Raw genomic sequence first — 144,179 nt, 5'->3', positions numbered from 1 at the left:
GATAGGAGAAGGGTTGATAAGATGCAGGAGATGCCTATCGAGGAGGAGGAGGTTGGACTGAAAGCTCTGGACCATGATGGTACCATTTAAATAGACATTGATGATGGCTTTGGAGGAATGGAAAGAGGCCAAGAGGACCTCCCATCGGGTGACACCATTAATGGTAGAGGAGGAGAAAGGAGAGAGAACAGAGACCATATGAGGGGTCCATAGGTCTGGAGAGGGAACGACAAAGAGGATGTCGGTGAGCGTCTGTCTGGAGGAAGGCCTGGTGTGGGTATCAGCGATAGGAAGGCCTTGGGTGGAGACCAGGATATCCCTCTTGAACTTGCTCCTTCCAGTCTTAGTGAGAGGGATAGGATAGGAGATAGACTAGCAGTTAGAGAAGATTGGAGAGATCTAGAGAACCATAGAGGGTGCGAGGAGGGGAGAGGGGGAAAAGGGGAAATGAGGGCGAGGGGAGAGAGGGAGAAGAGCACAGCAGTGTGCTGCACAATGTAGGACGCACGGGGAGGTCACACAATAAGAAACACTTCATCAGAGGCACACACAGGCACACAGCACAAGGGGAACTCAAAGGCACAGCATGGACTAAGAACAAGGGGGGGACCAAGTAGCACAGAAAACCAGCAGTAAACCAGCAGTAGGTGGGAACCTAGAGAGTGGGAGAGAGCCTAGTGGAACAACAGAGCACAGTAATCAACAGTGACAACCAAGTGGCACAGGAAAGCAGTAGTAAACCAGCAGTAGTTGGGAACCTAGAGAGTGGGAGAGAGCCCAGTGGAACAACAGAACACAGTAATCAACAGTTACAAACAGAAATAGAAACCTAGAGAGTGGGAGAGAGCCTAGTGGACACGACAGTAACACAGCAACCAGCAGTACCAATAGTAGAGTAGGGCCATAGAGGGGGAAAATACCTAGAAAGCACAAAGATGACAGTGTGGAGGCACAGCAGACTCAGGACACAGCAGAGACTAACACAATACACAAAGTACGGCTAACTGCAAGAGGGCAAATCCTAAGGTTGCTCAGAGACAGAGCACAATAAACCAGACGGTTAGGTAGAAGTACACGCAAGGCCGGGCAGTTTGGTGGAGAGCAGTAGTGGCTGCTCCCCCTGCCCACACCTTTCTTACCTTACGGTCGCTGCTGGTCAATGGCTGCGCAGCATCCTTGCACTCTGCACCTCAAACCCTTTCTTGCCAAATACTTGCATCGCACAACACAGCGTGCTTGGCCTACGCGGGCTTTGCTGCACAGGCTCCGATCCTCAGCTCTTAAAGGATCCAAAGCATGGACTTAGAGCACGGGCTACGTAATGGCCATCATCTCCTGCAGTCCTGTGTCACACAACACTCTGCCCATGTGCTACACTGGCTTTGCCGCAGAGGGTCCGATCCTCAGCTCTTAAAGGATCTGTATCATGGACGTAGCTCATGGGCTACATAATGGCCAGCATCTCCTCCGGTCTGCATTGCACTACACCATGGCGTTGGAATCCATGCATTCCAACTCCCCAGCAGTCCTCATCCTACTTGATCTCTCTTCTGCCTTTGACATGGTCAACCACTCCATCCTCATACAAAGGCTCCACAACATCCTTGGTATCTCGGAATGGGCACTTGACTGGCTGACCTCCTTCCTAACTGACCGCTCTTCCCAAGTCTCCCTGGGCACCTTGTCCTCTCCTACTTCCTTCTCCACCTGTGGTGTCCCCCAGGGTTCTATCCTCTCGCCTTGGCTCTTTAACATCTACTTTACTCAGCTGGCACTCCTCATTTCCTCCTTCCCCCCAACTTCCAGAGTTATGCAAACGACACACAACTTTTTTTCAAACTTTCTGCTGACCCTCTTGCACCTTGCATCATCCCTGGCTGCCTATCTGCCACCCAGGCCTGGTGCACTTCCAATGATCTCTGCATCAATGGCAGCAAAACTGAGATCTTTCCGATTGAGACCCCTGCTTCCACCCTCTTCCCTTCACTCTGGCCTTCCTCCATGATCTCTCCCCCTGCTCTGTCTTCTGAAGCCAGAAACCTTGGACTCATCTTCGACTCCTCTCTCTCCTTCCTCCGTCACACTCATTGCCAAGAAGTCCCACTTTCAGATCTTCCTTCTCAATGGAATTCTACCTTTTCTCACTTTCCTCCCAAAACTCAATGTTACCCGAGCCCTGGTTCTCTCTAGGCTTGACTATTGTAATAGCCTCCTCCTGAATCTACCTTCTTCTACTCTGCAACTCCTCCAGCTAATCCAGAATAGGGCAGTGAGACTTATCCTTTGCCTCAAGGCCAGAGACCGCATCTCTCCTGCCCTAAAAAGTCTTCATTGGCTCCTGGTTGCTTCACAGATTAAATTCATATCCCTCTGTATCATCCATAGGCTGCCTGGGGCGGGGGACCACACTATCTGCAACTCTCTCTTACTAAATATTCTTCCTCTAGACCTCTGCGTTCCTCTGGCTCCAACTCTTTGTGTGGAAAGCATTTTGCTAAAAAGAGGGCATGAGGACGACCGCTTTCCTCAGCTGACTCCCTTCTATGGAACAGCCTTCCTCTCCCCTTGAGGCTTGAGCAGGACTTTCTTAAATTCCAGAAGCTCCTCAAGACTTTCCTCTTTACCTCCTCCTTCCCCCCTTCTCTCCTCTGCTAATTCTCACAGTTGCTTTGATTGGTGTCCAGGGCCCTTATGCATCCTGGTGGTCCTGGCGGCCCACAACCATCGCCCCATCTTCTGTCTATCCTCAGCACTTCCATCCGGGAGGCTCGCACTTACCATACCTTGCACTTCATCTGTTGCTCACCCATGAGCACGGGCACCGCAGCACCTACCCCCACTGCGCTCTCCCCTCTGCACTTGCACGCTCTGAATACTCACAAGGCGTAGTAGGTTTGTCCTTTTTTCCCCTCCAATGCATTTAATATTTGTATGTATTTTAATGTATCTCATTCCCAGGTACCCTCCCTTTTGCCGTGTGGGCGCTATGAAACAGAATGTACTTGCTGTATAAGCGCCTAACAAGCAAACAATAAATACAAATAGAAAATAAAACAAATAGGTGGGCTTTGCCACAAAGGGTCCGATCCTCAGCTCTTCAAGGATCTGAAGCATGGACGTAGCGCGTGGGCTACTTAATGGCCAGCGCATCCTGCGGTCCTGCATCGCACAACACAGTGCCCTTGCCTTGCTGCAGGCTTTGCCGCAGAGGGTCTGATTCTGAGCTCTTAAAGGATCCCTGTGGTTCTTTGTTTCTGGAGTGGCTGGCTTTCTTGTTCAGGCCTCTTAAAAAAACAGGGGGTTCCACACGTGTAACACTTTGAGCAGGGACCCTAAATAAGAAAGAATAGGAATAACAAATAATTTGTTTTTCTGGAATTCTATGCAATAATTGCTAGACTCATTAAAGGTTTATTTCAGGCACACTTCAGGGGGCGAGTCACTGATTTAGCCTGTTATTAAACACCTCAAATTCACAATGCAGACAAAATCTTACAAAAAGCATTTACAGTAGAATAAGCATACATTTCTATGTATTTTGCTTTTCGCATCTTGCATGTATAGCAGGTTTTTTTTCTGCCATTGTATCTGTTACGATCATCACAAGACATTCCATCTCGGTGTCCTCGGTCACTTGACAAAATCCTTGTGCCTAAAAGCTTGTGTACAGTGTAAACATGTTTGACCATAGCACATGAAGTGGCCCTTGATTTCATTATGCCACATTATGTCGCAATGTGTCTCTTTCCAATCTCCATGGCATGCTGTTCAGGATGTTTGTTCACATGTATGAGGTAAAGAGTGCCCAGAGTGCGGGATGCCATGTAAGTGCGCTGCTTTCCTTAAACTACTCTAAATTCTTTAATAAACAGTTATGAACCCTCCAAATGGTATGTATTTTGCCAACCTCTAAAACCTGAAAAGTAGATCCACGCAGGCTTGACATGTGGCCAACTTTCCACCAGACCTGCAGATGAACTGGCCTGCTGTTAATTCTCAGTTACTAGTTTAATGGTATCCCCTAAAGAGTGTAATTTGCTTTCTGACTTTGAGAACATTCAGACTTGTAATTGCTCATTTTCCTATAGCCGGTAAGATAGCCATAGCTGGTAATATAGCTCAGTGGGTAGAGCACTCACTGCTGCGATGTGTGTGTGATCTGCAGGTTGCAGGTTTGAGTCCCGGCAAGGCCAACTCATCCTTTCATCCTTCTGAGGTTGATAAATGAGCACCAACACAGGATTGGTGATATTGTATGTACATTTGGTCTATATAAAGCACTTAAGCATAAGTGCTATATAATAACACATCATTATCATTTGGCCTTGGACGTCTGCTTGCATTCACAGTAATTTGGTAAAATGTGACTATACACACTGATATTAATGATACATATGGTGATCCATTCTTGTATGAAGTGTGTATCACATTACAGTGATACCGTAACCATACTTTTCGTAGTGTACTTAGGAACAATGCTATGTGATGTCGCTTCCTGGTTTGTCAAGGGGTGAGAGGTCGTGCTCCATCACTTCCCGTGATATCAATTCGGGGTGGGGTCAAACGACATCCCTTCCTATGATGTCATCAGAGGTCATGGGTCGTGTAATGTCACTTTTGCTGCCCCTGGCATTTAGGTGAAATGACGTCCCTGGCAATCAAACAGCTGGATGCAATCAATCAAATCAGAACACCACACCCCAAAAAACAGCAAGGAAGCCAGCGTATGAGACAAGAGCAGGGACAAACCAAGAACAAACTCCCTCCCTACCCCCACCACCAAATGCATCTTTCTCACCGCCCATGTGATAAAAGAAGAAGGGAGCTAGAAATGTAAACAGACATACTCTCAGTGCAAGCAAGATAAAGAAAGAGGGTTTACAGCAGAACTGCTGTGCACAGCAAAACTAATTTAGTTCAGGAACAAAGGCACATTGCTATAGTGTAAGTTCAGAAGACAAGATATGCGACTAATAGAACTGGCTAAGGAAACACGATGGCTGCTTAGCCTCCTAAACCTATGATGGATGAAAGAGCATGCCAAACTCAAAATTCAGGAATTCAAGAAATCAGTATCATCAGTAACCAGCAAACAATATCTTTACACTAGGAACTAGAAACAGAAGAGTCAGTCAAAACAGGGACACTGCATCAGTTGCCAACTCTAGACTGAAGCAAAGTGGGACTTTTACATGTAAATAATGATCATCTGCCTCGGGGTTTTACCAGTGCTAACACCTGCTCGACCCAGGGTTCTGCATCCTATGCCCATGCTTGGCCTACAAGGGTGGAGAAAAAGCTATTTGCAAGGAATTCTGGGAAATGTAGTCTTCCGAACAAAAAAGCACATTAGCTGCCACTATCCCGGAATGGATCAAAAGATCATTCCTAATATAATACAAGAGCTGCCATATCAATATTGCCATTTCAACTAGGTCTGGAACAAAGTTGAATACACTAGGAAAGGGCGTGAACATTGCCATAAAGTGTAAATAAAACCGCGAGAACAATCCACGGAAAGCAGTTCTTTCCCCCCTACCCGAGTGAAAGAGCAGGCTATTGTTTTAGGGTTGCTTTATCTTGCCAAAAGACAACTAGAAGGGTTTTGCATCAACTGTAGAGAGGTTCACAGTCACACCTCTAACCATATTATTATTTTAAATTATTAAACTTGATTCAATTGAATAAATAAAACTATTTTTACAAGTCTAAGCAGAAAAAGAGAAGTGTTTCCCCTCCCTTTTTTTCTTTTCCTTCCCGTTCTGATTCCAAAACAAAAATTAACCATTTCGACTTTTGCTTTAGTCTTTTATATCATTCCTCAAGATATCAATGCAGGGGTTTTTGTTCAGATGACATGCCAACATTAACCTTCCTATGACGTCATGTGATTTTCTTGTATGGTTAAGTCCTTTTTAATAGGTCTGTTTAGTCCCAGTTTTTCAAAAAAGCCAACCACAGCTATGACCCACCGCGTTTTATCACCACGCACCAACCTGTTCCACCGTTCTTCTTCGGCATAAATAATTCAGGTCTTTGAAAAGGTGGCCCAAGTGAACTGAACTAGCTGATTTGGTCCCTGGGCGAGATGTCTTATCGTTTCCATCTCCTCAGATTGTGTACAAAAGCGGCATATATTAGTTTCTGATTGGTTTCTTCTAGCCAAGACTTCTTTTGTGTAGAGCAAATTTAGGTGGATCCGGAGAAAGTTTTGACTTAGTTTTTTGCCGGGCATTTGGCCAGGTATCCTCTAGTTTCATTCACTTTCATCGTGATTGGTGGAAGATGTGCTGTCAATTTTGAAATTCCCGCTTCCTCTAGCGTTCTGGCCCAGTCTCTTTCTAGAATACTTTTTTTTACTTTGGTCGGGTTGTTTTTTAGTTCCTCTTCATAACTTCCAGCCCAGTCTAAGAGCATTTTGTTTTTAGTTGACCATTTCAGCAGCATCTTACAAGTTCCAGCTTCTAGTTCCTTGTTGGTGGCCTTGAGGATCAGTGGTGGGGAAGGTAGGGTTGTTTTTCTGTAGAGCATTACTTCATTCCGTGCTCCGAATGCTTTTAGTGACTGCAGGCACAGCTCTCTCCTAATTAGGGATACTGGTAACGACTGTGGCAGGTTTAATACCTTCCTCCAAAACAACCCCTCTAGTTTCTGCCAGAGGGTATCCGGAAGATATGGCATTGCTTCCGGGCCGTAGTTAAGACTTGGGACGACCTTGGTTCTGTAAAAGGTTATAGCCGGGATGAGTGAAAAGCGCCCGTATTTTCTATTGACTGCTTTCCTTTTGCAAGTAGACTATCTTGCATTGGTGTTTCCGCACGGTTGTTGTTTAGAATAATTCCCAGATATCTGAAGCTTTTCACCTTTTCTAAAAGCTTCCTGTTTATGCTCCAACTCAGGTGATCCGACTTGCTGGCGGTTTTCTCGAAGACAACAATATTTCACTGTTTGCAAAGGTGTCATGCCCACATTTTCTTATTTGTGAGCTGTGGCTGTGTATGACACAATATGCTGCTGTGTTTGGATTAACACCCGAGTATTGCATCTGGTGCAGCACACACCTGAATTTTTACTAAAGTACAGCAATCGGCTCCATTCATGCACCTGTCCATGAAACACTGCATTCGAGTGTTGCAGCCTGGCATTCCTCTCCCATCTGGTATGCTTTACTTTGTTTAGAGGTATGCACAGCCCCAACATGGTGGACATGAAAACCAATATGCAGCTTTGCTGAGGCTATTTCTGGTGATTTGCTGGACGCTGCATGCCATGAGTGGATGGGATGTCAATCATTGTTAAGACATCACCCTCTATGTGACAGGGCCAGTCAGGCCATTAATAGCCCAACCACCGAAGGAGATATTCATTCCAGATCATAAGCACTCCATGTCAGCCAATCCCGCTACTTGTTGCTCTTGGCGGCCTGCATCCATACATTCATAACAACTTAGCAGCCTGATACTTTGGCTGCTTCCAGCCAAAAACTGATATTAATCCTGTTTAAACAAGCGATTCAACTAAACGTTTATCTTCCGGTTTCCCAAAAATAAACCCAGACATGTCAAAAAAGCTTTTTTTTTCTCTGCCGACGGGAGTGGCTCAGCCGTAAAAGACGGCGGGCGCCGATCCGTCACCCGTTGTGGATGAGCCAAACCCAGTTCAGTGAAAACCTGAGCACTTCCTCAGCTGCAGTCTGAATCTGTGGAAGTGCTCTTTGGTAAGCTGTGTTGTTACGGAAACGCTGTTTCCCTATGTGGACCAGAGGCATCGCTAGGGGGCGCTGAGGGGGCTATTGCCCTGGGTATTTTGGTTGTAGTTCTAGATAGAAGCTCAGGGGCTACAATCAAAAGGCTAGTTAGCAGCAAGTTCCAACAGTCCCGACATGGGCGTATCCCCGGATCTTTTCCAGACCTAGCAACAACCCTGGTGTGGACTACTCCAGCTGCCCTTGCCCAGTGAGTCATGGAGTGCCGGTGGCGTTTTGCATTCCCAGACTTGCATTCTCATTGGCCATACTGGCACGAGTACAGCGCCCAAAAAGATCCCTATCGGGTGCTACTCTGCCTCCCTGCTCATTAGGTCGGCCATGACCATGAGATAATGTCGTCCCATGTTTATGTCAGGATCCAGCACTCAGTAAGAGGTGTTAGATTGACACCTCCCCCTACTTTGTGGTTCCTGAATTCAAGGCGCAGAAGGCAGGACATCTGCAGGAGCTCTTAGATTCTAACATTATCAATTCTGTTTCGGAGACACAAGTCTATCCCTGTTTTAACTTTGATTCCTGTGTTTTGTAGTCCTGGATTTCCCCATTATAGAGCCATCCCAGAATGCAAATTGCAAAGCCGGACTGGACTACTGTCTCCTGAATGGAATGAATAAGGTTAGCATGAGTGGGAGCTGCAGGAGTCTGGAGCAGAAGTGATGATGAGGTCAGTCGCGTGGTGTGTGTGTGTGTGTGTGTGTGTGTGTGTGTGTGTGTGTGTGTGTGTGTGTGTGTGTGTGTGTGTGTGTGTGTGTGTGTGTGTGTGTGTGTGTGTGTGTGTGTGTGTGTGTGTGTGTGTGTGTGTGTGTGTGTGTGTGTGTGTGTGTGTGTGTGTGTGTGTGTGTGTGTGTGTGTGTGTGTGTGTGTGTGTGTGTGTGTGTGTGTGTGTGTGTGTGTGTGTGTGTGTGTGTGTGTGTGTGTGTGTGTGTGTGTGTGTGTGTGTGTGTGTGTGTGTGTGTGTGTGTGTGTGTGTGTGTGTGTGTGTGTGTGTGTGTGTGTGTGTGTGTGTGTGTGTGTGTGTGTGTGTGTGTGTGTGTGTGTGTCAGCAAAACAAGGGCCCACACACTGGTCCACAATGTATCTAAAATCCCAGCAGTTTACATCCTCCCAGCTGGACCCATAGTGTCAGGTATAGCCTTTGTATTATTTTGTTGATTTCTATTTTAAATTATTCATCATCGCTCCATACGTGAGTAAGTGTGAGACTCAACCTGTAAGATTACATTGCTGGAATAATTACCATTCAATTCAGAAAAAGACATGCTGGTCATGTTAGATAGACGTTGTCTGTACACACATGTTTATCAAAGAGAAACGTTTTCTTGGTCCTTGGTATTTTTGACAAACTGAAATACAGCACCATTAGAGTTTAACCAAGACATATTTTTTATCAAAACTAAGCTTCATGCTAAAATGAAGGGAATGTGCATGTGTGCTTTATTCGCTCACAACAGCTAGTTATAGGGCCTGGGGTAGCGTTGCTGTAGTTATGGTTAAGTTGCTCAACCCATAGAAGAGCACTTTTTGGGCGACTTATAACTTTGTCCTCCCTGGACGGACCCTCACAAAACTTTGCAAAGAAAGTATATGGCCCGTCAGATTGATTCTGCGAAGTTAGATGAAGTTTTGTGGAGGGGGGCAAAGTTATAAGGGGGGTTCCAAAATGTGTGGTTTTTCCCATAGATGCAATGGAAAAAATAATGTACTCACGCCACCAGCCCAAACCGCTGGATGGATTTTCACAAGATTTGCAGCAGGAGTGGCAGCTTGGTCCCAAAAGTGTGATTTTGTAAATTTGGTGTAAATCCGTAAAGTCGTTTTTTTAAAAAAAAATGGCCAAAAAGTAAGCAAGAATAAATGTGTGATATCTGGGGTCGGTCTGCGGACACACTTCCCTGTTTGGTCCGCGGACGGTGTGAGGTCAACAGCCATTGGACATGCACACTGATTGGATGGTGAAAAGCATAAGGTGCGTCATATTTTTGTGGAACACCCGCCATGTTGGATTCGTGGTCTTCGCCCATTGCATTTGCACTTGTCAAACTAATGAAACAATCTCTGGGGAGGTGAGAGGCGGTGAGGATGGGATGGGATATGGCCATAAAAGCCAAAAAAGTGGTCTTTTTCTTCTCCGATGTCCTCCAACAGTCGGGGCAGTCCTGTGGTGTTTGCGGACATCTGAGATGTTCGGGGGCATCTGTGCTTATTTCTGCATTACAGGGTTGGTGAAAAGCAATTTTTGGATGGTTTATAACTTTGACGCCACTCAGTGAAACTGCATGACATTCTGTAATTGAATTCTAGACCTGATTCTGAATGGTTTTGCAAAGTGTTGTGCTGTTTTGTCAAGAGGGAACAAAATTAGAGCAGGGGTCCCAAAATATTGTAAAGGATTACACATGTGGTGCCATTTGACGAACCTGCACAAAGGTTTGCAAAAAGATTTTAGATCTAGGTATGAATGTTTTTGCTAAGTTTGGTGGGATTTTGTCAAGAGGAGGCAACATTTGAGGGAGGGTCTCAACATTTTTATATGGCTTATAACTGTTGCCGTTTGACGAATGTGGACAAAAGTTTTCAGAAAGATTACAGACCCAACCTTGAATGTTTGTGCAAAGTCTGAATGGATTTTGCCAAGTGGGGGCTAAGTTATATGACTATTGTATGTATGTACATTTTGACACTTTTGAAAAAATAAAACACCAGGATTTGCAGCAAACTCGTTTAAGGAGCATTGGCAAGGACCTGAAAGAATGTTTTTGCAAATGTGTACACGTTTTATTTTTTTTAAAGTGTCATAATGTAGGGACCAAAATAGTGATAGAGCTTTGGTGACTGAGGTATAGTCTGAGGCCATGGGCAGTGGCCAGATTGATTGGGTCTGGCCTAAGGCCATGACCCGGACAATCTGGCTAATGGCTATGACTACGAGGGACCAGCAATGGGGTTAAAGTGGGAATGGCAACCAGGGACCGGCTATGTAGTAAAGTATTTTAAAATTGGGATAGGTTTGAAAGGGAAAATACATTTGCTTGTGGGTACAGGTTGAAGTGCTGGTGGGATTGCAGCAAATATGCACGAGGAGGGTCAGCAAGAACTGCAAAGCATGGTTTTGCAAATATGTCATGTGTTCTATTTTTTCAAATGTAAGTAGAAAAACTAGTGATATACATTTGCTGTCTGGGTAGTGGGCCTGGTCCTCAGCAAACGCAAATGTGTACTCTGATTTGCTCATTTGATAATGTCGCATGGCCGAAGCCTATGCCCCAGGGATTTGGAGACTGGCCATTGTTGCAAGCCATGAGCACTGGCCATTGGTTACATCATTTGGGGATAGTAGACACTGAGCTAGGATGTAAGATAGGTGCAGTGAATAATAGGGGTGGTTTGGTTCAACTGGGTTCATGGTGGAGCCATACGCCGTAGGCAGTTGAATGATGATTTAGACCCCCAGCATATGCTGCTGATAACAACAGACATAACTATGCGTTGCGAAAAATATGTTTCTTAAAGGAGGTTTATAATACTTTCATATATATGAAAAGAGGAATTATTAATAACTTATATATAGTGACGTAACACCATGAAACATTTTCACTCATAACAGCCCATTAAATTGACAGAAACAACATTGATATAGCGATGTTATGGTTAAGATGCATCCCACCCTTGGGACTCCTCTGCTCCAGTAGTTACCCTGTACCGTCCCACCGTGGCATACCTTCCCATTTCCCCCCTGGGTTCGCATGAGCGTTTGCCCATCCGTACTGCCCATTCTATTTATGCACTTCTCTCACTGCACAATACATATGTGCATTTATAGGAGCATTGTGTACACTTTGTTTGTATAAGTAAGGGAAATGTAGATGCAAACGTTTTGTAAAAGATTATTAAGTGGCAATGGTCATGGGATTATATGTACAGTTTTTGGAAGTGGTTGGTGGATGATGTGTGGCTGTTTGAAAGGAGGCATTAAGGGAGTGTTACAAATATAAAATTAAAAAGGGTTGAAGGACTGCCATGTGCAATGGTGTGCACGTGCTATCTGGGTATTTTAATGATACATGGTGTGGAAATGGGACTGTGGAAACCATGGTTCGTTATAAAGGTCCATCGAGTATGGTCCTTATTGTATGCTGGTCCAAAGTATCGGTGTCAGAAATTAGTTTCTGTCATTTTATATTTTTCTCTTATATACAATTGTACATAAGCACTGTGGGCGAGGGAGCCAGCCAATAAGGTAGGTCGGAACGTTGGCTTGAACCGCTGGTACAAGCCCGCGTTGCATGCCGCCTGCCGGCAGGCTGTCCCTACCACCATCTTCCTCCCCACCATCCATCCCATTTTCATTTTCACCTTCCACCCCCCTACTTACTTTATTTTGGCAGAGGTAGGTGCCCGCACTGCATTGGCTCCTTTTCCTTGCCTCCTGCAGGCTACCATGGAAAGGGAAGAGCGGCTCCGTATGGAGCTCCACCTTCCCTTTCCATGGTAGCCATCTTGGAAAAGGATTTTCCTTCCTACAGTGGGACACTGCGTGCGTCCTGCTGTAGGAAGGACAATCCTTTTTTTAGCACTCTGGGTTACCGCTTTGGCAACCCGAGGTGCTAATGGCCTTCACCCCCGTTGCACGGGCTGGAACGGGAGATATTGGTGTGGAGCCCTCATTATCCGTCATCGCTTTGTATAGGCCGATAATTTGGGCAGCCGGCCGTTATCCCCCGTTCCGGCCCCTGAAATGGTGGATAAACATTATATTATTCCCATTAGCATAACACAAAATGCTAATGGGAATGTTGAAAAATCTTATTGAGTCTATTTACTTTACTGTGAAATGTAAAGTAGATGGAGTCTATAAGATTATTTTTTTAGTTCTATTTTTTTACCTGTAAAAGGTGGTTCCTAAAGGAACCTTTATTTGTTGTAGGTCAGAAAGTAAGGTGGGGAGGGAAATGAGGGAAGCAGTAATATGGAGGGGCAGGTGGACAGGGGAAGATGTTGCACATGTGTTACATCTAAGGTTGGGGTTAGTGTTTCTCATGTTCCTATTCTGAACTACTTAATGTATTAAAGAATGTACTCATCTAAACATAACATAATATTGCATTGTTGTTAATACAGGAACCCAATCATGCACGCACATAGGCAATGGCTGCACCATGCACCATAGAAGTACAATATTTCTAATCTGGTAATTTTGCATAGTACAATAATGAATGGTACTTTAGCAGAGTTTTGAGTAATTTTAAACGTGGAATAAATAGCTAATAATTCAAGACATACTACATACATGTGTTAGTACAAACACATATGAAGAGCCGCAATGCATACAAATCAGAGACACATATACAGAAACTAAAGTAAGGAAGAATGAAACAACATCACCAGAAAATAACTATAACATTAAAGTGCATCATCATGTATACAAATGAATTGTGTGTTTGAGGCCTGCTTATTGTCCCATATATGTGCACCATGAGCTGAGACCAAACCCTAAGAAAAGTACTTTAAGAACATACAAGATGTTTAATGTCTAGATATAGAAATATTTTGAATTTTTATATTCTGACTGTTAGTCAACAAAATTGCTTGACATAGATATGCCAGTGAAAAAAAACAAGTAACCCAGATATGTGATGTCATCAGGGATGTCATCATCGACATTTGTGATGTCATCTTTGATGTCCTGGGTGTTAGTCTTAGCAGTGCACGGTGGTGGCACGAGTTATGGTTGCTTAGCTTACCATAACTGGCGAATTTCTGAGGGTTTTCGGTTTTACTTGTAACCATAATGTCCCTTTAACAAAATGTTTTCATTGAATTTCACAGGGTTTTTATTAGTGCATCTTAGCCATAACGTCCTTTTAACAAAATGACACGCATATTGGTTACAAATTAAGTTGCTGAAGGCATACTTGGTTAAGAAATGTTTATTACAACAGAGGCGCATTTAAAAATGCAATCAAGATCTACATTTTAGAAGACTGCTTCAAAATAACACTGCTGGGCCCTATGCAGATCAAAGTTTGGTGTTACAGCCTAATAGAGGTAGCTCAAACAGATCCCAGTAGGGTGTGTTTTGGTTAATGAATGAAATGGCCACTGAGATTAACATGTCCATGGGAGGTTAATGGATGGGTAAAAAGCCCAACAACACCCAAAAGCATCCCACATTCCTCCTATATGTACTCCAATGCAATCGTTTTGGCTACTAGGACTGTCACCTTTGCTTGAAGACAAAACCAGACTTGAAGCTCCCACCCACATTGTAGAAGCCTGTCGCTTGACACGCCCCTTATATAGATTTGAAAACGGTAACGCAAGAGAAGAGAAAAAAATCATGCTTGCAGTTATTTTTTTAAATGCACTTAAATTAGTTTTTTAAAGAAAATCTGCATTATAACAATAAATAATTATGTAAGGCTGAAGTGACATGTCATTAAATTACATACCATATGTCTTTTAACCAAAAAAAGATGAAAAGCTGAGCTGGTTCTGTCAAGATTCTGATCCAGCGACTGTCAAGCTCTTCAGATTTTGACAAGACTTGCATTAACCCTCTTATCCATCTTGCCAGATCAATAGATGACATTGATCATGTAATTTCTGAAAATATTATTAGTTTTGTGTGATTTAAATTGCTTAAAAGCAGCTGCAAAAACATTCCTACAAGATTTGTGTTAAGCTTTAAAAGCTAGTGAATCCTTTGAATAGCTCAGTGGGTTAAGAACCTGCAGCAGAGCTCTAGCTGCAGGTTTCTCGTATATCGCTGCAGCGGGCACATTATCCCTCAAGCCAACCTTCCAAAAGAAACTCGTGGGGACAAAGGGCGAGAGTGATTCTTTAACCATTTTATAAAGGGCACACCAATAACAGAATGGTCTAATAGAATTTTTAAGAAACATTGGCAATATTACCCAACCAAATTAATTGTCTGCAAGCAAGGTAGTTTAAAATCTGTGTTAGTCCTAGATAGAGTCAGCCTTAGGTCAACAAATTGGCGAACACTGAAATTTTGACTATGTTTTGAAGGTTTTTTTTTGTGTAGAGCTAAAAGCTTTTGGTGAAGCTGCTGCACTTCGGTTCTTGTTCTGAGGCTGATCAGAAGCGGAATCAGATTAGTGAATAGTTGATAGAACCTTTGTTTGTGCGCGCTAAAGTTAGTTGTAGTTAGTTTCTGCCTTTAGATTCACAATCCACTTTATTTATATGTACATGTGAAACAAGACTTGTTTGTTTTGAAAAAATTAGATTTTTAATAGTGGTCCAAAAACAAAATGCATTGCCCTCTACACGTGTTTCACTGCCAGTCCATTATGTGGCAGATCCTCAGGAGGGATAATCCCACTTTGGGCTTAAATTGTGTTCAACTAGAATTTAAACAAACAAAACCAAAACTTAGATGTACAATTGTATGTGTTACACTTCAGAAAATGCATCAAAGTTAGGCAAATTATTACAGCATTTAAATTCCACATGGCAGGAAAAACCAGTAGTTAAACTACTAATTTTACCAGAAGGCAGAAAGAAATTCTGTGCTTTGCAAATGTTTTCACAATATAGACATTTCTCTAGTTTTTTCAGCTTGCATTCAAATGCACCCATAGTTAAATTTGTTGGTGGAATGGTTTCATTTTCTCATAATTAGTTTGAGATGTATACTCATGTTTAATGTATGCTCTAGTTCGCTTTAGTGGTAGGAACACGTTTTGTGCTCAACAGGTATTTTAGCCTTATTTATTTCCCCAATTGAAGAAACTTGGGTCTATCCCAGAACCTGGGAGGGGTGGGTAAAGAAATGTCTTAGTCCTTTTACTCATGGTGCATATGCACTGCTGCTAGTTACTTTCTATGAGAATGCGCTAGTTTGCCTGCATGTACGAATTTCGAGTCTCCTTACCTTCTTTTTGTGGTGGCTCCGTATTTGTTATTCGTTATTTGCGAAGGAGAGGAATGCTAACCGGCTTCTTCCTTGTTTGGAGAGTGTTTTCCGACTCCACAGTGGTGCTGCAATCACGTATTTAGCTTGTTCATGTGATCGCGTCTGCCATTTTGGAATGGGCAAATACATAACATTAAGCACTGTTACTTTCAGTTGCGTTTCGCTGATCAAAAAGTCCTGCTACAGCTTACTTTTAGTTGAATTTATATTGAATTTCAAAGTGCACTGTTTTGCTTTATTACCTGGATATTTTTTCAAATAATAAACTAAAATGTATTCTTATGTGGTCATGTGATCTTTTCAGTCATATGACCTGGATTTAATTATTTGCTACGCTGCGGCTATGGGTGCTTGGTTTTCATTAAAAAAGTTAAAGGTTTGTAATAAATATGATTTGTTATTGTTTTAACCAACTAAAGAAAATTGATGCTATTTATTTACTCCATAATTGCTTGGGTGAGAAGTGAACTTTGTTTGTTACAGTAAATTGATCATCTCTCCTTCTGAATTCAAGCCATTGTGACATAAGTCCTGGATACAAATCCAATAGGCTTATCTTATTCTGAGTATTTTTTCAATGTTGCCTCCTCTCGGTGGCACTGTTATTTTTTCTATTCCATAGAATCTTACATCATTTTTCAATGTTCCTTTGTGTTCAGTCTGATGATGGTATCCCAAAGGGTATCTTGAGTCTTCCTTAGTGATTGCTCTCATATGTTCTTGTATTCTTTGCTTGAGTTTTCTTGTTGTGCTACCTACATATAGTTTTTTGCAGCTGCATTCTATAGCGTATACCACATATTTAGTGTTACAGTTGATAAAGTCACGAATTCTGTATTGTTTTCCATTTGGTACATTTATTTCTGCTTTCCAATTTGCACTGTATTGGCAGCATTTGAAATTTCGTGTGAGTCTTTGTGAGTCCCGTAATTTTGGTAGGCCTTTTTGACATTTTGAAATTGAAAAATGAGAATGGCTAAATTTATCCTGTAGACTTTAAGATCTACGAAAAGTAATGTTCACTTCTTCGTCCAAACTGTCTAATATGTCATCATCCATGTTGAGGATGTTCCAGTTCTGTTTCAGTATTTGTCTGATGATTTTTGTGTCAGATGAGTATGTTGTGATAAATCTTATTTTGTCAAAAAATTTCTTTTGAGTTGATTTGTCTGTCAAAAGTTCCTCTCTTGTTCGTTTTACAGTTTTCAAATATGTTTTCTTAAGATATTGGTTTTTATAGCCTCGTTCTTGGAATTTCTTGATAGCTGAAGACACATTCTTTTGGAATTCATGTTTTTCAGTGCAATTTCTCTTTATTCTCAACATTTCCCCATAGGGGATATTTCTTGTGATATGCTCTGGATGGTTGCTTTCAGCGTGCAAGACTGTGTTGCCCGCTGTTGGCTTGACATATAGTTTGGTGAAGATTTTGTCATTTTTCACATATATGTAACGCTCACCTGATTCCCGTAGAGGCGCCGGTCTTGACTGGGCGTATACCGTATCTTCAAAGGTGATGTGTAATACACGGCTGGCTCTTTGGGCTGGACCTCTGTGCACTGTATGTCTGGCTCGAAGGGTAAGATGTCTGCAGATAGAAAATGTGGGATTAATGAACTGGGTTATTGAATGTCTCTCTCTTCTTCCCTTTCTCTTCTCCTGTAGAACCCCAAAGGTTAACGCTCTCACCTTAGGTAAGTGAACGCCGTGCTCTCCATCTGCCTCGAGGCAGGGTGCTGTAACCAGTTTCTTCACTGGATAAGGGGAGCAGGCCTCTTGACTTCAGAGGACTGCTGTCCGTCGTCTACTGCACGAACGGTAAGTTTCGAGTAATTCTAATGTCTTTAAAGTCTGTAGTAATGATGTCTCTTGTTTTGCAGGGTTCCGGCGATGGCGGATGGCGGGCTGAAGTGAGTTGAAGATGGAGCCCGTGTGATGAATAGAAGCGCCTGGAAGCACGTAAGTAAGCGCTTGTTGCCTGCTTCACGATGCGCTCTAACTGTCTTTTTATTTTGCAGGTACAAGTTCGGGGCGGCTGCAGGGTGCCGGAATACCCACTGGGTTAGATGTGGAAAGGAGTAATGGCACGTGAGTATTAAAGTTCCCCAATGTCTTTAAACGCACCTTGTTTTGTCTTTCAGATGCGGGATGCAGCGCTGAAGGCCTCCGGAGCGTGCGAAGAGTTGGTAAGCTTTTGTCTTTCAGATGCCGGAATGCAGTGTGAAGACCGCACGAAGAGTAGGTAAGCCTTTGTCTTTCAGATGCCGGAAAGCAGCGCGAGGCGTTGGTGACAGCCGATGGACCAGGTAAGTGAAGAGCTGTCACTGAAGACTGTAATGCTAACCTGTTCTTTCTTGTCTTTATAGGTGTTGCTGAAGACTGGATTCAGAATGGTAAGCCTTTTTCCTTAGGCCCAGGATCAGATGCAGAAGACACGATGAGCGTTCTGCTGCTGAGGATGCAGAATAACGCAAAGCAAGATTCATCCATCGGGTGTGGTTTAAATAGCCTCCTGTAGTGCTTAGGTGTCTCCTTCCACAGCCACGCCTAGGTAAGAAAAGAGTTCCTGCTTTCCAGAAGAGTTCCAGTGTTCTGAATCTAGGGAGTGGCTCCTGCCCCACCCAACAGGAAAAGTAGTTCCAAACAGAAGAGGATCAGAGACTCAACTGGCAGGCAAGTAAGCAGCATGGTCTGCTGCAGGTAAGTCCACCCAAGCATTATGAGCCCGGCGCTTCCAGCGCTGGGACTGGGCATATTTATGAGCCTGGTGCCACTGGCGCCAGGACTGGGTCCAAAAGGTCCCAATTGGGACTGGTTGGCACTCGGAACCTGGGTTATGGATCTGCTTCCAAGGGAGTTGGGAAAACCCTGACCTTTTGGAAGCAGAGATCATGACAGTACCCCCCCCTCAAGGCCCCTCCCAAACCGGGCTTCTCCGGGGGTTTTGGCTTGTCAGGAAATGTTCGGTGAAATCTTTTGATTAGGCGAGGAGCGTGGACATATTCAGCAGGTTCCCAGGATCTCTCTTGGGGGCCGTAGCCTTTCCAGTCAATTAGGTAGAATAGTTTAGATTTGGAGATCTTGGAGTCCAGAATTCTTTTGACTTCAAACTCGAGTTCTCCATCAACTAGGATAGGTTTTGGAGATTTGGTTAGTCGGGTTTGAGGTTGCACGGGTTTTAATAGAGAGACGTGGAAGACCGGATGTATCTTCATGTGCGGGGGCAAGTCCAACTTGACCGCTACTGGGTTTACTATGGTAGTGATGGAATAGGCACCAAGGTATCTTGGGTTGAATGTGCGTGGCCCATTTAGAGGTAGATATTTGGTGGATAACCAGACTTGATCCCCTACTTGATATTGAGGGGCTTCCTTCCGATGTTGATCTGCTCCTTTCTTGCATTGTTCTTTAGCCCTTTGAAGGTGAGAAACAGCTTCCTTAAAGGCTTGGGTGATTGTAGAATGCAGGTAGTCTACTGCTGGTGTTTCAAGATCTTGGAGGGGATCCAACTCCGAGGTTAGAGGGTGACTGCCGTACAAAAGAAAAAACAGGGTTTTCCCAGTTCCCGAATGGACAGAGTTATTGTAAGCATATTCGGCTATCCAAAGGATGTCTTTCCAAGTTTTTTCAGTTTGTTGCAGCATGCAACGTAAATACTGTTCCAGAGTTTGATTGGTCCTCTCGGTTTGTCCATCGGTCTGAGGGTGGTGACTGGTCGATAGTCTCACATCAATTTGAGCCGACCGACAGCAACTTCGCCAAAAATGAGAAATAAATTGACTACCTCGATCCGAAATTAGAACCGAAGGAAAACCGTGCAGTCGGACGATGTTTTCGAGAAATTCTCGGGCCAGAGTTGCTGCTGTTGGCAAGCCTTTGAGCGGAATGAAATGCGCCATCTTGGAGAATAAGTCCACGATTACTAGAATCGTATTGTATCCGGAGCATGGAGGTAGATCGGTGATGAAGTCCATAGAAAGCGTATGCCAAGGGCGAGGTGGGATGTCAATAGGGCGTAAGAGGCCTGCTGGTCTTTCCTTTTGACTCTTGTTTTGGGCGCATACTCCACAGGACATTATAAAGTCTCTGATATCTTTTTTCCAAGACGGCCACCAGAAGTAGCGCTTGATCTTTTCTGAGGTCTTGGCCATAACGGGATGTCCTTCCATTAAAGAATCGTGATAACAAGAGATTACTTTTTTCTGTAAATCTGTGCTGGGTAGGTATAATCGTTCTTGGAAATACAATAAGTTGTCCTTTACTGCAAAGTCCTTTCCCTGCAGATGCCAATTCTGTATGTCTGCTGGAGTTACAAGTTGCCTGGCTTTATCCTTAACTTCCTCTATGGATTCTGTGGCGATTACACCCAGAATTCTTTGTTCGGGAATGATTGGTACAGGTTTAGGGTTGATCAAGTGTTCTTCCACTCCCATCCGAGAAAGGGCATCAGCTTTACCGTTTTTTGTACCAGGTCGATAGGTAATTATGAAGTCAAACTCGGCAAAGAATAATGCCCAACAGAGTTGTCTAGAGGATTGGGCTTTTGCGGTTTTCAAATATTGCAGGTTTCGGTGATCCGTAATCACAATAACGGTGTGTCGGGCCCCCAGCAGATAATGCCGCCAAGCCTTAAAGGCAGACTTGATAGCCAGAAGTTCCTTGTCAGTAATCGTGTAATTGATTTCAGGAGGCGAGAATTTGCGGGACCAAAATGCCACGGGATGCAACTGATTGGTTACCGGGTCCTTTTGTGATAGAACTGCCCCCATGGCAAAGCTTGAAGCATCAGTTTCCACGATGTAGGGGAGTTCGGGGCGAGGGTGTTTTAAGATTGGTGCAGAGATAAATTTAGTCTTCAAATCCTGGAAAGCTTGTTCCGCCTCGGTAGACCATTCAAAACGTTTGTTTTTCTTTAACAAGGCAGTGATGGGCTGGACTATTCGAGAGAATTCGGGGATAAACCTGCGGTAAAAGTTAGCGAAGCCTAACATGCTTTGCACACCTTTTACGGAGGATGGTGATGGCCATTTCAGAACTGCATCGACCTTCTTTGAATCCATACGCACTCCGCCAGGTGATAATATGAATCCCAAGAATTCAACTTCAGTCACGTTGAAAACACATTTTTCCAACTTAGCGAAAAGTTTGTGTTGACGCAATCTTTCGAGGACCATTTTCACGTGTTTCCGATGTTCAGATTCCGATGAAGAATAAACGAGGATGTCGTCAATGTAAACAACAACACACACATCTATGAGCTCTCTGAGGACATCGTTCATAAAATATTGAAAGGCGGCCGGGGCATTACAAAGTCCGAAGGGCATGACCTGATATTCAAATAGCCCATACTTGGTGCGGAAGGCCGTCTTCCATTCATCGCCCTCTTTTACTCGTACCAAGTGGTAAGCTCCTCTAAGATCCAGCTTTGTATATATGCATGCTTTTCTGACTTGGTCCAGGAGTTCAGGGATCAAAGGTAACGGATATCTATTCTTAACGGTGATCTGGTTCAGGGAGTGATAATCTATACAAGTTCTAAGGTCTCCTTCCTTTTTTGGAACGAAGAACAAAGCTGAAGAAGCAGGGGACTTGGAAGGACGAATAAACCCATTTGCCAGGTATTGATCCAGGTATTGTCGAAGGTGAAGGTTCTCAGGCTCGGTGAGGGCATAAATTCTACTACAAGGAGGAGTAGATCCAGGTATCAGGTCGATCTGGCAGTCATAAGACCTATGAGGAGGTAGAGAGTTAGCCTAATCCTTCCGGAAAACATCTTGGTATTCTAGGTATTCGGGAGGTAACTGGGGAGTCTCTGAAGAAATTGCTGCCAGTGCAACACCAGGTGGAGGGTGACAAGTAGAGACACATTCTGGAAACTGGACCGTTCTTGCTCGCCAATCGATCAGAGGATTGTGTTTCTCTAACCAAGGTATTCCTAGAATAATCTGAAACTGAGGGGCCTTGATCACATCGAACACGATCTTCTCATGGTGTCCATCTTGACTTACTAGCGTCACTTCTTGAGTGGTATGCGTTACTGGCCCGGAGGCTATCTCCGTACCATCCACCGTAGTAATGACGTCCTTTACAGCCTTGGGACAAAGAGTTAGATTCATCCTCAAAACCATTTCATGATCCACATAATTGCCGATGGCACCGCTGTCGACGTAAGCTTCAATTGCATGTAATCGATCCGGATTATCAGGGCTGATGAGGACCATAGGTATCACGAAATGGGAGGTCATGGAACTGGTTTTCACGCTCGGCAAGAGGACCTCTATTCTTGTCGGGCGAGGTCGTTTCCCTGCTCAGAGTTTGTAACTTTGGTAACTGCAGCTCCTACTGCCTTCTTGGCAGGTTTCACCGGACAGTCTCGAAGAAAGTGCCCTGAGTTTCCGCAATAGAGGCATAATTGCAACTGTTTTCTCCTTTCCCGCTCCTTTTGTGTTAGAGGACCTTTCAGACCCCCTATTTGCATGGGTTCCCCGGAGTCTACTCCTTTGGAAGGAGTTGGCGGTTTGGAAAATACTCGAGCATCAAACTTGGAACGATCGGCCTTCCTGTTCTGCAGTCTGTGATCTATTTGAACGACTAAGTCTATATAGTCCGAACAATCTTGTGGGGGATTCACTACTTGGGCTAACACATCTTTGAGCTCTCCGCGTAGACCTCTATAAAACAGCGTAATCCTTTTGTCCTCAGGCCAGTGAGTTTCCACTATCAGTCTGTTGAAAGACGCAATATAAGCCAAAAGGTCTTGATTACCTTGTGGCAACGAAAGGAGCTCATTGTCCAAGGCCTGCCCCTGTGAATGTCTTGCGAACAGTTTTTCCATACTGAGCTGAAAAGCTTGAAAATCATGGAGGACCGGATCATCTTGATTTACTAGAGGGATCGCCCAGTCTGCCGCATTGCCACTAAGGTACGAAAGCACGAAAGCTACTTTAGCTTGATCAGTTGGAAAGGCTGCTGGCCGGCATAAGAAATGCAACCGGCACTGATTGATAAATACTGCAAACCTCTTTGGGTCACGAGAAAATCGTTCGGGCGGAGCCAGAGGTACATTCCCAGGTAGGTTGATCTGCACTGGATTCATAGAGGATGTAGAAGGAAGATTTCCCCCAGATGTGGGTAACGGGGTCTGTCCGGCTTGTGACTGTAGCAATTGTCTAGCGAGATCATCTGTTCGCTCCTTGGAAATAATCAGTTCCCTTCTTAGAGCGTTCGTTTCCTGACGGGCTGCATGCACTTCTGCCCTTAGTTCCCCAAGTAACTGGGCTAGCTGGTCGGTATCCGAGGTTTCCATAGCGCCTGGACGGGAGTTTTGTGGTAGGCTTTGCGTTCTGTAACGCTCACCTGATTCCCGTAGAGGCGCTGGTCTTGCCTGGGCGTATACCGTATCTTCAAAGGTGATGTGTAATACACGGCTGGCTCTTTGGGCTGGACCTCTGTGCACTGTATGTCTGGCTCGAAGGGTAAGATGTCTGCAGATAGAAAATGTGGGATTAATGAACTGGGTTATTGAATGTCTCTCTCTTCTTCCCTTTCTCTTCTCCTGTAGAACCCCAAAGGTTAACGCTCTCACCTTAGGTAAGTGAACGCCGTGCTCTCCATCTGCCTCGAGGGCAGGGTGCTGTAACCAGTTTCTTCACTGGATAAGGGGAGCAGGCCTCTTGACTTCAGAGGACTGCTGTCCGTCGTCTACTGCACGAACGGTAAGTTTCGAGTAATTCTAATGTCTTTAAAGTCTGTAGTAATGATGTCTCTTGTTTTGCAGGGTTCCGGCGATGGCGGATGGCGGGCTGAAGTGAGTTGAAGATGGAGCCCGTGTGATGAATAGAAGCGCCTGGAAGCACGTAAGTAAGCGCTTGTTGCCTGCTTCACGATGCGCTCTAACTGTCTTTTTATTTTGCAGGTACAAGTTCGGGGCGGCTGCAGGGTGCCGGAATACCCACTGGGTTAGATGTGGAAAGGAGTAATGGCACGTGAGTATTAAAGTTCCCCAATATCTTTAAACGCACCTTGTTTTGTCTTTCAGATGTGGGATGCAGCGCCAAAGGCCTCCGGAGCGTGCAAAGAGTTGGTAAGCTTTTGTCTTTCAGATGCCGGAATGCAGTGTGAAGACCTCCGGAGCGCACGAAGAGTAGGTAAGCCTTTGTCTTTCAGATGCCGGAATGCAGCGCGAGGCGTTGGTGACAGCCGATGGACCAGGTAAGTGAAGAGCTGTCACTGAAGACCGTAATGCAAACCTGTTCTTTCTTGTCTTTATAGGTGTTGCTGAAGTCTGGATTCAGAATGGTAAGCCTTTTTCCTTAGGCCCAGGATCAGATGCAGAAGACACGATGAGCGTTCTGCTGCTGAGGATGCAGAATAACGCAAAGCAAGATTCATCCATCGGGTGTGGTTTAAATAGCCTCCTGTAGTGCTTAGGTGTCTCCTTCCACAGCCACGCCTAGGTAAGAAAAGAGTTCCTGCTTTCCAGAAGAGTTCCAGTGTTCTGAATCTAGGGAGTGGCTCCTGCCCCACCCAACAGGAAAAGTAGTTCCAAACAGAAGAGGATCAGAGACTCAACTGGCAGGCAAGTAAGCAGCATGGTCTGCTGCAGGTAAGTCCACCCAAGCATTATGAGCCCGGCGCTTCCAGCGCTGGGACTGGGCATATTTATGAGCCTGGTGCCACTGGCGCCAGGACTGGGTCCAAAAGGTCCCAATTGGGACTGGTTGGCACTCGGAACCTGGGTTATGGATCTGCTTCCAAGGGAGTTGGGAAAACCCTGACCTTTTGGAAGCAGAGATCATGACAATATAGTTCCAAATCGAGGAAATGAATTGATGTGTCACTGTGGTCAATGGTGAAATTCAAATTGTGAGTATTTTGATTCAAGAAGTCAAAATAGTTATTGAGGGTGTTGGTATCTCTGTTCCAGATGATAAGGACATCATCGATATATCTACCCCAGTAGATGATGTTGTTCTCTATTGTGAATGCTTTGTGTTGCTAGGCATGTTCCAACTCAAATCATCCTACATATAGGTTGGCTTAGGGTGCGCAAATTTTGCCCCATTGCGGTCCCTTGTTGTTGTCTATACATGTTGTCATTGAAAAGGAAGATATTATTGTTCAAGGTGAGGTTGAGCATTTCTAGCAGCATATTGTTATGGGAATAGTAGAAGACTGACCTCATCTTTACGAAGTACTCAATTGCTTCTATGCCTTTTTGGTGAGGTATGGATGTGTAGAGGGAGGAGACATCTAGAGTCACCAGCCTGAAGTTAGTCTCCCAACTATTAGCTTCGAGCTGTTGGATTACATGCTTTGTGTCTCTTATGTACGAGGCAAGTACCGACACTAAGGGTTGTAAATAACTGTACATATATTTAGACATTGGTTCTGTTAGGGAACCAATACTGTTTATTATTGGTTTGAGGGCAGGAAAGGATACGAAGGGTTTGTGAATCTTTGGTATAAAGTAAATTGTCCCAAATATTGGATATTGGTTTGTTAGAAATTTCTGTTCATCTTCTTTTATCAACATGAGGTCTGACAAATGTTTTATAATGTTGTTCCATTCTTGTACCAAGATTTCGATTGGGTTCATTGTTAATCTCTCATAGCTATTTTGTAAATTGAGATGTTCTTCTGCTGCTCTTATGTATTCTGCAGTTTTCAATAGGACAATATTTCCACCTTTGTCTGCTTTTTTCACTGTGATCTCGCTATTCCTGCTGAGTTTGTCTATTTCTAGTTTTTCTTTCCAGGTTAACAGAGAAATGTATATATTGTGAAAACATTTGCAAAGCACAGAGTTTCTTTCTGCCTTCCGGTACAATTAGTAGTTTAACTTGTTTTTCCTGCCATGTGGAATTTAAATGCTGTAATAATTTGCCTAACTTTGATGAATTTTCTGAAGTGTAACATATACAACTGTACATCTAAGTTTTGGTTTTGTTTGTTTAAATTCTAGTTGAAAACAATTTAAGCCCAAAGTGGGATTATCCCTCCTCAGGATCTGCCACATAATGGACTGGCAGTGAAACACGTGTAGAGGTCAATACATTTTGTTTTTGGACCACTATTAAAAATCATTTTTTTTCAAAACAAACAAGGAGTCTTGTTTAAAATGTACATATATAAATAAAGTGGATTGTGAATCTAAAGGCAGAAACTAACTACAACTAACTTTAGCACGCACAAACAAAGGTTCCATCAACTATTCACAAATCTGATTCCTCTTCTGATCAGTTTAAAATCTGGTTCAGGCACAAATAGCATTAAGCTGGCATTTCCGTATTCATTTTTTCGGATGAGATAAGAGGCTGAGCAGCGTATGCTGACTTCTCCCAGTTCCTCCTAGCCCTTCACAGATACCACCCTGTTAATACATCTCCCCATTCTATCTATCAATGAGCCAGAAAGGGAGTGGTGGACCAGAAAGCAGTGAGCAAGCAGTGGGCCAGGGAGAGGGTGGTGGTTCAGCGGGGAAGCAGAGGGCCAGAAAGTAGTGACGGGGGTAAGCCAGAGGGTGATACTTGGGCCAGAAAGAGAGGGAGTGATGCTCTGGATGCAGGGCGCAAGCTGCAGAATGGGGGAAGAACACAATAGACAGGGAGAAAAAGTGTGAGATGGAGGAGGAGTGAGAAAGAAAAAAGGACTGCAGACTGCAGCAGTAAGTGGAGAACATAAGATGTGAGTTGAGAGCACGGTTGGGAGTGTAACAGGACTGAGAAGAGCGAGTTGTGGCTTAGCAGTGTGACAGAGCAGCTAAGTATGGTTTTGGAGTGTAAGTTAGGATGGTGAATTGGTGAGTCCGAGGGCTGTTGGTGAGTGCGGGGGTGTTGTTGCTTCAGAGGGATGGAGAGCATTGAAGGAGAATATTTGCACAATTACAAATGATATTTATCAATAAAGGTAATGATATAAAGTAGGCTTGCACAATAAAGAGCAAATAGAACAAAACAAACACTGTTCTTTCAAGCCAGGGACTTCTGGGACTCTATCAACTTGATAGCAGACACTACATAAAACAGGTGCAAATAAGGACAACCTGGCTCTTTTTAAGCCTCACACACTACCTAGTATTCTGCAACCTGGCTCTCTTACACCCTCGCTCGGTAGCAACCTCCAGTCAATAAAGATGTGAAGCAAAAATGATTAAATAAATAACATTTTGTGCTGTAAAATTTACTTTTGTATATCGCAAAATGCTCAGGTTCACATCACATTGTCTTGAGGGTCTAAATAATGAAGCTCTATTCATCCCAACTGAAATGCATATATAGAAATAGCAGGCTTTAAGGTTGATGTGGGCCTGTAGGCCATGAATGGTGCAACTCTCACTTGAACTTAATCAGCTAGATATATCTGAGAGGGGCCTACAGACCAGAAACACCTTCAGTATAGAGAAGTAGTCCCAGAACCACCTTTCATTTAGCCTTGGCTGTTCATTCAACAGTGGTTTGTATTCTGGGTCAAGTGTTTCCCAAATGTGTGTACCGCAAAACAAATGCACATTGACATTGACTAAAAGAAAACACGGAATACTAGCCACATTTGATCCATACCACTACAGAGGTTAAAACACTAGGCATTACGTTTGAATCCTCTTTGAGTTCAGAAGCTCAGACCAGCAATGTCGTGAATAAGGCGCAATACAATCTCTGATTGCTGCGGTTAATCAAACCGTTCCTTTCTCCGGCTAATTGTACTACCTTGAGGAGAGCAGTGCTCAGGCCGAGGTTGGACTATTGTAATGCTATCATGGTGGGAGGAAATAAGAGATGTGTAATGACTAAGCTTCCCATGTACCCTGAGTAGAATGCATGGAATGTTGGAGTGAGTGACAGAGAATGCAGCCTGAGAGAATGTTTCTGTATGAGTGGTGATCTGTGTGAGTCAGCTGGAGATATAGACCCCTGAGAGAGGATTCCGGTGCATTTTGCCCTTAACTTATGTGTACCTGACCTTATGTACCTGATGTACTGGTACATCCCAGGATGTCAGAGTCATCATTGGCCAGGAACCCATCTTTACAAGATGCATCCATAGGATGCAGGTATTGCAAAACGACGCAGTCTGCATCGTAAAAAGTATTCCAAGAGGTGACTCAATCACTGAACACAGAAGAGATTTACATTGGTTCGCTATTGAGGAGAGTATTTGTTTAAAAATCAGCACTATTACCCACAAGTGCTTATATGGTTCAGCCCGGTATATCTTCGGGATAGGCTCCAACTGCAGCAATCTGTCAGGACTACTAGGTCTAGGGACACCAGGCTTCTCCGCTGCCCCCATATTAAACAGGTTAGGGGTGGAGGTTGTTCCTTTTCGGTACATGCAGCCGCAACATGGAATAAGTTGCCTGTGGAGTTGAGGATGATTCCAGGCTTGCATCTTTTTAGGAAACGTCTGAAAACTATTTTGTTTAAATGAAATGAATAACCTTTTTTTTTTTACAGATCTGTCTGCGCCCAGCAATCTTTCTGCGCCCTGATGCCTGAGGGCTCTGGCGCACTACAAGAAGATAAATAAATAAATAAATAAATAAATACAAGCATCTTTCCCACCTCTTCCTCCTTGCTGCACATGTTGGTTGTGAAGTAAAGAAGTGTATTCCCTAACACTGTGCCGCTCAGGTGTGAGTAGTGCATCCTATGCTGAGCTGGTTTTCATAGTTTTGATTTTCACTCATCATTGCAGGACTGTAAGCGACAGAATGCGAAAAAAGGAGGCAGACTTGGATGTCGCGTTCACACCGGTGCGCCCAGTGCTTTACGTGGCACCGTAAATCGAGCCTTGGCTCTTGGGGGACAAGGCACTCGCCAGGCAGCCCTTTGCAAAACACATCACCCTCTCTGGAACACAAAAGAGGTCCTGGAAGCACTTTTCAAATGTTACACATTTTCAGCAAAGCCAACCCTTTTCCTATGAGAACTTTTGGAAATAAAACACAAAAGAGGCCCGGGGTGCCGAGACCGACCAGGAAATTTCCAGAGTTCCGTATAGGCCAGTCCACCCCCCCACCCCCGTTCCAAATTATATTTCATCAGCAAGATGTATCATCACAGAAGGGGAAAACATTTTTTGAATGAATTTCTATGGCGTTTGGGGCAACTAATGCTTCTAAAATCAATGAAATAACCCAGAATAGGAGGCGGGTGGTGAGGGTAGAGGAGGGCTGCAAAAGGCAAGGCAAGGATTTGGCTTCTTCAGAGAGCAACCAATAGGTGCACAGAGACAGGGAACAGTCAGTGTAATATATGCAAAAGAGTCCATTTGATGAAATCTGCAAAGGATTCATGGAGGCCGAAGATTGAATCAATGGCAAGACGGTCTGTGCCTTGACTTAAGGGATGGCAAACCTTAGTGTGTATTGGCTTATCATCACCAATCGGGTACCTCTAATGTATTTTTGCAGAGGGCATCATCAGACTGATCTAATGAACCTCCCCCCTGCTCAATGGAATGAAATCACGCACTTTGGAAACTGCGCCGGTACGGCAAAAAAGGGTAGTATTTTGGAGGAGCGGTCTCCTTTGGACGGGGCTTTGGCATAGAACCAACACTCCAGCTGCATGGGCATTTGAGAAATGGCTAATGTTTCCTTGACCTTACAGAAAGGGTAGTGCCAGTGGGTCATGCCCTGGAATCTGCCTCCACAATAGTAAAAAGTTTGTATTCAGTTTTCCCGCCTAAAAGTGAATGTCCATGATGTTTATCGATTATGACAGCCATCCTGTGTTGCGAAATGGGTAACATTTTCCCTCTCACTCCTGTCTGAAGACTTTGTACTGGCTCCAGGAGTATGTGTAAGGAAGGGGAGCGTAGAGCAATATGCCTTAGTTACATTACAAGCTCTTTGGTCTTCTTATCCAAGATTCAGGGCAGAAAATGCTTCCAAACCTCATCTCACTCTCTCCTCCGGATTTCCTGGAGTGGCTGCCTTCTCTTTCAGGCCAGGCCTTCTCTGTGGTTGCGGCCCAGCTCCAGGGTTTGATTTCAAGGAACGGCAGCTGGTGGTTCAATTATTTGAAGTGCACTGCTCCCTAATGATGTGACGGATCAGGGAAGGACATTAATTTTCAAAAGAATTATGCTACACATCCCCCGTTTGCGTTCCCTGCTCTATCACCAACCTGTAGTGCTTATGCCCCCAGGACAGTAACATGGCATCAGTGTACCACAAATAAACTAAGCCTTCTTGCATCTTTTATATAGAGCCTGCACCTGACACAGTTAGAAAGACCTTTGAGTTCAAGTCGGTCAAGTCTGGCAAGGTGTCTAATCTGAGACACACTCAGTAGGCCTTGCGATTCATCGCCATGAGCGATCATGATGCCATAATCATACGGGTAAGTAAGAACTCTGAAATAACGAGCGTGCACCGGTCCAGGAGAACACGATATTCTCTGGGGCTGGAAATGAGTCGTGCTTGTAGCAAATGAATGCCATATGGTTTGTGCTGCCCCAGGAATCCTGTCCTGGGGCAGCGATCAGCTCCAAGCAGGAGCTCAGACATCCCGAAGCCCCATCTTCTGATGCTGGCTGCTTGATCCTTAATGATGGCTGACTCATGATCTCACAGGATAGGCTGGAAGAAGCTTGCGATGTTGCTCTTGAAGGCAGAATAATATTAATACTCCCAGGTCAAACAGTCACTACTTTGCCAAAATTAAAATGACTGTTGATCAACATTACACTTGAATGTGGTCCGCTGTTGCAGGCCATTTTGAGTATTTGTTCCAAAAATGTATTTTTCAACTCCACATCACTGACCAACACAAATGAAGGTAGAAAGATACAGTCTGTCTTTGCTGCATCCTTTTCTTTCCACTGGCCAGCCACCGGGCTCGCTTGCGCCTTTGCTGTCCAACCCTCATTGAAGTCACCTCATTGGTTTCATGACCAGCTCACTCGATATAACCTGGACACCGATTTTGGACCATGAGTTTTTCTTCTTCAAATGTTTGGTGTTAGACGCTTGCTTCCTATCTGCTCAATGATGTTATCCAAGTCTGCAAATCCCAAAATGAAGAAGGTATGTTTGTTAAATAAATGCCCATAACTAGTAAACCTGTTTCCCAGTGTCATGCTGCAGTCTGGTCACCTCAATCATGTCAGCCACTGCCTATTCTTCTGGCTCATGGGTCTTCCTTGCTGCCTTTGTGGCCTCCCTCTTTCTGTGTGATGTTCTCTTTTGACACACCATAGCATTGCAGAACATTTTGGATCCAGTGGCTGCAACAGCAGAGTAGCTGGACTCAGTAAGTCAAGTGTAGGCACTCTCAGACCTTCAGCCATTCAGATGATGGTAACTGCAGCCTCATTAATATTGGATGGGTCTTTCGCGTGACCTATAGCAACCTGTACACGAAAGTAGATCAAATATATCACTGATCAATAAAGAACAGCATTATCATATGGCCACAGCCTTTCAGGTTGAATCACATGAGCTTCAGGCGCCATTTTGTGATGGATCAGGGTCATTTTACAATGTAGGTTTACAGCTCTTCCCACTGTTCCCTCTGCCCACGGTTTCTTTGAGCTTGCTCTTTTCCGTTCTTGGGACTTCCACTTCATAGGGACCCCCCTCCAGCTACCCTCTTCTTTTAATCCCACTGTAAAGTGAATTACAAATGAATGCTGTGGTACGATAACCCACCACCCATGTGATAAAGCAAATGGGGATCCATAGCACCCAATCTGAGCACTGAGTATCAACACATGGGCCTCAGGAGGAACAGGTAAAATGTTTTCATTACCACTCCCTTGTTCTTCCTTGTAACAGTCCTTATTTTATTAGAGTGAGTCGGGTCCATGAAACATGCAATTGTGCTAGCCCTTTACATTTAACAAAACACATAAGCCTCTCCAACAACCCAGGGTTTGGCACACCTGCCCAATCTCCTATAATCCTGTTTGACAGTTTCCACTAATCCAGATGCCTTGCTGGAGGATAGTAGCGACTACACATCTGGATGAGTTCCCTTTCCTGTTCTCATTGTTTTCTTCTGTGCCATTTTATAGATGACTATCTGACATACCCGGGGTTGCCCGGGCTTTCATTCCCTCATAGGTACAGGTAACTGTGCAAAATGTGGTGCAAATTGGTGAAACAGTGTGGAATTGTATAAGGAACAACGCTTCGCCAAGCCACAAACACACAGATTCTGATTTTTGCTGAAATCTGTGGAAAGGGTGGGGTGTCCAAATGTCATGTAGCCAGTAATGGCCGGAGGTTCCTAACAGTTGACTGTGCACAATTTGGTGAAGATTGGTGAAACAGTGTGGAATTGTATAGGGAACATATGCAAATCCACCAACCCACTCACATATTTTCACTTTTGATGAAATCCAGGGAAAGGGATAGGGTGTCCAAATGTCATGAAGCCAGTAATGTCCGGAGGGTTCTAACAGGGGACTGTGCTAAAGTTGGTGCAGATTAGTGAAACAGTGTGGAATTGTATAGGGAACATACGTAAAGCCACAAACCCACAAACCCAGAGACGTTCGCTGAAATCCTGGGAAAGGGGTGGGGTGTCGAAGTGTAATATAGCCAGTAATGTCCGAAGGGTCCTAACAGGTGACTGTGCAGAATTTGGCACACTATGTTGAAACGGTGTGGAATTGTATAGGGAACATATGCAAATCCACAAACCCACAAACCCACACTCATATTTTCAATCCAGTGAAAGGGGTGGGGTATCGAGATGTCATGTAGCCAGTAATGTCAGGGGGGGGGTCCTAACAGGTGATTATGCACAATCTGGGTTTCAAATTGGTGAAACAGTGTGGAATTGTATAGGGAACATACACAAAGCCACAAGCCCACACCCACATTTTCACTTTTGCTGAAATCTGGAAAGTGGGGTGTCCAGATGTAATTAAGAGGGTCCTAACCACTGACTGTGCAAATGTTGGTGCAGATTGGTTAAACAGTGTGGAATTGTATAGGGAACATACGTGAAGCCACAAACCAAGAGACTTTTGCTGAAATCTGGGGAGAGGGGTAGGATGTCCAAATGTCATGTAGCCAGTAATGTCCGGAGGGTGCTAACAGGTTAGTGTGCATAATTTGGTGCAGATTGGTGAAACGGTGTGGAATTGTACAGGGAACAAACGCCAAGCCACAAACCCAAAAACCCACACATTTTCACTTTTATATACATAGATGAGCTGTGAAGAGGTCTGAAACTGCAGTTCATTCATGGCCACATTCAGAAGCCAATTGTTTTCAGTATGGGACTTGCCATGCCAGCTGATATCCAAGACGACTTGCACTGCTTGGGATATTTCGGAGACAAACAGTGCCTAGGGCTCGGTCATCTGTGCAATGCAGGGTGGGGTTTGATTCCTGTCATGGTCCTCCTGCTGCGTCTCTGGCAGTAAGGTTTGCCAAGCTGGGTGCCATTATTGTCACCCATGCCTCGCTCCCATCCAGTGCTCCAGATAAGATTTGAAAGTGGGAGTACTATATACACATTTTTTTAAAGGTGGGAGTAAAATTATTTTTTAGGGAGTAGAAATGTAAGTCCAATTCCCAATGAGAGTATTTTATAAGCAAGTAAAAAGCTGTTTTAACTGAAAAACGGAAACACTTTTGTAATATTTATTTCTTTGCACCTGGTTATTTATGTACATTAAACGATGTATGTTTACCACCAATCAGGCAGTTAAAATAGTAGTTTCTTCCAGTGGTACTACGTGCACTACTGGTCCAAACATATCCATGGAGCTGTGAGGGTGAAAGCAGGGATGCAAGATTCTACATGTCTATTTTTTGTTGGGAGTATTTTTACTCCCTATTTTAATTTCTGGGGAGTATTTGCAAATTTCTAGGGCGTAAACGTGGCCGATACACCCCTTATCTGTAGGGCTGCTCACATCTGTTTGCATTGATATTTTCGCCCTTTGAGGAATGATACAATATTGAGCTATGTGATTGCTACAATTTCTTTTTTCAAAGCAAAAGAAGCAGAGAAGCTGCAGACGGAACCCTTTATGTTTACTTTTTTTTTTAAAAAAAGGGCTCAGGATGTATGGTCCTATCGGTAGTGGTGGCCTCCTTGCTGTAGAGGTGCAATTCCTACCTCCCATAGTGGGAGTACTCCTTTGCTTGGTTATGGTGAAGCTACATCTACCTAAACCCACAGCCTTTGGGCAGGAGTTATGATACTGCTGTTTAGGTTCATACCCCCTTATCTAAAGTTCTTTGACCTGAGTCTGATGGGGTCTGCTGTCTATGGGTAATTTTGGAATATCTAATATTGTAGCCTTTCAGCTTGCATGTTGTTGGCAGTATGTCCTTGGTGGGTATATTCAAAGCCTCCCTGGCCCCTCATCACTTTCTGGGAATAACCATGTTTTGTTATGGGAGGTGTGGTAAATCAGAATAAGGAGTTGGACAAAGGGGTGGCATTTTACACAAGGCTTTTATTGAAATAATAAGAACAAGACCTACCTTTCCTTATGTTAAAAGGGTTTGGCCTACCTAAATGAACTCTAACTAGTGTGCTCATTGTCAGGGTAGTTTTTCCAAAGCAAAAACTCTACTCTGTCCAAAAAATTGAACCTACTTCTGACCCTACCACTATTTAAAAAAGGATTCAGAAAACCGAAAAGGTCTCAGGAGAATGGCTCTCTCCTCCTAGTCTGGCTGGCTCAGCCTTGGTGACTGATTGGATAGTCTTTTGTAACAGTTATGGTTAACCCTCGCAGCGCTTCAAAGGACTTTTTTTGGTCTTTCTCAAGTGTCCAATGACTATTGGCTCTCAATGTTCAAAACGGTTGTTTCCTAAACTGTTGTTCATATATTCTCTCTCTTCTGGTTTCTTGATTTTGTCTCAACAAACTGCTTTTCCCACTATTAGGACGAAGGAGGTTAGTCCTGCAGTACCCTTGGCTTTTTTAGGGTTTCAACAATCACTGTGACCAGGAAGATTACTCCTGTACCACTCTTGACTTCTCTTAGGGTTTTCACAATCACTGTGACAAGGAAGATTGCCCCCGAAACACTGCCACTCTTGAGCTTTCTTAAGGCTTTCAGATTTCCCGGAACCCCTCCAAGGCCTCCTGCTGCTCCCATTATCTCTGATTCAGGGGGTGCATGTTCCCGGTTCTTGCTGGGCTTGCAGGCTGGCTTCTGGTCTGTAAGTGCTCTCAGCATTTCTCTTCCCAGCTTCTCGTCTTATTCTGTGGCTCTGCTGAGCCCTTGGTTTGATGATTCCGGTGCTGTTTACGGACCACACAGTCCACCTCACTGAGGTCATGCCACTGTCCAAATTATCCCAACTGTTTATTGAGTCGGCCCTTCGCCAGCTCCCTGATTGCTACTCATCGGTCGTTCCCTGGAATGAGAACCAGCTTCTTCCAGTGGACTTCTCTTCCCCAGGTTTGAGTTTCCTCGGTTCTGCTGGCTTGACGCTGGCGTCTCTCTTTAGCAAGTCCTTCCTCTGTTTATATCCTCTGTTGCTGGGTCCTCCCCAACAGAGCATCAGAGTCCTTCCTTTGTTTCAAAGAGGTGTGTGTTCTTTATGCTTCCTAGGCTCCAACTCTTCCCAGTACGGGCTATCTTCACTGGAAGAGTAGTTGTTATTGCTCCTTCATTCTTCTTCTTCTCAGTACTGTTGGATTCCAACCTATTGACATTCTTCGTGTCTCTTTTACTCTTCCTCTTCTCAGTGGTTTCAGGTCTTGGTTGAGTAAAGGAAGAGATCTTACAATAGCAAACAGTTGTTTCTTCAGGTTGGACTTCCGGTGAGAATGCAGGTCTCAGGGTCCCATAAGAAAGAGGATTAGGGAGTACCTTCACTGAAAGGTAGTCCTTATTCCCAAGAGGGGAGTCTCTCCCTGTGAGGTTCTTCTTACCACCACCCCTGGAGGGAATGTGGCGAAGCAGGCTCACCTGCCTAGCTTCACAGGGGAGGGCGCCTCTGTGGGGAAAAAATTATGTGATCCCATGAATCGTCAAAAGGGGCACTACTGAATCCAGAATCTCTGGTTTGTGATGGGACACAAGACCTCCCACAAACCTCGTCCACCCCACAAACAACCCACACTTGTGAACTCAGGAGCTTGATTGCCATGGACTTCACATGGCAGTCACAGGTGTTTCATTTTCTAATTGACCTTGCTTCTTCCATGAGACATGGAATAAGAGGCCCTCTGAAGCCTGTGCAGAATTTCTTTCTCACTCTTGAATGCCTCCTGAGAAGCCATATGGATGATATGTATTAGCACATGTACCCTGGGCTTTTGGGGTTGGCTGAGTGAAGATTTCCTGTCGAAGGATATCCCTGGTTACCTGATTGGCAAAGATAAGCCAATTCTTCAGGCTCACTTGACTGTTTATGTTTCTCTGTGATTCACTTGATTCTTCCCCTTTCCAGATTTAAGGACCATGCACAGTGAGTGTATTACATGGTACCTTCTGCATCTGGAATATCATTGTTTCTTTCATCCAGTTAAAATGTAGTTCCTTTTTAGGGTCTCAAAGCCTTGGCTTTGTTTCATTGGAATATAGGATGAGACTTTCTCCTATTATGCTGAGAATGTCTCTTCATTAGAGGGGGGAGGAGTTTCACTGTCACACGTATGTTCCTTTCCAAACAGAAGTGTTCATCTATTCCGCGGAATGTCTACTAAAGTGATGCTCATTTCAGCCACTACCCCAGTAGCATTGGTCCATCTGAAGCTAGTACACAAGGAGGCATGCTTGACCCTATGGTGATCTGCCATTGCACGGGTGACACTCTTCCTTGAACAGTTTTCACTTGCTGTCTAAATGCTGGATAAGGTTTGTTCCTTTAGTGGATCTATCTGATGGGACACACGTTTGTTTACCTGTCAGGTTTTTGGGACGGATATTTGGTTGTTTTTTCTCTGGTCTCACTCTATAGTTTTCAAAGGTTCAGGCCTTTTTTATCCCACAAACCCAGGCCAATGTTCCTGGTTTTGTGGGAAAAGTTACTTATTTGATAGTATGCCTGATGCAAATACTGTCCTCTTTTTTGGGTGAAGTCAAAGTTTCATTGCTCTTTTATATACTTTGAACTTGTGGGGAAGGCGGGATGACACCTCACGGATGCTTGTGGTTCCTGTGTCACAGCAAATAATATTATTCTGTACTTATTTCAATCTGTAAAACATTTTGCTTTGCAGGAATTCAATGCAAGTCATGACCCTTGAGCTGTTTGAATGCTTTTGCAAATCCCGATGACTGGATCTGTCTAAGGCACTCCCCACAGATGACCGTCTCCCTTGGAGTTATGGTTTTCAATCCCACTTCTGATAGATCTGTGTATGAATTCATCCTTTGTTCAACACTTTGCATCAGTAATGAGGTTATCAATCCTGCAGTGTCATTCTTGGCCTGGAGGGGCAGTCTTTCTGTAGTATAATGCTCCCTGGCTTGGTACCACTGTAATTCACCTAGGCACTTCTATCATGACACGGCCAGGTGAAATTTTGAGTAGTGTAATTTCTCAGTCTGGAAAATCTGTCTTGTCCTCCACTGTGGAGGCATACATGCATAACTACATAATTTTGAGATCAGAGTTTTTTTTGGCTAGTTACCTGCCCAATGGCTATTTGGGCTCATCTCTGGTATTTTAGGCCTCTTTGAACTGCATAGAGGTTCAGACGGCGCTGTGCTCAAACGGTGTGGTGCTCTAAGTCTATATTTCCTTTGTGTGTTTTGGTGTTGGTCCTTTCTGTGCAGTACTGTGGGCCATTCATTCATTTTCCATGCAGGTTCTCCATATACTTTCATATGTTAAGTTATGTTAAGTCAAGACGTTTTTGCATAGTGCAATGCAACATTGGTTATTTCCATGGCTTTATGGCCTGGCTACTGTCATAGAGATGAGAAGTTAATTTGCACGTGTTGGGTGCCCTGAGGAAAGACTTAGCAATGGGTAAATAGGTAACAGCTGTTCACTGTCTTTAGGGCAGGTGTGCTCCAAATTTAGCCAGTTTGAGCGGGGTGTATTGGAATAGTAGGCCACGGCAGTGTGGCTTTGTGTCTTAGTGTATGTTTATGCAGGGTTTACAGTGTGTCTGATTTTGTAGAGATTCTGTTCTGGGGACGTTTTGTGGGGTTGCGGTTGATGTGTATTAGTTTGGGTGGCGTTGAGGTCATGAAGTTGTGTGGGATTGTCTATGGTGTAGATGGCAGTGAATGGTTCCATCTATTTATCAGTGGCTAAGATGACTGGTTGGCTGTACGTGCCTTGTGTGGCTGTTGATGGAAGTTAGTGGTTGTTGGTGATTGTGCAATTGATGGGTGGAAGTGTGGGTTGTTGAGTGTCTGATGGCAAACTAAACACTGTGGGCCCGATACATGGAATATCTGCCCGGTTCAAAATTGCTTTTTGCCGTGGAAAGTCCAGGCAAAGTCATCGCATAGTCATGCAGTTCAAAATGACTTTGCCCGGACTTTGCACGGCAAAAATACACTTTGCACAGTTCCATGAATCAGGGTTTGTGTCAGCAGCACAAAGTCACTTTTCAGCAGTGCAAATTCACTTTGAACCGGGCAGAAATTCCATGAATCGGGCCCTGTATGTTTCCTTATGGCTAATTCAAAGCCTTTCTCCTTCCTGTGGATGGTCTCAAGCCTGACCTCATTCAAGAATGACCACCTTGATCTTGTGATTTACTGACCAGTAAATTGGTTGTTCTATCTGGATTTGGAAGGCGAGCAAACTAGGAGATTTGTCTGCAGTTGGCGATGGACAGCATCTTTCTAGGAGGATGTTTTTTTTATTTTTAATCTGGTCAATGTATTAACACCTATCCGAGAAAAGTCATGGGTTCTCAAGGTGTGTGTCCCACCCAGCCTCTCATGAGGTTTCTTTTTCCTGCTGCATACACTTCGGATCCTGGACAGTGGTGGTTCACTAATTGTTTCTTGCATCATTTAGCTTGCTTTACGTTGCTCTTCCAGTGTCTGGGTTTAGTCTAGTTCCTCATTTGCATATCCAAGAGACGTGGTGGCAGGTTGTTTCATACTTTTTCTTTGCTGAGTTTCTCATGTTCATTTACTTTTTAGCTTGTTATTTTGGCCCCTACATGTGTGTCTCGTACTGGCTCACTATTCCATTGGGGTGATGGAGTCTAGGTTCCAATATACACATTTGTGGTCAGTTGCATTCATGTTTTCTGTATTGTATTTGATGGTTCCTAATGGGTGATGCATGTTGCATTACTATTATTCTTCTTCTTTTTATTATTATTATAATTACTACTAATAATAACAATAATAATAATAATAACAATAATAATAATAATAATAATAATAATAATAATAATGTCTTGTATAATGCCATTATGTCATGTGTTTGGCCTCCTCACTAGTGATTCTGTAAGAGAAGAGGAAGGGGGGTTGTCAGTGTGATAGAGACAGATGCGAAACCTGGGGTGTTGATGGGTGCAGGTCTCTGAAGTACCTGTTTCCTGTAGGTTGGAAGGCTTCTGTAGAATAGTTGTAGCTGTTTGGTAGTATGCCATCCCAACAGGAGAGCCCAAGGACTAAACACTGTAAAGAGTGCTTAGGGCCGTGTTGTCCACTATTGTGGGGAAGTGTGATAGAGCTGGAGAGAGGAGCTTAAGTCATACATTAGTAGCATCCCACTGCTGTTCACTAGGGATGAGATCTCCATCAGTAGGGGACATTCCAGTGCGCGGTGGAAGGAGGATGGGTGAAGTTGTAGAGGGTGGTCAGTTAGATGGGGGTAAGCATGGAGTCAGAGTAGTGTTATGGGAGGGGAATAAGTAAATATATAAAGGTGGGATGATATCCAGAGTAGTAGATGGGTGGCTTGTTAGATGTTTTTGGTGGTAGATGATGGGGTCCCTTTTGGTAGCTTGATATTTGATCCATGCAGGGTTCATTATGGTAGTGTAGTGGGGTCAGTAAAAGAAGGATCCTGTGGCCTCTGTAGTTTGAAGATGCATTCCGTGAGAGGAAGATGAGGCTGGCAGGGGTATCCAGGAATTATTTCGAAAACATAGTTTCGAGTGATAAAAGTTTCGGAAAAAATGCATCGAAAAAATGCATTCTTTTGTAGGTAAAGGTTTTTTTTTTAACTAAAATGGGTGTTAAGGGTAATAAAATAGTTGTGGGGGGATTTCATTCAAAACTTTGCCATTCGAAACTATGGCATTCAAAACTATCACTAGGAACCGCTGGCAGGTCTGTAGATCGGGGCTACGAATGTAGATCTCATGGGGAGTTAGTCAAAGCGACAGACTTTTAGCTGTTTTCCAAAGGTTAGACGGCCTTTCGCTGTACGGATGTCTTTGGGTATGGCAGTCCAGAGTTTAGTTGTTAGAAGGGAGAAAGTGGTGCCTAATTGTCATTTTTGGTTGAACGTTCCCACAGTTAGAAGTGGTTTCTTGCTAGATCTTAGTGTTATTGATGGTATGTAGTGTGTGAATTTCCTTCTGATAGATTCAGGGCCCCTGATGTAGTAGCAGTGATGCATCAGGGTTTGAAGTGGATCCTCGATTTGATTGGTAGCCAGTGCAGTGTGCCTAGTGCTGGGGTGATGTGTGTGTTTGTTTTCAATCTAAGTAGCAATCTGGCTGCTGTGTTTTGCACTCTCTCAGCTAAATAATTGTGTCCGCTGAAGGCTGTTCAATGACTGGTATTTGCATTTGCATTTTCTTTTAGGTATTTATTTATTATGAATTTGTAAGGCGCTTATACACTAAGTCAATTCTGTTTCAAAGCGCCCACAGGGCAACAGGGAGGGAACATGGGATGGGAAAAAAAGAATGAATAGACTGGAAGATAAAGACGGTCCTACTATGCCTTGTGAGTATTCAGAACGTGCAAGTGCAGCGAGAAGAGGGGAAATGGGGGGGGTGGGTAAGAGCTGGACTGTCCGTGCTCGTGGGTGATCAGAAAATGAAGTGAATAGTGCTATTGGGTGGAAAGTGCAGGCCTACAGAAGTGATGCCGAAGGGTGCCAAGGCAAGTGCTTAGAGTTAGGCAGAGACTGGGGCGATTGGGTGTGAAAGGCCAGGCCCCGGGGTGATACATAAGGGCCCTGGCCACCAATCACAGTGACTGTGAGATTAGCAGAGGAGGGATGAAGGGAAGGAGAAGGTGAAGAGGAAGGTCTTGAGGAGTTTCCGAAACCTGAGGAAGCCCTGCTCAAAATGAAGAGGGAGGGAGAGGCTGCTCCATAAGAGTGAGCCAGCTGATGAAAGTGATCTGCCTCTGACCCTCTGTTTAGGGAAACGCTTTCACAGAAAGAGTTGGTGTCAGAGGACTGCAGAGGTCTAGAGGGAGATTATTTAGTAAAAAGAGTTGCAGATAGAGTGGTCCCAGGCCCCAGACAACCTTTTGGATGATGCAGAGGGATTTGAATTTAATCCGTGCCACAGCCGGGAGCCAGTGGAGAGTGTTTAGGGCAGGAGAGATGCGGTCCCCGGGTTTAAGGCCAAGGATGTCTTGCTGCCCCATTCTGGATTAGCTGGAGGGGTCGTAAAGTGGAAGAAGTTAGATTCAGGTGAAGACTATTGCAGTCGTCAAGCCTAGAGAGAACCAGGGCTCAGGTAACATTGATCTTCTGGGAGAACGTGAGAAAAGCGAGAATTCATTTGAGAAGGAAGAGTTGAAAGTGGGAAGTGGGACTTCTTGGCAATGACCCGGGTGTGAGGGAGGAAGGAGCACTGGGAGAGCCCATAGAGCCCATAGAGGATGGCCAGAGTGAGGGGAAAAAAGAGGGAGCAGGGCCCCCAATGGGAATGAGCTCAGTCTTGCTAGCATTGAGGCAGAGATTGTTGGAAGTGCACCAGGACTGGCTGGCAGATAAGCAGTCAGGGATGATGGAAGATGCAAGAGGGTCAGCAGAAAGTTTAAAAAATAGTTGTGTGTCATCTGGGTAGCACTGGAAGTTGGCAGAGAAGGAGGAAATGAGGAGTGCAAGCTGAGCAAGGTAAGTGTTGAAGAGCCAGGGGGAGAGGTTAGAGACCAGCGAGTGCCGGGGCAAGAGAGCCAATGTTGTTCTTGATGGTTCTGGACGAGCAAGGGGAGACCTGGTTGGAAGAGATCTTCATGGAGCAGACAACTCTGGTGACTTCTTCAGGTGAGACAGGGGAGAAGGAGGAGAGAGAGAGGAAGAAGGATGGTGAGAAGCCTAGGAGGTAAGGGAGTGTGGAAGTGGTTGGGTGGGAGGGTAGCAAGAGTGCTCAGGAAGTTCTGAGTTTTTTGTGGTGAAGTGTGTGGCCAGTGCATTGTAGAGGGCGTCGGGCGGAAGAGGGGAGGAGGACACTGCAGAAGGGTTGGCTAGTTCCCTGCAGATTTTAAAGAGTTCAGTCATGTTGTTGGATGCACTAGCAACCTATTGATAAATGATCCAACACTCCTGTCAATTAAATATAGTCACAAAAGCAGTACTGCCATTTATTGATCCAGGGAGATTACAGATTACACATATTTACTAAGGAGCTGACCCCCAGCACTCTTTAAGAAGTTCGTGCATTATTCTTATTCAATAATGTTTCTTCTCAAATTGTTTTTGCCATTGAATTTTGAATGCAGACATTTCACACAAGCCCTCTTTCTAGTGCATAAATCTACTTTTATAGCAATCTGTTGCTATAAATCAGCACACTTGATAGCAATCTCAGCTGATCAGGAAGTCCAGGTTGTTTCCTTTAGCGTAATGCCCACTTTTTATGCCTGGATGTCCCCTTTGTGCTATTTTCCTCCGGCACTCCTTTTCCAATCTGCTCCCCTGAGAGCACATTTATTTATTTTAGAAATAAAGTCCTCTTCTGCACATCTGTGCTCTGGCAAGACATCCAACTCCTTGGCTTTATGGGCAACTACTGGGTGATTGTGCCAGTTCATGAACACTGGTGACCAAACCAGCCAGCGAAAAGGCAGCAGCTGCAAAATGCACCATATGTCAAAATAACAATAATAATTCTTTATTGTGATGTAGTTCAATTAAGAACTTTACACAAACATTAAAAAAATCATCAAATAATACAGTATAAATCATCTATGACAATCGACAGCAGGTATTCTAAAAATCCAGAATGTAAGATCTAAAATAAATACATATCACAATCACACATACGTCATTTAAACAATTTAAAATGGAATTTATGTCTATGCCCATATATATATATGTCATCATCTGTACTACTGATTTCATTGATTTACATTCATGGATTACATCTATTGGGCGAATGATGTTGCCTGTAAATCTTCATTAACACCTGAATGAGGAGAACACAATGAACAATTAATACATAACAGCAAATAACAGGGTGCAAATGTAAATCAATGAAATCAGTATTACAGATGATGACCTATATATATAGGCATATACATGCATTCCATTTTAAATTGTTTAAATTATTTATGTGTGATTGTGATATATATTTATTTTAGATCTTAGATTCTGGATTTTTTAGGATACCTGCTGTCAATTATCATATGTCCAAATACCTCGGGATGGAATGAAGTGAGCCATGCAACGAAAATTGAAAAATGCTGCAGCCCTGATGCAAAGTCACTTTGTACTGCAGAAATGCACTTTGCATTGCTCTGTGAATCAGGGTGTTCATCGGCAGTGGAAAGTAACTTTTCACTGTGCTAAAAGTTCCATAAATCAGGCCCTTGGTTTAGCGTTGAGCATTGAGTTTGGCCATGCCATGTCGGGGTGAGATAAGAAAGTCTTAGAATGTCTTCAGTTTACCAACAGGAGGGTATGGGTAAAGTAGAGAACATCAAACCTATATTTTTTCACACATCTGTTTTGCGTCTGACTTCCTCACAGTATCCTGGCTTGCAACATTATGTGTTACTACTGACTTCTGCAATTGTATTCGCTCTCCACTCTTGCTTCTCCACTCTTTTTGACTGCTTACACTCTGTTCTCTCCTCCTTTCCCTTCTCCTATCTCCTCCCCTTACTTCTTCTATGCACTTACTCTATCGGAATTGTCCCTGGATCTAATATGATAGCAACCTTGTCTGTTTCCTCCACCCTCCCATTACTCTTCCACCCCCCCCAGCACCATATGAAATGTCATCAGGCCTAGTATAATAGTCGCTTGTTTTGTTCCTCCCCTCCCTTTCTGCACCCCTCTCCCTCACCTTTTTTTTTTCTCCAGGTATACCAGAAATGTCATCAGGCCTAGTACGGTAGTCGCCTGTCTGTTTCCCTTTCCTTCCCACTCTCCCCCTCACTTATCTATGTCTTAGCTCCTGCACTATCTGAAATGTCGTCAGGCCAGTACGATAGTTAATTTCACATCCTTACTGTTCATGGCCTGTAAGAATGTCATTGTATTTTCCCTTCTTCCCTCCCTTGCCTTGAAGCGCTTTGAAACACATTGTGTATAGGCGCTATATAAATAAACTAAACTATCATATCATATCATATCAATGATAAAGGAGTAACAACTGTTGATATTTTGTCAGTAGATGTACAATGAACCAAAACAACTGTGTGAGCTGTGAATGTCAACTCCTTGACTCTCCCCCCACAAAAAAACTTTATAAGCATGAATTAATTTCTAATGGTAAATCACTGTCTATCTTCCCAGAGTAAAGCCCATTCAGTTAATAATATAAAAAAATGCGGCCCGAACATGAATTTGTCAGTTTAAAATCCATGAAGCTGAGCAGGAAGACTCAATTTGTAGCAATGCATCACCTCAGGAGAATGCCCAGGAGCTGTCATTTAATACACTGCCATTTCATCTACAATGCATAGCCGAGGTTGACAATTCGATTCATCTGAATAACGTTGCTATTAACTTAAAAGGGCCTACCTGCCCCTTACGCACTTGACATCTATTCAGATTTCAGTGACTTGTCAGGCGGCCATTTTCTAAATGATCACTTTGGGCGGCCATTAGAGAAGAAGCATCTGGAAATGTTTAAAAAATTGTTCCCAACGCGCTTTGTTCACGTGCGAGGAACTCCCGAAGCAATTCATTAAAACAGACAGAGGTGATGCCAAAAGGATATAATGTCCTATTTGACTTTTTCAAGTGCAGGAAGAAAAAATGAAAAGTAGTCGTCCATTTAGCAGACCCTGTGGAAGCGGTAGAACAGAAGATTCTTGATGCACCCAAAGGCAAACAGTTCATCTAAACAACAAGGGCACACACCAGATTGATCTAAATACTGATAAAAGCGGCGTTCAAAGACCATTTGATTGTGATGAACTGTCTAGATGGTGTTTTCCACCCAAGCAGAGATGACATGGATCTGAAGAGCCTTTCTACACTTGGGTACAGATGTAGATGTTTTCTTAAAATAGATTCGTCGAAACGTGCTCAATTTAAATGTCAGAACGGGACAGCTTTACTATTCTGATGTTATATTCGTTAAAAAAAAGTGATTGGCTGTTCTTGAGATTTAGTAAGCGATTGCTGGCTTGAAGCCAAGTGAAGCTATACACAAGGGACTAGATGTCTAGATGCCAGCTTGACTTTTCGAATTATCAGGGGAGTTCAGTATCCTCAGGACACCAGCTTGCGTCAGATGTATGGAATACTCCGACTTAGGGCCCGATTCATGGAAATGTGCACAGAAATCCTGCAGGTACTGTGCACCGAGAAGGACACTGCGCGAGCCTGCGAGCAGATTAAAAAATGCATGCACCGCGTATTCATGGAAATTACTGCGCAAAGTAACCGTATTCGCAAGTCGTGCCTGGAATGCTACCGACACGCCCCCACGCAAAGCAAAAACAGCTACCTTTGCATGCTCCCCCCTTAAATACACACACCTTTCAATCTGTGTGTGGGGTTCCCCGCAAGCAGGCCTGCATCTCGGGGACCCTGTGCAGGGTCTCCCGTATCTGTGTCTGGCACCGCAACAGCATGCGTATGAAAAATCGTAACTTGCTTGAATTCTCAGAAACTCTGCATGCAAACCCCTGTAAACAGAGGTGTTGCTAGGTATGGAAAAGATCAGGGGCTACTCTTATGTTGGAACGGTCGGGACTCGGGGCTAGCCAGCCTTTTGGTTGTAGCTCTTGAGCTTCTATCTGGGGCTACATACAAAAGTCCCGGGGCTATAGCTCCCTCAGCCCGCTCCTAGCAACGCCTCTGCCTGTAAACCATTCCTGCACCCAGCTACACTGCGTATGTGCATCCCTAAGTTGGATCAGAACCCCAGTTGTGTACACGCACCCGAAATCCAACATGCAAACCCACCTCTGTGCTGCGATTCCTATTCGCTAGTGTACTTATGCCTCCGTTTGGGTGGCAGATAGTATGAAGGGCTTGCACGGCCATTTCCCTGTCGAGAGGTTGCGCAATCGAATCCATGAATACGTCTTGTGCCACGCAATTGTGGCCGTGTGAAGGACTGCCTGCAGGCCATTCCCCGGAATGCCCACTTTTTTAGCAAGTTCTTCCCCATTTTTGGTGTTCCGGCCCATACCCAGCCCTCTGCGCAAGCCATGCCCACACTCTACATGGAGTCTCATGCAAGGCCTAAGACAGCTCCCAGAGACATGCCAAGCCTCCACGAACTCCACAGAGGTCCATGAAAAGAACCACACATTTCACATTTGATTCCATGAATGGACGAATGTGGATTTGCACGCAGTTTGGTGCGCAAGTATCCTTTTTTCCGTGCAAATAATTTCATGAATCGGGCCCTTAGTGTTGAGTGTCTAACAGTCACAGTCAGGGGTTGACTGGCCGATAGGGTACTCTGGAGATTTCCCGGTGGGCCTCTGCACCCTGGGCCTCTTTTGTGTGTTATTTCCAAATTTTCTCATAGGAAAAGCATTCGGCTTGCTGAAAATGTGTCATATGGGGCCACTTTGAACTTTATTTCCAGGGCCTCTTTTGGTCCCCAGTAATTATTTCCAGGGCCTCATTTAGTTCCCAGTCCACCCACAGTGATGAAATAGCAGCAGAACCATTTCACATTGTTAACACTGCAGGAAGGTACCGTTTATTTTTGTTTAAACCTCTGAACAAGACTTACTTTGTATTTTTGGAATTACCAAACACCCTGGGTAGGTTCGATGGCCTGATAAAAAAGCCCAGCTCATTTCCGGGTTCTGTGTGGGTTCTGCGTCACTGTAAATGGCAGAAACAGTGTTGATCCATCAGGGGAGAGAGTGGTAGAGTTTGTGCTATAGCCACTAAGAAAGTTTTTGTGCTTTTTTTCACATTCCACTCAGTTTGTGACATATTATGTATTGTACTTGTTTAGTGAAGTTCCTCAAAGTGACTGACTACCCCATTAAAAAACACATTGAAAAGCTTTTCTGATAGTTATTTGTCCACTCCTCTTCCTGTGTCTTCGTTGCAAGGAAAAATTAACAAACCCTTTTTGTAAAACCCTTTGTGGAGTCTTTTGTAATTGTTTTTTTTTTATTTTTAAATGTAACGTTCCTAATTGACCTCCTTCCACCGAATAAAAGTGAAAAAAAGAACCACTTTATGCGAATCCCTTTTGATTGTTGTTTTTTTAATACCTTCCCCACACACCACCCAAGAAAAAGACGAAGAGAAACTTGCTGTCAAGCCCTTTGTAGAGAAACCCTTCTTAAAGGAAACCTTTCTCTTCGTGCATCTGTGCAACTGTTATGGACAAAGTGAATTATTTTAGAAGCATTTAACCTTCAAGCCAGTTCGAGCATCAGCCATAAGCCACGATGAGGCGAAGTTGAGGCTCAGCAGGAGGGGGAAGGAGGAGGGAAACGACCAGGTGGATGAGACACAGCAGGGGGTCCACGAAGAGAATTTGGAACAGGGAGCAGCAGCAGGTGGGGGAGTGGCAGGCGCAGGGCAGTGAGTGGCAGAAGGTGAATGACAGCCAAGAGGAAGAACGGCAGGAGTGAGGCAGGAGTGGGATGAGGGCAGCAGGAGGGCACGGATGTGGGGTTGGACGAAGAGTGGCCAAAGGAAGAGGCCGAGTCTGCCAGAGCTGAAGGTGACGGCTCCCATTCTGCATAGGGGCATGGCAGGCCAGAGGATGGGACAAATGAAAGGGTACGGCGCTAATTCTTTCTTGTCTGTGCCCCTCCTAGTTGTGGCTATTTTTCCCTCTGACAGAGGGCAATGGGCAGAGGTATGTACATGTGTGTGCAAGCTCCGCTGGCATCCTACTGTTTGAAATCTGAGACTGCCACCTGTACTATTTCATACACACAGCCCTTCTGCACGTGTCGAAGATTACCCGTTCTTATGAATAGCCGTTGATATGTTGTTGCAAAATGAGAATGTATTTGCATTCAGAATGAAGGCCACTGCGTTTTCTGTTTTCAATACGAGCTCAGTAGGGCCGCATATTTGTCGACACCCATAAGGGTCCCTTGTTTTTTAACCTTGACGTACAGAGAAAGAGTAGAAAGAATGTAGGAGTAACAGTTTGAAAAACATATTGCTTGATAAGGTTATGCTTCAAAAAGATTTGCTCCGACCATGCAAAATTAGTTCCCGAAGAGCCACTGATCCCCATACACTACGGTCTGCCTGCAGTGCACGCAATGGAGGCCGTCCAAATCATGTAAGTGTATGTCTGCCAACTATATAGCACATTGACGTTATTTCTTCACTTTGCCCGCATAACATTGGTTTATCCAAAGGTTGCGTATTCATACATCTTTTTTTCCATTTTCCCCGTCAGATATTTCCTTCCCTATTGTCATTGTCACGGATTACAGCTACCGAGTGACAGATTTTGTACCCGTCAACTCCAATTGTTTATCTCCGGTTGTCTGAGCGTCATAATTCACTGGGATGATCGTGTCGGCCCTCTGTGTCCGTACGCTTCTGTCGTCATAAGAAGTAACATTCCATCCTTTCCGCTGGTGTAGATCAGAACGGTTGACGTCGTCTTGCACATCAATGTGGGAGGAAAACGACTACTTTGGCAGCACCGCTTACTTTCTGTGTGTGAAAAAACAACGTGGCCTTTCAAATTTTCATTGTCACCCAAACTGACACGCTTCTGTCGTCATAAGAAATAACATTCCATCCTTTCCCGCTGGTGTAGATCAGAACGGTTGACATCGTCTTGCACATCAATGTGGAAGGAAAACGACTATTTTGGCAGCACCTCTTATTTTCTGTGTGTGAAAAAAACAACGTGGCCTTTCAAATTTTCATTGTCACCCAAAGAGACAACCTTTCCACTTCTATGGAAATGTGATTAGGGCGATCATTTCGCACAGGTCATTGTGAAACCAAACAATTGTATTAATTACATAGAGTGATGATTTTGCTCAGTTTATTGTGAAATAAAACTTATGTACTAATTCTTATATGTTCGTGTTTTCTTTACAAATTAACTCTCTGGTTTTACAATGTGGTATGCTACGTTGCAGGACGTAATGTCTTCTTTTATAGTTGCTCCTTCACGACACGTACATCCACATGGACGCATTTGTTTAAGCAGCCAAGGAACATTATTGAGAAAGGTACTGCGCACCACTTGCATTGAGTGCGGGAGGGTTAGGTCAGGCCAATCTCATATGCTTTAGTGCCGTCCGGCCATTTTCTGTCACCATCAAGCCAAGTTCTGTCAAGCAGATGCCCTATGGCCAGAAATGTTTGTGAAATAATACATGGTTACAGCCTCCAAATACACATATCTGCACACCTTTCAAATTGTTCCACTTACGACATTATATGTGGAAAGGTGAGTGGGAATGGTGTTGCTGCCAGTATTTCTGACGTCATTATCCTTCACATCACACAGTTTCTTTGGGATTTTATGTTAACTTAAGTACGGGTCCCCTTTGCGTTTTTTACACTGCTTTTTATAGAAAAAAAATTACTACATGTACAACACATGTATGTAAAGGTCATTGACAACGACCGAAAAGCTTTGTGTTGTGCAAGTGATTGTGTTCTAATTTTTAACAAGTGTCATCATGTACATAACAACTGAACGGTACAGCTTCCGTCTCTGAGGTGGAGCTTATATGTATGGTTAATGGCCACAATGTCGGGGATGTGGCTACTGGTCTTTACTGGTAGGGACAAAACATGGCATTTAGATCGCCATGTCTACCAGGCACTGTCTTTGTGCTAAAGATATTGATCATAACCACAAATTTGTCAAGGAACACAAATGTGGTGCTCCCATTACGGGGATACCGTTTCATTTTTGCTTTCTGCAGCCTGCAATGGAAAGTGAAGAAGGCTTTCTATCCTACACCCGTTTTCCCTTTCTATGGCGGCCATCTTGACAAAGGATTTCTTTTCTTCAGCCGGGAACGCCGCAGGCGTTTGGGGTGAAGAGAAAAAATCCTCTTTTTTGATACCACGCATTACTGCTGCAAAATCTCGATTGCTGATGGCATTCATTACGCACTCTTTGGAGGGGAATGGGGTTTAATGATTCAGATACGTCGGTATGCAGTTGTGCTTGTATTGTGTTCAACACTTGCATTGTGGAATTCTGCGCCGGAAAATTTCCAATTACAAGTTCCAACCAGAACACCCAATGTACTTTCCCACTATCAACCAGTTACACATGACATTGTGAAGTGTGTATGATTTTTCCAACACGCCCCCATGCGGTGCGACAGCATAGGATATTGTACATTTCTTTGGAAGGTGGCCAGTTACTTCAAATGTTCTGTTACAGTACTATGCTTATGTGTTACTATTAAAACTCTGATAAGTGTAGTACAACATTTTTAAAGTAGTATTATGATGCATTTACACTACTAAAAACGTATGGCGTTCAGTTAAAAATACTTTGCTACAGGGACGTTATGCTTACGTTGCCCTCCCAAAAACCTGTAAAATTCACTACAAAAAAAACTTTGTTGAGGGGACATTATGGTTAAATTGCCCTACGAAAAACCTGTGCACTTCACTAAAAAAAAAATGTTCGCCCTCCTCATTATGGTTCAAATTAAAACCGAAAAGCCCCTGAAATTCGCCGAGCCCCCTTACTTGTCATCACCACTGTGCACTGCTAACACTAACACCCAGAACATGAAAGATGTCATCTCAAATGTCACTGATGACATCACTGACGGCATTACATGTTTAGCCCCTTTGTTTTTGTTCCCTGCCATATATAAATATTTACATTTGGTAAAAAACTTTGTTAAAGGGATGTTATACTTCACAGTGACATTAAACAACACTGCACATTCCCCCATTATGTTAAGCTTAGCAACCATAACTCGCACCATCTACGTGCATTGCTAAGACTAACACCCAGGACATCAAACATGACATCACAAATATCATGAATGACATCACTGATGACATCATATGTCTGCCTCTCTTATTTTATTACATTGAAAAATGTAGGCCAGGTGGTTTTATTCACTGACAATCAAAATATAAAAATCGAAAAGGTGATGTACATTAAAACGTTACCCTTGTTGTGTGTACTTAAAGTGTTTCCTTAGAGTGTGGTCTCAGCTGATGATGCACATGCATGAGGCAATAGCAGGCCTCAAATACATAATTCATTTGTATACAGGAAGATACAATTTCTAATGATGCTGTTTCTTTGTTCCTTACTTCAGTTTCCTGTCTGTGCCTCTCATTTCTATGTATTGGGTCTAAATATGTATTGTTTGTACTAGCACAAGTGTGTATTAAGTCTTCAATTGTTAGCTAGCTACTACATGTTTAAAATTACACAATCACCCCTGACATCTTGCTACCAACGTAACAGAAAAAACCCATTGTAGGTAGGGACTTTTCATCAACAATATTTTCACATGTGATAGCATCAGTGATTTGTTTGCTGTTGAATGTGACAAGGTAGCAGAGGTACCTTAAATATCTATCCATCCAGACCTCCAATTACTGCTGTAAAGAGGATGCTTTATTTTGATACCAGAAAAGATGTCAATATATAAATATTCACTGAAAAAACTTTAGTTAAAGTTTAGTTAATTTGACCGGATTTATCGCAACAAAACCATATAAATTCAGCGTATGTAGGAAGTTAAGATTGGCTTAACTCAGCACGTTCCCGTTGGTGTACCCCATAATGCTATTCCCCCATAATGCCATTTTTGTATGTCATTGTGACTCCCTTCTCTTATAATATGTACGTGATCATGGACATTTCAATGGGAACATACCGAGTTAAGCTGGGCCACTAGCCATGGCCTTCGGCTATGGCCACTGCACATGTTCCCCCTCTCTTTTGGCCATACTAGCCAGGGCCTTCGGCCCCAGCCAGTAAGCACGGCCTTCAGCCTTGCCCACTGTATATTTTTAAACACTTACAGGACACTCACTATGGCGTTTGACCGTGCCCACTTTGCACCCCCACCTGGCTGTAGCTGTCCAAATACTGTTTTTCTTTATTTTCTTTTTTCGTAACTTTTTCCCCATAACCACAGCTATAATAGCAATGTATTACATGTAGCGGCGGTTATCCGTAAAAACTAAACACAACAACAATGTTTCCCTTCCCTCTCAGTCACTCACCAGGTGCCCTCTTCCTCCGGCATGCTCGCCCACTCCCCTAAACTCATGTTTCCCTCCCCAGCCCTCTCCCATGCCCCCCAACCCTCGTTGTTCCTTGTGGCGCACTTTAATTCCCGATCTTGTTTTCTTTTGTAGCCGCGGTTATCCCACCAAATAACCGTGGCTATGAGAAAACATTTGTGCTCTTAACTTGGTCCGTAGCCCTCCTTCAACTCACCAATTTCACATGGTCCCCCCCACACCTCTAACTTGATGCCATTGCATCGTTTTTCCTCCTCCAAGTGGCATTTTTCTGCCTTTTTTTTCGGGTATCCGTGGGTATAGTTGCGGTTATTTATAACATTGAATTAAAAAAATAGTGGTTTCTTCATTTCTGAAAAGCCTCTCTGCTGCAAAGCACCATGGGAGATAGCACTATAATTTTGGGAGAACGGGGCACCACCTTCTCCGTCAAAAATTTTAAAAACTACTGGACGCAATAAACCCAACTTCACTGCTCCCCTTTTTCCTCTATGGAAAAATGAATGGGGACTAGCTGAAACTGCGATTTTATGTTTTCCTAATAATTATTTATTTTTTAACTGATGTTTAAATGCCCAGTCAGGGGGGCAGGGTCAGGGGGCTTTGGGGGCTTAGAGGGTATGTTGGAACAATGGAAATTTGCTAAACTTCAGCCAAATACGTCATATGAGTTAAAGGTTATTAGCAATTAATGTTTCATGTGTCCTACGGTATTTGATACACCTCCACACTATAATATAACGGAAATGATGTCACAGAATTAGAAACTGATGTTGTGACGATATTGTTGTTGTAGTGAGTGGATAAACAAAGGTTAGTAGGGCTGGACACGGTTCCCATTAAACCCTTGTGCTACGTAACTGGTCGAGCAATATTGGTGCTTAAGTATTGTTGCACTTAAGTGGAAATGGGGGATTGTGGGAACAGATTTTTTGTCTTAATGTTTTTGTGATTATTCTGATTTCAATGTTCATTAAGTTTAATTATGTACATGCCACACATTTTTAGTTCAGCAAATACACATGTACATTATCGTGGGAATAATCCTTTTGAATACATTGTAATTCTGTGCAGCTTTCTGCTTCTCTTGTGTTCATTGACGTTATGCGAGTGGAATTTGTAAGTTAATGAACAGAGCTATGTGCCAGTGACCGTTCTGGGGTCGCGTAAAGTGGAACAGCCTAGTCTGTAGTCTCGAGGATGGCCCTATGGAATGTTCCAATAAAGTGTAGAAAGGAAGTATGGCGATTTTGTTCATCATTCGGCGTGAGCTTCCCAAAACGATGACGTCAGGTGATGTAGATATAAGAGATTTCTGTGACGACGATTGACTCTTTTACCCATCTTTATGAAATGGCCAGTGGTGGCAGGCCTCCTCCTAACAGTTAAGTTTAATTTCTGGAAGAGTATTGGGTTCTTTCAGTTGTGATAGGAGGGCTTGCCCTATAAAGATAGAGGCTTGGAGAGTGGGTCAAGATGTTGTGAGTTTATTCTTGTAGAGTGAACAAGTTGCTCTGCTGTTTGTTTTACAAGACAATAAAGCTGTGTCTGGCACTGAAGCTACCCGAGAATGAGGTTGTAAGCTTGGTATGACAAATCTAAGGAATTTGTCCCTTCTTCCCCAGGGAGAGCCAATCCTTTAGGGACTAAGAAGGTGAGCCCACTACACAATATACTCCCAAGGAAGCACGGCAAGAGGAATCTCAGTGGGGGTGATCTCCCCTTTGGAGACAAGGCATCCCCAAGTAGAGATGTGTCACGATGCCTGCCCCCAAACATCCGGAACAGATCCATCTATCCAGGGAACAGGCATCCACGAAGACCCAGGAATTCCCAAAACCCTGTCTAGGGGCTAAATGGGTTCAGTCCTGGTGCCGTAGGCGCCAGGCTCATATTGCCATCTTTAAACTGTGCAGGTCATCCTGCAAAGAACTCACGTACAGGCCATCATGAGGCCATGAAGGGACTACTGTCCTTTAGGAACTATTTTACTGCAGTTGTGTGTATTTTACTACTTGGGTGTGGAACTGGAACTCTTTACCTGGGAACTACTTTTTTAATGCTATTTAACCCACGCCCGAAGAGCAGCACACGCTTCGCGTTATTCTGCATCTCAGCAGCGTAACGCTCACCGTGTCTGCAGTGCAGTATTCAGTCTACAGCTACACCCGTTTGTGTCCGGAGCCAATCCTAGAGAAAAGGAAAGATGAAGAGAAGGTTAGAACAGGAAGATTCCCATTTGGTCATCATCTTCTCCTGGAGCAGCCGCACCTGTGAGAAAGGGAAAAAACATTTAAAACAAATTTCCAGCTGCAGCGCCGCGCCATACTCACCTATCATTGGAGCATCTTCACTACCCAGCGCGGTGCCCATTGAATCACTACTCGCAACATCAGCATCTGAAAAAACAAGAACAAACAAAGGTGAGCAGGGTTCCGCCAAAGGCATTCACTTACTTGGCATATTACCACTCGAGGCAGCGCTGGTCACCATTCTACTCTCGACATTTTCGCAAAGGCTCCGCACCTGCAATGACGATAGAGAACTATTGGTTAATCGCACTTGGAACAATATTACTTGCTAAACAGTGCTTGGTGCAAACTGACTCTTACCAAGGTGCTACCATCATCCATCAAGGCGAACTCGCTCCTCGGACCACGCTGCATGAGGAAAGGTATGAAAGGAGCATGAGTGAATAAACAGACATTTGAACTCTAAAAGAACTATACATTTGGTTTACACACAACTTACCTCGGAGTCATTATTTTCTGGAACTCTGCCAAATACATACGGATCAGTGAAGTAACTGAAGTTCTACGCTTCCCCTGCACTACAAACGCAGGATGGAGAGTTCATCCTTCCTAACTATAAGGTGAGACTTTACGAAGGGGAATACTAGAAGTTTTCGGGAAGATTGTGTTAGTGTTAATCCCTCTACCATGGGTGGCTAATTCCCTTTACTGCTTCTAGGAAAATCCTCTTGCGGGCCAGGCAGACGAAACTGAGTGGGCAAGTGCAGTCGATCATCACTTCGCTACGAGTCACACTGGTGGGGACCTCAGAAGTCCAGCTTTGTTTGGCGCCCCTGTGGAATCCAGGTGAACATGACAGATGCTTCTACCCCTCCCTATTCTGTGGACTCTCGCATATTTACAGGATATATGGCAGTAGAACCTTGCCATAAGATGCAGATCACTTTAAATAGGTTTGGCATGGTTTCTGACTCCATTTTGGTGACGTCCCTACCTGAAGCCCAGGAGTAATGGTATCCTCTCTAGTGGTCCAGGAAGGAACTGAAATGGCTCAGGGCATAGGTTAGGTAGGAAAGAGCCAATCTGTGGCTGAAGCACGGCCATCTATGTTGGAGCACAGAGGAGGGATGCAATACCTCACAGCAACATGGAGGCAGGACCACATTGCAGGCATGGCGGGCTGAGAGCTCACAGAACTCTATCGAGCCCAGGGAAGTGGTAAAAAGTGCAGAACCGTCTGGGCATAGGAAGGAAGAAGCACTGCAGAGGCGGCTTCCCGGAGTACTGGAAACCAGACGCCGAATTCCTTTCCCCAAGAGACAGGAGGCACCAGGGGCAGAGACCCGACAGCAAGGCAGTCGGTCTCTCAGACGCCTCCTTCCCTGCCACACATTGCCGCAAGCAAACAGATGGTTGGGGAATGGAAGTGGGTGGTGGGCAGAGGTATAATGAAGACACCCAAATGAGGCTAACACAGGGGCATGCGAGCGGTCAAAACTGATCAAAACACACAAAACATCATCATTGAGTTTATCTCAGGAAGAAGGGAGAACCCAGAAAATGAAGAGAACCGAGAGGGGCCAAAAGTGAGAATACCCCACGGGGGAGCCAGTGAGAATGTCCAAGACAAGGGCGAACATAGCACAAGAATCATAAAGCCAGAAAGTTTGACCAGCCTACATGAAACTGACAGGGCCTCCCCAGGAGAAATGAGAAAACTGAGAAAGCAGTGACCTGAAGGGCCAAATAGTTCAAGGCGAACTAGAGGCGAGAAACATAGTAATGCATTCTATTAGAAGGAAATAGAGACTTACTTTGAGAAGCAAGGTAAGTGACATTTTGAATAACAATCACTTGCAATTGCAAGATAACTCTTGGAACTGTTGGGACAGTTTACCTGGGCGCCCCCAGTAATCTTTTCCAAGAGCTGGAAAAGACTCCAAGAACTGACGTGTTGAACCTTTTCATCAGGCTGGGGTCTGAGACAAAGATAAGAACCAGAGAGAGAATTGGGTGAAGGTCAGAAACTAGCCACCCGGAGCCAAAGTAGAGTGAGGCAAACCTACTTAGGCCAGTTAAATTGTTTATTTTCAGTGGTAGGGCTGGCATAGGATACAATGGGCCTCACTACGACCCTGGCGCTCACATAATGAAGGGTGCTGGTACGGGACCGGCACCCTTCATTACGTGAGCGGCGATTACGAGGTTCCCTTTGCGGGACCCGGACCAGACGTCTGGTAAAACCAGACGTCTTTTCCGGGTCCCGCGAGGGGAAGAGGGAGGTAATAACGGGCCATTTGTAATATGCCCGCTGTTACCTCCCTCCCCATTCCCATTGAGCCCTACAGGGGCTCAAATGGGAATGGGGAATGGTTCCTTCAAGGAGGAATAACCGGGTCCTCCAATGTTGGAATGACCCGGTTATTCCTCATTGAGGGAACCCGGTAATGGAGCCCGGTTTGGAGGCAGCCATGGTGCTAATAGCACCATGGCTGCCTCCAAACTTGTAATGAGGCCCAATATGTTTTGGACAGAGGACAGAATTTATATGAGACATACTGCCAAGCACTTGTTTGTATTTTCTGTTGAAGATAGGGAACATCATTGTAGACATAGGGCTAGTACAGGTTTTCGTTCAGAGGTACAGGAAACGTACACTTAGAATTTCAGAAACACTGCATGCAGTACTTGTATAAATCAGCATGTTAACCCTCATTAGACTGCTGTAGTAACACATAATGTTTTTATTTGTTTTATTTTTTATTGATATGGTACATTATATACCTTTACAGTGTTACATCCAAAATAAGAGAGAACAGAAAAAACAGACACATTCATTGTTAAAGAGAGAAGAAAAAACAAAAACAGAAACATTCAATCAATAAACACTGATAAAAAGAATTAGCCTCCAAGAAATACCTGCCATCCATGGATGGGATTCATCATACAAAGATATTCAAAAACCATCTCCACTTAATTTGATATCATCTACAAAGTTTAAAAGCTAAAAAGTTCCATTATCTGAGTGAACACACAATAAATAAAACCATAAAAACTCACAATCTATAAAATCAGTATTGTAAATAAGATGCCTAAAATGTAACAGTCATTTAAAATGAAGCTTAGGACAGTTGACCACATACATTACAGAACCTGCACTTTAAAAATTCATTTGATAATATTTTCCTTTTAAGACTTCCCTATTTAAAAGACTATTTAGTCTAAACCTTAGAAATAAATGTCTTCCTTTTTTGTTGGGGAACAGATTAAGATATTTTGGCAAAATTCCCACCTTTTTGTGTTCATATCTTAGTTGTTCCATGAAAGAATAGTTATGGAACTTCTCTATAGTTTCACTCCAGTCTACGACATACAGGGCTTTTTTAATCAACATTACTTTAGTTGGGGTGAAAGCATCGCAATAAATAACCCAATTTCCCAACCATTTTAGAGCATAGATTTCTGAATTGGATCAGAGTTCTGTTAGATCCTATTCTCAACCGAGATCCCATGTCCTCATATAATGAATTGTTATTGGATCCAAGAACTTCCACATTAATATCAGATGTTTCCAGTCTAACCTTGCTCAAAGAGAAAATAAACCAATTCATACCTTAAACAATGAATCGGTACACTGTTTGGAACATTCAAAGCTTTCTTTCAAACTATTGCCTCCTGATGGTCCAATTTCTGTTTGCAATACGTCCACACCAGTATAGTAACTTAAGGACCACTTTTCCCACATAGAAAAGAACCAAAGATTTGGCTGAAAACTTTCCATATTTCCTGTTAATCCAACACATCTGCGAACCAAGGGACACTGCCTTCTTTTTCAGATAGTCCAGGATCCTGCCCTTCAAGGGTTTATTAAAAACCGGGAATTCTAGATAAGTAAAACTATCCGAAACTTGTAATGTTTGCTTATTTAAAAACCAAGAGTAATTTACAGGTTTCTTAAAAATAGTAAAAATCGATCATTTTCATTTTACCAGGGTTGATGGCCAAAGAATGTTTCTTACAATAGACAGTGAATGCAGTGATTAATTCCTGCAGACCCAGTTGGGTGCAGTCAAACAACATCATATCATCCGGTTACACATAGTACATATTACTGCGGAGACCCAAAGATTTTGGTATGTGGAAACAATCATTACTGCATGCAGTACCCAGGTCAGAACATTTTCAAAACCTTTACTGTGGCACTTAGTTATTGTAACTTGCTCATACGCTTTTCCCCTTAGTTAAGCACTCCTTTTGTGGTTTGTCAGAATTAGAGATATTAAACATTTGGGGTTAGTTTAATTCCACCAAAAAGGAGTAGACATTTACGTTGGTGTGCCTCAGGTTTCCCAGTGGCAAGTGCTGCTTCAGGGGTTGTGACGAAGGATCCAACAGAACATACCAGACAAAGATCAGATTCAACATCTTTACTAGCAAAACATGACAGGTTGGGCCAGAGGAACTCTTATAAGACCTGTAAGTTTCAAACTAGAACTGAAGAGGGATGATTGTACTAAAGTTGCCAGGATGGGCATACTGGAAATTGTGAACATTTCCTTTCTAAAGAACTACATCTCCTTGTCTGGATTCCCTAACCTTATACACAGTTTCAGAGTTATGGTATACCTTGGCCTCCACATCTGATCCCTTGGAGAATGCCAACCCCCAGCACAGCACACTCATCCACATCTTAACCAGGCCATCAACACCCATGAACCACTGAAAACTTTGGCTCAACAAACATACGCTCGCTGCACCTTGATGCACACAGAAACTCATCGACAACAAGCTTGCCATCAACAGAAAAGAAAAGCTCTGACAAAGAACACTGGGTGGGACACTCATTACTACAAACAACCAAAGCATATACTGTACAACCATCATGGAAACATCAGAAAAGAGCAGAGGGCTCTTCAAAGCCTTGAAGCACTGCATCATGCCTCTGCCAGACCCTGCAATAACACAATCTACTGACAACTGAAACACCATCAACATCTTATTCACAGACAAGATAGACAAGATTAGGGAATACACTGACAGCTCCAAAACCCCATAAACATCTCACCCATACAAACCTGCAACATATTAACATGGAGCACATTCTGGAAAATTACTCCAGGAGACCTGACCAACACTTTTACATCCCTCAAAGCACCATCTACAAAGATGACATTTTCCCCTTCTCAATTGTGAAGGTAATTATAGGGGAGGCACAAACACCACTTTCCAACATCATCAACACATCTCTCACCCTCTCAAATGCACCGAAAAAGGACAGGTTCTCCCATTGCTGAAGACACCCACACTCGACTTGTGTGACCTAGCCAACTATCGCCCCATAATGCATCTACAATTTCTTAGCAAAGTGATTGAGAAGACTGTTGCCATGCAGTCTCACAAAAGTATCACTCAGCACAATCACCTACAGGAGTACGGGTATGGTTTCCTATCACAATGCAATGATGGCTGCTACCATCACTGTTATTCATAATGCTTTGCACAACCAGGACAGAGGGTACCCCTACTTACTTCTCATCCTTGAACTCTATGCTGCCTTTTAGACATTTGACCTCCTCAACAAACTTGCCACAAACATCGGCATCAATGGAACTGCTCTGTAGTGATATGCTTCAAATCTCTCCAACATTGACCAACTCATCCAATTGGGCCAACACAGATCCCAGTACCCCCAGTAACCTACAGAGTTTCACAAGGCTGCATACTTCCCTGTGTCATCTTCGACATCTACATGGAATCTATAGGGTTACTCTTTGCCAACACCAACACCAAGGTACGCAGCTTTACCTAAAGATCAATTGCACAAACATCCTTCAAATCAACCACTGTCTGTTCCCCATCCAATCATGGATGTCAAAGTGCCTTCCTGAAGCTCATTTCTCTAAGGATGGAATTTATTCTGCCAGGAAACTCCACTATGCATGCCCAGAATTGACTGACTGATATGCATCTTTATGGATTCATGCCTCAACACTTACCCAATGCAAATTCTCTCATCTTTACTTTAACTGTGACCTTTCATTCAAAATGCACATCGTCAAGAAGACCCAAGTCACATGGTACCAGCTTACGCTACTCCACAAAGTCAAGACTTTCAATCCCTGCCTGAGTTTCAGAGCAGTTGTGAAAGCCCTAGTCATCTCCTTCCTGGAGAGTGGCAACATTCTACTTGCACAGAACAAAGACATTTCAACCACATCACCCCCATCATCAAGGAGCTGCACTTGCCAACCTGTCTAGCATACTTCAGTTCAAGAATGCCTACATCCCCTCCAAAGCAGTGACAGCCAAAACACCACCGGAACACTACTCTGCTTGGTCAAGAAACTCATCATCTCCAGAGACCAGCACACTCATAGAACTCACAACATTGTCAGGCTGGAAATAAAGGAGAGGGCATGGGGGAAAAAGAGGAAAAAATTAAATAAGGTTTTTCCTGCTATGTGTCATGTCTCTGGAATACATTGACACCACGGATAAGACAGACCACCTCCATCCTACAGGAACGAGCTGAAGACCTGGCTCTTTAAGGAATAGCTCGTCAATCGCTGATCACTCAGCTCAACACTTTGTCCCTTCCCTGCCCTACTATCCATACCCATCCCTGCTCTGCTGCTAGCCCCACACCCTACTTGTAATACCTTGATGTGTCCCATTTGTCCAAAACTCCTCTGCTACCTAGCAAGGTTTGTGCTTCATAACTCCCATACATACATCCAATACTTAGTGACCCGCTCACTTCCATGACTCAGTCCCAGCGATATAGCACCAAGCCTGCTTCTTGGCTTCTCAGTCCAAGGAATATAGCTCTCAGCACTTTTCTGGATTTATCCATTCAGTAAATATTTCCTCCTCTCCATGCTGTCGTATTACCTTACATGCACCAGCAAGTATGTAGTCTCCTTTTCCTAGGGTATTACCTTTAAAGTAACTGCACATATGTCTTTCCCTTTGCCCAGGGGCATTGCCAGGTTGTGTTATTTTCTTCAAAAAGCCTGAGATTGCCCTCCTGGGAAAAGGCTGTCTACCCTCACCAGGCTTCCGGCTCCAATTTATGGAAACTGTGTCGTAAATATCAACAGCGATACATTGACTTGTTTCACTAAGAGGGAGCCCCAATATAATGCCCCCTGACATACAATCCCTCCCCACAAATCAGGGGACAAAAAACAGGATAATTCATGAATCAGTGGTTTGTTTTATTAAAGTAAAATCAATGCAACGGTGCTCTCCAAGCCTTATGCAGGGAAGTCACCACAATATTACACAATCACACGCAGCTTGTCTACAAAAACGAAAATAACCTGCCTGCATAAATCTCATTATTTCTCACAAACATGCATCCATTTACACAATCAAACCTCTACATGTTTCATTATGAATAGCAATAGGCATTCTAGTTGTAATTATTCTGCTTGTTGGTTACAGTATCAAAACTCTCTTGACTTCCAAACATTTCTAACTTACACATACGTTTCACAGCAAATTCTTGGAATAACTTTGCTTTCCGCAATACCAACAACAAGTGCTGGAATCAGAGAACTGTTTGTGCAATTTAAAAATATGTTTACAGAGTTGCATCAGAATTCTGCAAGTTTTGGAGTTTTGGGTCCTGTGTTATCATTGCAGAACACATGGAATTTCTGTTCCCCCACCCAACGTAGCAGAAAGATTTTAGAATATTCTGATACTACAGTGAAGATTGAGTCCAACAGGCACAGGATTCTTTTTCTCTACTATGTAAACACGAGAGTAAGTGGTTGCATAGGATTTACACTCACATTAATTTCGATGGGAATAGAAACAACACAATTAGGTTTGCTCTCATTCCTAAATTCAGTGTGTATTTATAGTCTTCACAGCTTACACATTATCATAAAAATATTCATTAGGATATGGTACAGATGTCTTTGAATCATAGCTCAATGTTAACTATAGCTGTGAAAATGCTTTAAGTAAAATTCAGTGAGATTATTTTTTACAATGAGCTGTGTGCAGGCTGCAAATAAGTTCTATCTGTATCACAATGCAAATAAAGATATTTTGGGTTGGATTGAAATGACCTCTCAATTGATTTTAATTGGGGGCAAGAAGGCACTGTTCATTTCCGATTATAAAATGAAAATATATTAGTAGCACCTTTTCCAAGCCACCCCCTTTTGGGACTTTGCAGAATATTGTTCTAGAGAGCATATATCATTTTATTTGGGGAATTCTCATGCTCACTTGGAAATTAACCTTCCAATTTTTGGGATCAACATGGAAACAATTAGGTTGGAAAACTCCCAGTTGGCAAGGAACCTTCCAATCTGCTTCTTTAAAGTTAGAAGTGCCGCAGGTTCCTCTTCTCTGCCAAGAGCAGGACTCTTTCCTTTAGCAGCCATTTTGGAATCCTAGCTCTTCAGTTGGTTTCTCGGATTAACCCCTGCCCCCTTTAAAAAAGGAGTTTTCCTTCCCTACAGCTTTTAATTCCAGAGTCACTCCATTTCCTTGTGTGTTCATCTTTTTTAAATGTGCACTATTCATAAGCTTATGTCACACTAGTTGATTGGTCCAATGTTTCCATTGGCTTGCCTCAAAGACAGACACTTCTATATAATGCACATACCTAATCTTCATTGGATGTTCATATTTCTATATATTTTAACATGCGCAAAGGTGGGGGCTGTTTCACTCTTACACTTCTATAGCAAAATAAGATGCTCTTATATAATCAATCACATCACTATGTCACCTAAATAAAACATGGATTTCTGCAATCCCGTGGGCCACACAGATGTCTTGATATGTGGCATGAATGTGTGGCATCATTTTTCATAAATCATATCCAGAAGTAGCTCTGAAGTAGCTGTTCGCTGGAGGACTCTGTGGAACCTTTCCTACACTGCTCTTGGGAACCAGGCTCCACCCCCTTTATTACGCTACTTTAAGGAGACTCAGCGCGCTCCAGCGTGCGCGCTCCAGAAGTAGCTCCGAAGTAGCTGTTCGCTGTTCGCTGCTCGCAGCGGAATAGCGGTGTCAGCTCCCCTCTCTTATTACACCAGAATCCTTGCGTTGCTAGTTGCTAACATTGTGTATATGGTGTATACGGTGTGCAGCCTGGCTCCTACTTAACCCTCTTGCTTCCTGGTGTGGCCTATTTAATTTTAGCCCTTTATGAATGTGCCCTAAACCAGTTTCATATTGTTGACCCAGACGCTGTGAGGCTGACACAGACGCTGTGAGGCGTGAGGCACGTGGTGAAGTGAGAGGCGCTATTTTTCTTGCCAGTTACAGCGATTTCAAAACTTCAGCCTTTCTTTTTCGGATCGCTGTGACTGTGAGTATTCTTATGATCATGCATTGTCCACTGTCATATGTAAAGTGTACACTGTTAGGGGCCTAAAGTTTTGACTGAATTTTACTTCGTGTTTTTACATCTCATTAGGAGTACTTTCAACGTTGCAGTTTGTACAGTTTTATCTGTTTTATTTGTCTTTATGTGTTTTACAAATCACTGCCCCGTTTAATATATGCTGGTTAAACTGAGAGATAAGTGCATTGCGATTTATATACAAACTTGCGATCTTAACAGGCTTTATTCAAATTTAGCTGTCACTGTTTATACCACTGTTTACACCCTTATCAGTCCCGTATCAGTCCCCAGTCAACAGTCTCCTCAGACTGCTTTAGTCCCGTTACATTCACGCAGTAACTTGATTTTAACGCTACGGCAGACCACATACGCTAAATTGAAATGCATAAAACCCTGAGGAATAGGCGAATATGCATTCCTAAGGTTATAACGCGTGTGCCATTCCAGGACAACCATATTACTGACTATTTTGCCAAAAACGCTCCGCTTTTAAACAATGAACAAGAATTTGCCCTATCGGAACAATTGTTACCACCAATGTCTAATAAGCTTTGTATTGACATCACTGATGCACTAGTAACTGAGCTATCCAGTGAGTTAGGTTGTGTCAGCTCTAAGCTTTTAAATGATATATTGGGTGGAACAAAAGCCCCCATCCTGAATTCTAAAATAGTAGAAGCCACCCTTACATATGCAGATAAAGATCTACCTCAAAAAAATGTGGACATGCTGATCGATGTGGTTAAGCTATCTCCTGAGGCCGCCCAAGTATTACAATCTGATGTTGTACCTGTAGTTTCTCCTGCATCTCTTATCACATGTACCATAGATTTACCTGGGTCTAAACTGGAAGAAATGAAGGTCGAATATCTGAGTCAAGATCTTGAACTATCAATTGGTGAGCCCATAGATACCCCTTTATACTTTACGCCCCCGTCCAAACCTATGAACTTGCCAGTCTTAAATGAGCATGGCCCCCATGTGCCCTGTTTTCCTACAATAGAAAACTCTAATATTTCTGATCCAGTATTGAATACACTATCATTACTCAACTGGTAAGTCATCAAACTATGTGGATGATCCAGTAGCAAAAAGTGTAATTACGGACAGAGGTCCAATTCTTGATGATGGTGAGCTCGATTCTAGTATGTCCTCTGATGAAAAATGTGATGCTTTGGAAAACTTGCTCCCATCCCTACTGTCAAAATGTACTTTATTGGAATCAAAAATCGATATTGAATCTTTGCTCATGCATAAGAGTCTGAGTAGTAACTGCGGCTTTCATTCTATACCACAGCCTAGAATAACACCATCTATTTCTCGATCTGTTGTAAGCAAGACTACGTCTTGTGTATTATTGTCACAGCGTAAACAGAGAAAACCTACCGGTATCTTCCAAGCTTTTATGTATCGGAATAAAACTACAAACAAAGCGAAAAATTGTAACACAAATGCTACCCTCCTCGGCCCTTCCATAACCTCCCTTTTGCAAAATTCTTCTAGTATTCTTAGACATGTCGACCCTATTGTTATCATAGATAATCCCTCACAGTCCAAGATACTGTCATCCATATCTAATATGGGGTTCACCACAGTCCCAAAAAAATTGAAAGCTAAGAAAATAAACAAAAAAAAGTTGTTATTGCCCACTGAAGTTGTTCATACTAAAGAACGTTAAATGACTCTACCAAAAGAGTGGCTTAAAGGTGTTGTTGAAAAGAAAGGAAAATCAAACGCTACTCCAAAATCGAGCAAAGGTATCTCGCCGCTTGGTACTTTTATGGTAGCCCTCCAACTAACACAATTTGCCTCGTTGCAATCGTGTGTTCCCCTAAATAGAGCAGCAATTTTAAAGCTATTTCACAAGATAGTTCCACTTCGTGTCATAACATCAAATGACATCTTTCTTGTGGACCAAATGGAGTTAACCAACCATTACACATCTAATGTGTGCTTTAAAAATGACGCCACTCTCACCTATGTCCTCGGATTAGAAGAAAACCTGCTTACACATGGTTATATCGCCCAAGCTGTTGTGATTCCGACTACCAAACGTCCGATAAACACTTTGGCGACTGTGGCAGCACAAACAACTAAGAATTACGACTTTGCTCCTGCTACTACTACAAACAAATCAAAATCAAGACGCGCTAGTGAGACCAATTAGTTGGTATCTGGAAATCTGTCTCCCAGAGACTCCCCGTCCATTGAGGCGATCCCTGAAGGATACTGGCAATGGCTACCTCTATCCTTTAGGGACCATTTCTCTGGGACACGGAAGTGACCAATAACTCTTGAACTTCTCTGCTCTTGGAACACCCGGGGTCATACACATATGTTCGATGTTGATGGTCTTTTAAGCAACATCGACATATATAATATAGTTGCTCCCCAAGAGACTTGGAGAGCAGCTGAGATCCAAATTGATAATCGTTCCACAGTCCACGAAGTGGCCACTAAAGGTCCGATGGGTCGTCCCAAAGGCAGGCTCCTTATATCGGTCTTGAGCCCGTGGACAATAGAAAAATTACCTCAGTCGTCCCCAAATATCTTAATAGCTAAGATCACGAATGCGGATACTAGCGTGATACTAATCAATATCTGTCACTAATTTCTAAAAACATCAAAGTAATTGATGCTGCATTAAATAAATATTCCCATTCTTTTCCAGTTTGGCTTCTTGGTGATATTAATGCCAAAATAGGTGAGATTATCCCTGTCCAGCTAATTGTGGATCACTCACAGAATTCTAATCCCATTAATCAAGATTCCAACAAACAAGGTAAAAAGTGGCACAAACTCTTCCAATCTCATAATATAACATGCTTGAATGGTACCACTATGATTGATCAGCTTATGGCCCCTACGCGCATAGCACGCTTCTCAGCAACCACAATTGATTATATATTTTCTAATGCGTTATGCTTGCCCTATATCAAAGATATGGGAGTTGTATGTCGTGAGGAAAGCGATCACCTGCCCCTATGTCTTCTTTTTGACATCAACCAAAAAGCTCACACACTATCAACATACGACAAAAATGGTCAGATACTGTTGCATGATGGCTTGAATCGTATATTAAGGAAACGCCACAATATCGACCAAGCTAAATCTATGGCTCGGGAACTGTTACCTTCCTTCATTCAAACATATTCTTCCTGCCCGCACTTGGATGATAAATTAATTGAGCATTTCTCAGATACCATGGTCAATATTCAAAGTTCTACTGTCGAGCGGCGTCAATACAAATCTGTTTTGGAGAGAGTTAATATGATCTGTCCCATACGCAAAGTCAATGACAAAGACATTCAAATTGAAAAAAGAAAACTACGCCATAACATCAAGGTGTTGATTCACTCCAGAGAGGAGTGTCTGATGAGTCACTGATTGTGGAACAAATTCGTGATCTAAAAAAATGCCATAATCGGTGGCTAAAATCTCATAAAAAAGAGCTTGAATTAAAACTTTGGCACAAGATAGCCAGACTTTCTCTATTGGGAGATGGTAATGCGATATGGCATCTACTAGCGAAAAACAAAAAAAGAGAATTGACAATAAACTGCATAAATGAAGAATCATGGGCTAACCATGTAGCTTCCACCATAGGCAGCAATGATTCTGTCGCTATGGCAATGCCCATCCCTGATAAACCGTGGGAATGTAAAGCTTCTATATTAGACATCATTGCAATTATTGAAAAGTTAAAATCATCTCATGCTGCGGGCCCCGATGATATATCCAATCTTGTTTTAAAAAGTGATCCTACACTATGGGGTACTGCTCTACACATATTATTTGGTCATATCGGTATGCACGATATTCTACCATATTCTTGGAAACTCAGCAACATTTTGACCGTGCACAAAAAGGGAGCCTGGGATGTTCCATCTAATTTTAGAATGCTGGCCATGTTAGATTCAACTTCTAAAGTTTTTACCAATGTTCTACTTTCTGAATTAAATGCTTGGATTGACTCACTAAAGATTCTTCCTCTTAATCAAATTGGTTTTAGACCCAAATCTAGCACCTTACACAACCTACTTATTCTAAGCTCAGTGATTGAACATTCTTGGGCGTGGCGGAACTTCGCTGTACACTGTGCCTTTATTGATTTTACCTCTGCGTTCGACACTGTTTGTAGGAATCTCCTATGGCGCAAATTGGTGGATTGGGGAATTCCAAGTCGTGTGCTTCGCATGTTGATGCTTCTACATGCAGACAGATCAGTTAGTGTACGTCTCAACACCCTGGGGAAACTATCCAAATCTATGCCAACCAAACGCGGTGTTAAACAAGGCTGCATGATAGCCGCGACTCTCTTCAACCTATACTTGGCTGATATGATCGCTTCATTTAACATCCATGCTGCTAATCCAATCAAAATCAAGAATGTAGCTTTGGGATGGCTTGCCTATGCTGACAACCTTTTACTTCTTGATTATACTCCAGCAGGTTTACAACTCATGTTGAATGCATTAGCCAACTATGCATCTAACAATGGCCTGATAATCAATAACTCTAAAAGTAAAATCATGGTCGTCACACAGAAGCTGAGGCCTAAGCGCCTACATTGGTTCATAAGTGACGTTTTATTGGAGCAAGTCTCCACTTATAAATATCTAGGCGTAATTATAGATGATAAGCCTAATTGGGCCCCTCATTGGGCAGAAGCTAAGCTTAAATGCGAAGCTTCAGTTAGCCTATTAAGTGCATTTATTGGACGTAATAATGGCTACAGCGCTTCTGCTGTCCTAACTATTTACAACTCAAAAATAGTTGCCATGCTGTCATACGCAATAGCCATCTGGGGACACAAATTCCATAAAGTTCTTGTTAAATTTGAAGCCAAACTTTTGAGGCGACTATTGCGTCTTCCCAAATGTATAAGCATTGAATATCTGTACTTAGGGTTTAATATAAAAGGCATATGGAATGTATATTTATCTCAATGTGTAATGTTCTACCAAAGTTTGATTACGGTGCCAACCAATACAATAATTGTCCCATACATGCAGGCTTTTCTGCGTCTGGATGTTATTTCACCATTGGGTTTTATTGGTAGTTTGAAGCGGATCCACTGTCAGTGGCTACATGAAGGAAGCAATTTGTATGTTACAAGCAACCTCAAATATTGGCTTAAGAGAAAACTCTCTATGTATGCCTTTTTGCAAAATATCCTTCATTTAGAGACCTTGCCATCTGCCACTGAATATTGTCAATATAGAAGGGCTCGAAAATCCATTCCGAAATATTTCTTAGCATACCCGAACCCAAACATATTCAGGGTTTACCTCCTTTTAAAATTTAATGTATCATTTGCACTATCACCAACAAGTTGGAGGAATAAGATGGTTTACAATCATAAATTTTGCAGACTTTGTGGAAATGTCTTAGAAGAAACATTGGTCCACCTACTTATTGAATGTGAAAGTCTGCACCATCTCTGTATGAAATATCTTAAGTCTTACAATAATGCAATGACCGAAATAGATATTCCTTGCTTATGGTTGAAATGTTTACAGGTAGATGATATTAATCTTATTTACTTCATTGTCAGATGTTACATGTATCTAGTTGAGACTTTTAAATGTTTAACATAAATGCACAAGTGTAATATGGTTTAAATATTGTAAATGAGATGAAATTGAGATGTTTTTACCTATGTCGTTTCATCATCTATGTTTTAAATCTGTGTTCAAATGGTATACAAAGCTTTTGCTAAATGTATATTCAATAAATTTACCATTTACCATAAATCATAAATATGAATACGTTTGAGAATTTTTTAAAAACATAGGAAATTTGAGAAAAAAAAGGAAATCACTTTATTTTTCCAAACTGTACTTTATTGGATAGGGCCTGCCATTGGATGATAGCCATATTCAGGCACATCCCCCAACAGTACGACTAATGGGTTCAAAGGAATGGTTTGGCCTGTGATATTTTATTTTTACCAGGTTCTCTTTCCAATAAATTTGTATTGTTGGACAGTTCCATCAAATGTGAGCCAAATCCCCCTTTGGACCACACATATGCCATCAACGGTCTGAGATGCAAAGGGTAAATGTTTGGCAGTCTTAGTGGTGGCACATACCATAGCTTAGCATAGCTTAAAAGCCCCTTCTTTTATCAGGGTGCATTTAATGCTCTTTTGTGCCCTTGTACAAATATGCTGCAATAAGTCCCATGATATTTCTACCCCTAGCTCCTGCTTCCATTTAAGCAAATATGAGAGTTTCTCCCCCTCGCTCTGCTTTTAAAACAATCTATAACAGGTGTAGATATTTTTTGTCCTTGCAACCTCACGCATTGTGAGTTCTAGACCAATCAGGGCTCCGGTGCCTGCTCATTTTACTTCGGGATTGCAAATCCAGTGATAGATTTGCGAGTATCCGAAGCATTCTGCTTCAGGGAGGGGTATCTTTTCTTTACACTCTAGGATTGTAAGTGGTTTGGCCTCTCTATAAAGGTCTCTAAGCTATAGGGTATCTTGCCTTTCCCAGGTAGTAAAAGCTTGTTTATTCATCCCTGGGGAGAATGCAGGATTAATGGGGACCGGAGATAGCTGGCCAAGCCCTGTTTTGATCCCCAAGATGCAGCCCACTTTATCACAATGATTATGAGTACAGTTAGTCGTGGTTAGGAGTTCTCCCCAGTGCATCTGTGTTCCTTCAGCAGGAAGGGGAGGAGGGAGAGCGGAGGTTGTGAGTCAGCTAATTCAAACTCTTTCCATTTGGGAGTCAGAATGGCATCTGGCTAGTCTAACATCAGGGCAATTTGGGCATCCAGAAAGTACCTATGGATCGAGAGGGACATTCAGCCCCCCTGCACCTTGGACCAGGTAAGAGCCCTCTGCGGGACCCTTGGAGGTTTGGGGGCCCAGATAATTGTTCCTACCACCATTTGGAGCTCCCCCTAAGTCAGGGACCTTAATGGGAAGTGCTTGAAATACATTAAGCAGTATTGGGAGCATAATCTTTACGCATGGATTTGGCCCAGCCAAGAGAACTCCTTTTGATCCCAGTGAGCTAGATGATCCATAGACTCCTTTCATAAGCCGTGAATGTTAGCTTTCAGCAAGGTATCATAAATTGTGGTAATATTGTGGTAATATTCACCCCCCAAGTATCTCCTTCTCTGCTCATCTGACAGGGAATCTCTGTGCAAGAAATGTGACGGTTTCTGTCAAATTAAGACAAACTGATTTATGCTAGGAGGAGGTGTTATGCACTATCCCCTGGATCTAGTGGGCCAAAACCAAATTCTCAAAGCAGGGTTTCAAGGTATTCCCAGCTCTTGCTGTCAAATGCCTGCGCAATTAGGTCAAGCACTCTCCTGATATTCTCGTGTGCCCCTCTATCAATAAAGAAGCCCCTTTCATTACTATCAAACAGTGATGATAGGACTCCCATCACCCTGCATCAGATTATTTTTGTGTAGATATTTGCATCACCATTTAATAGGGCGTTTGGCTGGTAAGCTGTGCACACTTCAGAATCTTTCCACAGTTTCAGAAACAGCATTCTAACCGATTTGGCCATAGTTTCCGTCTCCACCCCAGATTTAAAAAAAAGGATTGTATAACCTGGCAAGGTGGGGGGATATTATGTGTGTGAATGTCTAATAAAAATTGGTTTGCAAAGAAGTCCGGTCCTGAGGCCTTACCATTTGGGAGTAAGCATATTGCTTGAGTCACCTCCTGTTCCATATTTGGGATTTCTAGGACTTCTCGAGCATCAATAGACAGATTTGTGAGACCTGCTGCTGCTATAAATGTCACCCTCTTCTCTAAATCACTCAGCAGGTTGGGCATTGCTTCCCGGTAATAAATCGCAATTACATCGAGTTTCTCTGGATCTTATGTGACCCTAGGTCCATCTGAGGTTCTCAGGGCCATAATATTGTTGTGTGCATTTAGTTCGCACAGCTCTGCTGATAGAAGCTTGTTAGCCTTGTTGCGTTTAGCATCGCCTGAGCAGGTGACACCATTAACTGAGCCTCTAACACCTTTCTTGCTAGGCACAAAACTCTTAAGGGTTTCCTGGAGCTTTTCTGTTTATGATCCAGCTCTCGTGCACGGACCTCCTCCTGCAAATGAACCCAATGAGTGCTATTTACTTTACTGTAGGAAGTCATTTGGCTAATGATTGCCCCTCTGAGCATTGCCTTCCCTGCATCCCACGCTGTCCGTAGGCCAAGGTCTCCTGTGTCGTTTGCAGCAAAGTAATTGTTTAAAGTTTCTGCTCTGTGCCTTTTTATAGCAGTATCTCATAATATAAAGTCATTCAACCTCCACAGTAGTTTAGTGTGTGCTGGTGAGGTTCCCAGGTCCAGAAACAACTCTTCCTGGGGCATGATCTGAGAGGACTCTGCAGAGGCTCTCTATCTCTATTGTACTGGGAATTAAGGTATCCGATATTAGTATCATATCCAATCTTGAGACTCCTCTGTGAACCGCTGAATATAATGTATAGTCCTGCTCCCCCAAGTGAAAAAAATGGCAAGCTTCAATGACAGAGAGATTGCGAAGGAATTTTGTCAGGACCTGAAAGTGTCACCTATCTAGAGAGGAGGCCGTAATGTCTTATCCATGAGGGGGTCTGTGACGCAATTGGAGTCACCTATTATAACCTTCCCAATAGCGAACCCTGCCAAATCCATTGAAAAGGAGTCCAGGAAGGCCCGCTGGACTTCATTTGGGGCATACAGAGTGGCCAGGGTGACAGTTTGGTTGTGGAATTTTGCATTGACCACTAGATATCTTCTCTAATCATCCCTCAGAATACCCGTTACCCTCAAGGAAACCCCTTTCCAGACCAGGACAGTAGCACCAGGTTTCCTAGATCCGCTACTCGAAAAATAAGCAGTAGTGAACGTTCTATTGTTCAGCCTCATTTCATCCTTCGGGAGTAGGTGCGTTTCTTGGAGAAATACTATTGCTGCACCCAGCATTGTTAGCCTCGAGAACACCGCTTTTTGTTTGGTTGGGGATTTAAGTCCCTGGGCGTTCAGGGAGATACATTTCAATGCATGTATCGCCATCCATCGTCCGGGAGGGAGAACATCTTTTCTTTCATGTACCCAATTCACACTCTTCCTTAAGGTACAGGTGCAAGAATTCAGCACGCCAAACTGACCCAACCAAATAATTAAGTCAAACAGCCCTGAAAACAATCAACCAAACCATTTCCATAATTATTTATTTATTTATGTATTTATTAATATACGAACAGCCGAGTGGCTTTGTATACAAAACATACAAAACATACAATTCAACATTACAATTACACAGATTGTTACCGACATACTACAGGTTACAAACGATGGAAGCAGGAAAAAAGTACATAGTTGTCCTAAAAGAATCAGTTTGTTAGATAAAAACTCTATCAATGCCAATAAAACATTTTGTTTTTATAAATAACACTAAAACATGTTAAAAGGAGTCAAAACAAACAAGTTAAATAGGCACCTTAGCAGCAGTTAAAACATACATCAGGATACACTATTTATAATTTCCATGCACTTCCAATAAAATTTAACAAGGTAAAATATCAAATTGGCATCACACCCGTTTAAAAAAGCAGCCCAAGTTAATGTAAGATCTTCCATATTAATGCTGTTATTATATGCTTTCAAGTAGCTGGATATCAAACCACAGAGGCTTTCGCAACCTAACAACAAATGTTGGATGGTTTCAAGTTCTTCGGTACCACAGAACCTACAGTAGCGTGCAGAGTGTGGAATTCCTCTCTGGGCACCTTGGGTCATAAGTGCTACACTTAATGTTACATTTTATTCTTAAATATTGCCTTGCAATCGCACTATTGGTGAATGCTGCTATGTATAAAGGTTTAGTATCATGGTGCGAGATATACTCACAAAAGTCAGAGCTATGGTTGCCAGACAATAGATTAACGAGATACTTTTCTTTGCTAAACTGAAGTCATTTTGTTTTGAGGTGAGTCTTCATCACATAAACTGCCCCATTGGGCAACATGCCACATCATCCTTCTTGCCATTTTGTACATGTGTTTAGCATGTTCCCGAAAGTGCCCATAGTTTGGTAGTTGTCAATTTCACAAAAAGCATTTACAAATGTACCTATCATAGTGTCCGACTCCGATTTTAGCAGTTTGTCACAGAATAAAATAGACTTCACGCTTGCATCAAGTATAATTCCAGCAATTTCAAATTCGAGGTACAGATACTCAACAGGTAGTGACGGTGGCAAGCATAGGAGCCTACGTAATGTGACTGCTTCATATCGTCTGAGTAGGGTACCGTATTTGCCACCCCAGATTTCAATTCTATAAAACATTATAGATCAAACTTTCGTTTGGTACAACAGCAACATAGTTTCAATAGACATTCTACATTGTTTCCCAACAAAATGCCTAATCGTGCTAACAGCTTTATTACATTTCAGCTTGGTCTCTTGCCAATGCGTGTCCCACTTCAAATTACTTTGTAGGTGTATGCGTAGGTACTTATAACAGTGACATTCTCTAATGTCAACCCCTTCAGAGAGCAGACAAGGTTTCGAGTCTTCCTAGCTAGCAGAGCAAATGTCTTTTTGCCTGATTACAAGCTTGCCGGTCCAGAAACAACGGTACCACTAAGCTTACCGGTACCGCTGTTTCCAGACCGGCAAACTGCGAGTTCTGCGGGTGGGCAGAGGTCGGACCTGGGGAGTGGAGCGGCATCTGCCCGCAGACCTTGACAGTAGCTGCGGCACCATTCTGAATGGTGCCAGTGGTACCGTCCTCCCTATTCCCATTGAGTCCAACTGGACTTAACAGGAATGTGGAGTAATTTTTCCGGCGCCCGGCAATTGCCCATTGGGGCTGTATCAAAATCGTCCGTCGTGGCTGTAGTGCCCCGGTAATTGCCCATTGACAGGTACCAAAAAAAATGGCTGCGGCTCTGTAGTCGTCTGGGAGTGTGGTCTATCAAGACTAGGTAGTCGGCATATGTCAACCAACTGGTGAAATGCTGACCCATCTTTACTGGACATATTAGCGGACTGGTGAAACGAAGACCCAGATCGGAGAGCTAGAGGTTGAAGAGGGTGGGAGCAACTATACACCCATGTTTGACCCATCGTGGTGTCGGTATTGGGGGAGATGGGTTGCTTTTTGCATCAAACCTAATCCTGACAGAGGTGTCAGTATAGTGAAGCATCAGCATTATCAGTAGCCCCAGTGGAATGTTCCATGATAACAATTTTTTCCAGAGTATACCTCTAAGCACCGAATCGAAAGCAGCCGAGAAATCTGAAAAGGCTGCATGGACCTTTGTGTTCCTCCTATCCCAAGCATATTCAATCGAGTTGACCAATATAAACAAGTTATGGGCGGTGTTGGATTTTTGTATAAAGCCTATCTTGTTTGGGGGCAATATCTTGTTAGCACTAATCCAATCATTTAATTCTAACAAAATCACCTTGGGAAATATCTTTGATGGCACGTCCAACATGGCAAGCATTTGATAGTTAGACGCCAAGTTCCATGGGCCCTTTATATGAACAGTCAAGATGTGGCTTTCACTCCATGTTGGCGGTGCCATGACTGTTCTGCCGATGTGGGAGAATAATAGATGTAAGCAATTTGCCCACATGTCAGATTCGGTCTTAAGCAGTGCATTGCAGACGCCATTCGGGCCTGCTGCCTGTGATTTGCTGAGATGTCTGATGATGTCAGCAATATCATTAATGGATAACTGGCAATTCCAATCTAGGTCTGGGAGAGATAAAGGGTAGTCTTCAGGCTTATTGAGACCGAGCGTCTTTGCAATGTGTATTGTCCAGTCAGGTTCAGTAACTCCGATAATTAAAAGTCTATGAGGTGAAGAGCCACGCAGGACTGACCAGAATCGAATGTTATCTTTTTGAAGTGCTAACTGGGCAATCTCTTTCATTTTTTTAAATTACACCTAGTTCAATAATCGAATAGCCATTTGCGATATCTCTGTTTAACAATTATGATTTGACAGCTAACTTCGTTAGATGAGAGAGGCCTAATGTAGTGAGTGAACATTGTTTACCGATTTTCTTAGGTCACGTTTTGCCATTGGAATTACGGGGTCATATGCCATCTGTTTATCTATTTTTCTGTTAGTTCGTTCAGCAATGCTTTTGTATGTACAATGTTCTATTAAGGATTCTTTAATCTGAAGAACTTCCTAGCAAAGGCTGGAAGTATGGGTTCACATTGCTCATTAGACACTAAGGGGGTAATTCATAGAATTTAGCGCACAAGTGGCGCACACAGCTGGTGCACCGTGTGCGCGTGCAAATCTCTGCGCCAGCCGCCTGCGCTAAAATCCATTTCCGCGCACAGCGTATTCATGGATTTTAGCTACCAAAACCAGCCGTGGCGCACAGTGGCGCAGTAACCCTGCAGCAGCGCCAGTTACGCCCCCAAGAACGCCCCTAGCGCAAGGAAAAGCCATCAAAATCCCCAATTCAGCGCAAAGGGCTGCGCTAACCCTGTACCAGTATACATGGCCACCACACAGCACACGGCAAGCGGGGAACGTGTATTACTGGGGTGCGTGGGAAGTTTCACACGCGATTGGCCCTGTGCGAGTGGTGTACGTGTATTACTGGGGTTTGCGGGAAGTTTCACAAGCGAAAGGGCCTGTGCGAGTGGGGTATGTGTTTTACTGGGGTTCGCGGGAAGTTTCACACGCGATTGGCCCTGTGCGAGTGGTGTAAGTATATTACTGGGGTTCGCGGGAAGTTTCACACGCGATTGGCCCTGTGCGAGTGGGGTACGTGTATTACTGGGGTTCGCGGGAAGTTTCACATGCGAAAGGGCCTGCGCGAGTGGGTTACGTGTATTACTGGGATTTGGGGGAAGTTTCACACGCAATTGGCCCTGTGCGAGTGGGGTACGTGTATTACTGGGGTTCGCGGGAAGTTTCACACGCGATAGGCCATGTGCGAGTGGGGTAGGTGTATTACTGGGGTTCGCGGGAAGTTTCACATGCGATTGGCCCTGTGCGAGTGGGTACGTGTATTACTGGGGTTCGCAGGAAGTTTCACACGCGATTGGCCCTGTGCGAGTGGTGTAAGTATATTACTGGGGTTCGCGGGAAGTTTCACACGCGATTGGCCCTGTGCGAGTGGGGTACGTGTATTACTGGGGTTCGCGGGAAGTTTCACATGCGAAAGGGCCTGCGCGAGTGGGGTACGTGTATTACTGGGATTTGGGGGAAGTTTCACACGCAATTGGCCCTGTGCGAGTGGGGTACGTGTATTACTGGGGTTCGCGGGAAGTTTCACACGCGATAGGCCATGTGCGAGTGGGGTAGGTGTATTACTGGGGTTCGCGGGAAGTTTCACACGCGATTGGCCCTGTGCGAGTGGGTACGTGTATTACTGGGGTTCGCAGGAAGTTTCACACGCAATTGGCCCTGTGCGTGTGGGTACGTGTATTACTGGGGTTCGCAGGAAGTTTCACACGCGATTGGCCCTGTGCGAGTGGGGTACGTGTATTACTGGGGTTTGCGGGAAGTTTCACACGCGATAGGCCCTGTGCGAGTGGTGTACGTGTATTACTGGGGTTTGCAGGAAGTTTCACACGCGAAAGGGCCTGTGCGAGTGGGGTACGTGTATTACTGGGGTTCGCGGGAAGTTTCACCCGCGATTGGTCCTGTGCGAGTGGGGTACGTGTATTACTGGGGTTCGCAGGAAGTTTCACACGCGATTTCGCTGTCAGAGCGGGTACGTGTATCTAGTGGGGTGCACGGGGAGTCCCACACATGAATTGGCAGTGTGGGTCCTCCCAGGTCTGCCCTCCACCCCATCCACGGCCCCTGCAGGCAACCCACAACACAGGTGACTACCCTGCACCCCTGGACATACCCCCCAGCCAGCACACATGTCAGCTTCCACTAGTGATCACCAACACATGTCCCCCAGCACCACCACCCCCCAGCAGTGACAGGCACCTGCCAGCAGGCCCCCACTCATGTCCTTCTGCACCCCCACCCCCCAGCAGTGAGGTGCACCTGCCAGCAGGCCCCCACTCATGTCCCAGTCATGTCCCCCTGCACCCCCACCCCCCAGCAGTGAGGGGCACCTGCCAGCAGGCCTCCACTCATGTCCCCCTGCACCCCCACACCCCAGCAGTGAGGGGCACCTGCCAGGAGGCCCCCACGCATGTCCCACTCATGTCCCCCTGCACCCCCACCCCCCAGCAGTGAGGGGCACCTGCCAGCAGGCCCCCACTCATGTCCCACTCATGTCCCCCTGCACCCCCACCCCGCAGCAGTGACAAGCACCTGCCAGCAGGCCCCCACTCATGTCCCCCTGGACCCCCACCTCCCAGCACTGAGGGTCACCTGCCAGCAGGCCCCCACTCATGTCCCCCCTACACAAAATAAAGAAGCACAATCATGGGCCACTTCTACACCAAAAAACCACGCCACCCCATTCTTGAGACGCAATGATTTCCCAATCCACCCCACACTGACATGCCTATCTCAAGACACAAACCAAAAGTCAACTATGTACATCAACACATGTCCGTCACACAGATACACTGGTTGGCATTGATTGTGTAAACCCACACTTTTACATGCATCAACCCAATGAGCGAATCCCACACATGGAAATAAAATATGAATATGTATTATTTCCAAAAATAAATAAATGCAATGAAATCATACAAAAATAGCAAACATGAAATGAAAAGCATGTGCAAAAGATGAGTGAATGAAAATTATAACCAATCCAAAAAAACTTGAAAGAAAAACAGTCCAAACTCTCCCTCCACCAACGCAAATCCAAAGGAAAGGTAAAAAAAAAATCCATTGCTTCATGTACATAATGAAAAAAAAATTCAAATTATTCCATAGTCCAACTATTTACAATACATTGTCCCAAAAAAAAAATCCATTACTCCATGTCCATAATGAAAAATATATTCTAATTAATCCATGATCAAACTATTCACAATCCATTGTCCAAAAGAAAAATCCATGAATCCATGTGCAAAATCCAAAAAATAAATCAAATCAATCCATTGTCCAACTATGTAAAGGGTCCATGAGCCCAACCAAACAAATGAAACCTACCTAAGAAACTACATAAAAATAAAACTATATACAAATGTGTGTGTGGCATTGTCCATTGACCACAAATAAAAGGAAAAGGAAAAGGAAATCTAACTCTAAAAACTATTTACAATCGCAGCGGGCTAGTCCGACGGCTCTCCCAATTTCCCGGGCCAGGGCATCATGGAACTCCTGCCTGGAGGCGGTCCTCTTCCATGGCCCCGAGGGTTCGCAGGGACGATGACATGTGGACCTCCAGGTCCTGCGAATTGCCTCGAGGCACTTGGCCCGCCTCAGAGCCCTACGCATGGAGTTCTCCGCCCTGATCATTGTGAGCCGTGCCTCTTGTGCCCGCTGCTGCTCCGCATCTATAGCATGGCCTAACCGCTGCCACACGGAAGACACTTCCAGTCCTGGGTCCTCCTGCCATCATGGCTCCCACCTTGTTGCTGCTGCTGTGCCTCTGACTGTGCCCTGGCTCTTGCTGCCTGCACATCCTCCTCTGGCTGGGGTGCAGTTGTTGAGGTGGCCACTCGTGCTGGACGTCCGACTCCTGACTGTGGCAGGGATGTGTCCTCCGCCAGCCTGGCCGCAGGGTCAGAGGCAGCTCCACAGGGTACCCAGGTGATACATGGGTGGGAAGATGGCATGGAGGACGACTGGCGCATAGGGGGTTCAGGTGAGGAGGGGTCGGAACAAGGTCCAGCAAACAGAGGAATCCGGCCCTGGTGACCTGTCCCAGTAGGTCAACGCAGTCAATGAGCCATTCCAGATGACGTGCTGTCTCCTCATGAAAAGACTGCAGGTCACCTCGCATGGCCCGTTGACGCAACGCCACCCCACCCAGGACAGGCTCAACTCGGTCCCGGATAGCCACGTCTGCAGGGAGAGGAAGGCCAGTTGCTGTAAGCGGATCCCCTCCCTGAAAACGGGTCTGGACGTAGGCATCCCTGCTGGTGCGGGATGATGCAGTCACAGGATCGGGACAGGATTACACACAGGCACCTCCGCAGTGACCTGTGCTGCCTCCTGTCCATGCCCCTGCACTGCACCACTAGCACCAGTGGAATCCCCGCCTCCAGACCCCATGTCTGTCCCTTGCACGGCCTCCTCCTCCACCAAACCCCCCACCAACCTGGATGACTCTGTGCCATCTTCCTCCGTCGGACCCTGTGGGGTCTCAGCTGCCCCTTCTGCTGCTGAGGAGTCCAACTCCGACCTCTGCCTCTTGGACCTACCCTCGGCAGCTGCGTCCTGGGAGGCGGCACCGGACTCCTCACTCCCTGACGAGATGACAACCTGGGATCGGAGCCGGGCCTTGCGTCTCCGGCTGGCTGTGCGATCCCTGCCACAGCACCCTCTCCGCCCTCTTCATCAGTTGACGCTGCAGACAGGGAGAGATAGGACACAGGCATCAGGGCACTGTACAATGGACTGATACACACATGACAGTTGCACATGAGTGGCAGTGTCAAACTTCAGACATGGCTTCACAATCCCCAACACACATGTCATTTCAACTCACACAAATGTGCAATTCCACAGCCATATCACAACAGCCAGCACCATCCATACACATATAACAGCATGAGCATCCAAAGGTGAGCCAGACATCACATGAAACACAGGTTGTGCAGTGGACATGCACACACGCCACCACACTTACATGCATGTCTACATCTCCTCCAACTGTTGCAGTGATGAGATCACCATACATGTCAGATCTGCCATTGAGCCTTCTACATATCAGTGTCACATGCATCCATGTTGCATCACAGTTGCACACATGTCAAATACACACACATGCACATGTACAGAGTGCAGATACATGCATTAGGAACCACCATCCATGCCACAACCATGCCAATGTACATACACAGAAATTCAAACATGTGTGCTCCCACACCTGCATTTGTCCAGCATGCTTACCAACACATACACCATCAATGTGTCTCACACCTGAGAGGACACACATGTGGCAGCCCCACGCCCATGTTCATACACATCCCTACATGGCCCTACAAAAACACATGTGCAACCTGCACACTACTGGCACACCACGACACGCACAGCGTCCAATCACCCTGCATGTACACTTACTGCTCGACTCCAGACGGGTCTGCCTCTCAAGGATCTGAACGTAGAGCGCTGGGCATATGCGTTCCAGGTCCCTCATTTGGTGGTCCGACAGCTGCCCCCGGCGCCCCTTGGCATCCGCTGCCTTCGCGAGGCGCCTGGCCTTGTTGAGGGTCCTGGACCTGAAGTCCTCCCAGCGCTTCTTGACATGATGTAAGTCGCGGACTGCCACCCCCTTCGCGTTGATGGCAGTCACAATGTCCATCCAGATCCTGGTCCATCCTTCATTGTCGGCGCGCAAATTTCCAAAGAGGGCATCATACTGCCCCAGGACTTGCTCCACCAGGACACCAACTTCCCTGGCCTCTCTGGCTGGGGGTTGCCAGTGCTGCCAGATGGTGTTGTGCTGGACATGGCAACCCAGAGGCAGGAGTGGGTGGGAAACTGGGTCCTGGGGCTGGGCTGTGGAGTGATGGAATCCCAGTCGGGAGTCTTCGGTTCCAGCAGGGGTGGTCACAGCAACTGCACCCCTGGCTGACGTGCAGTCAGCAAATGGCAGGGCACGTGGGCAGCAGGGAGTCAGGCAGCAGCAGTTTGCAAGTGGGAGTGTGCTTGGGGCTCTGGGGGCCAGTAATTCGGCCTTCTGGGCAGGAACGTGGTCTTCCGTGTGTTTTCACGTGGCCAGCTTGATACGGAGTGATTTGGCACGTGAAAAAATTGCATGTCAGCGTGTAATTGGAGGAAAGGCCCTTAGCGCGTAAGCCTGTCAGCACACGTACGCGTTTTCATTGGACCAAAGGCCCTTAGCACGTAAGCGCTTCCCTGACGTTACGCGCACGGGCGTTTCCCTCGTGACGTGGGCATAGTGGTTCAGCGCGCGTGAAAAAACTGCACGTCCGTGTGTGAATGCGTGTAATCCGAGGAAAGAGCCTGCGTGCGGGCGTTTCCCTCAGCACGGGTTAAAGGTGAGCGGGGCAAGCAGTTCGCTGTACATGCCTTTCGTGGAGACCGACGTGTGTAGCTGCTTCGTGTTGTTTCGCGCACCATCACATCTTCACAGCGATCGAGGACGTATCTCTTCTTTTGGCGGGGATATTGGCTATGCGTGTTTTTCATTATCACGCTAGTAAGACAGTGAGTCGCGCACACTATTTTTCCCACTGCGGGTGCCCCTGTGTATCGCACCCGTTTTTGAGGTCATAGTAGCCTGCATGTCCCACGCGTATGCGTTTTTTGTGTTACTGGGTGTCATGATGCCTACCTCTAAGGAGCCAGGTCCGACCCAGCAACCCCAGAGGCAGGCATCATTCCCCGCAGGGAAGTGCCAGCGGGCCCAAGCTGGGGCCCTTTGGACACAGTCCTGGCGCCTTAGGCGCCAGGCTCATTTAAGACCCCGGTCCTGGCGCCTTAGGCGCCAGGCTCATAAAGCTAGACATGTGTTCAAGTGTTTTAATGTGCACTTACCTGATGCAGACCATGCTGCTACATCCAGGCCCTCTTGAGGCCTGAATGGAACTACTTTACCTGTGGGACTACTTTCCACCTGGGTGTGGGCAGGGAAGGATACATACCTGATTGGTGGAAGGATACATATCTGGAACTTCTACCAAAGCTATTTAAACCACGCCCGATCAGCAACTCACGCTTCGCGTTGTTCTGCTCCTCGCAGCTGGACGCTCACCGTGTCAGCTCCTCCATCTGGACTTCAGCCATGCCTGTCAGCATCCTGGGTCGCCTGCAAGGGGAGATAAGAGAGAATTGGAGAGAAAGAAGACCTTACCTGCTAAAGCTGCATCACGGAGACATCACACCGACGATCCTGAAAGGGAAGACATCATTTTAAAAGCATTTAGCTTCGATCGCTGCAGCGCTGCATTTCACTCACCTTTCCTGGGCGCCTCCATCTTCAGCAGCGATCATCCGGATCCGCACCCACTTCCCTGAGCCTAGAGAGAAAAAGACAAGAAAACAAGGTGAGAGAAGGAAGGGAATAGGAAAGGCTCAGTTTCCTTCTAAGACTTACTTGTTGGGTCATTCCCATTTCATTTCAGGTCCTGCCGCTTCCTGGCATTCCGGACCCCGGCCCCTATGGGGAAAAAAGACAAAGACATTGAATCTGCGAATGCAAAGACATTACCTGAACTCTCATCCAGAACTTACCTGTCATTTACTGGAACTGCACGTTTCACTTCGGGTCGGCGCCATATCTCCGGCATTCCGAACCCCGGCCCCTAAGGGGAAAAAGACATAAGCATTAGCGCTTGCTGCAAAAAGACAATGAACATTATTATTAAGCTTGAACTTTTGAACTTGCAACAGAACTCTTATAACGCCTCACCTGAATAGTCAAGCTTTTTTGAACTCCCATCAAACCTCAATCCAGTGAAGTAACTGGGTTTCAACGCGCCACTGCATCAGAAGCAGGATGGAGAACTCATCCTTCCAGACTTCACGGGGAATCGTGGAAGGGTATCGTGGAGGGTTGGAAGGGAGTGGGAGGCTTGAGCATTATTCCGTCAGTAGGTAATACTCCCTTTTCACGCACAGGGGAATATTCCTGCGAGCCAGGAAAGCCAGAGTAGAGGGGCCCTTCCTGTCCATCTTCAGAGTCCTGCGCTTCACCATTGAAGAAGCATCAGCACTCGAAGCCAGACCTGCGCCTCCGTGGGAATCAGGTGAGCGTGACAGAACGCGAAGCCTACCCACAATTTCCCACCCGGGCGCTATGGAGACTTCTGAGACAGATCAGCTGGCCCAGCTTTTGGGGGAATTACGGGCAGAAGTGCACTCAGCCCGCCAGGAGACTAACGCTCTCAAAAGAGAACTGATCCTATCAAAGGAAAGAACAGATGACCTGGCCAAAAGGTTATTACAGGCCCAGGCAGGGCACACTCCTTTGCCTAATGCCGGAGGTACTGCCACATCTATGGGTTTGAATAACCCGGTACAAATCAATCTACCTGGACACATGCCTTTGGCCCCGCCTGAACGTTTTGCGGGGGATCCCAAGAAATATGCCTTCTTTATGAACCAATGTCGTTTACACTTTCTATGCAGACCCGGGGCCTTCCCTAACGACCAGACCAAGGAAGCCTTTATACTATCTTACCTCAGTGGCAGTGCTGCCGATTGGTCTATTCCATTGGTAAATCAGGATGATCCCATTCTCCAGAATTGTCAGGGTTTCCAAGCAAGCATGCAAATATTGTTTGCTCGACACTCTCAAGGATAGGCCCTTGATAACGAACTGCTATCCTTACGACAAGGTAATCAGGATCTCCTGTCCTACGTTGCCACCTTTAATAGACTGGTTGTGGAAAATGGATGGCCGGAAAACAAAAGGATCACATTGTTTCATCGAGGCCTGCGCGGAGAGCTTAAGGATGTTCTAGCTCAGATAGTAGATCCACCCCAGGTCTGCGCAGACTACATAGACTTGGTGGTTCAACTTGATCACAGACTTCAAAATAGAAAAGCAGATCGGTTCAAGTACGAAACCCGAGTACCGATCAAAACCCACGCTAACTCCAAGAGTACCGACGTATCCGAACCTATGCAAATCGGCGGTGTTAAAGGACCATTAACGCAGAAGGAACGAGGGAGAAGGCGGCAAATGCAACTTTGTCTGTATTGCAGGACTTCCGCTCACTTTCTTCGAAATTGTCCGGTTAAACCACCTAAGAAGGTGGTTGGAGCCTCTGATAACGATTTATTGACACCTGATTCGGGAAACTACCTAGCCCGACAAGCGTAGGGGTCCGCTTGCCGAGCTTGAAAACAGACTCTTTGACCTTGCATTTTGTCATGCCAATGGTGCTAGTGGACCCAAAACAGCCTCAGCAGTTGCATGCTATAAAAGCATACATCGACAGTGGAGCTATTGGAAATTACATAGACCGTGAATTGGCTTCCAGGATTAAGCTCCCTCTCCGCCCGAAAGTAACCCAAGATGTCATTACTACAGTAGATGGAACCGAAATAGCCTCAGGGCCTGTAACGCATTCCACTGTTGAAATGACACTGGTGGGTCAGGATGGACATCGGGAAGCAATCGTGTTTGATGTGATCCAGGCCCCACAATTTCAAGTAATTCTTGGAATTCCTTGGTTAGAAACACATAATCCCAGAATTGACTGGCGAGCAAAGAAGATAAGTTTTCCTGATTGTGAACCAACTTGTTATCCAAGAAATCCAGTTATGGGTCTAGCCTCAGCAACTTCCACCCCTGTACAGCTACCGTCAGAATACCAAGAATTCCAAGACGTTTTTCAGAAGGAACAGGCTAACACGTTACCTCCCCATCGGTCTTATGATTGCCAAATCGATCTGGTACCCAATGCTCAACTACCTTGTAGTAGGATTTATGCTCTTACGGAACCTGAGAACCTGCATTTGCGTCAGTATTTAGATCAGTACCTAGCCAATGGTTTTATTCGCCCGTCCAAGTCTCCAGTCTCCTCAGCTCTGTTCTTCGTGCCGAAAAAAGAGGGCGACCTTAGAACATGTATAGACTATCGCGCACTGAATCAAATAACGATTAAGAATCGTTATCCTCTGCCCCTGATCCCTGAGCTTATCGATCAGGTGAAAGACGCTTGTGTGTACACCAAGTTAGATCTCCGAGGAGCTTATCATCTGGTGCGTATAAAAGAAGGCGACGAATGGAAGACTGCATTCCGCACCAAATTTGGGCTCTTCGTATATCAGGTGATGCCCTTCAGTTTGGGCAATGCACCTGCCGCCTTTCAGTAATTTATGAATGATGTTCTTCGGGAACTTATCGATGTCTGTGTCATTGTTTATATTGACGACATCCTGGTGTACTCTTCTTCAGAATCCAATCACAGAAAACATCTTAGGGCAGTTCTTGAGAAATTGCGCCAGCACAGACTATTTGCAAAGCTCGAAAAATGCGTTTTTCATACCACAGAAGTTGAGTTTCTCGGATTCATCCTGACACCTCAAGGAGTCCGAATGGACTCGCGAATGGTGGACGCCATCCTCAAATGGCCATCTCCTAGCTCGGTGAAGGGAGTTCAGAGCATGCTCGGCTTCGCCAATTTCTATCGAAGATTCATCCCGGAATTTTCCCGAACAGTCCAACCCATCACAGCTCTCCTAAAGAAAAACAAATGCTTTGAATGGACTCTTGAGGCCGAACAAGCCTTTCAGGACCTGAAAACCAAATTCACCTCTGCATCTGTATTGAAGCACACGCACCCAGATCTCCCTTACATTGTGGAAACCGACGCATCCAGTTCGGCCATGGGAGCTCTCCTGTCGCAAAGAGACCCAGAAACTAACCAACTACACCCTGTGGCCTTTTGGTCCAGGAAATGTTCTCCTCCTGAAATCAACTACGCAATTACCGACAAAGAGTTACTGGCTATTAAATCTGCTTTCAAGGCTTGGCGTCACTACCTTCTCGGGGCAAGACACACCATCACCGTAATTACGGACCACAGAAATTTACAGTATTTAAAGACGGCCAAAGCTCAATCTTCACGACAACTCCGATGGGCTCTATTCTTTGCGGAATTTGATTTTGTAATTACCTATCGTCCTGGCTGCAAGAATGGTAAAGCGGACGCCTTATCCCGGATTGGCATGGAAGAACCCAATTCGAGTTTAGAACCTGTGCCAATCATACCTGAACAAAGAATCTTAGGCCTAACTTCATTGCAAACTATTGAGGACATCCAAACGCAAGTAAAACAACTTCTAGACTCTTCAGCCTTACAGGAATGGAGTCAAAAGGGTCCTCATTACACCATTAAGAATGATTTACCCTACTTCCAGGAACGGTTGTTTCTGCCAAGTAAAGAATTGTAAGAACTTGTTATTGCCCATCATCATAAATCATTAATGGAAGGACACCCTGGTATCGCTAAAAGGGAGGAAAAAATCAAACGCCACTTCTGGTGGCCTTCTTGGAGAAAAGACATAAAGTCTTTTATATTGTCTTGCGGCATTTGCGCCCAAAACAAGGGTCAAAAGAAAAGGCCAGCCGGCCTACTCCAACCCTTGGATATTCCACCGGCACCTTGGCACACTTTGTCAATGGACTTTATAACTGACCTGCCTCCTTGTGCTGGTCACAACACTATCCTTGTAATTGTGTATCTACTCTCCAAAATGGCCCACTTTATCCCTTTAAAAGGCTTGCCTTCAGCTTCCACCTTGGCCAAGGAATTTCTGGAGAATATTGTTCGCATACATGGTTTTCCTTCCATATTAGTCTCGGATCGTGGAAGTCAATTTATCTCCCATTTTTGGAAGAAGTGTTGCCAACTAGCACAAATAGATGTGCGGTTATCCACCAGCCACCACCCCCAGACCGACGGACAAACCGAGAGAACCAATCAGACTCTCAAGCAATATCTTCGGTGCATGTTAAACCAATCCGAGTTAAATTGGAAAGACATCCTTTGGATCGCAGAATATGCATACAACAATTCAGTGCATTCTGGAACCGGACAAACTCCTTTTTATACTTTGTATGGTCACCATCCTCGGACCTCTGACCTAGATCCACCTCTGACCCTGGAAATGCCTGCAGTAAATCATCTGCATTCCACAATAACCCGACCCTTCAAAGAAGCTGCAACTCAGTTACAGCAAGCCAAGAAAAAGTATAAAGAAAACGCTGATTTGCACCGAAGTAAAACTCCTCCTTATCAAGTAGGAGACCAGGTATGGCTAGCAACGAAACATTTACCCCTCAAGGGCCCGCGAACCTTCAATCCCAGATTCATAGGACTCTATCCCATCAAGGCTATCATCAATCCCGTGGCCTTTAAACTGGATTTACCTTCTAACATGCATATTCATCCAGTTTTTCATGCATCACTTTTGAAGCCAGTACAACCAGGGACCCGACTGTCCAAGCCTCCAGACCCAGTTCAAATTGAAGGGGAATTAGAATTCAAAGTTAAAGACATTTTAGATTCGAAGGTGTTAAAGTCAAAACTCTTCTATCTTGTTGACTGGAAGGGATATGGACCTCAGGAGAGATCGTGGGAGCCTAGTAACCATGTTCACGCACCTCGATTAATACAAAGGTTCCACCGGAGATTTCCGAAAAAGCCAAAACCCCCGGAGGGAACAACCTTGGGAGGGGCCTTGAGGGGGGGTACTGTCATGATGCCTACCTCCAAGGAGCCAGGTCTGACCCAGCAACCCCAGAGGCAGGCATCATTCCCCCCAGGGAAGTGCCAGCGGGCCCAAGCTGGGGCCCTTTGGACACAGTAATGGCACCTTAGACGCCAGGCTCATTTAAGACCCCGGTCCTGGCGCCTTAGGCGCCAGGCTCATAAAGCTAGACATGTGTTCAAGTGTTTTAATGTGCACTTACCTGATGCAGACCATGCTGCTACATCCAGGCCCTCTTGAGGCCTGAATGGAACTACTTTACCTGTGGGACTACTTTCCACATGGGTGTGGGCAGGGAAGGATACATACCTGATCGGTGGAAGGATACATATCTGGAACTTCTACCAAAGCTATTTAAACCACACCCGATCAGCAACTCACGCTTCGGGTTGTTCTGCTCCTCGCAGCTGGACGCTCACCGTGTCAGCTCCTGCATCTGGACTTCAGCCACGCCTGTCAGCATCCTGGGTCGCCTGCAAGGGGAGATAAGAGAGAATTGGAGAGAAAGAAGACCTTACCTGCTAAAGCTGCATCACGGAGACATCACACCGACGATCCTGAAAGGGAAGACATCATTTTAAAAGCATTTCGCTTCGATCGCTGCAGCGCTGCATTTCACTCACCTTTCCTGGGCGCCTCCATCTTCAGCAGCGATCATCCGGATCCGCACCCACTTCCCTGAGCCTAGAGAGAAAAAGACAAGAAAACAAGGTGAGAGAAGGAAGGGAATAGGAAAGGCTCAGTTTCCTTCTAAGACTTACTTGTTGGGTCATTCCCATTTCATTTCAGGTCCTGCCGCTTCCTGGGATTCCGGACCCCAGCCCCTATGGGGAAAAAAGACAAAGACATTGAATGAGCGAATGCAAAGACATTACCTGAACGCTCATCCAGAACTTTCCTGTCATTTACTGGAACTGCACGTTTCACTTTGGGTCGGCGCCATATCTCCGGCATTCCGAACCCCGGCCCCTAAGGGGAAAAAGACATAAGCATTAGCGCTTGCTGCAAAAAGTCAATGAACATTATTATTAAGCTTGAACTTTTGAACTTGCAACAGAACTCTTACAACGCCTCACCTGAATAGTCAAGCTTTTTTGAACTCCCATCAAACCTCAATCCAGTGAAGTAACTGGGTTTCAACGCGCCACTGCATCAGAAGCAGGATGGAGAACTCATCCTTCCAGACCCTAAGGTGAGACTTCACGGGGAATCGTGGAAGGGTATCGTGGAGGGTTGGAAGGGAGTGGGAGGCTTGAGCATTATTCCGTCAGTAGGTAATCCTCCCTTTTCACGCACAGGGGAATATTCCTGCGAGCCAGGAAAGCCAGAGTAGAGGGGCCCTTCCTGTCCATCTTCAGAGTCCTGCGCTTCACCATTGAAGAAGCATCAGCACTCGAAACCAGACCTGCGCCTCCGTGGGAATCAGGTGAGCGTGACACTGGGTGCCACCGTGCACTGCGGGAGGTTGATTCCACGCACGTAGGCTGCAGGGTTGCGTGCACGGTTTTACTGCAGATTTGGGGTGCCTGAGCATAGCGTGACCCGTCACTACATCAACGGGGTCACATACAGCCTTACAGGTGCATGGGGGCTGTTAACATATTGCATCCCACCCCCTTCACCCCAATTGCCCAGGTCAATTGTGGTGTACACCTCCCATTGGCACTACTCCATCTGTGCCGGCACTACTCCATCTGTACCATGGTTGGGAGGCCACCAAAGGTGAGGGTCACCTCAGCTGGGTGTACTCCTCATGGCGGGCGTGGTGAGGGACGTGGCTGGGGTGACCAGGGAGTCGGGGGACTCCAGGGTGTCCAGGGTGGCCGCAGAGGGGGAAGAGGCAGGGGTGCACCACTTGAGCACAATGTTGTGCCATGTGTCGGTGCAGTCATGCCACCACCCCCTGTGGTTCTGGGAGATGCAGCTTCTGCATCTGGCACTGGCACCCGTGTGACCCGGCAGTCTGTTTCATCGACTGCCACGGGCCCAAGGGTAGTGGTAGCTGCAGGTGCAGATGTGGACACCACGGCTTAGGGTCTGCCAGTGCAGGCTGCGTTGGCAATTGAAGAGCCCTTGGAAGATTTCCAACAGGACCGGAGGGAGACCGTAGGGGCATGCAGGGCTGCCCTGACCAAGACATGTGTCCCTGGGGCAGTAATGTCATCTGCTGCCCCGAACAGCCAGGTGTTGGCAAGTGCAGGGGCCGATGCAGCCAACAACACCCCAGTTGTGAGTCTGCCAACCAGGACATTTGCGGTCAATGACCCTGCCACAGCGGATGTTGATGCGCAGGGTCCATTAGAGGGCACCCAGCTGCCACTGACACAAGTCAGCCCTTTGGTTGTCCCTCCAACTGCCACTCCCTTGGCTCAATCCACCAGTCCCACTGGCCATACTGATCAAGGTGGCATCTGCCAGCCAGGGTCTGTGCCACAATCCAAGAGGAGGAAGTTTGCACCTGCAGCACAGGCTGGGACCCCACACACAGCCACGACCTCCTGCACTTCGAGGAAGAGGCCTTTCTGCAACCAGGAACTGGACTTCCTCGTGGGCTACGTGCAGAAACACAGCCATGACATGCTAGTGGGTGCTAATTGTCAGACTACGGCTGCCCACCGTGATACCCACTGGAAGCAAGTTGCGGAACATGTGAGTGCATTCGGCCATGAGGTGCGCACGTCGCAAGAGTGCAAAAAGCGTTGGTATGACCTCAAATGCAGCGCTAAGGCTAAGCGTGCCTCAAATTACAACTTGACTCTGGTGACTGGCGGTGGGCCTGCACCGGAGGAGGAAGACCTCACTCCGCATTTGTCACTTGTTGCAGAGTTCATACCATCTGAATCGGCCGAAGGAGTGGGAGAGATGCCGGACTTTGATGCCCAGTCCAGTGAGTGTTGATGCGTGTTTGTCGAGGACGTGTGTGTTTACTTGTGTGATGTGTTGTGCATGACTGCCACTACATGTCACATGTACATGGTTATGATGTGTGAGTAATGCAATGCTTCCCTGATGCATGTCTACTCTGCTGGATGGTGGACATGTGGAGCAGACGGGGACTGTCCACATCACCACTTTTGCACCGTAGTCACATGCTGGTTACCAGTATGCCCCTCCGGTCCATGTTCAGCTCACTGGCACTTCTGCATGTAGCTTGCGGTGAGCTTCCTCTCAGCCCAGGAACTATGCATAGCATGACTGACGTGCATGTGTCCTCTGCCTGCAAGGGGGTAGCCAATGTAGGCATGCTCCCTTGCCCCTCAACCCCCTGATCTGCACCCCAATTCCATCTTAGCACTGGTCTGCTACAATATTGCCGTTGGTTACTTCCCTCGTCATGCCTCCTGTGTACATTCTAACATCCAGCGGCCAATCTGACAGACATATCCATTGTGGTACATCCTTAGTACTTGATGCAGGGTGTCTCACTTGTATTGTGCAGAGGTCAGATGCCCCGCAGGGACATGAGTGCCCATTCATGCTCCATGTGCATTCCACGCATGCCCATATGTGTCCATGACTGGATGATCTATGTTACACAAGTCCATGATGACCCAAATTGCATGGCATTTCATCTGCCTTCCCATGTCAACTGTGGCTCAGTACTGCGTTTCACAAATGTTCAGGGTCTGCCAATCTGTGAGGGTCACAGGCCTCAGCCTGTTTAATGGCCAATGACTCTTTCCAACTGGTGTAGTGTTTTCTTCACACGTGGGTGGACTCCAGAGGTTTAATCATTTGTCCTGCTTACTGTCCCATCATCATTTGCAGTGTTGTCACTTGACTCACATGAAGCTGTTGATGCTAGTCAACACTGTCTGTCAATACACAGGTCTATGGTCAGCCTTTTGATACCATGCTAGGCATCCTTGCTTTTGCACTTGGGTGGAGGGGTGCTTTGCTTGTAGATATGCTACCCATTAAATGCACATTGCACGTGATGCCTGAGTTGACCTTGCACTGCCTTCACATTTTCTGACACACACAATGAAGTCCTTGTACATGTAGGTAGTGAGTAACATACATATTTGCATGCAAGGTTCTATTTTGTGTGTCACATGTCTGCCTGATGTGTTTGTTGTCGGTGTGTGTGTGTGTTGTGTGCTTCTAACATGTGTAGTGACCTTTTTCTCTCTATTTTTCAGATGATGATGAAATGGAGCCGGAGGATGGTGTTGTCATGCCAGGCACAGGGTTGTTATCACTACATCAACCCAACACAAGTGGGGGTATTGGGATGGTAGGCCACGAAAACCCCCAAGTCCTACAGTCCATCTTGTCTCTGGCTGTCCAGCCCTAATGAACACTCTGACGACCATGTCGAGTTGGATGAGCATCAGGTCCATATGTCAGGGGTGAGTGATTCTGATGTGGACATTCCTCTGTCCGCGACACCTGCACTGAGGGATCAGACAGTCTTGGAACCTCCGTCCATGGTGGATCGGGACGCAGGGCCACCCTCCACACCAGTCACTGATGTGCCTGGGACATCACGTTGATGGGGGCATGTAGTCGTGCAGCCGCGGGTGGTGCCAACACAAGTATGCACGGTCCTTGGTTCCCGCAGGGGTCAAGCCCAGCTCGCTGCGAGCAACCACAGTACTGAGTGGGAGCAAGACATGACTGCCAATTCTGAACGGCAGGGGGCAGCAATGGAGAACATCGCTGAGCGCATGGAGAGTGTGGCCCAATCTGTGCTCCCCCCTGCTAGGCTTGTGCTTCTCCAGCAGCAGGCGGCACGGTCCACGGCCCGCTCACTCAGGCTGGGCATGGCGGCCTCAGACAGGGCACGCCAGGCTGAAATGTTGTCTCTGCATCAAGCAATTGCTGCTCATGCAGAGGCACACATGAAGGCCCTGAGGGAGGAGCATGCTTCCCTCAGATCCACTATGGGTGTCCTTCTGATGTCCGAGAGGGAGCGGGCAGAGGAGAGGTTTGCACAGCTTGAGCGTACCATCTCAGCTGAGCTACATGCTTGGCGGGAGGTGCAGCGGTTGTCCAGCCAGGCCTTGCAGGAGGAACTCCGTGTTACACGTGCTACCTTGCAAGAGGAAGCACGTGTATCACGGGAGGTTCTGCATGCAGACCTACATGTCATCGCCACACAGAACCATGCTCAGGCATCCGGCAGACCTGCGGCTGAAAAGGGGCAAGCTGCAGCTAGGCGTGGTCATGCTCCTGTGCCACGTCCTCCTTTCCAGGAAGAGCCAGACTCGGACAACAATCTATCTCCCACATAGGTCGGGCTGTGCAGGCGTTGAGCCCATGGAGGTTTTTTTTTCCTCAGCATCATCGCATGTGGGTGTTGAGCAGCACCCTGTACCTCCCGCCTCCTGGGCTCCTCCCCCCACCCCGGGTCGTATGTGGCCATTTTTATTTCTTTTAGTTTAGTTAGTTAAGTTTCTGTTTGATAGTTAGTTTAAATAGGTAAAGTAGGTTTTTCATAGTTAGTGTAATTAGTTAATATAGTTTAAAATTGCTAGTCTAGTATGCTTTCATGTGACGGTGTGGTGCTTTGTGGCTTTTGAAAGCATCCACTGTCTGTTCCAGCTGGGCCCTTCAAGCTTGTCTTGTGTATGTGTTTGCTGCTTGGGGTCCTTGACTCACATATGCCACTCCTGCTTCCCTTATCCATGGGCTCACAAGGATGGTTCGGTGTAACAGCCTATTACAGAAGGGCAATGGACTGTCATATCTGTGGCATGTCTGCTGCTGTGGAACTTGTGTTAACACCCCTAGTGGGGATGATTGGGGTGTAATTGACCACTGTTCTTCTTTTGCTAGATGGGGTGTTTAATGATTCATGTGTACATTTATTGCTATGCATTGTGTAGTATGTTTCTTATCTTTAATGAACATGTGCTTGTTGAAAATCATGCCGTAGATAGTGTTTTCCACACTGTTGCTGTGAAAGACAGAGTGATGGTGTGATTTCTGATGTACGTCTCTGACATGGTCCACTCATGTAATGCCTGAAGAGACACACACAGATGAATATTAAGCATTAATCATGTGTTTCATGGACTTTCTGCAGGGGGATGAGCCTCAAAACCACCTTTGCCAGCAGACATGGGCCATTGGATGTCTGGAATCTGGACACGTTTGGAGGTGCCGACATGCGCATGTGTGCGCAAGCAGAGGCACAGGGATTGCGATCATATATCCAATAAATGATGACGTGTTTCAAGGGACTCCAGGCAAGGTGAGCAGCACAGGGGGGTCACAACACAACAAACTTTCCACCTGGCCAGTTGAACATGCATGCTTAGTAGCAGCACTGATGGTGAGCTTGGACAAATATTGGTGTTGAAGCGCACAATACAGCTCAGATGTGCTGGTGGACTGATGGCTAGTTGATGGGAAAGTTGTCTGGGGTACCTGCATGGGCAGTGGCACATACCCTCCTTTCCACCATGGTCCATTGAGGCACTTGTATTAGCCATGTAGCGTTGCAAAACATGGAATGGAGCAGCTCACAGGGACAGACAGCAAGGGACAGACTTGGGTGCAGTGCATTTCATTTCCAAGTAGAATTTGATACATGCACTGGCTACTTTATTTTGGTCATGGTGGTACAGGACTTGTTCTGAAGTCAGACCTTGCTATATGCGTCTGTCTGCTTACCCAGGGAGCATTGCATGTTGTGTGAATCGTGACACATTGGTGTTCCATTTGCCACGCACCCACCGGTGCCTGACTTAATGCATTGACTGTGAACCATCACAGGGGTAATGTTACGTATGGGTATGAAGCATCCACACAAGATTTATTTATTTATTTTTATTTTATTTATTACATTTATTACTCTCCCAGACACATGGGTATCACGGCGAAATTACAGACATGTTATAACTTATTGTACAGTGTTACAGTTAACAGCCAGGAAATCAAGTAAGACATTTTTATACATTAGTACAGTTGTATTAGAATAATTGCTTACTTATACTATATTACAGTCAGTCAAATGGAGTGGTAATGAAGCTAGCGGAGGTTATTTAATATTTGTTGAATAACCAGGTTTTCAACGCTTTTTTAAAACCTAATAAGGAACCTCATTTTTGATACTGAGAAGTAGTGAATTCCAATGCAACGGAGCTAGGATTTTGAAACTGTTTCCTCCTGCTCTGCTGTATTTGTATTGTGTTACTTCCAAGAGCACCAGCTTGTTGGATCTAAGTGTCCGACAGGACGTTTTTTTCTTGAGGGTATTGTTGAGGTAGATGGGAGCTTTGTTTAAGATGCATTTATAGGCTATACTAAATGTTTTGAAAATGATTCTGGCTTCAATTGGCAGCCAATGGTTTTCTCTCCTGATATTGGATATGTGATCGGATTTCTTTATGCCTAGCGCCGCCCTAAGAGCTTTGTTCTGGAGTAATTGCATTTTATTTATGTTAGATTTAGATGTTCCTAGATATAGGATATTGCAATAGTCCAATTTTGATAAAATCAGGGCTCTGGCCAATGTGATACAATTTGTGGGAGTAAGGAATTGGCGGCAGAGTGCAATAAGTTTAGCTGTGTAAGTTGTAGAAGAGGAGAGGGCAGATATTTGTTTGTGCATGGTGAGGTTGGCATCAATGTATACCCCAAGGGCTTTGACTTGTTTGAGTACTGGGATTTGTGTGCCGTCGATGTTGATATGTTTGTAGTCAGGATGGAGGGCGCTTAATCTTTTTTGAGAGCCCACGATGAGAACCTCCGTTTTCTTGTCATTGAGGCAAAGGCTATTTAGGGCCATCCAATTTTTAATTATAGCATATACTTTGTTGATGGTATGTGTGTCATAGGTGTAATCCCCGTAATGGGGATGAGGATCTTGGTGTCATCTGAAAAATGTGTGTAAATGACACCCATATCGTCAAGGGCTGAGAATAGGAGCTTGGTATATGCATTATAAAGGGTAGGGGAGAGGCAGGATCCCGGGGGGACTCCTATAGGAACTGCAATAGGGTCAGCTGCATATTTTCCGATGGCAATTCTGGAGGTAAGGTCCATTAAAAAGGATTTGATCCAAAGTGTGGCGTTATTAGAAAAATGTAAATCTTTTTTTAGTGCATTGCATAGTTTGTCATGGTCTACCAAGTCAAATGCTGCAGATAGGTCCAACAGCAGTAGGGTTGCTAGTTTTCCTGAGTCTCTGATGGAGTCTAGTTGGATTTTCAGGTCCAAGAGAGCTGTCTCAGTACTATGGTTGGGTCTGAAGCCGGATTGTCTAGCTCCTAGTAAATTATTTTGTTCAAGGGGGGTTTGTAGTTGATTGTAAGCTAACTTGTCGATGATTTTTAGTAAAAAAGGGACTGTTGTTATGGGCCGGTAATTCGTGTGGGCTAGTGGATCTAATGTGGGTTTTTTTAGTAGTGGGGTGACCCACGCCTCTTTGATGCTAAATGGGACCAGATTTGATTTAAACGAGGCATTCACAAAATTAGTAATTATAGGAGTAAGGGTGGGGGTGCATAGTTTAACTAAATTTGCAGGGAAGTTATCTCCTTTACAGTTAGAAGCTTTGAGTTTGGTTATGGTACTATGTACTATCTCATGAGAGACTGGGGTGAAATTGAAGGGAGGAATGGTGTCTTCTATGTGGTTGGTGATTTGGTTGGATGTGGGGTGTTTGTCAGACAATAGATTTCTTTTGGAGATAATTTTGTTTAGAAGTAGTTTAATTTTAGTAGCAAGAGCATCCTGAATGGTGGTACACCATACTTTGCTTGGTTGGACAGGGTTAATAATAGGGATTGGATTCTCCAGCTCCTTGAGAATATTAAATAGCTCTTTAGTGTCAGAGGAGGCATTTATAATTCTGCTGTTGAGGGCATTTGGTTTGTGGGCAATGATGGCTGCTTTGTACATTTTATTTACTGTGTTGAAAGCTTCCATGGCTTCTGGTGAGTGGGTTTTGTTTAGCCGGTGTTCGAGCAATCGTTTGATGCGTCTGAGAGAGACAAGTTCCTCGTTAAACCAAAAGGAGGATTTTTTGTCCTTGCGTTTGGTTTTGTTGACACAAGGTGCTAGGGTATCAATTGTGATATCAATTGTGATGATAAGGCATTCATGGTAAATGTCTGCCAGGGTGCAGGGGTTCTCATTGTTGATACTTTTGTTATTGAGGATACTAGCTAACAGTAAATTGGGGCTTTCTGCTGAGAGTTTACGGATATTTCTTGTTTCAAAAGATTCTGCTGTGATGACTTTAGGTGGGTCTGGTTCATTGCACAGGATAGAGAAGTTAATACTATGATGGTCTGACCAGGGTACAATATCAATGTAATCTATGGATAATATAGTATTGAGTGGTAATATCCAATCTAATATTCTCCCTTTTGTATGGGTAGGGGCATTCACAAGTTGTGAGAAAGCCATGTCTTTGAGTGCATTGTGTAATGCTTCTGCTTTATGGTCTTGGGTATCGTTGAATCCAAGATTCAAGTCACCAAGGACTATACATTTGGTGTTGGGTTTGATGAGTGGCGTAAGTATTAATGGTATATCTAATTCTGGCTGAGATTTGGTATTCGGTGCTCTATAGATAGTTATTATGTTTATAGTAGTCTTGTGGTTGGTAGCTAATTTAGTTAGCAGGACTTTGTAACCATCTGGGTTCTCTATGGGGCAGGTTCTTATTTTGAGATGGTTTTTAGCGATAATGGCTACTCCCCCACCTGCAGACTTCATTCTGTCTGCCCTCAGGATGGTGTAGTCTGGAGGGATGGCAATAGAAAGTGATGGTCCGGAGGCTTGGTGGAGCCAAGTTTCAGTCACTATGAGTAGGTCAAGTTGTTGCTCAATAATGTGGTCATCTATCTATGTGGCATGCGCCGGAATGGAGCGTGCATTAATGAGGGCTGCTTTGAGGTATGTAGGAGGTGGTGGAGCTAGGGCTAATGGAGGGGCGCATATATTTATGGTCCCTGTGACAGTATTTTGTTGTTTAGCAGTGGTACTACTCTTGGGAGATTTAGTTTGAGTAGTTGGTGGGGGTACTCTCCCTAAGGTGGCAGATGTGGCAGGGTCACATGTACTAAGGCAGTTTATGAATCGGGATGCGAGTCTTTGGGTTCTTATGAGGCCTTGTAATGGGATCTGTATTATTTGTTTAACTTTAGTGAGGTCCTTAATCGGGCACCAAGGAATGGTGTGGGTCCGTGATCTAAGTCTGGAGCGTCTGAGTGCACTGAAGATTGGAGTAGTCGTTTTATGCCATTTGTTGGAAATGGATGAGTGTGGTTTGCTGGCACTATGTGGCTTTTGTGTTACTATAATATCTGTTTGGGTGTTGATCAAATGGTGACAATGGGGGAAAGGGTTGGTAGATGGTAGAAAAGGCGTGGGACAGAGCTAAAAATGGGTTGGCAGAGGCAATGGGCTAATGCATTTTCAGGCATTCTAGGTACAACTAAGCAACTAAATGCTAAGATGGGTTAGCATAGACAGAGAATTTAAACATTTCAAACAGTTTGAATAGCAGTTCTACATATCTGTGCTAAAGTGACTAAGCAATGGCAGATTATTAAACATAGTAATGCAGTAGTGTTCAATGGTGCATGAAGCTGTTAGGAGCAAGTTGTGGGCCGTTGTGTAATCGGGTAATTAAACGGGTCAGCACATGGCGTGGAGCCCAGTGGGAAACTCGAGAAGAGAATACCGAGCGAATAATGCTCTGGGCTTAACTAAAGTGCATTGTGCGTAGCGAGGAATTAAATGCTAAAAGTGCGGTCAAGACAACAGCAAGAATAAGAGTACAAAACTCAATCTAAGGGTATGCAAGTAAGAACAATTAGCATTAACTATGGAGGGAGTCACACCGTAATGGCAAGGGTTATAGAAGAAATAGGAGGGGTCAGTAGGCTGGATATAAGTGTTCAGATATACTGCGAGACAGAAGTACATTCAAACATGATGAGGCTCGGGTGAGGGAGGTAGCTAGGTCGATTGGAATCGAAGGTTGAAATGTATGACTCAGAATAGGTGAGTCAAGGTGACAAGCATGGTCAAGCAGGGCTGTATACGATTATAGTGCATGTAACAGAGTCTATAACAGTGTAAAATAGATATACCGTCCTAGCCCGACTCTAGACAGGCTCGAGACAGGCGCCTTAGTTCATGCGCCTTCGATCAGGAAGCCGGCTCACGCCTGCCGGCATGTGATTGGAACAGATGTACACTCGATGCCCAATCAGATTTCAGGGGTGGGTGCAGACGATGTTTGGTAGGGTGCTGCTTTCCTGCACTGACTAGGCGGCCATCTTCAACTGTGCAATACCTCGTGGAGCACAATGGAGGTGAGTGAAATAAAGGTTTCTGTTTGTAGAGTATTTTGTAACTTTGGGGCATATTTGGTGGTGTGTTTGTGTGTTTTGGGCACACACAGATTATTAAATGTGGCTCTCTTTGCAGCACTGAACTGCTCCTGTTACCGGACCGGAGAGTGTGCAGGCAGGAGGCCAGCACTCACCCCAGAGATAGGTTTCTCTTTGTCTTCCATTTGAGTAATTTGCTGCTATGTGCATGTGAACAGGTTTGGTCTATTTGTGTATGTGTTAATGTGTGTACTACATTTTGGTGCATTCCCTACTTTCCCGTGTCAATCCTACTCCCCTCTCCTGCCCCTCATTCCGGTTATCCAGTATGCCATTACCTGTGCCGACTGCATATCCCTGACCCTCCTTCCTCACCAGGGTCTCAGAGGCCTGTGTGAGTTAGACCTTGCAGGCACCCAGACCACGGTGGGGGTGGTTGTTTTGTGCCACTCCTGCGCCTGTACAAGGGAGCTGTGACAGTAGACATCCGTTCGTGTTGCATCATTCTATGTTATGTACCACACATGGTTCAGATCCTGTTGTGACATTGTTTTACTGTGCTACCTTGGTTGTTAACATCATTGTGGTAGTACTTGAACTTTGTGGCGTACTGCTACTTGAAGTCATCTACTGGAGGCTGTTCTGGTTTGTTTTACTGCCTGCAGGGTATTTGCTTGGCTTCTGTTTTGTCCTGATTTGAGTTCTCTTGGATTTTGTGCTTTTGCAAATCTAGGTGGACTCTGAGGGTGCTGGCAACTTTTTACACACAAGGTGGGAGATGGTGACAAAGGGGAAGGGTAATCCTGTGGCCAGGTGGAATTCAAGGATGTCGGATGAATAACCCAGATGCAGTTGTTCAGTGGGTCGTGGTGATTTGTGAGGGAGGGGGGGTGTTTTGTTGTTGATAGTTGCCTTGCCCTGCAGTGTGATGGGCACCCTGAAATTGTAATTGTGCTTTCCTATGTACATGATGTATTCTGCTCATCAATGCCTGTTCATGTGTTGTGTTTACCTTTCAGGTGTGAGGGGATAGTTGTGGTTTGACATGCTGGGGTATACACAAGGTGAATGTTCACATGTGATGTGTAGAGGACAGTGATGGTCACTTGATTTCACATGCATATGTTGAGTGCATGTCCCTACTGACCCACACACTCGCACTATGATCCACTACATGTACAACCACCCTTACATGTCCACGTGTACACTCTGTTGACCTTCTGGTGCCCACTGTGTCCCTGCAGTGAATGTTCTATGAGCATTTGTGGATCCTGTACGTGCCTAATTTTCTTATTTTATGTAGTTTGCCGCTTAGGTGTGATGCTCAGGGTGTGCATCACACACAATGGCTGTTCACTGTGCTGTGCGCTGAGCAGTGTGTTGCAGGAGGTGGACACGTCACACAGTAGCTGCAGTGTTGATTATGCAATGCACATTGTGCATGTGGACAGGCATTCATTGTTATGTTTCAAATACAAATTTTGGAATGCATTTGGGTATGACTTATTTTGGGTGTGAGGTTGTTGGTCAGTCATTTCATCTTATTCCATGTCAGGCATCATTGCCTGATGCCCATTTACATTTTTCACATGGCAATGTGTACCTTATTGGTACTGTGTTGGTGTATGGCTATTGCTTGCCATGTCATGTTGTGGTTTGGGAGGGTTTGAGTGACATACCAGTGTTAGTCATGGCCTGTTTTGCAGGTCTGTGTGATTCACACCTTGCATGTGTGCCTTTTGGTCACACAGGATTACTTGTGTTTAAGTAGCTAGGGATGCACACAATGTGGCAATTCCATGGCAACAATATCAGGGTGGTAAGGTTGTGACAGTTGACTGTCTCTTTGTCATCATCGATTGTCACCTGGTATGTCCCAGGCCTGTGTGCACTCCGCAGGGTTGGCAGTTTAGGTGAAAAATCTGGCCACAAGCTGGGACCGGGCTTCCTCGCCACGTGCCCTATCCCGTCCCATGGGCAGCATCTGTGCCTGTGGTTGGGGATGTGGGGGCACCACCATGTCCACCGGTATGCCCTGCCGTGTTGCAACATTGTGCAGGACACATGCTGCCACAATGATCCTGCACACTACTGGGGGTGCATAGAGTAGCTGCCCGCCAGAGCGGTCAAGGGAGCGAAAGCGTGACTTGAGCACTCAGAATGTGCGCTCCACTATGGCCCTGGTTGCAATATGGGCCGCATTGTATCTTACCTGGGGTGGTGTGGTGGGGTTCCGGATTGGCGTCATCATGTGGTTTCTCAGAGGGTAGGCACTGTCCCCTGGAGAGGTGATAATGGTTGTGATTATTGGGGTTTGTGTATTTGTGTGTGTGTGTGTGAGACATGCATGCATGTGCACGGCATTTGTACTCACCTAGGAGCCATGTGTCGCCATGCTGCCCAGCTTCCAGGGCCCGGCTCAGGGCGGGCATTCTGTATATGAAACAGTCATGGGTGGAGCCAGGGTAGTTTGCATAGACATAGGTGATGATTCCCTTTGCATCGCATACCACCTGTACATTGATGGAATGCCAGTGCTTGCGGTTTCGGTAGATGTGCTCAGTGGCCCTAGGTGGACGTAGGTGGGTGCAATCTATGGCACAGAGCACTTTGGGGAAGTGTGCCACCCTGTAAAAGTCCTGGACAACGACCTGCCTTTCTGCGGGTGTTCTGGGCATGTATATGTGCCTGCGGACTGAGGGGCGTGCTGTCATGATTGCCAATACCTGTTGTAGGCAGCGTGACTGCGTGGCCTGTGAGACCCCACCCACTATGGCAGTAGTCCGCTGAAAAGACCCAGTGGCGAAACATGCAGGACATTGAGCCCCTTCTCCAAGGGGCTCAATGCTTGGGAGCATAGGGTGGGGGATGTTAGGTCATCTTCCCACTCCCTGACCAGGTCTAGGATGATATGGGGTGGAAACCTATACCTGCCATAGACCTGGTCGTCAGGCATCCTAAAAAGGCTTGTCCGTGGTGAAAAAATGCGTGCCCTGGCTATTCTCCTCCTCCCGCGGTGTCCCACGATCAGTGCTGCGACAAATGGGGCATTCATCGTAGCTGTATATACGTGTTTGTTGTTTGCGCGCACTTTTATGCTGTGGGCGGGGACGCTTCCGCCTGCCTTCGTGTGGCAGACGCGTTGACGCCTGTGTGCATCTTTTGCTGTGCGCGGGTTTCCCGTATTCGAATCCATGAATACGGGTTGTTTGCGTGCGTGTGGGCGTTCCGTGTAGTCCCCTGCAGTACTTCCCCGGTTACGCCTTCTTTTTCACGCGTTACGCCCACTGTTCTGCCCACTTTTGTTGTGTGCGCTGCGCTATGTGTGCTTTTGCTGTGCGCGAAGCGCACGCCGTTTGATGACGTGTGTGCCCGTGTGAGCCATGCACGGATTTGGCACACAACCAGTGGGAAAGTAGCGCTGCGCCTTCCTTGAATCGCACACGTGCGCTTGCTTTCTCACGCTTGCGCCTCCTTGCGCCTGCTTGCGCTGGGATTTTTCGGCGCACGTTTGTTCCATGAATCGGCCCGTAAATCATAACTTTAATTAAAAGATGTGAGCAACGTGCGTGAAGCAATGGTTGACTTTTCTATCTTAGAGTCATTCCATCAAATTCTGCTACCATGCAAATTTTTTGTGATGTCCCCATTTGTAGCTTTTATGTTTCGCGATTTACAGCTGATAAAGGGTGTCAGCAGAAGACATAAGGTAAAGTTGTCACTTTCGGGACGTGGAATTATTGCTATATCTTTAATCAGTTGCAAGCCCAGTGCATTTACAAACATATAATCGAGGGTAGAAGCAGATTTGCCGCTTACTCGAGTGTATGCCATAGGAGCATTGCCTGGATAGTACCCATTCAATCGCGTCATGGTGTACTCATCCAAGAGAGACACCCACTTTTTCCCACAGCGACTGGCAACACTATAAGATGTGCTCGGCTTTGACAAGAAATTCTCACAGTCAGAAAAGCTGGTGAGATCAATTGAGGCATTGAAGTCGCCTACTAGTGTTAGAGGTAGTGATAAGTAATAAGAATTCAATATGGTTCTGACAGCTGCTACATTTACATTAGTAGCTCTATTGTTGGGAGGGTCGTACACATTTATCAGTACCAGACGTGCAGAGCAGTGACTCACATCATACTGGGCTGTGGATTTCCCGCATGGACCAAGAAGAGGCCACCGAAATGATCAGTCTTCCTTTTGGTCCTCCTTTAAGACCTTTAAGCGCCACTTTGTGGATAGTTGCACGCCCATCAAATTCCACTATTCATAGTGCCATGTCTCCTGTAATGCAATAATCAAATAAGTGTTTAGATGTGCTTCCAATCCACCATCACTGAATATGTGTGCGAAGGCGCGAGTATGCCAGGACATCACAATCTGAATGTCATCAGGACATCTGGGTAAAGTGGGTTTTAAAAATCACTGCAAGCCATTGCCAATATCGGGTGTCTACGACTTTAGGAACTGACTTTGATTGAGAAAGTTGGGAACATCTGAGAACAACTGGCGCAATGGCAATGGTCAGATTTAAATTAGTTGCATGCACTGTTGTATCTGATTTAGTCTGCGAATGACAACTAGTGCTGCATAGGTGTTGGCAGCAAGGGTGTTGTAAAGTACTCTGCCCAGTTGCCCCAAGTGGGTGTTGTGTCTTATCCAATAATGGTGTTCTAACTCTTGTATTCGGCAGTCCATCGGTTCCAACAAGGATTGGGAATCTGAGCAATGGAACTTTGATATCTGTAGTGTTGGCTTTCATTGCATCAGGCAGTGCAAGCCATGGAATGCTGGAGTAGCCTGAAACCTTGCATTCCCTGAGAGTTCCAGGAATTATAGGAATTACAGTTAGGGACTTCAGGATGAGAAATGGGTATTGTTTTTATGCATAACAAACTCCAGGGAGACTTAGAGGGAATATTTGAATGGACCTCATGTGAACAGCCTTCTACAGAAAAAAAAGTACAATATAATATGTTCACCGGGTCACTTGCTTCCCCAATACCATTCGTGTTTTCCCCTTTTGTATGTGATTAACACTCATTAAATTCTAACATACGATTCAGATTTGTATAAAAAAAACATTTCACAATAGTACTCAATTCTACTGTACATCTTCAATGTTTTGTAGTACTCCAATTATTTAACAATTCACAAAGATAATTTTTCAATTGGGATCTGTTGTTCGCTCCCCTCTCTCATTAGAGAAGCACACCCCAGTCCATACAGTTTTTAACTATCTGTGTTCATATCACTCATTCCTTCTCTCGTACAACATTCATACCATACCCGACACGTTTCATTCCTATACACTGTCACACTTATAGCTAGGAAATTCTTCAGGGGTTATGTGCCACATTCATTAGAAATGTACATTTGTGTTTGTCTTCTTTCGGATTTGTTGGGGCTTAACTTCAGGAGCCTCCCTTTGATCCTTTCTCCGGGTCAACTCACCAAACGGATATCTGTGGGAAGCAAGTATAGGATATTCGAATTTTAGTAATCGAAAAACATCCCAGTTGTAATTATTATTACATACAACCAGCTGTACTAAATATTACAGCAGAAGGGAATCCTTAACTTAGTGAGCTCCTTCTTATCATCTGTTTAGAAATCATTTCTCTTAGGACTTGGTACAGAATTTACATGGTCAGGTCATTCGATATTAATTTGTTGACTAGCCATTTCTAAGTGCAATATTCTTGTCATGTTCTTATATGACACATATGATATGATATGATATGATATGGCATTTATAACGTACCTAAACACAAGTGTTTCAAGGCGTGACGAGGCAAGGGGGGGACAAAGGGAGGACAGAGTAGACAACGATCTTACTAGGCCAGGTGTCATTCAGATTGCACAAGTGCATGGGAAGGGGGGAAAAAAGGAAGAGTGCAAGGGGGAAAAGGGAGAGGGGAAAGTGCAGTACATGGGAAGTGGAATAAATAAGATAAATAAATAAGAACACATGAAAAAACAACAGGCAAGTGCAAGGAAGTGCAGACAAAGTGCTGGAATGGGGACTGAAGGGATACAGAAAAAACAGTCCCCAAGTGCAGGGGTTACCAGGGAGGCAGTGAAGGTGGGCAGTTGACAGGGCCTGGGCCAGATATCAGAAGGGTGGCCAGGTAACCTGTGCAATTTCAGTCAGAAGTTCAGCAAGGGAGGGAAGGAGAGAAAGCAGAAGCAAAGAGGAAGGTTTTGGGGTGTTTCTGGAACCGGAGGTGGTTCTCCTCGAGTTTTAAGGAGGCAGGAAGGCTGTTCCAGAGAGAGGCCCCTGCCGAAGAGAGTGATCTGCCACCAACTTGTTGCTTGGAGAAGCGACTGACCCTGAGGGAGTTGGAGGCAGATGAGCGAAGAGCTCGTGAAGGAAGTTATTTAGGAAGAGAGAGTTGAAGGTATTTTGGCCACAGACCCCAGAAGGCCTTGTGTGCAATGCAGAGGGTTTTGAATTTAATCCTCGCAGCCACTGGGAGCCAGTGCAGAGATTTCAATCTGGGAGAGATACAATCCCTGGGCTTGTGGCCAAGGACAAGTCTCGCAGTCCTGTTCTGGACACATTGCAGAGGGCGGAGAGTGGAGGCAGGAAGATTTAGATAGAGGCTGTTACAGTAGTCCAGCTTGGAGAGGACCAGGGCTCTGGAGATGTCATTATTCCTGCCCCTCATGTCCCCAGACCTCCAAGATGTCAGGCTGGAGCCAGGCCACGATCACCTACATGGCCCTCAAGGGCCTTTCCATCCCTCCAAAGACCCACTTGGATTCAGACTTGGCGCTTGTGGCACCAGACTCACTCACTCCCATAGGATAATATTGGGGATTGGACTTGTTGTACATTGATGGGGACAAGATGGATGCCCCCACATATTTCGGTTCCCAGAACTGCATGTGCAGTCTAGTCTTTTGGGTGTGGTTCAGCCCAGAGACACCTGGGATACCCAGAGACTATTTAAGCCACGCCCAGGCTGAGAAACATGCTTTGCGTTTTCTGCACCTGCAGCATGACACTCACCGCGTTCAGATCGGTCTCCAGTAGGCCTGCATCTTTATTCTGCTCTCAGCTCCTGCAAGAACAAGAAAACTGTTAGGAACAGCCTTACCTTGCAGCGCTTCTGCCCATCATTCATCGCTACTTCTGTTCTGCGGGCATCTTCGGCGGTGTCATTCCCATCCCGGCACGCCGCTTCCTAAGGAAAAAGGAAAAGAACAGAAAAAAGGCATTAGTAAGCATTCTGCAAATCTTCGCTTATTTGTAAAGACTGTACGAGCTTCAAACGCTTACCTGAATCCCAGCCGCTCTGGGGGAACTCTGTCTCCGGAACTTCTCATCCATCTGTAAGAGGGAAAAGACACTCCAGGTTAGCGTGGAAACATCTAGAGGCGCCGCATACTGCGCTTACTCACCGCATTTTTTCTTCATAACCGGCATCCACGCTGAAAACATCACGGCACCTAAAAGACACAGAAAAAGAACTCAGTTCAATACAAATAGAAAAGGGGTGCATCGTGCATCGTGCTCTCACTCACCTTCAGTGCTACTCATCTCAGCAGCACACCCCCATCCCCGGATGCCGGCCATCATCTAAGGAAGGAAAGGAACAAAGTTAGAGAACTGTTCAAAAGACTCATTATACTTACCTGTCAGACTCTTGCCAGTGAAGTAACAAGGCAGCAACGAGCCTGCATCAATCAACGCGCCCCTGCACTGAAAGCAGGACGGAGAGCACACTATCCAAGAAAACAAGGTGAGCTGTGGATCAAAGGGAAGGGTTGGACCCCGGGGAAGAAGGGGTTCAAGCACACAGAGACAATAGGGAGTTAAACTCTACCAATCCTGTGTTTCAGGCCCAGTCTCCAGTCGAGTAGCCTCCAGGGAAGGGTTTGAGGTAGTAAGAGGTCAGAACAGGCTGAGTGACATCCCCGTGGATACCAGGTGAGCGTTACAGGAGACAGTGAGCTTCTGGGGGAAGGATAGGAAAGGAAGAATACCTCTAAGGAGGTGTAGCTGGTAGTGTGACCTCTTAGAGACGTCCGAGATATGAGGGGAGAAGGAGAGTGCAGAGTTGAAGATGACCCCAAGGTTTTTTGCCTTGCAGGTGGGAGTGGGAGGAGGGCCAAAGGAGGCCGGCCAGAGAGCTGAACGGAAGGAGGGAGTGGGTTTGCCGATGAGTGGAATCTCAGTTTTACTGGCATTAAGGCAGAGGTCGTTGGCGGCACACCAATCCTGGATGGCAGACAGACAGTCAGAGATGAAGGAGGGAGAGGAGGAGGCAGAGGGTAGCCTGAAAATGAGCTGGGTGTCATCAGCATAGCACTGAAAGTTGGGGCAGAGAGTGGCGATGCGGTGGGCAAGGAGTGCCAGGTATTGGTTGAACAGCCAGGGAGAGAGGTTAGATCCCTGGGGGACACCACAAGTAGAGAAAAAGATGTCAGAGAGGAAGGACCCAAGTTGGACCTGGGAGGGTCAGTCAGAGAGCAAAGAAGTCAGCCACGCCAGAGCCAGACCAGTGATATCCAGGTTGTCATGGAGATGGTTGAGAAGGATGGCATGATTGACAGTGTCAAAGGCAGAAGAAAGATCAAGTAGGATAAGAACGCAAGGGGTGTTAGAGTCGAGGTTGGAGAGCAGGTCTTCACAGATGTTCAGGAGAGCAGTTTCCGTGCTTATGGCATCTCTGAAGCCAGACTGATGGTCATGAAGACAGCCAACAGATTCAGCGTGGAGATTGAGATGGGAGATAGCCAGTTTCTACAGGAGCTTGCCCAGGAAGGGAGTTATGGAGATTGGGCGATAGTTAGCCGGGCATGAGGGGTCGGCAGAGGGTTTCTTAAGAAGAGGGTGCACAAGGGAGTGCACAAGGAGGGAAGCGAAGACTCCAGTGGCAAAGGAGTGATTGCAGAAATCCGCCAGGGCAGGAGCTAGGGAGTCGATGTGATCCTTAATAGTTTTGGAGCAACAGGGGTGAACCTGTTTCAATGAGACTTTCATAGATCGGACTTGTCTAGAAACCTTGTCTGGAGAGAAAAGGGGAAAGGTAGAGAAGGAGGGAGGAGGGGTGGCAGCAGAAGGAGAGGAAAAGCAGGGAATAGCGGGAGGGGAGTGGTTTCATCATGCAGGACTATATCTATAGGCATCACCCTATCTCTTTACCTTTAAGATAATCGCCCAGTTTCTTTTACTTTTCTTTTGGCCTGTGTCTGTTTTGACCACACCTCCAGATGTATGTGATGGGCAATGTCTCCTTGCCACGTCTGTTAGTCAATGGGGACCAACCCTGTATTACACATGACTCTATCGTACTGACCTATCTGGTATTGTTTCCAGAGATATCAGGATTTCGTATCAGCAGCTTGGTTCAATTATTCTGCTGGGCCCCTCCGTTGTGGTGGGGCTCCCGTATTTCCTCCTCTGGTCGGTTTATCATGGGTATCAGTGTTCCTGACTGTGGAGGACACAACACAACATCAGTCCTCCATAGGCCTATTACGCTGTATTTTACCTGGCATCTAGTTGGCTATATGTTTTTATTCAGAAACATGTGCATTTGCAACTTTGATTCTTACCCCCAAAAATCAGGTTGTATTTCGCTTAATGTTGTCCCGGGTTTCACCATACATGATGGCTTACTTCAAATCTCTCAACAGATCACACAGTGTGTCTTGGGCTGGCAGTACGAAGTCCTCAATGGGTCTACTGATGGATACAGTCCCACCTTGTATCCACGGGAAATGGAAAAATAGTGGGCAAAGAAAAGCTAGATAATTCCTCTTTCATTCATCTGGCCCAGTCTATAGTTCTATCATACAATGAGATAACCTACTCCGGCTCTCTGCCCCTCCAGTCTTACCTAGGATTTTCTTTGATTGCACGCCCCTTCTGGGGTACGGGTTGCTCCTAGCCCTGCTCTTATCTGGATCATATGTCTTCTTTGCCGTTTGCCTGATCCGCTTCTAACATCGCTGTTCGCCTATTTTTCCTCAGTGTTAAACTTGACTTTTATTCGTTCCCATCGTCACGTGACCACCTTGTCAGGTGATCGTGAGCATATCCGGGTGCCTTTTTCTTCTCTATTTTTACCCGGATGGCCGTATCTTGCCTTCGGCCCCCCCCATGTCACAGGGCTCGAACACTCGCCGGCCGTGCATAGCATGCCGGTATACACCAGGATGCGAGCGTTTCTCATGCGCCCTGCCTCTCTGACATGTGAGCAATATTAAAAATACCATCTTTTAGTGTATTATACGTCATATTGGGCCCCACTCCAGGATTTTTCAACCTGTCAGGCTTTGTCATTTGGAGTCCGGATCGTGCAAACCGGTATCTCAGCCTAATGTTGTTACATATTTATTGTTCAGTGAGGCTTTGTCATTTGGAGTCCGGATCGTGCAAACCGGTATCTCAGCCTAATGTTGTTACATATTTATTGTTCAGTGTGGCAAGGTTCAGCCACATGCTGCCCGCACTCCGCATGGCAACGTCTACCGCAGCACATGTGTTTTACCCTGCGCCTCACTTTTCAAACAGGTGTGTGGCATTGGTACCTCCACAAATGTGAACATGTCAACTTTTGTTGGGTCCCATTACAGGGTTCTCTGGCCTGACTCTGTACTTCGGTCTAGAGTCCAGACGGTATAGCATATTTTCCCTACCTGATGTGATTGTGTATTTATTATTACATTTTCATTTTTGACTATAGCTAAGTGCTGGAAATTATCTTAGCTTCTACAGAGCCTTGACCCTATATTCAACTGTTTGCCTCTAGGGAGTTTTAGGTTGCGATGTGCAAAGTGCAAGATGGTCTCATTAACCAGTCTTGTGATTTATGGGAAGTCTAGGGTATAATATGCAAGATGGTCTCATTAGCAGATCTAGTACTTACCATGTGAAAGTAGTGGTAGTCACCTTATTTTAGTGTCAAGTGACAGGATAGGTAAGGTGAGTTTCATTATTCTATTTTTTCATTCAAACCCAGTTCTGTACTTTTAGTTAAGAAAATGTATTCCTTTTCTTTCTGTGATAACTTTCTTCTGTCAAGGTTGGTTGGTGGGCCTCACTAGATAGACGATCGACCACCTAAGGTCTTCAGCTTTGTGTAACATTTCTATGAAGTGTCCAACTAAGGGGCGGAATGTACTCTGTTCTTTATGCAGCTTTTGTGTTCCGTCTTCCCTATATAGATCTTCTTACAGGGGCACCATATGACATAAACCACGAAGCAGGAGTTGCAATTTGTAAGAGCTTTTTGTATCCATGGGCTGTTCAGACCTAGATCTATCTTGGTCGATTTTTTAGTTTGTTGACAGCAAAGGCAGGATCCACATGGATAATGACCCTCTGGTCTTGGCATGCCCCATGTTTCTGTTAAGGTTGGTTGTAGCTGGATCTGTTTGGTAATGTCATTTCCCATGATCTGATCATTGATAGACCTGCTCCTTTGAAATGCGATTTAAGGTCTTTGTAGAGGAACTTTCCCTTTCTCCAGAATCCCGCAATTCTGATGGACAATTTTTCGAATCCGATTAGAGAGGTTACTGTATGTGTTGACAAACACTAGATTATCTTTGTTTTTATCTCTAGAGATTTGTTCGAGAATTGCTTCTCGGTTGTTATGATCGGCTCTCTTCATGGCCTTTCTTGTCAAATTAGCCGGATACCCCCTTCTATGTAGGTTGGTTCTCAGTTTCTGGACTCCTTCTTTATAATCTGCCCTATTGGTGCTATTCTTTTACAACCGTAAAAACTGACCAAAGGGTAAGTTATCGAGTGTATGGGTCGGGTGAAAGCTCATGTAGTGCAACAAAGCATTTCAATCAGTAGGTTTCTTGTAGGGTTTTACATATAGTTCTCCCTTCTGTGGGTCCACTTTGATTATGACGTCGAGGTAATTAACTTCATCCTTACTGTAATTCTCGGTGAATTTTAGATCTTGGTTCTGTTTATTAATCCACTCAAAGGAAAGGATTGCAATGCTTTCTTCTCCTCTCCAAATGATAAGAATGTCATCTATGTACCTTTTCCATAGTAGTATGTTCTTTTTGAATGGATTGATATCACTATAGATGCAGTTCTTGTCAAAGGCCTCCATGTAAAGATTTGCGATACTCAGTGCCAGAGTGGCTCCTATGGCCGTGCCCTGTATTTGTTTGTAGAAGGCACCATTGAAATGGAAATAACTTTCCATTAGTGCCATTTCGGCACACCACATGATGAAAGACGTGGGCGTGTTAGTATTTGCATTTTCTGTGAGTAGTCTTTCTTCTAGTACCTCGAGTGGGGCCCTCTGTGGTATATTAGTATAGAGAACTACTACGTCGAGGCAGATCAAAATCTCCTTAGTCATACCAAAGGGTCTACCCTCTACTTCTTATATGATCTGGGTGGTGTCTTTCACAAATGAGGCCATCTCCCTGACCATCGGTTGCATAAAGTGGTCTGCAAATTTTGACAGCGGCTCCAAAATCGAATCACACCCGACACTATTGGTCTCCCTGGTGGCCTAGTGAGAGACTTATGTATTTTTGGGAGTAAATAAAATTGTGGAATCCTGGGTTTGTCTACTATTAGGAAGTCTGCCTCTTTTTTCATTATCCATCCCCTTTCTTCTGCTTTTGTCACTTCTTGATGGATCAATCTTTCCAGTTTTTGTGTTGGATTACCTTCCAGTTGTTGGTAGTTGTTTATATATCCTAGTTGGTTCATGCACTCTCCTACATGGTCTTTCCTGTTGAGGACCACCGTGGCACCACCCTTATCTGCTTTTCGAATTATTATGGAATCGTTGAATAACAGTGTCTTGAGTGCAGCCTTCTCAGCCCGGTTAAGATTTTGGAGAAAAATATCTTTTACTGTTTACTCTTCCAACCTAGCGATCTCTTGTATCACCCTGTTTTCAAATACCCAGGCTTCAGCCATTTGTGTTTGCACTGGGGGACAAAAGTCGGATTTTCTGTGTAGCCTAATGTCAGATTCAATATTTTCAATTTTGTCATCGAAAAATTGCTTTAGGTGGATTTTTCTCATAAATTCTGAGAACTCTTCTCAGAATTTGAAGCAATTATGTATGTTGGTTGTTACAAAACCTAGGCCTTTTTCAAGGGCCTGCGTCTCTTCCGAGGTTAGTTCATAGTCAGATAGATTTACCACGGTGTCTTCATGCTGTGGGTCATTACTCGCTGGTCTGGGTCCCATTCTTGTTGGTCCTATCCTAAAAAATGTTGTCCATTAGGGTTTCCTCTATTGTATTTCATCTCATACCGCCTCCTCTCCTAAAGGCCCTTCTACCTGTGTTGAAATCAGGGGCATGCCCTCTTCTCCCTGTGTTATTACCTTCCCCCGTTCTGTCTTCACAGGAGCTGTAAGATGTTCCTCTGAACCTCACTCATCAAAATATTGTTTTTGTGCCCCATTCCAATTTAAATTAAATGAAATTATTCATTATTCGATAACTATGAAGATAAGTTGTAATTCACTTACATTGATAGCACTGCAGATTATGGTAGGAGAGACCCGATGAGAAATGGGTATTATTTATATGCGCCATATTGGATGGTGAGGTAATGATTTTACATGTTATGAAGATGAGTTATGTATTCACTTACATTAATATTATATCACTACTGGTTATGATAGGAGAGACCCGATGAGAAATGGATATTATGTGTTGTGCCATACTAGGTGGTGAGGTACAAGTGTCCATGGGATAATGCATGTGTATATTGAATGATATTGAATGGCCATGGGATTAATAAGCATATTGAATGACCATGGGATAAATGAATGAATATATTGAATGGCCATGGGAAACATTCATGAATATATTGAATGATATTAAATGATCATGGGATAAATAAATGTATATATTGATTGACCATGGGATAAATGAGTGCATTGAATAAAATAGTGATATATAAGTTGCCAGTTGCACGAAAGTGTTACTTTGTTCTTCCAACATTTCATAGATATAATTAACCTGTGTTTGTTGTTATAGATGATGTGTTTCTCCATGGGATTGATAATGAGATTGTGAAAGCGCTATATAAGTTATCGGTTTCATTGCATGCAAATGTTTTTATTTGTTCTTCCAACATTTCACAGGTTATTAGCCTGTATCTGTGGTTCTTGATGCTGTGTTTTTCCAACACTTCATCCGTTTTTATGTGCTCTTTGTCTTGTTTGTCGCTTTTCTATCCTTCTCATCTTTTCTGTGTTATCTTTGGGGAAGCAGAGTGGTGGTGTGCGTTTGGATTGGTTTGCTTTTTTGATTTCCATCTGGGTGGTGACAGGACTCTGAGTGGATGCTCGTGTTGGTATGTTTATGTGATGGTCCAGAATGTTAGTTGCAAGTTTGTGGTATACGCTTTGAAGGTTATGAATATGTTTTTTTTTTATCAGGCGGTTGTTGTTGGGTGTGCGTGATGAAAGATTGTTTTGTCCTTTATGATGTGAGTTGTTGTTTGATTGTTTCATTGTAAGGAAGGGGGATGTGTTGAACTTCTAATCTATCTGAATTGTGGGTTACACAGCATTTGGGAAAGCATCCTGACACACAAGCGCTTTACAAAGAACTACAGTTCCCATTGCTCTAGTGCTAGTCACTGGTTGAACCGTCACTTTCACCCGACCCAGACCTCAACTGACTCACGTCAGCGCGAAGAGCTGACGCGAAGCCTGTTTTGGCCTGTTTTTACGGCCTCGAACGGCAGTCGGCAGGGGAGACTGCCATTTCTGGCGGTGTTGTTTGATTTCACACAGATTTGTGATCTGGGTAAGCCATATTGCTTGGAAGTGATGGGTATTATATTAGGAGGAAGAAAGTATACCTATGATACACCAGCATTAAAGACTCTGGATATTAATAAGGGGGCAATCACATTGAGAAGCCTAAATAAAATCATACATTTAGGAATTGCTTCTCCCTTGGATATGTGGTCTCCCACAATTACGAAATTGGAAGGCATTAAGGCTGGTTTAAATAATGCCAGACCTGTGTGTGCACACACTACTGAGGTTGTTACTTTGATCGAGGAACAAGCCTTTGATGTTTTATTTATAACAGAAACATGGCTCACAGAGGTGTCACATGTAGTTTTTCATGAGTGTCAGGGGTATCCGGGTTGGTCGAACTATCCCCTCCTTCCTCCTCACCTGAATCATCTGTGGACCTGTCCTGTAGTTTCGGCCTTCTTCCAGGACGTCTTCGGGTCTGTGCTTTATCAGTCTTCTTTGCTTCCTTCTTTTGACGTAAGTGTGGGCGTGCTCCCTGGGATGCCACACTGTCGGGTAACTAGGGAACACGAACAGCGGGGACTCCCGGGAGCCGGCCCCTCAGCAGGGAAAAAGGCCAAAAAGGCAGAAAAAACCCTGCAGCAGTTGTTCTGGTGAAAGTGTCCGTAGCAATGATGAGACCAGGAGAATGATCCTTCAGTGTAGAGCGGCTCAATAGGATCCAGAGGAGGGATCAAAGTAGACTCACAAGTGGGCTGAAGGACCGCCAGAGAACAGCCGTTGTAAGTTCACAAGAAATAGTCAGTAAGGCTCGCAAAGAAAAATAGCTCCAGGAAATAAGGAACAAAGTGCGCCCAGGCGATAAGGGTGGAGAAGCATGGGCGAGAGCAGCCAGGCTGAAGGGCTGAGAGGAGAGGGAACGGAGAGAGAGACCGGAACGGAGCAGCACTGGAGAAACAGCAAACAGCCAAAGGGAACCAAGGGGAGACAGGCCAAGGGAAGAATCAATGGAGAGAACACACGTAGGGGGAAAAACAAGCGTTACCTTCAAGTCGAAAGAACACAGTGAAGGTGCAACGCGAGGAACGCCACAGTGAGCCGGCTGTAGTAAACGCCGGCGGCCATCTTGGATAAACACTAGAGCGATGCTCTATGACGGCCGTCAGACGTGGTGGAACCGTTAATGGCATCTCCATAAAGTAAAGAAACGCCGCCCGACTGAAGTCATGACAATGAGTTAGTTCTGAACAATTTTCTGATTCAACATATAGACAGAGTATTTCCCATTTTAAAGCACTTGATTGGGGAAATGAATCACAAGTGGGGCAATTTACTATTGAGTTATCCCCTAATTGAGCCACTCAAGTAATACTGGGCTACAGGCCCCCAGGATTGTATAAAGAATGTCTAGAGTGTCTTGATTTGTTTCTAACTATTCTAACTACAGTAGGCAGTAGACACACTGAAATGCTGTTATTGGGGAACTGGAATTTATGGTTGGATGATCGCAACCAACCAGGTTCTATGGAACTTTGGGATATTCTGGAAAATCATGGCCTCAAGCCTGTAAGAATAACATCCACTCACAATAAGGGTAATTGCCTAGATTTGATCATAGTAAGAGGTATTTGTACTTCATTTTTAGACAATATAGCGATTAATTGGTCAGATCATACGCTCCAATTATTTGTATTAGCAGCCAAATCGAAGAACTCTCAAAGTCCTAAATTAGACATTTGAATATTAACACAGAGCCGCAAAGATCTGGATAACATATGTGCATTGGAATTGTTGAACTCATTGTCTCTGATTGACCCCACAGTGTCCAGTGAAGATTTCTTTCATACTGGTACTAAATTTATGGAAGATATCCACTTTAGGGCTGCACCAAAAAAAATATGCAAAAAAGGATTTCAAAGCCCTGGTATACACAAGATTTGATATCGTTACGTAAACAAGTCAGTCGGACAGGGCGTAATTGGCAAAGACATAAAACGGAAGACAATAACATCAAACCTAAAACAGCACTTATGATTTATAAAAAGGCTATGTTTGAGGCAAAACGAAAATTCCTCCACAAAGAAATTTGTGAAGCAGGAAATCATTCAAGAGAACCTTTTTCAATAATCTCCAAATTCCATCACCCTACTAGTAATAATCTGTCTATTACTCCATCATTGGCACAGGCCAACTCTGTTAATAGTTTTTTTGTAGACAAAATTGCTACCATTAAGAGCAATATTGCAGCTTTGAACCCAACTCCTTTTTCCTCAGTGCATTTAAGCTCAAATTCAGCTATTGGAGGTCACGAGCAAGTGGCCTATCCATTAAAAGAGTTTAATTTTCATCATGTGACAGTGCATAACATACATGAAATGATGAATAAGCTGAAAGCAACCAATGACTGCTTACTTCCCTTACCAGCAGTTCGGGCCAGGCGTATGGCTGAGGAAATTGCTCCTTTTATTACCACATTTGTAAATAATCAATAGACCAAGGATCAGTGCCTAACTGAAATACACAACATTGACCGCTCTTTTAAAAAAATCTAACTTGGATCCATTGGTTCTCCAAAATGATTGCCCTATTGCCGGTATTCCCTGGCTGGGGAAGATATTGGAGAAAGTGGTGACTGCAAGCATTTGTTGCAGAGGAACTTCTCTTAGACCCCTTACAGTCCGGGTTGCGTCCGAAATTCGGTATGGAGACAGCTTTGTAGGCAGTCTATGACGAACGTTTGAAGGTGGCTCATCAGGGCAAGCTTTCACTTTTGGTGATGCTTGACCCGTCAGCCGCCTTTGATACGGTCAACCATACTATCCTTTTAGAGAGGTTGAGGACGGTTGAGGAGGTTTCTGAGCATGCCATTCGGTGGTTCAGATCTTTTCTGCAAAGGCGCCAACAATGTGTTAGATTAGGAGCCTTTGCGTCAGATCCATGTACCGTGGATTGTGGGGTTCCACAGGGCTCATTGTGGTCGCCACTTCTCTTCAACTTATATCTTCGACTGGTCATGGAAATTTTGAGACGTCATGGAATAAGTTTCCAATCCTATGCTGACGATACTCAACTAAAGTTAAAAAAAAATTGGCTGCATCTAGCAGGACAATCTAGGTAGTGAGAGCCAGGTCGAAGCCAAGGTGAAAGTAATCTTTTACTCCTTGAGACTCCTCCGGCAAACCCTCCCATATATTCCGGAAGGGGATCATGCTATGGTGGTGGGAGAACTCACAAATGCCCACCTAGACTATTGTAATAGTCAACTGACAGGCATTAAAAAAAAACAACGTAGCAGACTGCAAAGTGTGCAGATAAATAAAACCTCCCATGTATCACCTTTACGCTGTTTGCTCCACTGGTTATGTTATATTATATTACTTGAATTTGTAGAGCGCACGGTCGCCCAAAGGCATCATGGCGCTAATGAGGGGGCTGCTTGGCTGAGAAAGACAGTAGGAAGCCAGGGAACTAGAATAAAATGGTCTTCAGAGCTTTCCTAAAAGCCAGATGGTTGGAGATAGATTTGAGTGGCAGTGGGAGGATGTTCCAAAGCTTGGCCGCGGCGATGGAGAAGGCTCTGCCGCCGAGTCTTTCCCGGTTATACCTAGACACGACAAGTAGGTTGGTGGCCGAGGAACGGAGATCACTTTCCGGGATATATCGGGGGAATTTAGATTGGAGAAATTCAGCTCCAAAGCCGTGGATTGCCCGATGGACAATGCACAGTGACTTGAACTTAACTCGCTGAGCCACTGGGAGCCAGTGGAGTCGGCGGAGCCCTGGCAAGATATGGGCACCATAGGGAGAGCCAGCGGCTAATCTGGCTGCCAGGTTTTGCATACGTTGAAGTCGCTGGAGAAGGCCTACCGGTTGAGAAAGGTATAGGGAGTTACAATAGTCCAGCCGTGGGAGGACTAGTGCAGCCACCACGGGGGGACGCATGACTTCCGGAATCATGGGAAGGACTCTTTTTAGAACCCTGATCTGGTGGTGGGCGGACTGACAACAGCTGTGACCTGATTTAACATAGATAGAGAAGCAGAGAGAATAACCCCCAGATTCTTCACTTTGTCAACTGGACCAGGCAAAGGACCCAGTGTCGCAGGCCAAAACGCGGGAGTCCATAGTGAGGGGTTGGAAGGGCAACCCACCCACATCACTTCCGTTTTGTCGCCATTGAGCTTGAGCCAATTTCGGTCCATCCAGGCCCCGACTGCCTTTAGGCAGTCATGAAGACACGCTGAGACCTCAGTTTGATCCTGATCCAAGCGGATCAGGATTTGAGTATCATCAGCGTAGGAATAACAGTTAAGTCCATGCGAGCGAATGAGGCAGACCAGCGCCCAGATATAAATATTAAACAGAATCGGGGAGAGAGCAGATCCCTGAGGGACACCACAGGTGAGAGCACAGGAGAAAGAAAGAAAAGGGGGCATAGCGAGGGTCTGAGTGCGGTCAGAAAGAAAGGAAGTGAACTAAGCAAGAACCGGGCCAGAGATCCGATCTGTGCCAGACGTGAGAGAAGGATAGGATGGTCCACTGTGTCAAATGCGGCGGACAGATCCAACAAAATCAGAGCTCCAACTCCACCCGCATCAACAAGTCTAGACATATCGTCTTGCACTGAGACAAGCACAATCTCCGTCCCTCTCCCTGGCCTAAAACCTGCCTGGGCATGATTGAAGATCTTTGAGGATTCCAAGAAGGATGACAGAAGGGGCATGACCAGAGATTCTAAAAGTTTAGACAGGAACGGGAGCAGGGAAATGGGTTGAAAGTTAGCCGGGATAGTAGGATCAAGTGAGGGCTTCTTAAGGAGAGGAATAACTCTTGCATATTTAAGCTCTGGGGGTACCAGTCCTGATTGGCAGGAGTTATTTATAGCCACCGTAATATCAGCTAAGATATCTGGGGCAATCGTCTTCATGATAATTGCGGGAATAGCATCCTCAGAGGAGGAAGATTTGATCTTTAAAATAGCCGCTAGGACTTCTGCCTCAGTAAACAGAGGGAAGGTGGACCAACTAGCAGAGGGATCAGTGAGAGGCAGTGGAACAAAGCTAGTGGTGCGTGGAGACAGTGTGGCCGAAGATTTAGCAATGTTCGATCGAATCACATTGATTTTAGTTGTAAAGAAAGAAGCAAGGTCATTACATAACTTTTGTGATGGCTTAACCATAGAGGTGAGAGGTTCAGAAGAAGTAAGTGAATGAATGATAGAAAACAGAGTTTTTGGCTTACATAAAGCATTTTCAATTCTTTGAGCAAAGAAAGAGGCTTTAGCCAGTTTGACACTGGCTAAATAAGTAGAGAGACTAAGCTTAAACAAGTCTCTAAGCAGTGGATTATAATTAATCCGCCATTTACGTTCAGCTTGTCTGAGTTGCAGACGGGCGCTTTTAAGCTGATCAGAGAACCAGGGCTGAGAAAGTAGTCTACGTCCTTGAGTCAGTTTGAGTGGAGCATAGCAGTCAGCAGCAGACACCAATGACTGCGCGAGTGTAGTAAGAGGTAGAGGTCTCAGGGAAGCACAGTTCGAGGCTATAAGGGCACTGAGGGCCTTAGGATCAACTGAGCGCCAGGAGCGGAGTAGCGGCTTAGGAGGGGGAACTTTACAGAGGGGGGTGACTGGTGTAAAAGAACATGAGAGTAAATGGTGGTCGGACCAAGTCACTGGCTCAATCGGGCCAGGGTCAAGAAGGGAGTCTTTAGCAAATACCAGGTCAAGAGTGTTTCCGTGCAAGTGAGTTGGGGCTTGGATCAATTGGCGGAGATGTAAGTCAGAAAGGCTATCCAAAAGAGAATTGAATTTGTCCGTTCTGGGTAGGTTGGAATGCAAGTTAAAATCACCTAATATCACAAGATTGGTATAGAGCAGGTTAAGAACAGCTATGAGATCGGCTAAGCCTTTCCCAAAAACTCCTATAGGGCCCGGAGGGCGGTATATGAGCAGAAGGTGGGTGACGTGGGAGGGCGACAACACGCATCGACAGAGGAGAGCTTCCATACTTAATGTATGTGAACATGGTATCTGAGTGATTATATACGTATCTGTAAAGATGATTGTGATGCCTCCCCCGTGTTTGGGGGGTGGACAGTCATGTTGGATGATCGATAGTTAGGGGGGAGGGCTTGGACTATAGCAGACGCCAAGCTCGGTGTGAGCCAAGTTTCAGTCAGACATAAGAAGTCTGGTTGCCTATTAGTTAACAAATCCCAGATCTCACCAGTATGAGCCGGGAGTTGAGGACTGCATTAAATTTGAAATATCTTGTCTGGTATTCAAGTGTCTGAACAACCTAGCACCGGATTACTTGATGGACAAACTTGAGCAGTATCTACCGTCCAGATGCCTACGTTCAAGGGACCAAGCTCTCTTAGTCATGCCCCCATTTACATTTGTGGCGAGAGGGGATAGAAGATTTTCAGTGTTTGGACCCAGACTCTGGAACAGCCTACCCAGGGAAATCAGGACTTTTCATTATTTGTGTCAGTTCCACAAGGCCCTAAAAACGTTCTTGTTTAAATAAAGTTTAGCCAGTTTTGTTGGAATTGTCATGCCCATTGGACGCAATTGTGCCGCACTTATGGATGGAATGTGACACTATTATAATTTTGGATATCCGCACAAGCAAAAGTCATGTGTGCCATTATACGGTTTGTTCTGTTTTGAGCATGTTATAAATCCTCAAAACAAAGAACAAAAATGTTGGCTTGAATTGCATTAGGCAGTGCAAGCCATGGAATGCTGGAGTAGCCAGGAACCTTGTGTTCCCTGAGAGTTCCAGGAATTACAGTTAGGTACTTCTGGATGGAGAAGCTGCTGGAAAGATGTACAAATTTGTCTCTCCCCTTTTATTCAGCCTAATCCCTGTAACTAAGAATAAAGCTCTTACCGTTTATACCTGCCGTCTTGAAGCGAATATTGGAAATATTATTTAAGCTATGATCGACTTGATCAACCAATATGATGTCATCCGACAATATAATGCCTACAGGAGCAATATTGTGAAACAGACTCAGGACTGCAGCATGATTTAGGGGGGGAGCAGGTCCATTTGTAGGAATAGCTTATGTTATGTTATGTATGTACTTGTAACGCAAGTAATAGCCCGCTTGCAGTTGAAATACGTTGAACATTTTCACTCCTTTCGGGTTAGCATTCTCCTTGGTTTGGGTGACAACTGGCCGCTCATCACACTGATTGCCCAAGGTGACACTTTTATTTGGCTCAGGCAGGGGGCTAGAAGATATTGCATCATCAGATGCAGCACACTTGCAGATTCCTGCAGAGGACCAGGATGGGAACTGTTGTATCGAGATTGAACTAACCAAACCATTCACACAATTATAAACAGCGTCTTCCATGCCCCCTGTAGCATAATTGTTTCAGCCACCCGCCAGGTGCTATTTCCAGCATGAAATTGGGCATTGTGTCCAAAGGACCGCCCCATCAGTCCCGCCCCTCATCATAGAGTTCAATCTAAAACAACTATAAATCTCAAACTCCATCTGGTGTTAAGCCCCAGACCAGAGCAAAAAGCAAGCACACATGAAGTGGGAACAGCAAGAACCTTCTTGAGGTGGGACGTAACTCCCTTCCCCGTAACTCCCTCTCCGGCAACACCCTTCCCCGTACCTAGGTGGCCTCATTATTCAAGCGAACCTCTGCCTGGGTAACTATATTGATTATGTAACAAGGGTCTTCAGTGTCTGTCATTGGTACCGGTCCCTGTTTTCTGACTCAGCAGGAGTCTGGAATCTGTGTGCCTGCCCTCGGGTTTCCTGAGGGATCCAGCACTCTCTTCCACATCCGACCCCTTCTGTGTTCCGGGTCTCACTTATCCTGGATCCCTGCTGGGTAGACGAATACACCCTGTTAGTCCTGCCCAGCGTTAAGTCATTTTGGTCTAGGAAATCCATCAGGGTGTTGAAAAGGCACTGTATATATTCTTCCAGATTTTGATATTTAAGCTGCTGAGGGACACCTCTCACCCAAATGTTATGTCTCCTAGAGTGGTTCTCAATGTCCTTCTACGTTGTCCAAACCACATACAACTGTTCTTCAAGACCAATCACTCTGTTCATGAGCTCCGCCTGTTTATGTGCCTGTTCACAGATGGACGTCTCCATATTATTCAATCTTTTTTCTGGCACAAGCATATGGTTGTTCAGGTCTGCCATTGAATTAGCCAGTTTGTCACCATTGGCGATGGTCTCTTGTTTAATTTCCATGAGGAGCTTGTAAAGATCATTCTTGGTAGCAGGAGCATCACTGTTCTTGTTTTCTAGGACTGGAGAGTGGATTTGTGCAGTTAACAGTTGGGGTTGTTTGGGTTTCCCCTCCTGCTCTGACAGAATGGTGTTAATGTCCACGGTTTTCACTTTGGTGGGTGGTTTGGTCATGACTCGCCTTGGTAGGGGCACAAATCTTAGGTTCAAACAATGGGGGGCCCCTTTGGTCACCGGCACCCCCTTCCTCGGGTGGAGAGTTCTTTGTGCTCTAGTTCACTCGCTTGATATGGCTACTCCACTACTCCCAATCCTTTCCAGAGAACAGGGCTTGTGGAGCCAGTCCCCCAATGATCAGGAACTCAGACTCCTCTCTCTGCTGCCTGCGCACTCATGGCAGCTCTCGTGTTTGCTCTTAGAGAGGGTCATCCAGTCCCACAGCTCCTGAGGTGCCCATATATACACAGAGGGACCGCTCCTTTCCAGGCACTGCCAATTCACTTGCTCCGAGTGCTTATCCTCCGGGACCCAGCCACGGCGACATCAGGTGGGGCGGCAATGGGGTCAGGAGGACCCAAAGCGCTCCTCCAAGGATCCATCTAAGCCTGTGCCTGTGCTTCAGGACAAGTCCAGCTGGGAGATACGGTGTCTAGGTCCCGCTCCTTAGCAGTCCCTGGCTCAACGGATGTGCAGGCCGGGCTGGGCATCAGCACCGTCTTGCGCACCTTCACCCTAGTTTTTGGACCCTCATGCAAGTGTCCTGTTCTTCATCGGGGCATCGGGGGCCTCTGGGGGGAGATTTGCCACCAATTTGATGTGTCAGGAGAGGCCTGCATGGTTCGGCCAGACAGAGCGTACTGGGATTACAACTTCATGGTCTTCTACCTGCCCACGCCCTCCACGAAATCACTTTTAAATACAAGTTATAAATGGTAAATTTAACTCACATGCAACGTCCCATCCTTAGTTTCGTTTCTTTGGGCCATGGGTTTAGTTTCTGGGGATAATGATACCAATGCCAGCAGGACTCTTAGCCAATTGCTAATTTGAGTTCTCTATCACAGGTCTCTTTGTTCTTCTTTCATTAGGATGTCCATCTGATCATGTTTTAAGCCTTAATTGATGTCAAAGGTGATCCACAAGAAGATGTGTTTGAAGCTCTGCCCTAGCAAAACAGACCTGATGGTTATCAGTCAGCGCACTGTACATATATTTTTTTTGGGGGGGGCTGGCTTGTATTTATAAGAATAGTGTGTCCTAGAGGGACTTGCAAAGGTGGCGGGTGATCATTAACTTGGAGGGCCTGTTCACAGGGCCTGTTGTTGTGGGATTTAAATGGGTTTTCTGATGTGATGTATGAGCATTCCTTCACATGCAGGAATGTCAGATGACAGCCAAGCATAAATGGATATTGTGGACCATGGAAATTTCTAATCTGCTTGTTCTGTTAACTTGAAAATTCATATTTAAACCTCATATCATTCTGTAGACATAAAGGGCTTTTTTACTTCTAATGTAAAGACCATGTGCAATTAATTCCCATCAACCAACGTTTCAATGGCGTCATCCCTTTATGCTTAAACACGCCAATAAAATAGAAAAATTGCACTCTATGAGGATTCATTTAGAATAAATGTCATCATTTCAGTTTCTAAAATGGCACACAACTACATAGGCTAGTGTTGTGTTCAACATTAATCTTTTCCCGGTTTGCCATAGGGGCATCCAGGGGTTATTTAGCTTTCAGTGAGTTGTTCCAATGTCACAGGGCACCACTTTTAATGTTTTCAGACACTTTTACTGTATTAATGTTTCAACACTTCTGGCCATGGGTTTAGTATGTATTTCCAAATGTTCTTGATGTTTGCAAACTCAGTGCCATTTGTCAGGTGTTATCTCTCATAGAAGCAAGTAACTGATGAAAAAGTGTTAATGAATAAGGCAATGGTTTACTTTGACACCTCTCACTTTACATTGAGGCAGTCTCCATGTCTTGTGTTCGGTGCTGTCCATTACACAAGATGGCATCTATTCACTTGATTTGTCTGCTTAACATTTATCCATTCTGTTGTACCATAGGTGTCACACTTGAAGAAGCAGCGTCACTTTTCAGCACTTCTTGCTTTAGTTTATTGTTTTTGGGTTCCAATTGTAGGGACACATGGCTGTTGCTAGTATCTGAGATATAGCCCTAAATAGGCTTCCCGCTCTTTGTTCTCCTTTACTCTTTGTGACTTCTTCTGTGCTCCTCAGCCCTCAAGCTCCGAAACGAGGACAATATGAGTTCTTGCAGCAAGGTCTGTGTTTATGTAGTGCGCTTGATCACTCTGATTATTCAGAAAATCACTTTGCTGGTTGTTTCTTATTTAGCTTCTCCTTGCTTGAGGTTAGGGATTGAGTAAATATGACAGTTGCAGGTGGCCTACTCATGAGCTTCTTCTTAATAGGTTTAGATTAATACCATTGGTAACATAATCAGTGTTCATTATTCCTTTGAGGCTTAACAGCCTAGTGGCCATTTTGAAGTCAGGCAGAAGTGAATATGGAGTCGTGAAAAACTCTATACTATTAAGGACCTTGCTTCTTGCTCTAGCAGGATTCCACCTGACTGACTACGGTGGATGGTGGGTAGACCCTGATTATTGGGAGAAAGAGAGAGGTCTGGACAGGTGGCACACTATTTCCCTTACTATGCTATAACGATCACCCTTATTAAAGGGCTGGATAGTGTTCCCTCTGGGCATACCCATGCAGCATGCTTTCTGACCTATGATATTCCACCCTGCATAAGGGAAAGGGATTGTGTAAAGTAACTGTTGCTCTTTCATTCCACTATTTCCCATGGTCTAGAGTAAATCTGGCTTGGTCGCAGTACTGGCACCAATAGGTCATGAAGGGGTGGGACATTAGGGGGCACTCTGGGAGATCTTCCACCTGTCACCCCTGGGTAGCACTAGACAAGGCATGTGGGCATTGTGCCTCCAGAGCCCCTCTTACCCTGGAGTCCATGAAGTGGGTCATTCAATGTGACTTTAGTACACAATAGTTATTATCATATGATCTCACCTTTTATTGTAATGGGGGCAGAATTGGTAAAAACGAATTTCCCCCAAAAGGAACCTAGGCATTGTGAATTTTACACATGGCCTAGGCGAGTTTCCACTTCGGGCACCAGACATGTTTTCAAAACAATTGTACATTTTTGCATAACTTATTAACAATTTATTATTTTGTGAATTTGGGTCTGCTGAACATGGATGTACATGTGGGATTTATAAGGCACAAACATAGGTGGGAAGCAATGGAGTTCTGTAAATAGGGGATTTATCCGGCCCCAGGGTGTCAATGCACATTAAGGATGCACTGAAAGAGAAAAGCACTTTGGTGCTCAGAGTCTATATTGGCATTGGTTTGTAATAGACTGTTCGTGGCCATTTCACCCTGAACAAATTGATGTACAGCATGGCTACACCTATGCAAAGTTATTGTCTCTTAAACTACAATCGGCAGCACCCTGAAGAGGTAATGCAATCATCTACAACAAAACAGAGATGAGTGGGGAAAAGCTACCTAGGTGCACGGTATTTGCACAAGGGCAGTGTTTGCCCATTTCTAAAAACACTGGGACATATAAGAAAACAATTTTACCATGACAACTGCAGTTTGCACCAGTGCAGAGTTTCTGTAATCTGACCCCTAGCGTGCTACCGTTCAATCACTCTCTGCATAATTAAAGTGCTCAAATTGCCCCACACCAGTGCCGGTTTGCAGGGCCCTTCATTCCCGGATTAGTAGACATACAGGCAGCCTATAAAACTAGAATGCCATGGGATTGGAGCACAGAATATGAGGACTGGCCAGCCCACAAACAACAGGCACTTCCACGTCCCCCCTCACACTCTCCAAACAATTCCAGATAGGCAATAGTGCTTACTCCACCACTTTACAGACTCAAGTTGGCTCCAATAAAATCAAGCTCTATAGCATAGTAAAATATCGATGATAGGATATTTTCTTAATTGAAAATCCAGACGATTATAAAGATTCCTGGAATGATAATGATAATCTCTCTTGTGAACCACTCAAAATATACTATGAGTGGAGTTAGTGAATGATTAACTGGCCAAGTGAGCAGTTGTCTGAGTGAATAACTGAGTGAAGTTTCAATTAAGTCGCTGATTTTGGTGAATGAGCAACTGAGAAGGAGAGTAAGTGAGCAAGTGAGTGTAATGAGGTGAAGACACACCTGCCAGGCTTTGTTTACCGTCTGTCCTTGACCATCACTCCCTGCAGTCAATTCAGCATGGGCGTAATTATAGGGGAGTACAGGGGGTTTTGTTCCCCCCAACTTCTGTGGCATGCCTTTTTGCCCCCCACACCATCTTTTGGAGGGAGGGCAGGGGGCCGCAATCATCAATTATGTGATTGGACAGTACCAGCCCGGCTGGGATGCTCAGCAAGGCTTGCGCTGTCTCATTACATAATGCAGAGATGCCTGGCAGCCGCGCTGCAACTCATTCAGGGCTGGGGTGCCCTGCGTGGCTCAGTCCCTCACCCTGGCTGGCCTGACTCAAAGTCAGCAGCCAGGGTGCTGAACTGGGTGCTGCAGGGCCTGGCACATTTGCTGTCACACTAGCAGCAGCACTTCTGTGGGCCAGCGGCACAGAGCATAGCTTTCCGGCTTTGTGTTCGTGCGACACACAGACAGGAACTAGGAAGCTCATTCAGCTTCCTGGTTTCTGTCTGGCGCGTGAGTACGAAGAGGTTAGGTTGGTGTGACATGAGACATGTCCCGGGCAGAAAGCAGAGCAGAGGTGCCTTTCTTTTTTAAAAAAAACATTTTTTTTATTGTGTTTGTGCATGTTTGTCGGGGAGCTCTGTCCAAGCCCTCTGAGGCAAAATACATGCAAACTTCCTAATTAGCATATGGATTGCACCAACAGAAGTGACTTCACAGAAAAGGACATTGCAAGGCGCATCATCAGTCTTTGATACTTGGAGGCACCATGGAAGTGACTTTAGAATAGTTTGCCATAAATAAACCAAGTTAAGAATAACTTTGCGGTGCACAATATCTAAATTGCACTATTGTTATATGTGGAGCAACTCTACAGTCATTAGGTGTTTCCATTATAATAGCATGTTACATTAACATAAGCTTTGAAGTGAATCAGAATCACTTTACAGAGCTGCAGATAAGGCACAATGTGATTAAATAATTTGCTCAGGATCATGCACTAACGGTGAAACTGGGATTTGGACAATGTAAGCAAGCGTGCACATCTTTCCAGGCTTGGTTGATATAGATATTTATTAAGGTTTTGCTTTACATTTCATGTGCTTATTATTTATATAATACATATAACATATAATTATGTATAGCAATGCATTGCAAGCAGCAAACCACATTACATAATAAACGTGCCTTTCATAGTAAACTAACCATACACTATATGCATTGTCATAGAAATATGTTGAGAAATGGGAGTATGACTTTAGTTTCATTCTCCCCATTCTGCATGCACAGTCACAATAGCATCATGCAGATTAATGTGAGCCTAACAAATGCTCCACATTTCTAAAGGGACAAAAGTCCCAATTAGTAGTACCCCCCTCCGTTCTGTCAGTGCCTAATGGCTCACATAGTAATACTCCTTGGGACATTGTTCTGGCAGCGGGACACCTCTACCATTCGGAACGGGTAAGGTGTCCTGCTACCAGGACAATGAGTGTGCTGAGCAGGAATTGCTCAGCACACATTGTCCTGCCAGCGGGACACTTTTGCTGTTGGGCACCCTTTTTGAGGTGCCGAATGGGAGAGGCGTCCCAATGACAAATGTCCCGGTCTGGCTCTTAAAAGAGCTATGGGGGGGCAGCTTGACCACCCCTTGTGACCCTCCCACTCGGTACTCCACTGCTTGGAGCCATTTGTACAGAGGAAAACATAGCTTAATTTTAATCAGCCAGAATCTTGTAGAAAATGTCTATCAGCATGTGCAGAACCCAAGTTTGAAGATTTATGGCATTTCAAAATGTATACCTATTATACTTGGTCACCCGCAGCACTGCATTAACCAATGGTTTCTGCCTTTGAATGAAAGGACAAATCAGGCAAATTGCTGACATTCCAGTGAATCTGGTCCTTTCGGCCATGGCTTTATAGTTCAGCTAGATCAAGTGAACATAGCCCAAAATGTCAGGTATCAGGGGGTGATAAAGTCCGATCTGCTCAATGGACATTGCACCACTGTTTCCATGTGTTATTGTAAATGTACATCTAAATGTTGTGTCCACACAGTGTATGTCAGTGGAGGTGCTGGGTGCATTTGTGTGTGAGTGAGAGTGTGAGCAAGCATACGTGAGTTGATTTTTGTGTCTGAATGAATGATAAATAATGCATTGTTTGTATGTTCTAGTGGAATTAAGTTTGTGAATGTTATGTTGTGTCACTGGGTGCATGGCAGGCCGGTTGAAGATGTGTGGGGGCCCAATTGAATTTTAAAGACCAGTCTTATGAAAGTAATAACAGAGCATTAGCAATGGCTCTTGTGGTGTAGTAGTTTAGTGTTATCCCTCAAGAATTTAGGTTGTTTGACCGGCGTACAAAATCACGGCGGAATTTACCGTGGTAATTTTCGCTGCAAATACATTTTAACCTCTGTACAGAAAAACAAACCCATGCCCCCTCAAACCGCTAGTACACCCATAAACCCCCCCACTTACCTTTTCTCCATCCTCTGCCTCTCCTGTAACCTGCAGTGTCAGATCCATCTGTTTAACGCGGGTTGGAATCTGACGCTGCAGCATCCCTCATCTTCTTTTTTTTGTTGGGTCCCCTGCCACAAATGCTGAGGAAGCGGAGGACACACCCGCAACCGCCAAAGCCAAAAATACCAAACGTGGGCTGAGGGGGCCACCCTGCAACCATTGCTCTTCATGTTCGGTATCTTCGGCTTCGAACTAATGGTGGTGACCGAATTTGGTCAAATCTACCATTCGACCAAATTTATTTTTACAATTTGCCGGAAACGATCCCTCAGAGCCACCATCCACCCTCCCTTCACCCCACCGCTTTCCTTCAGTTGTCATGTCCCCCCCAACATTTTCAGCAAAGTTCCTCCACTGCAATTCAGTTCTTTTCAAAAACAGTAAGAGATTGTGTAACTGAGTAGTTCACTGAGTAGGTGGATAAGTGAGCAAGTGACTGGGAGAGTAAGTGGCCAAGTGAATAGGTGACTGAATAAATGAGTGAGAGAATGGGTTAGCGAGAGACTGTATCTATTTGAGGGGGCTATTTGGGTTGGGTATCCCTCACGCGGACCTAAGCGCCCTTCTTGATTACTGAATGTTGGCGTTTATGGTCGCATGAAGTTTTTACTGAACATGAATTACATTTTATTTCGAACTGTTTTTTAGTACGAGTTTGTTGTTAGGGCTGAATTTTTGTAAAAAGAAAAGCATGTTGGTATAATTATGTCATGTGATTACTTGAAATCACTCTGAATGGTACATCTTAAAATTGCAAAAAATATATATGTATCTCACTTTAGGTGAATCATATTGCATCATGTTATTCAACAATGACAAATTTCTTATTCATATGACATTACAGAAATGAGGCCATCCCATGGTCAGAATTTAGGCCCCTTTCCACAGCACGAAATTTGCAAATTAATTTAGCTTCTTCCTGCCTGAGTTTCACTTCATTATTTCCTCCTCTTGGTCCCAAGGTCACTTTTTAAGACCAATAAATCTCAAATGTTTCTTGTGTATACATTGATGTTTTTTTTGCCAGTGCTGGGCTAAGGGTAAATTGATGTCTTGACTTCCGATGGTTGAAAGATGTTCCCTTATCCTGGTCCTGAATTCTCTTATGGTGCTGCCTATATACATTTTCTCACAGTAGCAAATGATTGCATATACCACAAACTTTGTCTTGCAGTTGATATGGTCAACAATTCTTTTGGTTATGCCATGTTTGTCTTTAAAAGTCACTATATTGTTCAAAGCATGTTTGCACATTGTGCATGTACCACATTTCCGAAAGCCAGTTGGCATTGGTGGAAGCCATGTCCTAGGGATTTCTTTGTTCACATCCAGAAGGAAAGAAGGGCTCAAAATGTTCTTAATAGTTTTGGCTCATCTATAGATTACAGTTGGATAGACTCCTATATATTTCTTCACATTTGGGTCTAGTTGTAATAAGTGCCAGTTCTTCCTCAAAACTTTTCTCAACACTTTATTATCAGCACAGTAGTTAGTGATGAAACTGATTTCTTTCCTTTCCACTGTTTCGGGTTTAGTTATCTTAAGGGTACTCTCCCTGTTCATTCTTGATGCTTTCTCTTACGCTTGGGCTATTTTCTTTCCATAGCCTCTTGTTTTGAATCTACTGGTTAGTAGTTTACATTCATCTTCAAAACGTCTTTGCTCGGAACAATTCCTGCGGGCCCTGATGAATTCACCCTTTGGTATATTCCTAGTCACAGAGTTAAAATGACAACTTGTGGAAAATAATGTTGAGTTTGCCTCAGTAATTTTCCTGAAGGTTTTGGTTTTGAGACGATTGTCTTCCACATAGATCTTTAAATCCAAAAAGTTGATCTCCTTTATACTGGCATTTCCAATAAACTCAATCCCCATTGTGTTTTGGTTCGCTCTTTTTTTGAACTCTTCTAATCCTTCTTCACCTCCTTTCCAAATAAGCAAAACATCGTCTATGTACCACGTCCAAAGTACCACATTTGTCTCATAAACTTCATCTGTGTAGATATGCTTGTCTTCGTACATTGCCATTGTCAGATTTGCAAGGGCTGGGGCATATTTTATCCCCATGGCTACCCCACCAGGAAATAAGAATACATAGTTTTGCAATGTCAGTAATAACATTTCCTTAAGCATGCTTACTGATTGGTAATTTGATGCCGTTTCCTTCCAAAAAGTGTAGTCTATACTTTCTAAGGCATTGTCATGTCTAATCGATGTGTATAGGGAACGTACATCCCAAGTAGTCAAAAGATAATCTTCCTGCCATACAATGTTGGCTAATTTGTTTGCTGCTGTTGTGTCTCTTAAGTAAGATTTGGTTTGAATGATATGATATGATATATTTTATTTGTATCACGCTCGTACACAAGTGTTAGCCAAGGGTTTTAAGATATTATCAATGTAGGGTGCCATGTTCATGGTGGCCCAACCTATCCCGCTTAGGATCGGTCTTCCTTCTGGAATCCTTTCATATTCCTTATGTATTTTCGGTAGAAAATATACTGTTGGTAGAGTTGGTTGTTTTATTTCCAAAAAGTGCATTTCATCATCTGTGATGAGTCCGTGTCTGTGCCACGTCATGATAGCTTCTTTCAAATCAGATAGTATCTCTAATTTGGGATTTGTTTTCAATTTAGTGTAGCAGTGTGGTGAGTTTATGTGGTTCATTGCCATTTCTACATAGTCTTCTCGGTTCATTACTACTATTTTTCCTCCTTTATCTGCTCCTTTGATGACCAATTTATGGTCTTTTTTAAGTTGAAAAAGTGCTTTTCTCTCCATGCTGATTAGATTGTCAAACCAGTATTTTGGTTCCAATCTGTTCTTGGATCTTGCATCTATGTGATCATTCAGATCTTTGGTGACAGTTTTGTAAAAAGTGGCTACTAGATTCTCTGGCATGAACTGTGGCGTAAATTTAGATTTGGATTTCATTTCCTTAGCAGAAAGGCTGGTTTGTTTTATTTGAAGCTCATGTAATGCCTCGTGAATTGGTCTTTCTTCTGTTTCTTGTAGAGATCTTAGTACATTTATGTTGGCCAAGTCTTCAATAGTTATTTCACTTTCTTTCAATGGTATTTCCTTGGTCCGGTGTACTGTTATTTGTGTGTCAAAATATTTTTTTAATTTCAATTTTCTTACAAATTTGAATAAGTCTATATAAACTTCCATGTTATCAAAGTTTGTGGTTGGTGCAAAAGTATACCCCTTGTTTAGTAATGATATTTCTTCAGGTTTAAGTTGATAATTGGATATATTCAAAACTAGGTCATTCACTTGTTCTTTTTCACTGCTTCCCATGCTCTTGCTCTTGTCAATCTTCTGAAGTCGTCTAACACATCTGGGTTTCCTGTGTCTACCACTTCCGCGTTTCCCCCTCCTCCTGTAGGTGGTTGTTGTTGAGTTGCCTGTTGAGGCAATAAAAACCGTACTTGTTTTTGATTTTGATAGGTAAGGCGGTTTCCTTTTTTATATCTCCTGACCTGGTTTAAAAAACCCTGACCTTCTTTTGCCTCTATTGTGTTTGATGAGTCTTTATCTAGATCTCCTTCAGAATCTGCATCTGAGCTGCCTGGAGAAGTGTTTGGTGTGCTTTCTTGCGATTGTGGTTTGGTAAGTGTCTGTATTTGTCCTGGAAGGTGTACACCTTGTCGTCCTCATAGTCTATATTGTCTCGAAAGAATTTTCTCATTTTTCTGAGTTTAATCTCATCTTGATACTCTTTTAAAATCTCAAAAATGTTTTGATAATTTTTCTCTTTCGTTACTTCTAAGGCTTTTGCTTCTTTGATTTCCTTCTTAATTTCTTCAATTTGATCTGTTATTCTTTTGTGTTCCCTGGAGGCAATGTTTGAACTCTGGTTCAAATTCCGTTCCCAAGATTCTGCTAGGTCTTTATCTTCGTCCGTTGTAAAATCTGGAGAAATTAGAATTCTCAACCCTCTTGGGATCTGTTTCTTGGAAATGTAATTCTTTAGAGATTTAATTTCCCAATATTTGTCCACTTCTTTTTTGGATAGTCTTTCCAATTTTACAAATTTATAATGCAAATCTTCTCTTTGTTTTGGCAGATTAGATGCAAATGCATGTGCATTGCTGCCCATTGGTGCGAACAAGTTTAAAGCATCTTCTTCTCTGTTTTCTAAATATTCTGCCATGTTGGCTTGGTTTCTTTGGTGTTTTTTGGTCTGCAAGGTCCCGGTACCCTTCTGAAAAAACAGTATCTATTTGAGGGGCCTATTTGGGGTGGGTATCCCTCATGCGGACCTAAGTGCCCTTCTTGATTACTGAATGTTGGCTTTTATGGTCACATGAAGTTCTTTAACAACGGAGTTCAATTGGCTTCTCAACTCCGTTTTGTTTGTGTGCACAAAAAACTTTTTGTTACTTCAAAATGGTAGTCATGCGCCCTCATATTGCGAGAAAAAGCAGACAATTGACCCTTCTTCTCCGTATTCTATGAAAATTCGACTTTTATTTTTACACATTGAGTGTATTTTATGGTGCCCTTTATGATAACATGTGTTTCGACGTTCTCAACGTCCTTCTCAAATCAGGGCTAGTCATGTTACATTTGCAAATAATTCAAACACCAAACAAATTTCAGTTATATCAAAGTACCATATGAAATTAACAAATCCATTCCATAAAAGTATTCATTCAGATGGCCATTTTGGGAGGGACAAAGGGTAGAAGTGTTATGGATGGTTGAAAGAAAATGCAATAATTGAACAGAAATTAAAGAGACATAAATGAATAAAAATTGAAATAAATGAAAAAATAAAAAAGAAAGAAGAGAAAAATAAATCACGTGATTAATAATTGCTAACCCATTCTACTTTATTCAAGAATTCCTAATGAGTTTATAAGCATAGTACAATGTTTAGTAACGTTCCTTACCTAATGTTGTTGATTCAAAATTCATTTTTAAGTTTTTAGTTTATCACAAGTCATGGGGTAAATCCCTAAAATTGAGAAAAAAACAGAAAAATGTGTAATGGTCGCCCGAGTTTATGCGATTCTTTGATTAGCTTACATTTTGTTTTAGTGTTTTTAGGACTAATCCACTGTTTTTTATTTAATTATAACTAATACATATCCATTCAATCTTGTCTCATTGTGGATTCCAATTTGTATAAACATGTGCCAAGCGAACAACCCGCGTTTTGATTGAACTTGATCTTATTTAAAAATACGTGTGGTTTCACACCGCATTACTTTCTCTATGTTTAAAAATATGTGTCGGCATTGTATTTGGGTCTCGTGTCATCACGAGGACCCACGTGGAAACCCATCATGCTGCAAAGACCCCCTAGGGAGCCCCACTTGTACGCTTACCTTGTGTAACACGTCCCGTGCCGAAATGTCCTAGTGTGCTTTTCCCCGTGTGTCTATTATTATGGTTTACACGATCGCTTGGTCCTACTACTCTTTTTACTTTAGTGATCGTGATTGCTTTTCAGAAAATGCTTGTCCTTGGTATTTTAGAGCGTTTCTTTTAAATATTATGGTACCATTGTCTTGTTGGGCATATATGGAGCCAGGTAACATTATTGGAAATAATTAATCGAAACTCAGAGCATTACGTTCTTTTTATTGCAATTACTCTAAAAATCAGTGTTTATCTCTATTGTAACTTGAGTGACTTCTTTTATCCTAAATACCTCCACAGTTTGAAAATATAAGGGTCGGTTTTGTGAGACGGTTTTAGTGGTTGAGGGAGTTAGTATCTGAGTAGGTTGGTGAGTACTACAAGGTGAAGACACGGATGACAGGCATGATGGGAAGTATATAATAATTTCCACGTGTTTTCAGCCAATAATATTCAATACTGCTTTAATAGGTGAATTTGGGCTAATACCTGCAAAATGTTTTTAGTGAACAGTAGGGGCAGCCAGAGAGGCAGTCATTAAGATAGATGGACTCTAACTGTCTCCTTACAGCATTGTAGAGAATGCCACAACTGTAGCCCCTGCTAGCATATGCCAAAATGTATGCAACCACCTGGGCGGCAGACTGCCAGTAGCAGTGTTCTGGTCTTGCTGATTTAAAATCTGGACTATGCCCCAAGTCCCTTCTGTATGTAAAAGCTAGACAGTCATCCAGTATATTCAAATGTCCTAGTGCATTCTTTTGTAGTAGATGAAGCTTTGGCTACAGGGCTGTGAGTGGAATGGTTTCTGAAGTGTGTTATATTCTGCTTTGATGCAGGGTGTGACAAATCAACTTCCGGGGCACCAGTGGTCCAGGGATGAATATCGGTTTCTAAACCATGAATCAACCCCACACCTCTAGTACACCAGAAGGGATCTGAACAAATTGGAATACAGGTGAATTATAAGACCTCTTTGTCCAATTTTGGTAATGTGGACGCAGATCGTTGGTTAGTTGCAACACAGCAAAAATACAATTATTGCCCAATGATAATAAGGACTGTGCAATGAAGGTTGTATAAAAATATCAACTTCATTATTACTACAACAGACAGTTCTATCACATTACAAAATACAACCTACCCTGTAAAGGAACACAGAGGACAGACAGTTTCACGAAGGAAAGGGATGCCCTCTGGATACTAACAGGAGGGTAGTTGGTAATCAGTCTTACAGTTCAAGTTTATTCGGCTCTAGCCCCAAGGGGCAAAGGGTGGTAATTGGCTCTAGGTGCCTTCGGAGAAGGACCTGGGTGGCAGAACAACAATGTACCTGGTGCTGAAGAAATTCTTGGTACTCGACAGCATCGAGGCGGTTCCAGAGCGCTTCGCAGCCCTTCAGACAGAGTTAGTGGTGGGAGGCAGCTACGGCTACTAGGCGGCAGGCAGTTCGGCAAGTGAGGCTGGACGGACGTCTGCAGGCTGTCTGGCATGGTGGCTCGGGGCCAAGAATCATTGTCTCTGTGCTGGTTGACGGATCTGGAATGCTGGTCGAGGCTGCTGGGACGGCTCTTGTGACTGTGGCATGACAACAGTCAGCAGTGCAGCCGGATGCGGTTCGAGGACTCAACTGTTTCGAGAATGTCCTTATAAGATGGACGCTGGATGATGCTTGTGTGGCACTCCTCCTAGCTCCTTTGGAGGGCTTGTATCATCCGTTCAAGGTGAACGGCCCAAAGCTCAAGAGAGTGATTGCCAGCAACAGCCTTGTCCTTAGTCCAGAGGCTCTCCGGCACTTCCCACCTAGGAAGCTTGCTGGCAGAACCTAGCAGGGCATGCTGTTTGCTGACTGGGTACCGGTTCTGGAGCTGCTGGATGGGTCCTCCGCGTCTGGTATCTCCCTCTGGGAGATGTTTAGGGGAGGGATCTTGTTTCCCTCTTGGAACCCCTAGCCTTCCTTCACTGGTGGAAGATGTGAGGTAGACTTTACCTTCAGCCCGGGTTCAAATGAGTCCTTCCTCTTACTCCTTTTGAAGTCTTCTGATGATCTGCTAAGTGAGGGGTTCAGCCCTCTTTTAAAGCCAAATGAGCCCCAGTGAATGGTGCTGGCTAAGCCTACCTTAATAAACCAATCCTGGCTCTCCACCAACAATCTTCTGTTATGCATGAGGTCAGGACCAGGGTGCTCTGCAACAGGACACTCAAGGGGTGACAACATATACCTAAGTCCCATCCATCTTCCTGTCTGTTGTACATCAAAGTGTCTCCCTGGTTAACTGAGCCCTCTGTGACTTTTGATTAAAGCGCAGGCTTCCCTTGAAGTATGTGCTGGGAGCAGACTTCCTGTCTCTCCTAAATCACATCCTTCGTCCCTCTGAAAGCGGTCTGCTTTGCAGGGACTCCTGCAGTAACTGCTGTACCCAGACAAGCCATTCACTGCCTTTCATACAGAGGTGGGAACTCGTTTCAAGTTGACACAGTGCATACCAAAGAGGTGTTAGTCCTGCCATCCTGTTGTCTCTTCTGGTAACCAAGCGTATCCTCTAGGCCTGCTTCAATTATCTCGTTAGTATGCACTGTCACCTGCCGGAGTAGCCAAAAGGAATGCAGATCCATGGAGCCGTTGCTATTTAAATGAGGGCTGCTCATGGCTGGAGGAAGGTGTGCCTTCACCCTTCTGGAGATGCTTTGATGTACGCTGGGGTGTCACATTCCAGCTGAATATGACAGGGGAAGACGGCACCTGTATGCTGTGTCTTCACGGAGTACATGTGACTATGCGTTTTGTGCGGGAAGCAGATGGACTGTGTACGGAATGGCCTCACACATTCCTCAGAGGTTGAGCTCCCATCATTCATTCTCATTATTCAAAAATCAAAAAGCCTAGGCGAGTGCACTCTCTCCGCTTTGAAACACATTGTGTATAGGCGCTATATAAATAAACAATCATATCATATCACATCCCCATGTGGATGGTCGAATTCCTCACACATGGCCTGCAAGTTTTCACACCCTATTTCTGACCACAGGGGAAAAGTCAACCTTCCTCTTGCAAGATACTGCTGCAGGAGGAAACTTTGGCCATCAATTTCTAATCTCCCAGAGATGAGAAAAGAGGTTTTGACACTTTTTTAATGCTTTGGGGGATCTATGTTGTTTCCCTGCAGGCCAATTTGATTGCATCCCATTTGCCCGGGACCGATTTCGGTGCTGCAGGGAACCATTACTTCATTTATGTGCCCTCTTCCCTCTCCATTTAAAAAGCAGGAGGCACCCCCCGTCCCTCTCCCACCCAGAGCCAGTTAACTCCTCACGCCCCATCCCCCATGGCCACCCCTGTTCCGCTCTCCTTTTTCTGACACACACAGGCCTGACATTCTTACCCACACACATGTACGACATACACACACATATATACCCACCCTTACCCCTCCACAAGCCCCTCTTTACCTCACTTCCGGCTGCCTTGCCCCTCCTCCTCATTGCACACTGTGTAGTGAATGCATGCACAGTTCTCGACAGGCTTCCCTTCGATGAAAGCGGCCTGTCTGTGAATTCTATTCACAGATTTCAGCCAGTTCACTTTGGGGAACTCAAAAATTAACCAGCAAAGTTATGGTTCATAAAACTATAAAGTAGCATGGGCTGTGAGGGTGATGGGTGTGATGTTCTGCCTCACTCTTGTCACATGAGTGAGGGGGAGCCTGCCTAGTGAGAGGAATGGGAGGAGATAATGGAAATAAATGAGCCGCGTACCGGAAGCCGGGGGTAGCCGATCCGACACCACTCCTGCTGGCCGGGTATTGATTGCGCTCCTGGAGCTGCGGCCCGATTGCTCCTAACACCCTCGCCACTTGGTCGTAGAGACGGAGGTTGGAAAGCACATCCCATTGGCAACGAGGTATTTAAGATGCTCGCACACAAAAACACAGCCTGACTCTGGCCTGCTGCGTAACATCAGCTAGAAGGCCCTGGACATCAGCCTGTGCAGGTTTCACCGCCTTGCAGCACACCTCTTAGTGAACAGCTGACTTTGTAGATAAGAAACAGCGGGAACCACCGTTAGCGGATACAGTTTGGAGACCCTGACCCAATATTGACAGGAGACAACAGCGGCCACTGCATTTGAGAAACATTACATACAGCACGAACTAGGAGAGGAAAAGGAATAAAGTGGAGGGATCAGATCAAACCTTCAAATGCTGAATGATCCAACACAGCCTCTAGTGAAGGCCCACACCTACCACACTGAGCATCTGTCTGAACACCCCCAGCAGCGCAGAGAAACCCTAAATCAATTCAGGAGAGATGGCCAGTGCAGCCCAGCAAGGGGCAACACTCCTAGAGGAGCGAGAAGGGACACAGCGAGGCTAGAGGGTCCAATTGTGGGGCCTGACGCCACAGATGGTGCGTTTATGAGACTGTTTGACCCCTTTGCCACAGGAGCAGGTCTATGGTGGGTACTTTGGCTCCAACAGTTTGAACTCCATGTGACAGCCAAAGAAATCACAGACACTAGAAAACTGAGAACTTTAATGTTACTCAATCTAGGCACAATGGCACTAAGGCTTTTTAACACTCTGCCGAACCAAGGAGCAGGAGACAACTTTGATGCAGCGAAGGGAGCTCTGAATGTGAAGTTCAAACCAGAACTGAACCCAGATTATGAACACTTTCGGCTCAGCATGGCCAGACCACGGCCAGGGGAAAGGATCAATGACTTCCACACACGCATCATGGAAATGGCGTTGGGCTGTGAATTCCTGGACAAAGACTTTGCTGTCCAGTAACAGATCATTCATGGCATATCTCCAAAAAGCTATGTAGAGCAATACTCTAAGAGAAAAACGTTCCCTGGATCGAATCCTTGCAATGGGTCGCCAGAGATAGCGCACCGATGAACAAGTCGCAAGCCATGGAGGCGGCCATACATCGACTCCCACTTAATAACATTAGAGAGGACGAAGACATAGCGCCCATCAAAGTAAGACCAGAGGGCAGGAGACCCATGAACACCATGCCCTGGAGAGTCAGCAAATGACAGGACTCCTGCAAATGGTGCGGAGGCCCCAGGCCCAGGGGGGGGAACCATGTCCAGCACTAGGTGTTACCCGCTGCAAGTGTAAACGGCTGGACCATTTCGTAGCAGTCTGCCTGAATCCACCCCCATACAATGAATCTGAATGACTAGATCACACAACCACGAACCCAAGAGGAAGAGGCAAAGCAAGGGCCATATCAACAGCCCAGAGATCGCCCGTGACAGTGACATGGACGACACCGCTGAAGAAGATTCCTCCCCAGTCAGGTCACGGAACCACCCAAAAAAAGGAGGGAATGCATCCATATGACTTCAGCCACAAAACCGGGGAAGAGCAAAAGAAATGCTAATAATTCAGCATAACCAACCTACCTAGTGTTAGCTGACGTGACTCCCACCAAGGTAGTGATAGACACCGGCGTGATGGTGAACGTAATGCTACTAACAAAGCTCAAAAGAATGGAACCAACACCCCAACTACAAGAAAACCGTGTACAACTATTTGCATATGGGTGCAAGAAACCGCTGCAAGTAGCCGAATCATTCCGATCAGACCTGACATACAATGGAACTTCACGCAGGGCATGCGTGTATGTGGTAGACACAGGACTGGAAACCCTCCTAAGCTACCGTACAGCAGGGAAACTCAAGCTAATACACTTTGCATTTAGCATCAACCCACCGGACATTGACAAACTACTGGCAATAGACACCAAAGTATCCCAAGGGATAGGGTGCCTAAAAGGCCAGATGGTCAAACTGCACATTGACCCGACCATTGAGCCCAGAGCTGTGAGGCACCTCCGTGTCCCATTCCACCTGTGGGAAGCAGTGGAAGCCGAACTTGGAAAGCATGAAAGCCAAGGGATCATCGAAAGGACCTCAGGGCCCACTCTGTGGGTATCCCCCATGGTAGGCCCAAAAGCCCAAGCAACCTCAAGCTGTCAGGATCTGCATCGACATGCGGCTGCCCAATATAGCGATAGTATAGGAGCGCCACATCACCCCAACCATTGACAAGTTAATTGTAGACCTGACTGGAGCAAAGATATTTAGCAAGCTTGACTTACGCTCTGGCTACCATCAAATACGCCTGGCCAGAGAATCACTATATATCACAACGTTCTCGTCACATGTGGGCCTCAGGAGATACTGAAGACTCAATTTAGGGATCTCTTCAGCATCTGAGGTCTTCCAGAATGAGATCTGGAAGATGCTACATGACCTCCCAGGCACCACCAACATCAGTAACAACATCATAGCCTATGCCAATACCACACAGGAACACCACGACCGACTATTGCAACGCTTTGAAGAGTCGGGCCTTACACTGCATGCAGAAAAGTGTGAATTTGGTAAAAGCGAGCCTAGTTTTTACAGATATATCTTCACTGCAGAGGGAGTATCACCAGACCTGGCTGAAGTCGCTGACATAAAAGGAGCCTAGGCTCCCACCACCACCTCTGAAATTAGGAACTTCATGGGTATGGCCACCTACTGTGCCAGGTTCATCCCAGACCTCGCCACCGCCACACTACCTGAAATAGTGGAAGAGACTGAGAAAGACACCTGCCTCCCGCGGACCAAACACATCATGCAGTCAGGAGACTGGAAGAACTTTCTGTCAACCATGGCAAACCTAAAAGCTGCAGCACAGGAAAAACTACAGCCCTGTTTTGCATCACAAATGAACTGACCATCTCCAATGAAGGGGTCATTCTAAAAGGACATTGCATTGTGCTACTCAAACATTAGAAGAACGAGCACTATGACTGGCACACTAGGGAAACCAGGGAATAGTAAAGACTCAAGTATATCTCAAGACCCGCATCTGAATGCAGAGAATACAACAACGGGTAGTTGACCTTGTAGAAACCTGGGTCGCATGTCAATCCTCCAGAAGACTGATGGCGCCAGAACTGATCGCCAGTGTGCCCAGGAGCAACACCCGGTGGGAATGAATCAGCGTAGACTTCTGCACCATTGCAGGTGAAGGCTACCTCCTCGTGGCAGTAGATGAGTTCAGTCGCTACCTCGAGGTTGAAGCTCTAACATCCACTGACACTCCGTCTGTCATAACCGCACTGGAGAAGGTCTTTGTCGATTCATGGCCTACCGAGCAAAATGAAAATCGACAATGGACCCCCATTCACCAGCCATGAATTGTGTCGGCTCCTAGCAAGCCTTAACATCTGCCACCAGAGAATTACCCCATGCTGGCCACAAGCAATCAGTGATGCAGAAAGGTTCATAGGATCACTATACAAAGTCATACGAAGAGCCAAAGACCAATAACTGCCATGGCTGCTGGCTGTGTACCGATTTTTTTGATCCTACCGCCAGACCCCTCACCCTGCCATGAGAGTCAGTCCAGCGGCATTAATGTTTGGAGTAGCAATTCAAGCAAAGCTACTGTTACACCAGAACCAGGTAGCTCTGGAGCTAGACAGTGAACTCATAGAGAGAGCAAAGACACAACACAACGAACAGGAAAGCCAGGCTTGCCGAGCACAACACAGAGAATTCCAGAATGGAGATACTGTGCTAGTCAAGGATCGGGCCCCACCAAAGAAAATGTCAGTGTCATACGAGTCTCACCCATGGACTGTGCTAGGATCCAATTACAGCATGGTTACAGCAGCCAGAGGGCATGAAGTACTAACTTGGTAGGTGTCTCACTTCCACAAAGTACCCACGTCGCTGTGGAAGGAACAACCACCTGCCATGCCGAGGGACCAGGAGCACCAGACCAGCAAGGAGAAGAGATCAGGGGGGACAAGATCCCTGACATAGATGATCACACACCCCCAGCACAGACTATGCCTGACTCCAACACATCAAGGATGGAGAGCAAAGCCTGATCGCAGGATGAACCACCACAAGATACGGACTGAGGAAAAGATCCTGACCCTTGTCCCGCTTGCCAGGGTACGTTCTACATGGAATATATCGGCGGAAAGAACATGCTGACTACAAGGGCTGAGAGATCCGGCAAAGGCTCCTGAGAGATTTCACAAAAGAGAAAATGTTTAAAACAAGTGCTAGTGTTGGAGGAATGTGGTGTTCTGCCTGACTCTTGTCATGTGAGTGAGGGGGAGCCCGCCTCGCGAGACGAGAGGAAGGGGAGGAGATAATGGAAATAAAGAAGGCATGCACTAGAAATGGGGGGAGCCAATCCAACACCACTCTTGGCTGGTCGAGTATTGATTGCGCTCCTGCGAGCTGCGGCCTGATTGCCCCCAACACCGTCCCCACCTGGTCGGGGAGACCAAGTGGGGAAGCACATCACAATGGAGAAATGTTGATTGATGGGGCGGAATGTGTTCCATATGTTGGAGAGATGGAGATTGAGGGGTGCAGAAGAGGGATTGGGGAGCAGCAGGGCTTGTCTGCTGGTGTGTATCCTGGAGTTAAAGTGGTAGGGGTGGTTTTGAGAGCCACTTAATGATGTTAAAAAGTGTCTGGGTGCAGTTGGAGGTTGTTCTGAGTTCTTGGAAGTAGTGGCCAGCTTTAACACTGCACATGTTAATCTTGCATTTATAGGAGCTATCTTTGAGGTGTGTTATGGTGAAAGGGAATGAGTTCTTTTGAGGAATTCTTTCTTGGCCTCTAGTTTCTTGTTTGATGGTGCAAAAGGAATTGTTTAGCGAAGGCAAGCAGTGGTTTGAAGGGTTCACCTGCTGTATGCTATCTGCGTCTTTCCAGCAAACGTTTTAGGCCACTTCGGTCAAAAACCTGGCCACATATTTAATTTAAAAAAAAAATGTTTTAGTGATAGGCTTTATTTGGCTTTTACCTGCAAAACCTTTTACCATGTGTTACAATCAATATTTCGACAATTACAATTAATCTTAAACAGACAACGGACCGGAGTCAAAATCTCAAACTTTTTCTTCATCTAGCATTCATTACTGTTTCGCTGTTCTATTTGTCAAATATTTCTGGTAAGAGTTTCACCAGTGCTAAAGTAAGAGTTATTTGGTGACCTCTCAACAATTTCAACCACCATTCTTCGTAGGATCTTTCCACATATCATATTTAATTCAGAGGAGGTAATCTGTCTTAATCTAAAAGTACTATATGTGTATACGGCATATACCTGGTCGAAATCAGAAGCGCGCGTGCCTGCGCCTGGTGCGTCTAATGGATAATTCTTTCCAGATCAGGATGTTAAGAGCACACATAAGGGGGTACAGACTCTGATTTCAGTAACATGTCCTGTCGAGGTTGGACCACCCCCGAATTTTACATGCATAAAGGATACTTGTAACAGCTTTAGGGTGATGTGCAGAAAAAGAGTGCATTCAGTGTTCCTGATACAATCATACAGGTGAACCTCTGGGTACCCCCCTCCCTGCTGATTTACGAGAGGGGTACTCTTTGTGATCCAGGGTGACAGGGTCCCAATTGTGTAAAACCTCACCTATGCGTGAGGTACTCTGCAACACCAGGAGGACCCTCGTCCCTCCAAAGCATATCATGTGGGTTAAAGATCTCCCAAAGCCCCACATCGCCACCTTGAACTTGCTGATGTTAATGGAAACCCTCTTGCTCTGCATTATTTCCTAAATGATCCCATGAGTTTCCAAAGGCTGTGTTCTTCTCTATCGAGCAAAACCACATTATCCATTATCAGTAGCATTGGAATAAACTTAGGTTCCAATTTTAGGACATTGGGCC

This window comes from Ambystoma mexicanum, chromosome 4q, assembly GCF_040938575.1.
Source record: "Ambystoma mexicanum isolate Mex_15411 chromosome 4q, UKY_AmexF1_1, whole genome shotgun sequence".
NCBI classification, from domain to species: domain Eukaryota; kingdom Metazoa; phylum Chordata; class Amphibia; order Caudata; family Ambystomatidae; genus Ambystoma; species Ambystoma mexicanum.
The sequence above is the reverse complement of the archived record's forward strand: the minus strand, read 5'-3'. Positions refer to the sequence as shown.